Source organism: Pan paniscus, chromosome 20 (genome assembly GCF_029289425.2).
Source record: "Pan paniscus chromosome 20, NHGRI_mPanPan1-v2.0_pri, whole genome shotgun sequence".
Lineage (NCBI taxonomy): Eukaryota > Metazoa > Chordata > Mammalia > Primates > Hominidae > Pan > Pan paniscus.
The window spans coordinates 20,132,250-20,254,145 of NC_073269.2; the positions used below are offsets into that span (position 1 = coordinate 20,132,250).

General features: G+C 50.9%; 2 protein-coding genes and 1 long non-coding RNA gene across 8 annotated transcripts; 1 reads left to right on the plus strand and 2 right to left on the minus strand.

Annotated features, from left to right (window-relative positions):
* Positions 1 to 8,273: 8,273 nt before the first annotated feature.
* Positions 8,274 to 15,657, minus strand: EPHX3 (epoxide hydrolase 3). Of its 4 annotated transcripts, none has more exons than XM_055103191.2 (9): positions 14,724 to 15,657; positions 14,237 to 14,317; positions 13,289 to 13,576; positions 13,097 to 13,182; positions 12,559 to 12,716; positions 12,282 to 12,410; positions 9,341 to 9,444; positions 9,114 to 9,250; positions 8,274 to 9,017 (listed from the first exon to the last, which is right to left on the minus strand). In XM_055103191.2, exons 3-9 carry the CDS (start codon positions 13,529 to 13,531, stop codon positions 8,792 to 8,794), a joined length of 1,083 nt encoding a protein of 360 aa, XP_054959166.1. In that variant the 5' UTR covers positions 13,532 to 13,576; positions 14,237 to 14,317; positions 14,724 to 15,657; the 3' UTR covers positions 8,274 to 8,791. The 4 variants fall into 4 exon arrangements, with proteins under 4 accessions (XP_054959166.1, XP_034801527.1, XP_034801531.1 ...); XM_034945636.3 differs by having other exon boundaries at positions 13,289 to 13,780; XM_034945640.3 differs by having other exon boundaries at positions 14,669 to 15,657.
* A 2,479-nt stretch (positions 15,658 to 18,136) lies between these two features.
* On the minus strand, positions 18,137 to 115,872 carry BRD4 (bromodomain containing 4). Of its 3 annotated transcripts, XM_008966111.5 has the most exons (20): positions 115,642 to 115,872; positions 54,095 to 54,413; positions 50,204 to 50,341; positions 48,719 to 48,854; positions 46,657 to 46,946; positions 45,706 to 46,068; positions 44,722 to 44,850; positions 38,271 to 38,480; positions 37,371 to 37,570; positions 36,604 to 36,899; positions 35,460 to 35,570; positions 26,014 to 26,066; positions 25,535 to 25,904; positions 24,180 to 24,767; positions 21,202 to 21,314; positions 20,951 to 21,113; positions 20,694 to 20,824; positions 20,361 to 20,566; positions 20,045 to 20,282; positions 18,137 to 19,747 (listed from the first exon to the last, which is right to left on the minus strand). In XM_008966111.5, exons 2-20 carry the CDS (start codon positions 54,377 to 54,379, stop codon positions 19,679 to 19,681), a joined length of 4,089 nt encoding a protein of 1,362 aa, XP_008964359.4. In that variant the 5' UTR covers positions 54,380 to 54,413; positions 115,642 to 115,872; the 3' UTR covers positions 18,137 to 19,678. The 3 variants fall into 3 exon arrangements, with proteins under 3 accessions (XP_008964359.4, XP_063456047.1, XP_054959211.2); XM_063599977.1 differs by lacking the exons at positions 18,137 to 19,747; positions 20,045 to 20,282; positions 20,361 to 20,566; ... (2 more) ...; positions 21,202 to 21,314; positions 115,642 to 115,872 and adding an exon at positions 115,185 to 115,287 and having other exon boundaries at positions 22,748 to 24,767; XM_055103236.3 differs by lacking the exons at positions 18,137 to 19,747; positions 20,045 to 20,282; positions 20,361 to 20,566; ... (4 more) ...; positions 25,535 to 25,904; positions 26,014 to 26,066 and adding an exon at positions 28,357 to 30,593.
* Positions 115,873 to 115,924: 52 nt separating this feature from the next.
* On the plus strand, positions 115,925 to 120,059 carry LOC117977000 (uncharacterized). Its single transcript, XR_004667883.3, has 2 exons — positions 115,925 to 115,988; positions 119,862 to 120,059. It is a non-coding gene; the product is annotated as an uncharacterized LOC117977000 (long non-coding RNA).
* The last annotated feature ends 1,837 nt before the right edge of the window (positions 120,060 to 121,896 follow it).

The window sequence follows — 121,896 nt, forward strand, 5'->3', positions numbered from 1 at the left end:
GCAATCTAGATCCCTCACATGCGCGGTTCACAGTAGGGTTTGCACTCCTATGAGACTCTAATGCTGCTGCTTATCTGACAGGAGGCAGAGCTCAGGTGGTAATTTGCGGAGAGGGAGGGGCTGTAAATACAGATGGAGCCTCGCTGGCTCTCCCGCCACTCAGCTTCTGCTGTATGGCCCTGTTTCTCTGTGGCCTGAGGTTTGAGGACCCCTGCCCTTACTGCTCCCTGACCCCAGAAGTTTGTCCTCCTTCCTGTAGGGGTGACACTTGTCCTCACTGTCCCAACTACCTTCCCTCCTACTTGAGAGAAGGGGACCTCCTTCCCTAGGCTTTCATTACCTCCTTCCTTAGCCATAGGCTGAAATCTCTTCCATGATGAAGTAAAAATCTGGCCAGGTGCAGTGGCCCACACCTGTAATCCCAGCACTTTGGGAGGCTGAGGAGGGCAGATCACTTGAGGTCAGGAGTTTGAGACCAACCTGGCCAACATGGTGAAACCCTATCTGTACTAAAAATACAAAAATTGGCCAGGCATGGTGGTTCATGTCTCTAACCTCAGCAATTTGCAAGGCGGGCAGATCGCCTGAGTTCAGGAGTTCGAGAGCAGCCTGGCCAACATGGTGAAACCCCCTGTCAACTAAAAATACAAAAATTAGCCAGGTGTGGTGGCGGGCACCTGTAATCCCAGCTACTAGGGAGGCTGAGGCAGGAGAATCGCTTGAACTCGGGAGGCGGAGGTTGCAGTGAGCCAAGATTGTGCCACTGCACTCCAGCCTGGGTGACAGAGCAAGACTCCGTCTAAATAAACAAACAAACAAACAAAAATTAGCTGGAGGTGATAGTGTGAGCCTGTAGTCCCAGCTACGCAGGAGGCTGAGGCAGGAGAACCACTTGAACCCAGGAGGCAGAGGTTATAGTGAGCTTAGATCTCACCACTGCACTCCAGCCCGGGTGACAGAGTGAGACTCCATCTTACAAAAAATTAAATAGGCAGGGCCTGGTGGCTCACATCTGTAATCCCAGCACTTTGGGAGGCCAAGGTGGGCAGATTGTCTGGTGGCTCACATCTGTAATCCCAGCACTTTGGGAGGTCAAGGTGGGCAGATTGCCGAGCTCAGGAGTTCAAGACCAGCCTGGGCAACATGGTGATACCCTGTCTCTACTGAAATACAAAAAATTAGCCGGGCATGGCAGCGTGAGCCTGTAATCCCAGCTACTCAGGAGGCTGAGGCAGTAGAATCACTTGAACCTGGGAGTTGGAGGTTGCAGTGAGCCGAGATTGTGCCACTGCACTCCAGCCTGGACGACAGAGCGAGAGTCCATCTCAAAAACATAAAAAAATACAAGAAATAAATAAATACTAAAGTAAAATCCACAGCAAACGCTCATCCCACATCTGCCCGGCCCCAGCTCTGGTCGCCTCTCCCTGCTTTGCACCTCCCCAGACCCCTGGCTCCACCTCTCCCTTCTCCACTCCACTCTGTGCATTCTACAGATGTTCTTGTCCTCCAGTTTCCGGTGGGTTTGGACAACTGGAGGCACTAGCAGAAGATGTAGGGCGGGCTTGGTGGCTCATGCCTGTAATCCCAGCACTTTGGGAGGCCGAGGTGGGCGGATCACTTGAGGTCAGGAGTTCGAGACCAGCCTGGCCAACATGGTGAAACCCCGTCTCTACTAAAAATACAAAAATTAGCCGGGCGTGGTGGTGGGCACCTGTAATTCCAGCTACTTGGGAGCTAAGGCAGGAGAATCACTTGAACCTGGGAGGCAGAGGTTGCAGTGAGCTGAAATCACATCACTGCACTCCAGCCTGGGCAACAAGAGCGACACCCCATCTCAAAAAAAAAAAAAAAAAAGAAGAAAAAGAAAAAGAAAAAAAAAAGATGTCAGAGGAAAGTGAATTAGGGACACTAATCCTCCCAGATCCCTCCCTGTGGGGTCGCCTCAACTTGGCTGTGTCCATCATCCACACGACTCTCTCCCTAGGCTCTGCTAACATCCTTCCCCTTGCCCCATCGGGAGCATCCAGAAATGATAAGGGATTTCCAAGGGTGCTTGCCCTGGCTGCCTCAGCAACTCCTGTTGGTTTCCCCAAACTCTGCCCACGCCACTGTGCATAGTCCTTGCAGCAAACCTGCCTCAAATTTCCCGGTTTGTAATTTTTTTTTTTTTTAATTTTTAGAGACTGGGTCTCACTGTGTTGCCCAGGCTGGTGTCGAACTCCTAAACTCAAACGATTATCTCTCCTCAGCCTCCCAAAGCTCTGGGATTACAGGAGTGAGCCTGGGTGCCTGACCGCATTACTCTGTTTGAATGTGTTCAGTTGTTTTTCCCCAAGCCTCCAATATTTCCTTGCCCATCCCTGCTTAACCTCATTCAGAGCAGCCAAGCCCTCTGCCTTCAGTCTCACTCCTGGCTTTCCTCCCTCATAACTTGGAGATTTGTATAGCTCTCACTTGATTATCTCAGAGGTTGTTTTTGTTTTATTTTGTTTTGTTTTGTTTTAGGGTTTTTTGTTTTTTGTTTGAGACAAGGTCTCGCTCTGTCTCCCAGGCTGGAGTGCAGTGGCACGATCTCAGCTCACGGCAACCTCCACCTCCCAGGTTCAAGCAATTCTCAAGCCTCAGTTTCCTGAGTAGCTGGGACTACAGGGACCCGCTACCACACCCAGCTAAGTGTTTTTTTTTTTTAAGTAGAGACAGCGTTTCACCATGTTGGCCAGGCTGGTCTTGAACTCTGGCCTCAAGTGATCTGCTCACCTTGGCCTCCCAAAGTGCTGGGATTACACGAGTGAGCTACTACGCTCGGCCTGGGTTTTTGTTTGTTTGTTTTTAAGACACGGTCTTGCTCTGTCTCCAGGCTGGAGTGCAGTGGCATGATCACAGCTCATTGTAGTCTTGACCTCACAAGCTCAAGCGATCCTCCCATCTCAGCCTCCTGAGGAGCTAGGACTACAGGCACACGCCTCCATGCCCAGCAGTTAAATTTTTTTTTTTTTTTTTTTTTAAGAGACAAGGGGTCTTGCAATGTTTCCAAGGCTGGTCTCAAAACTCTTGGTCTGCCGTGATCCTCCTTCCTCAGCCTCCCAAAGTGCTGGGATTAAAGGCATAAACCACCACGCTTGTCTCTCAGCAGCTTGTGACGCCAGGAACTACATCCCTATTCCTTGACACTCCTCCCTCCTCCATTGCTGGGGCATCACTTTTGCCTGGTTCACCTCCTACCTTTTTTTTTTTTTTTTTTTGAGATGGAGTCTAGCTCTGTCATCCAGGCTGTAGTGCAGTGGTGTGATCTTGGCTCACTATAACCTCCACCTCCCGGGTTCAAGCGATTCTCCTGCCTCAGCCTCCCGAGTAGCTGGGATTACAGGCGCCCACCACCACGCCTGGCTAATATTTGTATTTTTAGTAGAGACGGGGTTTCGTTGTGCTGGACAGGCTGGTCTCAAACTCCTGACCTCGTGTTCCTCCCGCCTCGGCCTCCCAAAGTGCTGGGATTACAGGTGTGAGCCACTGTGCCTAGACTTTTTTTTTGAGATGGAGTCTCCCTCTCTCGCCCAGGCTGGAGTGCAGTGGCATGATCTTGGCTCACTGCAACCTCTGCCTCCCGGGTTCAAGTGATTCTCCTGCCTCAGCCTCCCGAGTAGCTGGGACTACAGGCATGTGCCACCATGCCCGGCTAATTTTTTGTATTTTTGGTAGAGGTGGGGTTTCACCATGTTAGCCAGGACGGTCTCGATCTCCTGACCTTGTGATCTGCCTGCCTCGGCCTCCCAAAGTGCTGGGATTACAGGCGTGAGCCACCGTGCCTGGCCTCACCTCCTACCTTTGTGGCCTCTCTCCTCTGCCTGTCTCTGAGGTGTTGGGGGTCCTCAGGGTTCAGTCTCCAGTCTTGTTCTCCATTCTGCTCTAGGGAGACTTCACCCTCGCTCCCAGCTTCAGAGCCTCTCTGCCCCACAATACACCGATGCTTGCTGGGCTATTTTTGTCTTTAGCCCATAACATGCTTCTAGGTCCCTACCCCGGGATCCAGCGCCGTCAGACTGAATATATCCCAAACCTGCCTCTGTACCTTCTCAGCGTATCTGCTCCTCTTCCAGTGCCTGGACTTGAGTCTCGTTCTCCACTGCCTGGACCACGCCCATCCTCCTCTGAGGCCTTCCCGTCCTCTGGTCCGGCCTTCTCACCATCCCCCAAGTAACATTCCAGACACACGGATCTGTCCGAGACCCTCCCCTGCTGGCATGTGAAGCCTTTTATAGTCTCACGTCTTCCTAGCCCAAACTTTCCTCCCAGTCTCACGGAAATGCTAAATCATCCCGGCGTGGGAGGCTTCTGTGGGTCGGGGCGCAGCTTTGCAAGGTTCAGCTCCAAGACTGCTTCCTCCAGGGAGCCTTCCCTCCCTCCCCCCAGGTAAGTGCTCCTCCCCAGTTGCTCATTCCACCAGGGCCTGATCACACCCTGCTGGCAGTGTCAGAGCCCGGCTTTGTCTTCCACCACCCCTCCTAGAACTGGTGGCAGGGACAGATGAATGGATGAATGAATGAATGGGAAGTGAGAATTCTACTACTGGACCATGAATGCAGCCCTCTGAATGAGTGAGTGAGTGAGTGAGTGAGTGATGGAAAGTGGTCTGGAGGCAGGGAGAGGGACAGGCCGATCATGGGAGGAATCCCAGCCCAAGCCCCCGAGGTCCCCGCTCCCGCCCTAAAAGATGCGCGCGCCAAGCCCTTGGGCCAGAAAAAAAAAAAAAAAAAAAAACGGGCCGGGATTGGCTCAGGCTGGGGGAGGCGGGTCTACGACGAGACACGATTTTCTATTGGCTTACTCGCCAGGACTCTGCCCAATCGACGCGATCGTCTTCCCCAGAAGACCCCCCCCCCCTCGCCTCCCTCCCGCCGGCGGCCGCGGAGGCGGAAGAAGGCGCCTTTCCGTCGCCCTAGCAACCGTCAGCGGATCTCCGTCGCCCGGGCAACTGTCCCAGGCCTCCCGTCAGCCTTTGCCTGGGCCCCTCCGGTCACCCGGACAACCGCTACCCGTTCCGGTCAACCATCAACCCGTCCCCCGTCACCCCGGCAACCATCGCCGGACCCACAGCCCCCTGGACGCCGTCCTGGTCCTGTCCGCAGGCCTCCTCGCCCCAAACCTCCGCCGCGGGCTCCGACGTCCGCGACCCCACGTCTCAGGGGCTCCCTCCTCCTCCTGCCCGTCTTCTCGCCTCCCCGGGGCGGGGGACATTGCTCCTCCCCTGGCAGGGGGGCCCCGGGTTGGACCCGGCTCTGGGGGTCCCTGCTCGGTCGGGACAGTGGGACCGCCCTGTGCTGTGGCCGCGCGCAGCCCCCCGCAGGCTTCGGCGCTCGCACTCTTGCGTGGGACTGTCCAACCGCCACAGGGAGCTCTTCAAAATGCAAGCCATGTCCCTTCCCTGCTGAAAACCCTCCCCTGGCTCCCCTTGAGAATCGAATCCAAGCTCCTCGCAGCCCCTGGCGGTCTGGCTGTGTGGCCTCTTCTCTGAAGCCTCCTCGCTCACTCTGCCTTAGCAAGCCCCTGGCCTGCGTATTGTAACTCCAATGACCGAAGCTTCTTCCCGCCTGGGACCTTCCTAGTCACTACTTCCCACTCCACCAAAAAGTGCATCCTAGACGGGCGCGGTGGCTCATGCCTGGAATCCCAGCACTTTGGGAGGCCGAGGTGGGAGGATCACTTGAGCCGAGGAGTTTGAGACCACCCTGGGCAGCATAGTGAGACGTCTGTCTCTATAAAAAATTTTTGGGAGGCCGAGGCAGGCGGACTGCTTGAGGTCAGGCGTTGGAGATCAGCCTGGCCAACATGGTGAAACCCCGTCTCTGCTAAAATTACAAAAATTAGCCAGGTGTGGTGGCGTGTGTCTGTAATCCTAGCTACTGGGGAGGCTGAGGCAGGAGAATCACTTGAACCCAGAAGGTGGAAGTTGCAGTGAGCTGAGATGGCGCCACTGCACTCCCGCCTGGGCAACAGAGCAAGCCTCCATTCTCAAAAAAAAAAAAAATTAAAAATTAGCCTGGCATGGTGGTGTGCCCCTATAGTCCCAGCTACTCAGGAAGCTGAAGCAGGAGGATTGATTGAGCCCAGGAGGTAGAGGCTGCTGTGAGCTTACATCACACCACTGCACTCCAGCCTGGGCAACAGAGTGAGACCCTGTCTCAAAACAACAACAAATAAGTGCATCCCCTAGCTAGGGTCCCACCTGTGAGTCTTCAGTGAAGCCTTCCCTGAGCCCTGTCAGCTCTCTCCTCCTTAAACTCTTTCTGGCTCACACTCTATCACTAGGACCTAGAACACTGCCTGGTATCTATGTTGAGTAAAAAGATGTTGTGCCAGGCGCAGTGGCTCACGCCTGTAGTCCCAGCACTTTGGGAGGCCGCAGTGGGCGGATAATGAGGTCAGGAATTCGAGACCAGCCTGGCCAACATGGTGAAACCCCATCTCTACTAAAAATACAAAAATGGGTCAGGCGCGGTGGCTCACGCCTGTAATCCCAGCACTTTGGGAGGCCGAGACGGGCGGATCATGAGGTCAGGAGATCGAGACCATCCTGGCTAACACGGTGAAACCCTGTCTCTACTAAAAATACAAAAAATTAGCCGGGCGTGGTGGTGGGCGCCTGTAGTCCCAGCTACTCGGGAGGCTGAGGCAGGAGAATGGTGTGAACCCAGGAGGCGGAGCTTGCAGTGAGCCGAGATCGCACCACTGCACTCCAGCCTGGGACACAGCGAGACTCCGTCTCAAAAAAAAAAAAAAAATACAAAAATGAGCTGGGTGTGGTGGCGGACACCTGTAATCCCAGCTGTTCAGGAGGCAGAGACAGGAGAATCGCTTGAACCTGGGAGGCGGTTGCAGTGAGCCGAGATCGCGCAATTGCACTCCAGCCTGGGCGACAGAGCAAGACTCCATCTCACAAACAAACAAACAAACAAAGGATACTGTGCTGGGGATAAGGGAGGACAGAGGGGGATGACCAGCAGGCAGGCCTATCTCAGAGACAGGAGAATGTATTTCTCAGGGCCTCTCAGTCCTCATGGTACAGTTGATGATGGCAACATCCCCAAAAAGCCAGGCACAAGCCAGGGAGATACAAGCTGATGCTACGGTCAGCCTGGGACTGGGTGGCGCACCCTCCACATATAACCCCCACCCCCCACCCATCCCCACCCCAGAGGGCTCCAGAGTCAGCGGAAACTGTGGCTAATTTGGAGCAGAAGTTTCCAGGAGCTGGAGAGGCAGGCCTCAGATCCCAGATGGCTTTTCTGGGAGCTGGTCCCTTCCTGCCCCGAATCCAGAATCTCACTTGTCCTAACAGAGACGAGAGCTGTTTTCCCAGGGATCTGAGACAGGCCAGCCCAGGCTGGGGCAAGAGAACTTGACCTGACCAGGCCTGGGGTCATGACGGGGGGTGAGGGAAGGGGCTTGTGGGAGCTCTCCTGGGACTGGCTGGAGAGGAATGACGAATCTGCACACCCACCTGCCTGCTCATGAGGGTCTGCCCTTGAAGAGGTTGCCAGGGGCCAGGCAGGGAGGCCCCCTGCTCTTTTTTTTTTTTTTTGAGACGGAGTCTCGTTCTGTCGCCAGGCTAGAGTGCAGTGGCGCGATCTCAGCTCACCGCAAGCTCCACTTCCCGGGTTCATGCCATTCTCCTGCCTCAGCCTCCTGAGTAGCTAGGACTACAGGCGCCCGCCACCACGCCCGGCTAATTTTTTGTATTTTTAGTAGAGACAGCGTTTCACCACGTTAGCCAGGATGGTCTCAATCTCCTGACCTCGTGATCCGCCCGCCTCAGCCTCCCAAAGTGCTGGGATTACAGGTTTGAGCCACTGTGGTCGGCCCTGACCCCTACTCTTAAGCTAGGATTACCCTCATCAGCGCTGCCACACACAACTTTCTTCACTGATGCGGCAATTGAGCACTTGAAATACAGCTGGTATGGCCAGGCACAGTGGCTCACGCCTGTAATCCCAGCACTGTGGGAGGCCAAGGTGGGCAGATCACTTGAGGTCAGCAGTTCGAGACCAGCCTGGCCAACACGGTGAAACCCCATCTCTACTGAAAATACTAAAATTAGTCAGACCTGGTGACGCTCCTGTAGTCCCAGCTACTCGGGAAGCTGAGGCACAAGAATCGCTTGAACCCGGGAGGTGGAGGTTGCAGTGAGCCTAGATTGCGTCCACTGCACTCCATCCAGCCTGGGCGACACAGCAAGACTCTGTCTCAAGGGAAAAAAAATGAAATACAGCTGGTGGGACTGAGCACTGCATTTTCATTGTATTTCATTTCAATTAACATACATTTAAGTTGAAGTAGCCAAATGTGGTCAGCAGTATTGTATTCAGAGTAGCACTGAGCTGAAGACCCAGGCAGGAGGTGGAAGGCAGGGACAGGAAGGTCAGGGTTTAAGGTTTGTGCAGCTATGGCAGAGAAGCGACTTTGGCAAAGCCCAGAGTGAGGCCCCAGGAAGGGAGGAGGTGGTACACTCGGTCTCGGCATCTGGCTCCACTGGAAGAGAGGTATACCCAGTTCCCAGGGTCAAAGTGTTTGTTACACACACATGCATCCATGCCTGTGTGTGAGTACAGGGGTTGGTGTGTCCCGAGGCACCCATAGGTGCACTGGTGTGAGATCCAAGAGTCCCATGCCTATGAGCGATTCAGGAGTTCACCCATGTATGGACATTGTATGGACTCCCAGGCACACGCAGATAACGGGTGTGTGTTCCTTCCTGAGTATCCATGCCTCCTGGGCAGGCCAGCAAGGACCACTAGTCCAGCAGGTCTTGCAAGAAGGCCCACATGTACTGGTGCATCTCCTGGGGGTTGCTCTGTGGGATCCAATGCCCTATGCCTGGCAGGATGTGGGCCTCCAAGCGGCCCGGCACAAAGCGGCTGCCGATGGCTTCCACCAGCCCCAGCTCCAAGTAAGTGTCCTTCTCCCCCCACAGCAGCAATGTGGGTGTGGTCAGCTCCTGGGATTCCAGGGGGAAGTTCCTGTGGCCAGGACAGACAGACAGGCAGAAGGATGGCTGCCTCCCACCCCCCTGCCCCTGCAAATCTCCTGAGCTTATGCTTGGCAACTGGTCTCACCTGAAGAGGTTTCGGTAGTAGTTGAGGGGCCCAGTGAGGCCACCAGGCTGTGAGAAGTTATAAAGGAAGGCCTCGAGCTCGCTGGGAGTCAAGCATGGGATGCCTGTCTTGCGGTGGGTGAGGGTGGTCTTCAGAATCTAGGTACACAACAGGACTCTGGCTTCAGTGCCCAGCCTGCCCAGCCCCCGACCTGCTTCCCTCCTCCCTTCAACCTGCACCCTCTGTACCTGGAAGTCAGACATAGACAGCAGCTTCTCGGGCAGCCAGGGCAGCTGGAACAGGAACATGTAGTGGGAACGGAAGAACTGGCTGATGTGGTGCAGGGAATAGTCTGGGGTGGGAGGGTTGGGGGAGAGATGTAAGGCCTGCTCCTGGGGTGGCCCCACACACCTGCACCCCTACACATACCCAGGTCAGGGAGCCTCAGGAATGCCACTGCTGCCTGCCTGGGTCTGTGAAGGTACTAGATACCCCTCCTGGCCTGGGTACCAGCTATGTTCTCTCCTGCCATGTTTCACTATCCACAGGATGGGGGCATCTCCTGGGAACCCCCATATCCAAAGGTGTGCTTCTCCTGCCCAGGCCAGGGTGTGTTTCCTCTGCTTTATTCAGCTAACATTTATTGAGCAACTACTGCACGCCAGGCCTTGTTCTAGAAACAGCAGTGAATGAGACAGACAAAACTCCCTGTTCATCCTAGGCAACTTAAGGAAACCCCTGTATCTATAAATTTTTTTTTTTTTTTTGAGACAGAGTCTCGCTCTGTCGCCCAGGCTGGAGTGCAGTGGTGTGATCTTGGCTCACTGCGAGCTCCACCTCCCGGGTTCACGCCATTCTCCTGCCTCAGCCTCCCGGTAGCTGGGACTACAGGCACCCGCCACCATGTCCGGCTAATTTTTTTTGTATTTTTAGTAGAGACAGGGTTTCACAGTGTTAGCCAGGATGGTCTCGATCTCCCGACCTCATGATCCACCCGCCTCAGCCTCCCAAAGTGCTGGGATTACAGACGTGAACCACCGCACCCGGCCTCCAAAAAATAATTTTTTAAAAATTAGCAGGGTGTGGTGGTGTGTGCCTATAGTCCCAGCTACTTGAGAAGCAGAAGTGGGAGGATCGCTTGAGCCCAGGAGTCTGAGGCTGCAGTGAGCTGCAATTACAACACTGCACTCCAGCCTGGACCACAGAACAAGACTGTCTCAAAGGAAAAAAAACAAAACACAAAAAAAGACACCCCCAAAAGACAAAAAACTCCCTGCCCTCAGGGAGCTGACAGTCTAGATGGGGAGACAGACAAGTAAACAATAATAGGCTGGGTGCGGTGGCTCACGCCTGTAATCCCAGCACTTTGGGAAGCCAAGGCGGGTGGATCACTTGAGATCAGGAGTTAGACACTAACCTGGGCAACATAGTGAAAACCCGTCTCCACTAAAAATACAAAAATTAGCTGGGCGTGTTGGGGCACATCTGCAGTCCCCGCTACTCTGGAGGCTGAGGAAGGAGAGTCACTTGAACCCAGGAGGTAGAGGTTGCCAGGCATGGTGGCTCACTCCTGTAATCCCAGCACTTTGGGAGGCCGAGGCCGGCGGATCGCTTGAGCCCAGGAGTTCAAGACCAGCCTGGCCAACATGCTGAAACCCCATTTCTACTAAAAATACAAAATAATTAGCCGGTCATGGTGGCACACGTCTGTAGTCTCAGCTACTGAGGAGGCTGAGGCAAGAGAATCACTTGAACCTGAGAGGCGGAGGTTGCCGTGAGCCGACATTGCGCCACTGCACTGCACAGAGTGAGACTCCATCTCAAGAAAAAAAAAAAAAAAGTGGCCAGGCGTGGTGGCTCACGCCTATACTCCCAGCACTTTGAGAGGCCAAGGTGGGCAGATCACAAGGTCAAGAGATCAAGACCATCTTGGCCAACATGGTGAAACCCCGTCTCTACTAAAATACAAAAAATTAGCCCGGCATGGTGGCCTGTAATCCCAGCTACTTGGGAGGCTGAGGCAGGGGAATCGCTTGAACCTGGGAGGTGGAGGTTGCAGTGAACTGAGATCATGCCACTGCACTCCAGCCTGGCGACAGAGCAAGACTCTGTCTCAAAAAAAAAAAAAAAAAAAAGAAAGAAAAAGAAAAAAACGACAAAAGAGAGAGAGAGCACAGTTATGACCACAGTACTGCATATTAACATCAGGTGATATGATAGACATTGTTAACCTCCCCAGCCTCAGTTTCCTCCAGCTGGAACATGGGGATAATACAAACTTCATAAGCCCAGGAGCCTTAAGTAGGTTACTGTGTGCACATTCCTTGTTACTGTAAGTGCTATAAAAAAATGTGGATTACTCCTAAGTGTATTGTGATTTATTTTATTTTATTTTATTTTTGAGACAGAGTCTCACTCTGTCATCCAGGCTGGAGTGCAGTGGTGCGATCTTGGCTTACTGCAACCTCCACTTCTCAGGTTCAAGTGATTCTCTTGCCTCAGCCTCCCGAGTAGCTGAGACTACAAGCGTGCACTACCATGCCTGGCTGATTTTTTTGTATTTTTACTAGAGACGGGGTTTCACCATGTTGGCCAGGCTGGTCTTGAACCCCTGGGCTCAAGCAATCCACCGGCTTTGGCCTCCCAAAGTGCAGGGATTACAGGCAGGAGCCACCACGCCTGGCCATACTTTATTTTATTTATTTATTTTTTGAGATGGAGTTTTGCTCTTGTTGCCTAGGCTGGAGTGTAATGGCATGATCTCGGCTCACTGCAACCTCCACATCCCTCCACCTCCCAGGTTCAAGAGATTCTCCTGCATCAGCCTCCCGAGTAGCTGGGATTACAGGCATGCACCACCAATGCCTGGCTAATTACTTTTTTTTTTTTTTTTTTTTGTAGAGACAGTTGGGGTCTTGCTATGTTGATCAGACTGGTCTTGAACTCCTGGCCTCAAGAGATCCTCCCACCTCAGCCTCCCGGAGGGCTGGGATTACAGGTGTGAGCCACTGGGTCTGGCGTGTCATTAATTTCCGAATGAGAAGTTCCACAAGGGAAGGGACCTGGGTTGATTGCTGCACCCTCAGCCCCTGATGTGTTGACAGGTATACAGAGAATTGAAAACACAGACACATGTCCCTGCCCCCTTGCACATAAGTACATCCCAGTGTCCTGGACTCCCACACACACCTTGGTACACCGACATGGGGGCACCACTGACCACAACCATCCGCTCGACCAGGGATGGGTAGTAGATGGAGAAATGCCAGGCAAGGAGGGCACCCCAGTCATGGGCCACAAGGATGCACTTCGAGTAACCTGTGGGAATTCAAGGAGCTCGCATAAGTGAGGTGCCCGGTAGGACTGAAGCAGGGGTGGGGGAAGTAGGTTCCAGCAAGGAGAAAGCGGGGGTATGCGTGTGTGCAGGATGAGGGAGGCCACGCCTAGGATGGGGGTATGTCTGCACCCAGGCCTAGGATGACATCTTTGATGTCCACCAGCAGCAGGTCGATTGTGTAGCAGTCCACATCCCGAGGTGCATCCGAGGGGCCATAGCCTCGCAAGTCCACAGCCACAACATGGAAGCGGCTCTGGAACTCCCGGAGCTGGTAACGCCAGGAGAACCTGCCAGGCGGGCGAGGGAGGGAGGCTGAGTCAGGGCCCTCAGGTTGCACCTGCACCCTACGCCCATCAGCAACCATTGGCAACCCCTCCTTCCTGCTCTAAACTTCCCCTAAAAGGAGGATGGGGAATCCCAGGCAGAGGCAGAGGCTGAGTCTGAAGCTAGCTACACCCTGAATCCAGGGAACTTCAATCAACCTCAATAACCCTTTGTCCTGTCCCTTCAGGGCCTAGGGATCCTGGGTATGCTCGCTCAGTACCCCTATCCCCATCTATGTTCAGCTTGTCCCGATCTATACAGCCCTCCTCCCTGCCTCTTGGGAGCCCAAGCTCCACCTGCCCCCGAGTCCCGTGGGCCTCAGGCCCCTGGGCCCCAGACGTACCAGTTCTCAGGGAAGCCGTGCAGAAACAGCATGAGGGGTCCATTACCTCGTCCAGCCGAGACATAGTGCAGACGCAGGCCCGAGCTCTAGGGGAGGGCACAGCCTGAAGCCTGGGGAACCCTCTCTCCCGAGGCTTGAACCGTCTCGACCCCACGCGACCCCGCAGCCCCGATAGCGCCCCCGTGCGATCACCTTGAGGTTCAGGAAACCGTGCTCACCCAGCGAGGGGTCGCTCAGGCAGGCGGGGGACGCGCTCCGACGGCGCCCGCAGCAGCCGCGCCGGGGCCGGCACAGCACGTGCGTGAGCGCTATGCAGCCGTAGACCGCCGCGGCCACCAGCGCCACCGAGAACACCAGGCTCCACATGAAGGCGCGCAGCAGCTTCAGCGACAGGCGCGACGGCGCCAGCAGCGCGGTCACCACCAGCTCCGGCATGTCGCCGCGCTCCGGGACCACGGCGGCGCTGCCGGCCGGGGGCACCTGCAGCAGCGGCGAAGCGCTGTGAGGGCTCAGGGGCCCATCGCCTTTGGCCTGGGGCCCCTCCGTGCCGTCGGGATTTGTGGGACGCGCTGAAGGAAGAGGCGGGCGGCTCCGACAGAAAACAGCCAGAGCGCACCACTCACCTGAGTGCCAGGTAAACACCTGGGCGCGACAGGGACAGGAAACAAGCGTAGGGTGCGGAGGCTGGGGAGGAAGGGGTTGGAAAGGGGGGAAATAAATGGGCGGGGCCTAGCAGGTCCTGTGCGGGGCTTAGGGCCGGGGCGGGGCCCAGGCAGACTCAGCAGCGGGTGGGTGAGGGTCTAAAGGCGGCAATTCCGGGCCGGGTGCGGTGGCTCACGCCTGTAATCCCAGCACTTTGGTAGGCCGAGGCGGGCGGATCACCTGAGATCAAGAGCTCGAGACCAGCCTGGGCAACGTGGTGAAACCCGTCTCTACTAAAAATACAAAAATTAGCTGGGCGTGGTGGCGGGCGCCTGTAGTCCCAGCTACTTGGGAGGCTGAGGCAGGAGAATCGCTTGAACCCGGGACGTGGAGGTTGCAGTGAGCTGAGATCGCGCCACTGTACTCCAGCCTGGGTCACAACAGGGAAACTCCGTCTCAAAAAAAAAAAAAAAAAGGCAATTCCGAGCCCAGACAAACCTTAAGGAGGGGATCCTGGATCCTCAGTTAAGTGGGCGACACCTGGAGTGAGGGGCGGGGCATATGCAGAGTAGGTGCGGCCTACAAACCAAAAAGGAGAAAGAGTTGGAATGGTGGGCGTGGCTTATGCGGGTGGGCGGGGAGAGGGTGGATCCTAGAGGAGGTGAGGCCTAACATTGGGCGAAGAAGGCGGGAGCCTGGGCCAATGAGCTGACGGTAGGCCGGGGAGGGGGCGGTGGGGTGGGGTGGGCAATGGGCAATGAGACGGAGGGCGGGGCCGGGACCTAATATGGCGGGTCAGGCGGGTCTGGAAGCCGAAGAAGAGGGACAGGCAATGCCAGGTCTAGGACTAGGAGGGAGGCGCGGGCGGTATTAGCGGCTCGAGGAGGCTTCTGGAGGCCCGGCCGACGGCCGCCGCCTGGTGATACCCACCCAGGGGCGCGCGACCCTCCCTTCGGTCTGGCTCCAAAGACCTAGCAGCACTGACTTCACCCAGCTGTGGTTCCAACGGCGGGTCCAGCGGCCTCGGCCCGGCGCCATCCTCCTGCTGGCCCAACAGGCCCGCCAGCCTGCCCCTGTACGTCTGTGATTGGACGGCGGCGGCCACTGATGTTCAAGCGACAGGTCCTGGCCCGGGAGCCAATCTGCAGGTGTTGAGGCCCAGGCTCCGAGAGCGGGCCGAGGAGGCGTGGATACCCTGATTTCCTAGAGGCAGGCCTGGTTCCCCCGAGGAGGACCCGGCCTATGAATGACTGGAGTTCTGGGGTTCTGGCCGAAAGAGGAAGTGGGACAGGGCCGGGTGTGATGGGGCCTAGAGTCACAGAGCCTTGCGGCCCTGCTGTCCCTGCAAGAAGCCAGCTTCTGGCCAGGCGCGGTGGCTCACGCCTGTAATCCCAGCACTTTGGGAGGCCGAGGCGGGCGGATCACGAGGTCAGGAGATCGAGACCATCCTAACATGGTGAAACCCTGTCTCTACTAAAAATACAAAAAATTAGCCAGGCGTGGTGGCGGGCGTCTGTAGTCCCAGCTACTAGGGAGGCTGAGGCAGGAGAATGGCGTGAACCCAGGAGGCGGAGGTTGCAGTGAGCTGAGATTGCGCCACTGTACTCCAGCCAGGGCGACAGAGCGAGACTCCGTCTCAAAAAAAAAAAAAAAAAAAAAGCAGCCAGCTTCTTCCTCCTATTTTGCAACCTTCTCCCGATATCCTTGAACATTTTAGGGACAGCCATCACTTAACCCATAGAGCAACCCTATTAAGTCTAAGTAGCATAATCACATTCCTGTAGTATAGATCATGAACCTGAAATTCGAGGATGAAGTCATTTGCCTGAAGACATACATCTTGTAAAATAGCCATCCGCAAAGATGTAGGGAAAAAGGCAGCGATCTGTGGCTACACCTCCCCTTCCTCCCGGAAGCAGCCACTGGAACGTTTTTAGCTTTTTCTTTTTCAGATGGAGTTTCGATCATAGCTCACTGCAGCCTCGAACTCCTGGGCTCAAGCACTACAACCTGTAGTTGGGACTACAGGCCTGTGCCACCACACTCAGCTAATTTTTCAAAAACTTTTCAGAGAGACGACTTGCTATATTGTCCAGGCTGGTCTCAAACTCCTGGCCTCAAGCAATCTTCAAGCCTCCACCTCCCAAAGTGGGATTACAGATGCAAGCCACCGTGCCTGACCTCTATTTCTTGACTTAACCAATGTATGACATCAGCCACTGACTTGCTCACATCACTACCCCAGACGTGCCGTTTTTTGTTTCCCTGTTGGTTTCCTTTAAAAACACTCCACTTGTCACCTCTTGCCCCTTTCCACCTCCCACTTTTATCCATATACCTTTGTACTGTCAAGGCTGCTAAACATTATAGTGTCCTGGGACCATAATTAAGTCCATGAAGTTGCCACTTAAAGGTGAATAGTGGTTTATGTTCTGCCTCAGTGAACAATGCATCTCAAGAGCCGAATAGACCACTATGATTACATTGCCCATAGTGTACAAACTTTTGTTCTCCCTGGACTACTTAACCACTACCTTTCTTTTGTTGTGTGATTAGCCTACATCAAAGCTTTGGGGGTTTTTTTTGTTTTTTTTTTTTTGAGATGGGAGTCTCACCATATCACCCAAGCTGGAATGCAGTGGTGTGATCTCGGCTCACCGCAACCTCCGCCTCCAGGGTTCAAGCAATTCTCCTGCCTCAGGCTCCGGAGTAGCTGGGACTATAGGTGTGTGCTACCGCGCCCCGCTAATTTTTTGTATTTTTCAGTAGAGATGGGAGTTTCACCATGTTGGCCAGGCTAGTCTCTTAACTCCTGACCTCAAGCGATCCTCCCACCTCGGCCTCCCAAAAGTGCTGGGATTACAGGCGTGAGCCACCGTGCCTGGCAGCTTTGTTTTCTTTTACACCTTCCATTAAATCAATTATCTCACAATCTGATGTTCCCAGGATCTCTCCCAACCGACTCCGCTAATCTGGACGCCTGGGTGGTGGGTGTCTGGGGAACCTCCCTTCTTCCTCTCCTACACATCACTGACCCCCCGCCCTCATCTCCCCGCTTCTCCCAAGTCTACCCTCAAACAAAAAGCAGCCATCACAGGAGAGTAACTTTATACTCAGTACAAATGTTTATTTTTGCAATGAGAACTGCACAAAAAAAAAAAAAAACCTTTCGTATATAAGTGAAAAGTCTACGAATTCCCTTCTACAAATGTCTAAAGTGTTTAATACAAGTCTCAGATTCACTGACATAATTATTGGCCAAGCGATCCGTGCATACAGTACAGTGGGGGCTTGTACACACCTCTTACTCTGGTATAGGACTAAGATTTCTAGTACTGTGGGAAGGGTTGGGAAATGGCTGGAGAAATTAAATAGATCCCAGTTCTAATTACAACCCAGGTAGAGAGACACCCATCAGGGAGGTGTGGAGAAGGCCATGGCAGAATTAAATCTTCAGCAGGAAGCTGCAGAGAAAACTATCCAGCTCAGCAGTTGGACCCAGGCTGGGGAAGTGTCTGAACAAAACAAGGAACAAAAATGAGTGGGTGGGATGAGATGGAAGAAACCCCAAAGAACCTAAATACGTCACACTTGAAGTGGCACAGTGGTATATGAGGAAGTGCCTGAGTGGGCATGGACATCGAAGAAGTGGGGGGACCTCTGGCTGGATGCCTGAACCACACCCTCACAGGTTTGGCAGATCCAAAGACAATAAAGGACCTTTCAGGTCAAAAAGAGGGGATGTAGGTTAATAAACAGTGCTAGAAATGTTTCAATCAGTTTGTCTCTGCATACATATAAATTATATACTTGTATCTTACATCTTAGGGGCTCTTGTTGGGCGTCACCCGTGCCTTGTGGCTGGGGCATGTACATACACAGGTGGACACACAGGCAGAGCGGCCACCTGTGGGCTTTCTTGGACAGGAATGTGTGTGTATGTGCATGGGGGGTGAGGATCCTATTTTGGGGGATGTAGACTTATATCTAAGAGTATCTGGTTAACCCTGAGCTTAAATGAAAGGAGGAGTTAGGTTGAGGCAGGCAAGGTGGGAGAAGTGGCCCAAGTCCTTTGGTGAGTGGGGGGACAGGATGGAGTAGGGTGGAGGGGAAGAATACTGTCTGGAGTTTGGCCAGGGTTCTGCTAGAGCACACCCTCCACCTCGGCCAGGGTCCACAAGGATGGGTACCGGGCTCTGCGTCACAGCTTCAGCTTGGGGTGGTTGCTATGAGTCTGCGTGGCTCCCGCCCAGGGCAGACAGGGACAGGTCACAGGAGAGGGGCTAGGTAATCCCTGGCAGTAGTTCCTGTACAGAGGTGGTCTGGGGTCCAGGGGGTCCCCTGGGCCTAGCCTAGGCAACAGTTGGTTCACAAAGAAATGTCAGGGAGACGCCAGCATTAAAAAAAGAGAGATGTGTTTATTCCATGATCAGTACAGACCAAATGCATATTCACCGTATGAAAGTCAAACCAGTCAGTGACTCCAGAGTTTGGCCAACACTGAGGCACCAGCGTCGTGGTGTAGAGTGGGTTCTCATGGCACGCGTAACCTCACCAGGGGCTCCAATTATAAAAATTAAAAAAAAAAAAAAAAAAAAAAGCATGGGCAGGAGCGGCCAGCTGGTTGGGGCTGGGCGCCAGGTAGGGGAGTCTCTGCCTTAGTCTGTGGCGCCCCCAGGGCCCGGTGCCCACCTCATCCCTTGGCCCTTCCTTTCTCAGTAAAAAACCAAAACCAAAACCAAAACCAAAAAAACGAACTCAACAGATCTGACATTAAAAAACAAAAAAGCCAACAAATGGCGGGGGGGGGGGGGGGGGGTTGGAGGGGAAAGAAAAGAAATTGTAGCTTTCATGGTTTTATAATTAAAAATAGACTAATAAAGTTTGAAACTGAGTAAAATATAGGCAGGATTTTTTTTGTGTGTTTTGTCTTTTTTGTGGATTTTTTTGAGCTTTTTTCTTTTTTCACACCAGTTTGGTGGAGTCACCAACAAACTTCAAACAAAGATATGCCAACTATGTTCACTATACAGTACAGCCACGGTCACACACTACCCACAGCGCGGTGGCAGCCGCTGCTCAATGAGGAGACGATCACACCATTTCGGAGATAAGCAGTGCCATTGTGTCTGGAGGAGAAGAGAGAATTAAAAATAAAATAGAATTCAACAAAAAATATATATAGAAAAAAAAGAAAAAAAAACAAAACAGAAACACAGGTGGGAAGGAACTGACTTTGGTTGGTGGCCTCACTCCCCGGCCGAGGGCTACCCACGCAGGACAGTCGCCTCGCTCCGGATGCCATGGACACACACACCTCCACGGCACTATTCCCTTTTGCACAAGCAAACACTTACAGAGAGCGGCTCTCAATTAAAGGCTTGTGGGGGAGGGTCGGGGGGTCTGTTCAAGGCAAAGTCAGTGCCAGCGAGGGGGTGGGCCGGCCTCGCCCGCCTCCAGCCCACGCGGGCCTGCCCTGGCCTCCTGGGAGCGGGCGGCGATGGCTGGGGTGTGGGGAAAGACTCCTGGCGGGCAGGACATCACGAACGTCACGTTCTTGGGGACAGAAAACCAGTCACGGTGGCGGCAGCAACGATGTCCTGTGTATACTGTGTAGACATTTGGCGGAGAGAAGGGCCTCTGCCCCGCATGTGGGGATGCAGGGCTTGGGTCCAGCCGGCACTTGCTCGTAACAAGGCGTGCGCTGAGCGGACGTCCTGTGAGGGGTGGTGGGTGGCGGGACGTCTGTCCGACTGGCCGTAAGGCAGACAGGCTCTGCAATCCTCAGCTGCCCGTCAGGCCTGCCCCGGGCATAGCATGCAGGAGGGCCAGGCCCTGAGGCATCCCCTGGCCGCTGATCCCACCTCCACCGCCGCCCCTAACACTATGGAAAGTCAATGTTTTGCCAGAAAATCAAAGTCAGAAGCCACCTAGGTGCGCTCAGAAAAGATTTTCTTCAAATATTGACAATAGATCACTCTGGAAATTCATGTCAATGGTAGCTGCCATCTGGAGGAGAAAGGAAGGAGTCAGTCAGGAGGATGACCTAGCCACCCTGCAGCTCCAAGCCCTCATACCCGCTACCAGCAGTCAGCCCCGTAGCCCTCCCCATGGCTGACCCCTCATAGCACCCACCCCGTCCACACAGCACTCAGGGCCCTACAGCTGAGTCCAGAGGACCACATGCCGACCAGCAGGGACGGGGCTCCCCCGCTGCCCCTCGCTGTCCAGGCTCCAGTCCCCCTTTCCCAGCTCCCCCAGGAGCTAATCCTTAGACCAGGGTCCCCACCAGGCCTCCAGACTCACGGCTTCCCGGCGTCTTCGCTCCTGCTCCCGCTTCCGGGCCAACTCCCTCTGCTGGTCCAGCATGGACTGGGGCTGGGAGCTCTGGGCCTGTGGGGTGGCGGCGGCAGCCACCGCAGCTGCTTGCTGTTGCTGCTGCTGCTGTTGCTCCTGGCGCTGCTGCTGCTGCTGCTCCTGGCGCCGACGTGCCTCTTCATGGGCCCGCCGGGCCTGCTCCAGCGCATCCTCGTCCTCTCGGCTCCTGGGCAGAGGGTCCCAGTCAGCCTGGGGACTGGTGTGGCCCCAAGAGTCCCCATGCCCCACCCAGACCCCCGCCCACCTCATGCGCTCCTGCCGCAGCCGCTCCTTCTCCTTCTCAGCGTGCTCGGCCTGAGCCTTCAGGGCCTTCTCACGCTCCTCTTTCTCCCGAGCGGCGCGGCGGAACTGCTCGAAGCTGTCACTTGATGACTTGGCTGTGGAGGAGGGGGTGGTCGGATGCTTCTGCACTAGGCTGGCCCAGGAGCCCATGTTCTTGATTTTCAGGTCCTGCAGAACAGAGAGGTTGGGGTGGGTGAGGGGTCTGCTGTGCCTAAAGGGCATAGCTGGGGGTGTGCCCAGCATGGCACCTTCCAGGGCCAAGGGGCAAGCGACACCCATGGACCTCCATCCCAACCTTTTTGGGCGCAACTGGAGTCTTCGGCTCCTGTTTCTGTTTGTCCTTGTCAGGGGCCCCTGGTGGCGGTGCGTTCTGCTCTGGGGGCCGGATCACAGGCCTCCCGACATCCACAGGCTTCATTTCCGGCCCTGGAACATAAACAGCCGGTGGGCCCTGGCCCGCCTCACCCCGGTGGGGCATGGTCCACCAGCCCCACAGCAAGCTTATGTCCAACACGGGCCTGAGCCCTGGCTGTGGGCAGGGAGAGCACTCACGCTGGGGCAGGTGGACGGGGGCCTTGATGCTCTCCGGGTGCTTGGGGGGCTCCGGCCGCAGCGAGGGACTGAAGGGCTCGCTGCGGATGATGGGTGAGTGGATCTTCTCCTCCTTCACCACCACGAGGGGCTGGGGCTGGACCACAGAGGCAGCACGCAGCTCCTGGGATGGCACAGGCACAGCGGCCGGTGAGGTGGGCAGGCACCCCCGGCCCTGGCCCACGGGACTATGGCCCAGCCCTGCCAGTTACCTGTTTCTTAGGCTGGACGTTTTGCTGGGGTGGAGACTGGTGGGTCAGGCTCTGGAACTGTGACATCTGGGGGGAATGTATCATAAGCGGGGAGGGGGCTTCGCGGAGGTGACCTAGGAGAGGGGACAAGGAATGTGTCAAGGGGCTGGCTTAGAACTGCTGGCCCTGAGAGAATTGTCGGGAAGGAAAACGTGGGCTGTATGGAGAAACTGCATGTGCCGCCCAGGCCCTGGGACAAGGGTCCATTAGCCCAGCTCAAAAAGGGTAAAGACCCACACAAGTGACTGGGCCTGGTGAGGACATGACCCCTCCCCCAAAGGGCTGAGTGCCCTGTGTCTCCCTGCATGTGGGGCATAACTCAGTGTGCAGCAGAGCTTTCTAGGGCCCTGTGGCACCAGTCCTGGTGTTTGACCCTCCTGTGTGCATCAGAATCATCTGGGATGCTGTGGAAAACACAGATCCTGACACATGTGGGCTTGGCAGGGCCTGGGCCCTAATACTTTTTAAACCCACAAAGCTCAGCCTGGGTTCCTGCCAACTAGCCTGTCCCACCTGGATGATTGCAGGGGGTGCAAGACCCAGTCCTGGGGGTGGGGATGCTCAGGACCCTCCCCACAGTCCTAGTCCCCACTCAGTCTGCATGCCCCCACAGAAGAGAGAAGCCTGGAATTGGCCTCCACCTGGGCCAAGTGGGGAGCAGGCGGAAAAGGGCCTGGAGCTGTCTCTTTTAGGAAACAGGCCAGCCTGACACCTGCATCCAACCCAAGGCTGGGAAGGATCCAGCAGCCACAGGGACTACTGGGCCCTCAATCACAGTGAGCCAGCACCTCGGGACTGTGCAGCTGGAGGAGCTGAGTCCTACCCATCCAACATGTGGCCTCTCTCTGCTGGAATCCCTGCAGGCAAGGGGCCTCACCGCCCTTTGGCTAGCTGCAGCTCGGGACAAGCCACACTGTCCACAGAGGAGGCTGCCCCTCTGCAACGCTTTTGCTCCCAGCCTAGCCTCACGCCCATCTCCTTCCACTGTCTGCCAGCACAGGCACCCTTGGGTTCTCCAGGAGCCCTGCTGGCTGGAGGCATCCATTTTCATAGGCCTGGAGCAAACCACAATGCCCCGGGTGTGGTAGATCCTCTCTAGAGCCAGGACCCACTCCCAACGCCAGAAGACACTGCAGCTGCTTGGAGCCCACATGGTGGCCAGGCCCATCCTGTCCCCGCAGCCCACTGCTGTGTGTGGCTGGTTTTCCCGGCGTTGACGTCTCCTCCAATTCTAGCACATCGGGACCACTTTGGGCACTGCCAACTCCATTCAGTGCTGGAGGGCCCCAGGTCTGGCCTGCCAGGGATCCACAGGCACATGACTGCAACAGCCTCCCACCCAACTAAGGCAGTGCTTTCAGCACCTGCTGAGGCTGACCTGGGCAACGGTAGGCTCCAGGGGCTGTGGTTTATAGAAACCACCTGCCTGCTGGTGGGTTCAGAGGATGGCTCACGGATGACTCCTGAAAGCTGGCTGGGGGCCCAGGGATGCCTGTTAAGTCTCTTTGGGAGTCTAACAACTTGGCTTTTGGCCTACAAAGCCCCTAGCAGGATCCCAATCCACACTGCTCTTGATGCCCCATCCTAGCCTGCTGGGGCTTGGGTCACGGCCAGGGACCTGAAGTAGAGCTGGCTGGAGAAGACCTGCCTCAGCCCCGATAGGTGCCTGGTGCACCCGAGTGCTGGCTCTTCTAAATGCCTTGCATCCCCTGTCTATCACCCCCAGCAGGAGTCCAGCCCTGCTTCGCATGAGAACAGGCACAGCCGCACAGCTGCCAGGCCCAACACCAGTATTTCCCAGGGAGGACAGGCAGCTTGTTCTTGGCTCAGGGCACGCAGAGATCCACTTGGCACCTGACTTTTTTTTTTTTTGAGATAGAGTTTCAATCTGTTGCCCAGACTGGAGTGCAGTGGCACGATCTCAGCTCACTGCAACCTCCGCTTCCCAGACTCAAGCGATTCTCCCGCCTCAGCCTCCCGAGTGGCTGGGATTACAGGTGCCTGCCACCATGCCCGGATAATTTTTGTATTTTTAGTACAGATAGGGTTTCACCATCTTGGTCAGGCTGGTCTTGAAACTCCTGACATCAGCTGATCCACCTGCCTTGGCCTCCCAAAGTGCTGGGATTACAGGTGTGAGCCACCGCGCCCGGCCTGCATCCAGCAGCTTTTGCTGGGTTAGGAGTAATCACAGCCCTGCCTTGTTGCTCGATTTGCAGGCAGCACCCGATACACACCCAAGACAGGCAGCACCATCTACACTGCTGAGGCCAGGACCCTCCACCCTAACCCTGCAGCACCACATCAGGAGGCACTGACCAGAACATCCCCTGCCGGAGCCAGCCAGGACATTCTGGTTACTGACACTTAAGTGCCCAGGAAAAGTGAAAGGGTGTGGCCTGACCAATGCTGTCAATGGGAAAAGGGTGGCGTGGACTGGGCTGGAGGCTGGTAACAGGCGATGAGGACAGGTCCTGGGCGGGCTCTGAGCTGCCTTTTGAGCTTCCAGCTCAGTGCTCCCCACCATGGTTCTGGCTCTCCCTGAACTTCATTCTTCACTCTGCTAAGTTAGCTGCTACCTGTCTGCGATCACTGCCTCTTGGAAGCATATCCTGACCCCCTGAGGTGCATCAGGTACCTCCCCTGGGCTCCTAGCTTCCCCACCTAGCAAGAAGTCACCTAGCATTGTCGTGCTCCTGACTCAAGAGAGGGATCAGAGCAGCCTTATTCTGAGTGATCTCAACTCACAAGCAAGAGAGACACCTGATAAACACACACTGTAGAAAGCACCAACGACCCTTCCAGGTCCCCCTCCAAGCTGAGGCTCAGCTCTGAACCCACTGCAGCCTGAAGCATGAGTTAACCCTTCCGGCTTCCTGAGGACAAAACTATAGGCCCAGCACCAGCCTCCCCAGAGTCTACGGGTGAGGACCACTTACCGGTTGAGTAGGGGTCCGACTTGTGGTGCCGGGGTGAATGGTGGTGCTGGATGACTTGCTGAGGCTTGGCAGGCTGCGGCGGGGGTGGCTGCTGGCCTGGGGGCGGATGGGGGGGCTGCTGGCCCTGGGGTGGCGGGGGCTGTTGGATGTGGGTGGAAAACTGCATGGGCTGCAAGTGCACGGGCCGTGGAGGGGGCTGATGCTGCTGCTGGGGTGGAGGCTGGGGCTGGGGTGGTGGGGGTGGTGGCGGCTGCTGCTGCAGCTGCTGCTGCACAGAGGGGTGGGGTGGGGGCGGCAGGGGGGGTGGGGGCTGGGACTGCACCTTCACGGAAGGGAGTAGCGGCGTAGGGGGCTGCACCTTCTGCAGCTGCTGCAGGTACAGCTGCATCTGCATGGAGGTGAGGGGTGGGGCAGGTGGCTCTTCATCCTCCAGCAGCACTTGGGGGGGTTGGGCCATGGGGGGCTGTGGGAGCAGGGGTGTTTGGGTCAAGGCTGGTGACACGGCTGGGGGCCGGGCGGGCTTGGGAGGCAGGGCAGCGGCTCGGTTGCTGGGCCGTGATGGCTGCTGGGGTAGTGCGTTGTGCAAAGCTGGAAGGACACAACACCGAGGCGGTGAGGCCTGAGCACCTGTGGCCCCAGCCTGGCCTTTCTGCTCCATCCTGACCTCATCTGGACTCCAGTGGTCTCCTACTGGCCTCCCTCAAACTGGCACTCCCTCCCCACCTACTGTGGCCTCCCACAAACTCCAGAGCAGTAAACAGCTTCCAGAGAGAGCTTTAGGGCGGTGTCGTCCTGCCCTATGCTCTGTGTCCCCAGCTCCTGCTCCCCATGCTCACAATGGCCCTTCAGGCCTCAGTGCAGAACTTGGTCCCTCACTTGCCCGGCTGTTGCCCAGCCATTCCCTAGGCCCCCAGGAAGGTGGCCCTGTCCCCATATCCCCCAGGTGAGTGCTGTCCAGGTTCCATGGGAGGAATCCCATCTCATGAGTGCATCCCCCAACCCCTGATGAGAAAAGCTGCAGAGGGGTCCCAGCTTTTCCCATCTAACATGACGCCTGGCCCAGCAGCAGAAATAAGTCAAAATCATCTAGATTGTTACTCAAATGATGTCAGGTGTTTAAAAAACAAAAATAAAAACAAAAATCTTCTGAATCAACGTGTTAATAACTCCATGCATGACCTGTCTTGAGGCATCTCCTTTAATTTCCAAGATGGCCCCGAGAAGCCACAGATCTTCCCTCTAGAGACCAGAGCAGCTGAGGCTAAGAGGCTGCCCAGCCAGAGTGCTCGGACACCACATGGGTAAACCGAGGCAGGAAGGGGTCTCAACCCACACTGGGGCAGGCCACGGCTCACCTGGAGGAGAGACCACTGCGTGCTGGTTGAGATGGGGTGGAGTGCTGTGCTCAGGCGGCTGGGGCAGGTGAGGGGGCAGCTCAGGCTGCGGCAGGTGCAGGATGGGCTGGGTGAAGTGGCCGATGGGGTCAAAGACGCTGCCTGGGAGCTGGGGCTCCAAGACGGGCACCTGGGTGGCAATGAAGGGTGGGGGCGAGGACTTCATCGCCGGGGCTGCCTGCTGCGGCATGGAGGGTGGGGGAGGCGGGGGTGGCGGCTGCTGTTGCTGCTGCGGAGGTGGAGGCGGTGGGGGCTGCTGGGGAGGCGGGGGCGGCTGCTGGGGCACAGGAGCCGGGGCCTGCTGCATCTGCTGATGGTGGTGATGATGGTGCTGCAGACAGAGAGACAGACAGACAGACAGGCTGATGTCAGGCAGGCAGAACTGGCCCGGGCCAGACCCAACGTCCCACCTAATGAAGGATGCCCCTGAGCCCATGTACCTTCTTCTGCTCCCTCCCGGGGTGCCCCTTCTTTTTTGACTTCGGAGCCATCTCTGCAGAGGAAAAGAGAAGGTAGTGAGGCTCTGGGGGAGAAGGTGAGTGAGCTGGCCTTGGATGGAGAAAGACGAGAAAACAGGGCACTTTCAGGAGAAGGACCAGTGACCCTGAGAAAGGGCAGCCGAGTTCAATGAGGGATGAGTTGGTCATCACGGGAGAGGGAGAGACATGCGAGGCGTCACCTACCCACTTGCCTGCTGCTTTTCCTAGTAGGGACTGCGCCTGAAAAAGCCTCCCCTGCCAAGCTTCAGATCACCACGGTTGCACCGGAAGCTGAGAGCTTGCCCAACGCCTCCCACTACTCAAGGGTCAGTCACTCACTATAGTGACTGAGTGCATGGCCTGGACAGCAACCTCCTCAATTTTCCAACAACCTGTGATGGTTGCAATGGTCACATTCATCTTACAGCTGAGAAAAGTGGGGCTTCAGAAGGGAGGGGACTTGTCCAGGGTCACATGGCTAAAAAGCAGCTTCTCGGGGGCCTCCAACTGCATGGCCCTCTAAGGCCCACTCCTTTCCATCCTCCAAAGGGAAGCAGAGAGGCTCAGCTGGGGCTGAGAGCCACAGGACGGTGAGGAACATATCGGCAAGGGAAAACACAGAGAGCCCACTCCAGGAGAAAAAAAAGGAGCAGGCTGGCCTCCTGGGAATGACCAGCTACTAAAGAGGTAGACGGACCTCAGAAGTCCCTGCTTTGGGACACAGTCACCATGCTGCAGACAGAAGGCAGCATGCGCCCCCACTCCTGTGGGCCGACGGCTTGGCACCACAGTAGGGTGGATGGGTCCAGGGTGTGTCTGCCCCTGCGAGGTGTACTTGAGAGCCAGCGTGCCCACCTCTGTCCTCACCCCAGAGATTTACACTAAGGGACTTTTGCCAGTTGGATGTCCCCTCACCAAACATGGACGGTGTACAAGCCCCACAGGGGGACATGAGCCCTGGCCAGTGCTCATGGGCTGGCAGGTCACAGTTGCCTGCCACCAGATGGGAGGCCGGGCCCATGGTATGGCGCCTTTTGGATTCCTGTCACTGAGAAGCACCTCATGGCACTGCCTGGCTTCGCCTGAGCTCCTTGTCAGGGTGCTGCCTCTTGCTGCTGGTGTTGGAGGACACATGCTTTGCCCAAATCCAGGCTCCTTCCACTTGGATCTGCTTCGTGGAGGGCCACGCTAAGCTTCTGTGAGGCACGTGGCCCTCAGTGCTGCATGCCACCAAAAGGGATGGGGAAGGACCTTGTGCCCTGTAAGAGCTCACCACTCCACGCCAGACAAGACACAGACACAGACCTCAGCAGCTACAGACACACGTCCTCGTACAAATGACCAGGGGCTGCAACTGGGGACACGGGGGAACCTGGGGCCCCGCCTAAAACCTGCATACAGGGCTCAGGACGCTCTGGGTCAGAGTATGACATCTGGTGAGAGAGATACTGTTGTGGGTGAGACATGCCAGAAGGGAAAGCTTGAGTAGATTTGCAGTGTCAGGGCAACAGGGAGTCTGACTGCTGTGGTGGTGGGGGGAGGAGCGCTGGCTGCAGAGGTTGGCAGCCACAGGACCAGGGGGACCCTGCACACTTAGGGAACTGGGAAGAAAAGGCCAGGGCTTCTCTCCCGGCACAAGGAGGTGATGGAGCCGCGCTGTCTGGGGGCATGCTGGGCACACCTTGGAGGGGACCCGGGGCAGAAGGCGGAAGGTAGGGGGAAGCAGCAGGGCCACCGTGTGAAGTCCGACTAGGAGAAGCCTCAGGGATGTGTCCAGATATAGAGTTGAGGGAGAAAGTGTGTGTGCAAGGGAAGGATATGCTGGGGCTCGCCTGTTGTCTCGTGGCCTTGGAAGAAACCTTGTTTTTTCGGTTGTAAAAGAGGGATGGTCACTCTAACCCCTCACAGCCTACAGGCTGTGAGCAGAGGCCCATAGGAGAAAATGTAGGGACAAAGCGCAGCAGGGCCTGTGGGAGGGTCCAGGGGGCATGTCTCAGCTGCCTTGGAAAGGCCACAGGGAATATCCTGAGGACTTGTCTCCAGGGCCCCTTGCAAGTGCTGGGGCCCCTAGGCAAGGCAGGCCTAAAAAGTGGGGGAGAGAAGGCGGCATGTGCACGGCAGACCCCCAGGACCAGATGCCTAAAGGGGCTGGTGGTAGAGGTAGCCCCATCTGGCCCATTTGGTCTGAGCCTTGTGTCAGAGTTACCAGTAAAAGACAAGACAGGAAGTGCACAGCTTCACAACACACCAGCCCCAAGACACCCCCACACAAAACTCTCTAGAAAGGGTTACATGAAGATGGCCTCAAGTACGGTGTGATCTTTATTCCATGACAATCTTCAACTCAACACAAATTTCATCTTTACATAGGATGGTAATTGTACAAAGAAATAAAATGTTTTTTAAAAATCCGATTAAAACACTGATTCCACCCACCCCCCAGCCCCACTCCAGTGAAGGAGGTAATGGAGGGTAAGGTCAGGGCAGAGGAGAGGAGTCCCCGTCTGCACTGAGCGGCCGCCTCCCACCCCTCCTCAGGACCCACAGCCAGCTGGTGCGTCGAGGCCCGGCTGGCACTTCCTGCACAGGAGGCTGCCAACAAGAAGTGAGTGGGCACTGTCCTCTCTGGCTGTTCCTGGGGCACCAAGCACAGGTGACAGCTTAAGTCTAATGAGCTTTCAAGTTCAACAAGCCCTGAGCGTTCTCTGCCAGATGGAAGCCCCACGGGCAAGAAGGACAGGGTCCCTGGACAGTGAGGTTGAAAGGACCCTGGAGGAGAGCTGGCTTGTGGCTATGGCCCATGTGCACACGTGTGTGCGCGTGCGTGTGTGTCGGGGGCAGCATGCAGGCCCGACACTGGGAATCAGGCTGCCATTTGGTCCAAGAAAGCAGAATCTTCCCAGAAAGACAATGCCAGCAGCTCCCCAATTGTCCTGTGGGAATCTGGGCATGAAGGCTCTCCCGCCTGCTCCTGTCTCAGGCAGGCGGGACTGCAACAGGAACACATCAGGCGCAGGCCAAAGGGCAGCTCAGAATAGTTTGTTTGGCAAACGGAGCTTAACTGGAAGCTGGATGCCCAGAAAGGATCAAGAGCAGCCCAGGAACTCCTGAGCATCAATGCAGGGCCCTGGGAGGCCCTGGTGAGGCCAGGGCTAGCCCCTGCTTCCACAGCAAATCTGGGGCAGTTGCAGCTGCTCAAGCCCAAGGAGCTGAGGAGAGCTGCCAGGGTTCCCACGCGGGTGGGGAGCCTGCACCCAAGGGCTTGCCCATGGTGATAGCCCACTTCCAGTTCCAGAAGAAGGCAGGCCTCTAGGAAGCACCCACAATCTACACTTTAAAAAAGGAGAAAAAATGAAAAGCCCCTGAAACGCAGATGCAGTTCCTCAGGCGACTTTTCATGTCAGGCAGTTTTCTGCTGAGATGCTGGATTTGTGACCAAAAAAGGGCTGGTATTTATTTTTAGAGCAAAAAAGCCTATTTGTGCCTCTGGGAGGGCTTGGATGATGTGGCCACCCTCGCCTGCCCCAACCCCAGGGGCTGTCGTCATTCTAAGGGACTGAAGACGGGGAAAATGTTCACACTGTTAACACCAATCAGAGGTGTCCACGGGGCAGTCCCTGAGGGTCTGTGACACCCTCTCTGGTCCACCAGCCCAGACTCACCCCACTAGAGGAGGCGGGTGGGGTGAGGTGGGGTTGGGGGGATGATGGGCCCAAGGCCCTTCACCAGTGCCTGCCTGGCAGGTCCTGCATACTGCAGCCTGGTTCCAGGAGGTACTTTCCCTATGTGACTTGAGAAGACGGAGGCCAAAGAAACTGGGGAAATGCCCACCAGGCAACTTAAGCTTTTGGAAATGCACGGGAACAATGGAGACGAAGGAGGAAAGACTCCAAAAGGCTCAGAGTCAGCGGTGGCTCGAGCCTTACAGGGCATCAGTGAGAAGCATGCTGTGGGAAGAGCCTCACTGAGCCTTCCAGGGTCTAGAGGCCTTGCCTCTAAAGCTCCCACTCCTTATCTAGGACAGCTCTAGAGGTCAGAGTGTTCTTCCGCACACTGAATGAGAGCTCTCCTGGACTGATGTCACTGCAAGGTTCAGGAGGGAAGTAGTTAGGGTCCGAAGTCCCAGAAAAAGAGGGATGGGACAAAGAGAGAAAACATACTTGGGGTCTGGCTTTGCACACAGAGCAGCACCACATGAATGCATGTGTTGGGGATTGTCATCACCCTCCAGGAGATGCCACCCACCCAGAGGACCCCAGAGAACCAGGAAGGCTGGGCAGGACAGCCAGGCAGTCTTTACACAGAGAGGCCTGGGCGGCTGGCCAGGCAGGCAGCCTTCCCGAAGGCGGGACTAGGCGTGTGCTGCTGGACATGACTAATCCACCCCGGGGGACAGGCCCAGGGCTCTGAGGAATTCCATAACTTGATGGAGTCCTGTCCCTTTCACGGAAGAAAATGGACTTAAGCTATAGCTTGCTGGGAAGGAATCTGGAACTGAAGACCGTTTTATTAAGAGTCCGTGTCCAATGATTAGGCAGGACCTACATAGAGGGAGAGAGAAACCAGTGTGAGAGAAATGGTGTGGAATGTACCATTTAAGTCACAAGAACAGAAGAACCGCAGACTGAGCCAACCTCCTGCGCCCTGGTGGCTGATGGGCACAAGAACGGCACTGGAGACTGGAGCCCTGCCCCGTGCCTGGCTAACCCTGGGTAGGGACAGACCCACCGCCCGCTTAGAAAGGTCACAGAGGCAGAATGCATGGATGCCTCGGAAACCGCCCCCAGCCTGCTCAGCTTCTAGAGAGTGGCCCTGGTTCCCACTAGCAAGCTCCACGTGTGCCCTGCCTGAGCGCACGCCGGCATTTCCTTTACTGCCCTAAAGTGGCTTCTTTTGAATTTGAGTGGTGCCCCTGCCCTGTCCCACCAGCCAGGTGTGGCAAGCCCACCAGGCCCCTGCTGACTCTGCGCTCATCTCACCCAGGGGCTGTGCAGTGTCTAGTGTCAGGAAGGCGATGCCAGCCCTTCCTCCTGGGTCTACAAGAAAGGAGGTACCAGAATGCAGGACCCCCAGTGGAGGGGAAAGAGCAAACAGCCTCATCTCTGCATTCCTCCAGATCCCCCAAACAAAAAGCTCAAACTCTAAAAAGCAGAACCTATTATATACACTGTTGAGGAGGAGGAAAAAAAGAAAAAGAAACAGGCTAAGGAATAAAGTCTTGTCCTTTCTTTCCTTTTTTGGGGTATCCAACATGGCTCCCTGGACCAGGGAGGGGCACTGGGCTTGTTCCCACCCACGTAGCAGAGCGGATGCCTCTGCTGGAGTCACGGATGCAACCGACGAGCTACTCCCTGGCCCCTGAGTGCGGGCATGGGAAAAACCCGCCCACTGGCGGCCTCTCACTCTGGGCCACATTCCACAAGGCTCGCCCTCACCCGCCCATGAAGCCCCAGAATCCCTCCAGCTGCAAATGCTGGCTGTTTGTGGGGGGAGTCACCTGGCTGTGCAGACAGAAAGGCTACCGCCCTATCTTCAAGTCTCTTCCTACTCCCCTACCTCCAGGGTCCTCACCATTCCCCTAGGTAAGCGCCACACTCTGGAGCAGGCAAGCAGCAGGCCTGGAGATGGACTAAGTCCCTCAAAGACCCTGGGGGTCAGGAAGCTGAGGCTGGTTGTGTGGTAAGAACGCCCCATGGCCTCTGTCTGCACTTCCCAGCTCAAATCTTTCCAAAACATCAAGCATTCCTTTTTCCCCTGGAGCTATTAAGAAACACCCACATGCTCCAATCCTGGGAAAAGGAAGCCAGGAGACTAAAATAGCTGGACTGCGCTCCCGTTCCAACTAGACGACCAGACCAAAGCCCAGGAGGATCTCTCACACCTCCCTGAGACCCTGTCCCAGCCCAGGTAGCTGAGGTTAAATGGGTATTCCTAAGAGGGACATAAGCTGTGGGGACACTTCTGCTCACAAAGACCTGTGCATGACACTTGGGAAGAACCAGATGTCAGCTATGTGACAAGTGAAAGCTAGAAGATTCCTAGGACATGCCCTGCCCCATGTGCTGGGCAGACCTAACCCCAGTGCTAATGACAGCAAAGCCACAGTACTGTCCACAGCCCACCTGGGAGAGTGTCTTCCTCCAGCCTGCTCCACCCAGGTCTGCAGATGCCCTAGGGGTGGTGGGAGAGTGGCATTTGTGCCCTACCCCTGCCTGTCTCAATACAGAACCCTCAAGCAGCTCCAGGCTTTAGCTGGAATCACAGCTCAATGGAAGACCACAGCCCAAGCAATAGCTGGAATCAGAGGAAGTGGTAGGGCTGGCCCACTGCACTGCATGCTGCTGGGGCAGAGGGTGGGGAATACATGGTGGCCTGGGACACAGCTGGGAAAGCAGCACCCACCCCCGCCATCCTCCTCCTGCCTGTGTTCCGTGGCTCCCTGAACTAGAGCCTGGCCCCAGAGGACCACCCCACGCCTGCATCAGTCCACAGCATCCCGGTCTATGGATAGCTACCAAGAGGGGTGTTCATGTATCACACCCCCCAGCCTCAATCTAGTGACTCCATTCGTTTTCTTCTGGTGATTCATGTCTCAGGGCCGTTGTCAGCGGAACTAACCCCGTAGTATAAGTGACAAAAAAAGGCCCTTTCAGGAATTTTGGCTCCAATCCAAATGGAAACACAAGAATGGGTGGGGTGGGGGGGAGGGGGGGGGCGGGCCTGCAAATCAACTAGGCACCAAAAGACCAAAGGGAAATAATGTTCCCCCACCCTGACCCACTCCCCTGTTAAGGCAGAGCTGCCTGTAACGGGCCATGGATATCAGGGCTGCCGGGATTCCTGGACCCAGGAGAGCAGCTGCTGAAGGAGCTATGCCCCCTCTGCCCCCCCGCCCTGAGAATGCAGAGTCCTGTGCGGGATAGGGCAGCAGAAGGCTGTATTTACTGGTGCCAGGGTGTGGGTTCCCATTTCGGGATCTGCCGCACGAAACCCTCGCAGCGGCCCCTCCTGAGAGCAGAAGCACCCTGCCTGCCCACGACAGAGCTCACTCAGTGCACACAGAAGGCAAAGGAAAGCCCCTGCTGGCCAGGATTGGGAAGACAAAAGGGAGCCAGGCAAAATCCAAGGTGGGGAGGGCGCCTGGGAAGAGGGGAAGGCCAGAGCCCAGGCAGCTGCATGAGCGGCCAGGGCTGGACCGCCAGAGCCTGGGAGCCTGGGAGCCAGTGGCTCTGAGACTGTAAATCTCGCCCTCCTTCCCGCCAGGACAGCTGTTCCCAGGACTCTCAGATTACTTGTTGCACAATCTTTCCACTTTTTTTTAAAGTGGGGGAGTGAAAAAATAATAAAATCTCGGCAGCGGCAGGAGGGGTGTGGGGCACTCGTTCAGGAAACCAGGAGCATTCCCAACTCCTCTCCCAAAGCAGAGGAGCCCAGAAGAGGGACGCAGAGGCCAAGGGCAAAGGCCACGATCACACACTGGAAATCAGGATGTGATGTCCACAGCCCTCTAAGGTGTCTTGTCTTGTGAGGGCTAAAGCAGCACCCCGCCACGACCACGTCATGTCATTTTAGTTAATCAGGTCCCCTGACAATTTCAGCATCTGGGGTTTCCACTTGGTCACTCAGATCCTCAGATGAAAAGGCTACAAAACCCCCGGTAGGAGAAGTCAACTAGAAAACAGGAGGTGCAAAAACCCAGAGGAAGGCAAGCTGGAGGCTTGGCTGGCATGGAAAGTGAAAAGTCAGCGGCCACCAGGAATGCTAATTGGATCCAAGAATACAGCCATTCACCCCAGTCACTCTGCTGCGAGTGGGGGCCCTAGCTTCGGGTGGCAAAGCCAGCCCTTCCTGGGCAGCCATGGGGTGCAGTGCCTCCTGCTGGCTGATGGATTACAAAAGCAGTGTGGGGAGAGTAACGGTTAGAGATGAAAGGGTGAAGGATGGCGACAGGGAAGGCCAGGAGGCCAGTGAGCTGCCCACGGCATTCTGCATGCAGTTGTGGTAGAGAATGTGGGCATCTGGAGTCCTGGAGGGTCCTTCAGCCCACTTCAAGGCAAGTCTCCTCACTCACCTGGGAAGCAGAGGGCACCAGGCTGTCCAAGGGAAGAGGAATACTGACAAGGCCCGAGGTGCCACCTACCCCCACCCCATCTGTGCACACACACCTCAGAGCAACATGGCTCTCCCCAGCTGCCGTGAAGGGTCCTCAATCTTCCTTGGCACGATCAAGTTATTTACATGCACTGATTATTGAGGGTTAGCATTTATTTCTAGTTAGAATAAAATCCCAGGGATGGGACAGGCCCGTGGGAGAACATGCAGGAGTCTACTGCCAAAACACAGGTATCCCACTGTGGATCCCCACTCCCCAGTCTGCCTGAGACCCTAGGGCCAGCTCTCAGGTGGTCTGCAGCACGCCAGCTCACTGACAGCTGCACCAGCCTAGCGGCAACCCCGTTGGCCATAAACACAGGATGTTAGCTCCATCTCTCAGCAGGGGCTGGTCGCCAGGCCTTCTGGGCACCATGGCTCCCTCCCTAGCCTCTCCCCTGCGCCAGCCTGAGCATCTGCGCCCCTGAGAATAATGAGGAAAGTGCACACTTGGAGGAGAGCAGTCCCCTCTCCACTCCCACCTGGCACCCAGCATCACTACCTGCCTCCACCTCCCACTGAGGCTGCTGCTCAGAAGGTGGGCTCTAATGGGGAACCCAGGGCCCAACGTGCAGACCCACGGGGCTTGAAAAGAAGGGACTGTTAGTTAGAACTGCAGGAGGGACACGCAAGTCCAGGTGCGTGTGGAGTTAGGGCAGATTCAGGAGCAGCCAACACAGCAACGAGCACACTCTGGGGAAGGGTAGGCAATGGCCGGGGCCCAGGTGATGGCAGGGCCAGCAGCAGACTGGCGATGCGGCTGGCCAGCTGCAGTCTGCTCCACATCCACCAGAAACCAGCGAAGCATCTCCCTGAAGCAGCCGCACTGCACGTGACTGTGATACGGGGAAGGCCCTGGGGACACGAAGCCTCCACTGGTGCAGAAAGCTGGGTGTGGTCACATCAAGGTCAACAGCACAGCCTAGACCCCCACGCCCACAGTCCTCATGGCCCAGCTTCCCCGCCCACCATCCAGGGCTCCGCAGTGTCAACGCCCTTGGCCATTCATCCTCCATGACCAGCCCCTGGCAGGGAGAGCATGACGGCCAGGCCGAGAGAATGGACACTACTGCACAGAGTGCAGGGCTATTCATGGCCCCAGGGAGACAGTTAACAAAGAGACAGACAGACAGAGGAACCCAGCAAGTTCTGGGAGTGCCGTCTCTGGGCTCTAGCATCCTGGACACAGGACCGAGCTAGTGCCAGGCACAGGTGGGAAGAGTTTGGTAAGACACGTAGAACACAAGTCACCTAACCTGTTTCGGAGTCTTCGCTGTCAGAGGAGCTGGACTCACTGGAGCTCTCCGACTCTGAGGACGAGAAGCCCTTCATCTTGGAGGAGCCGGCAATCACATCAACTTTCTCAGCTGCAACCCAAGCAATGGGAGCTGGTCAGGCAGGGCTGTGGCCCAGGAAGCTGCTCTAAGCCATGGGCACACCCCATCCATCTGGAGGAAGGACCAGTGAGGAGCCTGTGCACGGTGGGCCCAGGGGCTGCTCCCAACTGCCAGCTGCCACTCCCAGAACCCACGTGGTCCCACAGTTCCCATGGGTAGACTGCTTACAATGGAATTTCAAGGTTCCTTCAATCTCTCAAAAAGTCTCCTTTGGGGGGTTTATCAAGGATTCAAGAGACCAGGCAGAAGGGTAATTTCCTAACACAAGGTACCGCTGGGCATAAGGCTTGGATTCTCCCAGTTACTGTTCTAGCAGGGGAAGAAGATCCAAAAGGAACATGCTGCCAAAAGGTAACGCAAGGCAGGGAGAGACCCCCAGGGGTCTCTCAGCACAGCTGTTCAGACGCACGCTGGAATCATCATGTGGTGTGCCCCAGGTAGGGGCCCAAGGACCCCAGGAGCCAGTCGGGGCTGGGGACAAAGACTGTGTGCAATGCCCTGACACCGATCCTCAGAGGAAAGCCGTAGGCCAGGATGAGCTGTGTGACACAAAAGAGCTGCCTGGAAGAGTCCAGAAAGGATGCCACACCGAACTGTCCCTGCTAGAGAGGGACAGAGGCTGGCTCAGTGCTGCATAACGTATCGGTACACAGGTCCTGGGATCCTGCAGACCCGCCTTTCCTCCTTCCCCAAAGAGGCCGGAGGAAGACTCAGCAGCAGGTAGCCTGGGTTGAAAGCAGCTCCGGCTTAGAACACAGCTGCAGGCAACAAGGTGCAGAGAGGCCCCAGACACCACCAGTCAGATATGTAGAAAGGCACTGACAGCCTAGGGGCGAGTGCAATGTCACAACCTTTCGGAGGTTTCTGTGTCAAGAACACAGATATTATAATTGGAAAAAAAAAAAAAGGGGGGTGCGCAGAAAGAGTGGACTGAGCAAGGAGGGAAAAGTTACTCTGAGGGTGCCCACAGAAGGAACCCCATGCCCAGGGGGCCCAAGCACACCTTGAGGTTTCCTTTTCTTCCGCAAACAGGAGGTGACATAGCGCTCCAGCTCACGCAGTGTGGACGGTTTCAGGGTCTCAAAGTCGATTTCAATCTCGTCGGGGTTGGAATTCTTCAGGGAGGGCTCCCGTGACTGGATGATGTGCACCACGCGGCCCAGCTTCTCGCCGGGGAGCTTGTTGATGTCCAAGCTGAGCTGCCGCTTCTCCTCATAGGACATAGGCTTGCACTTGTCCTCTTCCTCCGACTCATACGTGGGAGGGGGCTTGCTCTTCATGGGCGCTGGCTCCTTCTTGCTACGAAGGGACGATGCAGACACCATCAAGAACGGGCCCCCTGAGGAAGCCAGGTACTCATTCCTCCACATGTATGTTGGGGGGAAGGGGTGCCCTTCCCATACCCCCCACCCACCAGCCTTCACAGGAAACGGGGCATGGGCAACTCAATCTCTGGGAGCACCCAGTGGAGACCGAAGCAAACTGTGACTGGAGGCTGCCCAAGTGGGGGATGCGCTACAGCCCCATCCTTGCCGCCTATCCTCCCCAACCAAACATGGTGAGCTCCGAAGGCTCATCCTACAGAAAGAGGCAGAGACAGTGCAGCTAAGTCCTGTGTGCAAGTGGCCACCGGCCTGGCCTGTGAAGCCACGGCTGCAGAGGGGCAGCCTCCGCACCCAACGAGGACAGGGAGGGGCAGTGGCCCACACAGTCTCAGAGCAAGCCCTGGAAGGAGGGTCCCCACCCAGGACAAATTCAGGGGACACAGACCTCACATTGCTGTTGCTGCTATTATTTTTCTTCGTCTTTTTAGGAGGAGGTTCCTTGGCTTTGCTTTTTTTATTCTCTTCCACTTCCTCTTTCCTTTTGTGCTTTTCTTTTTTCTTTTCCTTCTTGTCTTTCTCCTTTTTCTTTGGTTTGTTCTGCTGGGGCTGAGAGAGGGCTGCAAGCTGCTCGTGCACGGCTTTGAGCTGTAGACCAGACAGGCAAGACACACACTCAGGGCTGAAACCACCTTCCTGTCACCCAAGACCCAGGCGTCTGCTCCAAAAAACATGCGACAGCATGCACCTGGGGTATCAGGGTGTGGGCATAGGGGAGGTAGGGGAAGGGAAGGCCCCCAGCTTTGCGCCTGTCATGTTAACCAGATTCCTAACAAGACTATCTCCACCCATTCACTCAACTCCAAAGACTGCCAGTGTCTTCCTCACCAGAGGAGCTGATCAAGCCGACAGACACCAAGTCTCACGGCCATCCTGATCCCAGAAGGAGGGCCCCTAAGAATCTAAGTAAGAGCACACAGACACGTCAGGCACGAAGGGCCTGATGACTGGCTATAGGGAAAGGAGCAACCAGGTAGCCCCAGGAGAGACGAACATCCTGGCTCAACCTCCTCCTTCCAGATACTGAAAGGATCAAGCCACCTCCTCTCTGCCCAGAAAATGGCCATGTCCCTCCCCATCCCCAACCGCAAGCTCAACACATATATCATACATACGTGTATGATCAACATGCATTTGACCTAGCAAAGGGGAAAAGGCCACAGGTGGTCCAGTGGGAATTATGCTCCCTTGGGAACTCAGAACCAAGAACATCTCTTAGAAACTTCTGGGGAGGCCACCCTGGTCCACGGACTCTGGGGATTAAGAATGGAGCCACCAATGCCCTCACCTGCTCCTGGAGCTCAGCCAGCCGCTGGGCTCGCTCCTCCTCAGAGTCATCAGTCGAACTGTCACTGTCCGAGGAGCTATCGCTGCTGCTGTCGCTGGATGAGGGCGGGGCCACAACCTTGGTGGGAGGGGGCACTGCCGGGGAGGACACGGCCACCACTGGCTCCTCAGGCTCGTCCGGCATCTTGGCAAAGCGCATTTCGAACACATCCTGGTGAGGGAAAGACATGCTGTGACGGCTGCCGGGTACCCAGGCCACGGCCTAGCATCACCTGCCCTCATTGGCTGCTGGGGCCAACTCAACAGAAAGCAACCGAGGGCGAAAGAGGATGGTGATCCTGTCTCTTTGCTGCCAAGACAGGGGTAAGGGCCAGCCGAGGGCCTCTGACAACTCTTGCAACACTCTTCTCTCAAATCTCACTTTGAAGAACAAGGTGGTCCAGAGATAGCGGGGCACTCACTCCCTGGAGGACACCGCCCAGGCAAGGACATGAGACCCAGGCCACTAAGACAGCCAGCTCACTGAAGTCTGAGATGGTACTGGACCAAGGGCATCCTCAAACCCCAAAACAGTTAGCCGAGGCTCCCACCAGATGCGTGCGCGGGAGCAGGAGTCGTCTGTGGTTTGAGAAGGCATTCCAGGCAGAGGACACAGCACACGCAGAGGTCCCCGGTGGGAATGTACCTGCCACAAGCGCACCTCCTCTAGGGGACTAGGCTCTGCTGTAGCAGACACGGGTCTAAGTCGGTCTCCTCATTCCTCAGATAGCCCCTGCAGCACTTAACCAAGCAGGGCTGCACCACTGGAGGAGGCATCTCCAGCACACACAGGACAAGGTAAGAGAGGTTTAGGCAGCAGGTGTGGGGCACTGAGGACAGGCTACAGGAGGGAGCCACAGTGCGCAGGAGACCCTAAGACCTTTCAACCCTAAGATCCAGCAGATGGAACCACGTTGGGTCATGGAGCTCAGGGAACAGCAGCCATGCATGGACACTGGGGTCTGGCCACACATACTGCCAGCCAGCTGTCAAGTCCCTGCCCTACCCCGGGGGCGCTGTGCTCAATCCAGTGATGGCTCAAGACAGAGGCAGAAGCACAGGCCTGGCTTCCCAGCAGGATTCTGGGACCCGCTTTAAACCAGGAATAAACTGATCATCGTGGAAACACACCATGGCAAGGACCTTCCCCCAAATGTGTGTCAATGCTTCAGAGAGGACCACGGCCCTGGAATCCCCTCCTGATGGCTCAGGAAACACTCCTTGAGGCTTCCTCTCCCACGCTGCTGGAGCAGGCATCCCACATAACTGTGGTGTTGATTCCCTCCCCTCCAGGACACCCGGAGTATGACTTCTTTTAGCCAATAACTTTTTTTTTGGAGACAGTCTTCGCCCAGGCTGGAGTGCAGTGGCGCAATCTCAGCTCACTGTAACCTCTGCCTCCCAAGTAGCTGGAATTACAGGTGCACACCACCATGCCCACCTAATTTTTGTATTTTTAGTAGAGGCAGTGTTCTACCATGTTGGCCAGGCTGGTCTCAAACTCCTGACCTCAACAGATCCACTTGCCCCCACCTCCCAAAGGGTTGGGATGACCAGCGTGAGCCACTGCGCCTGGCCCAATAACTTTTTTCTTTCTTTCTTCTTCTTCTTCTTTTTGGAGATAGGGCCTTGCTCTGTTGCCCAGGGTGGAATGCAATCAATGGCTCAATCATGGCTCACTACAGCCTCATCCTCCTAGGCTCAAGAGATCCTCCTGCCTCAGCCTCCTTGAGAACTGAGACCACCATGCCCAGCTAAATTTTTGTGCAGACGGGGTTTTGACATGTTGCCCAGGCTGGTCTCCAACTCCTGGGATCAAGGGATCCTCCCACAAGGTGGTCTACAATGAAAAGTGCTAGGATTACAGGCATGAGCCACTGCGCCCAGCAAATACCTTTATTCAGAAATAACTCCTTGAGCAGGTCTGAGGCAAGGAAGAAGATACACAAGAAGGGACGACCAGAGGCCATCACCAGTTAGCCTCCCAGGAGTGGGGCCCAGGGAGGAAAAGGTGGGGGGGCTTCACATCAGAGTGGAGGCCCCAGTGAGAGAGTAAGACAGATCCCTAGCCCTGCAGCACCCGGCTACGTGGCAGGTGGGTAGTGCCCTGGATGTGGGTGGGCTCAGGTCCCAAAATGACTCCAAGAGGCAGCTGGGGCCACATGAGCTTCTGGAAGAGCCAGGCCTGCTGCCAAGCAGCAGGAAGCAGGTTAGAGAAGTGGGCCTCAGAAATGCCAGGACATCATGAAGGGAGATAATCAGCTATGCCTCCCAGGACAAAGGGAGTGCCCTCTACTGAGTGGTAGCTACCTCAGCGAACTGGTCTGTAAGCCTGGGCCAGCTTCAAGACTCGAGGATGTCCTTGTTCCTCCCCACCAGGTGATGACTGTTGGGTAAATGCTGGGGTGGGGGTGCGTGGCATTCACTCTGAGGCCTCCTTCCATTCCCTGGGTGCTCATGGCCCTGGCTCCCCAAAGGCCCCAACAACAAAGAGCAAAAAATACAAGACACAAAGCCAGCTAAGATGAGAAACTAACATTGGTGGGACTGGGAACTGCCAGCTTCCTGGCGTGTCCAGTTGTGTGACCCTGTCATCCTTCCCTGTCTCTTGGATGTGAGAACTCTTGTTGTAGCCTGAGTGGGGGTCATCCTGGGAAACCCACAAGCCAGTGGGCCCAGGGCTGCTGTAGGAAAACCTTGCTGTGTGGCTTCAACAGTCACAAGTCTCCAAGTACCAGCTTGATGGCAGACAGGAATGATGAGCTCCCTGTTCAAGGAGCTCAGTCTAGCTGGAAACAGAAAGGTGAATGAACACATGGGCAGCAAGGGGTTGCCATGAACTGGAAGTGTGCTGAGACCTAAGAGTGAAAAGAACACAGTCAGGGGTGCTATGGGGCCAGCAAGAGGACAGTAAAGCCCAATTCAAGATGCACCGAGGCAAGCCTCTCACAAGGGAGGATGGTGATGGTGAGGGGTAGCAGGCACCAGCACCTGCCAGGGAACACCGAGTGCAGGCATTCTGTTGGGCTGACAGTCTCTTGAGACCCAGCTGAGGCCCAGACCCCCTGCCCGGCATCCCATAGACCTACACCTCACTCCTCTGGAGGTCTGGGTCTGAGGTCATGCTTCTCAGTTTCAGCACACCTCACTGGTTTCAGACAAGTATCTCAGCTGTCAGGCTGTGGAACACAGGTTTTCTCAATGACCCCAGAATTTAGAGGCTCAGAGAGAAAAATAAAGTGGCTCCTTTTCCAAGTAACTTTCCAGATAATCCCACTTCTTGGGCCCAGCCAAATTAAGAGACCCAATTAAGCAGGTCCCAATAGCTCCTGAAGAGGTGAGCAAGGGCTGGAAGCTTTGTCCCTCCCCTTCCCTGATGGAGAATTTGCTCTCTACCTGCTGATGCAGAGAAAGTAGAGAGAAGTAAGAAAAACAAAGCCTGAAATGCCACAAACACAACTGCCCACTGAAGAGAAGCCTGCTCTGGAACCCTCCACCATCAACTCTGTTGCTCAAACAGAAACACCTCTACCAAGCACTGGCAGAGAGGTGTCCCTCCCAAGGGCAGGTGAAACAGGCTGGGCCAGAGGCAGCCCACCTACAGCACCCCCCACCCCTTGCCTGCACTAGGCCCCCTTGAGATTGAGGCCTGTGTCCACTCCAGTCCGGCACCTGGAGCCTGTGTGTAGGAAGAAACTCTACTGCTGCAGGGTCTGTGGTGTGACAGACATCCCAGTGGCCTTGGTAAACTCTACATTCAGGCAGGCTTACTCCCCTCCCAGAAGGAGAAAAATGCAAAAAAAAAAAACCACTTAAAACCCAAAAATCTTTGTTGGAGAAAATCTGCGAAAAGGAGATGGCTCCAGGGTGTCAGGAGAGGACAGAAAAAATGAGACAAAAATGAGGAAGGAAGGGCTAGAACACATCAGAGGGTGCTTTTTCTTTTCTTTCTCTTAGTGAAGTAGCTCAAAACAGTCACCTTTGGTGCTGGAAGAGAATTTGTTTCTGCTGAGTTCTTCCTGTGAGAGTAGATGAAGGGCATGGGTATCAACGTGAGCAGTGTGGGCAAAAGCTGCGCCCCTGTCTTCTCAAGAGAGTGGGAGAGAGGGAGCGGTGGAGGAGTTGAAGGCACCAATCTGAGGGTGCCACCGCCACCGGGTGCCCCTGAACAAAAACTGCATTGAAATTAAAAACTCTGGCCGGGCACGGTGGCTCACGCCTGTAATTCCAGCACTTTGGGAGGCCCAGGCAGGCGGATCATGAGGTCAGAAGTTCAAGACCAGCCTGACCAATACGGCAAAACCCCCTCTCTACTAAAAAACAAAAATTAGCTGGGCGTGGTGGCGTGCGCCTGTAATCCCAGCTACTCAGGAGGCTGAGGCAGGAGAATTGCTTGAACCAGGAGGCGGAGGTTGCAGTGAGCTGAGGTCGTGCCACTGCACTCCAGCCTGGGCGACAGAAAGAGACTCCATCTCAAAAAAGAAAGAAAGAAAGAAAGAAAGAAAGAAATTAAAAAGCCTGAACTCCTTCAAGGATGGGAAATGCAAACATGAATGATGAAGGGGCAATGTTGTTTGTGAAGAAGGCACACAGACAACACCAAAGTGAAGAGAGGGCAACAATTCCCCAAGTCACAGAAAATAAAACTAAGAAACAGGCCAGGCGCCGTGGCTCATGCCTGTAATCCTGGTAGTATGGGAGGCTGAAGCAGGTGGATCACCTAAGCCCAGGAGTTTGAGACCAGCCTGGGCAATACAGTGACATGCCATCTCTACCAAAATACAAAAATTAGCCAGGCATGGTGGCACACGCTTGCTGTCCTACCTACTTGAGAGGCTCAATTGAGCACAGCAGGTTGAGGCTACAGTAAGCAGAATGACACCCCGTTTCCAAAAATAAATAAATTAAAAAAGTAGAAATAAAAAGCTCCAAGCCTGAGCATGCATTTAAATAACAAGAGCCACATCCGCACTAGTAAGAAAGAGACCAACAAACTTCACAAGGGAAGTGTTTATCCTACCTCAAAGAGTTTGAGCACATGTCCTCTGAACCCAAGGCAGCCCCTGATCCACAGAGAATAGGAGAGACAGTGCCTTAGGTCCAGTGGGAGCAGGTACGGGCTGCTATGCTGGGGAGTCTAGGACAACATGAGAACTAGTGCAGCTGGGAGGCAGGCAGGCAGTGGGGCTCTGCCTGGCACCGATCCACAGGTCACCAAAGGCTTTCCAAGTCCTCACTTCTGCCCTGGAAGCAGATGGCTGCGACAGCCAGGTGTGCAGAAGCCCGCTGAGGCCTACAATGAGCACATCGCACCTCATGATGGCTCTGACCCTGAGAACAGAAGCAACCCATGGCATTGGGGAGAAGATGCTGGGAATTTTTATGATCATTTATCTACAGTCTTAAAGAATTTAAAAAAGAAGATGAGTCTCTAATCCCAGCACTCTGAGAGTCCGAGGCAGGTGGATCACTTAAGCCCAGGGGTTCCAGACCAGCCTGTGCAACATGGCAAAACCCCATCTCTTTAAAAAAGAAAAAAAAAAAAGAAAATAAAAGAGGCAAAATTAGCTGGGCATGGTGGTGCAAGCCTGTAGTCCTAGATACTCGGGAGGCTGAGGTGGGAGGATCGCTTGAGCCTGGAAGGCAGAGGCTGCCGTGAGCTATGACTGTGCCACTACACTCCAGCCTGGGTGACAGAACGAGACCCTGTCTCCAATAATTAAAACAAAAAAAAATAGAAAAGATGATGATGATAGTACTAAATATTGACTTTATTCTCCAAAATTTTTAACCCAATCTTATTAATCAAAGAAAGTCATTTTTTAAACTTAGGTATTTTTCCTTTTTTAAAAAAATTAAGTTTACACATCTATGCTGTAACCTCCCCTCCCCGCCCACACGTGTACTTCACACTGTGCACCACCCAGGCTCTCAACTTGAAGGAAGTGGCCCAGGACCGCCCCCATCAGAATTGTGGCCATGTGGAAACAACCACTCTGCAGCTAGAAGGCTCTTACGGCTCTGGTGGAGGGATGTCCACAGTGCAGATGTCCTCAGCTCACGACTGTGACAGCAACTTCTCGGCAAGAGTGCCCCCCACCCCCAACCCACTTGAGACAGGTGTGTTTTGTAGAAGAGACTGGGCCATGCACAGCACACACCCGGTCTTCCAGCCAAAAGCAAATGAGTGCTGGTGGAGGGGGCTTGCAGTGGAACACCTACTCTGCTTTAATTGAATAACCCCAACTTAAAATGTATGCACTAGGCTGACTTTAGGCACTTTTCTAAAGCAACATGGCATTATCCCAAGGAAAGTGACAGAAAAAAAAACTCTGCCAAGGCCCACAGAAGTCTGCTCCCACGAGGACCTCAGCCTGCTCTGCTGAGGGTGGCTGCGCCCTCCCAAGCCTCACCTGGAGCTTGCGGGCCATGGCCACCACCTCATGGTCAGGAGGGTTGTACTTATAGCAGTTGGAGAACATCAATCGGACGTCAGCACCAAACTCCTGAGCATCACGGTACTCACGGGCCTCCAGTTTAGACTGGAAAACAAGACAAGTCCCTGTTAGCTGTGTCTGCCCATGTGACCATGGAGAAGTGGCTGGCAGCAGACGAAAGGGCTGCCTAGAAGAGCAAGTTGGTTTCTTGGCTCTCAGTTTGGTCAAGACTCTAGTGGGGGGACAGGCCATCACCCCAGTTCTCAGCCTCAGGGCTGGGACTGGCCCTGCCAACATCCCAGCTCACCTGCCTGGCTCGCAGGCAGGTGGACTCAGAACCCACAGGAGGCGGAGCCTGAGCCAGAAATGACGGGGAGAACTGATGGAGAGGGCTGGGCCCAGCTCATCGTGATGACACAGTCCAGGAGCTGGTCAAAGGGACACAGCACTGTTCCCTGCTCTGCCTGCCCCATGCTTGGGACTCCACTCCCAGAAGAAGAAACACGTAACAAGTCTTAAAACTAAAAAGGCCTCAAAACACTATGATGAAAATGTTGGCACTTACAGCGTGCCTCCAACACAGAGGAGACAGCAAGGCCTTCCCCACCACAAAGAGGCTGGCAAGGCCGCCAAGCCCCAACTCCCATGGAGCATCTACTGTGTGGGCAAGGTACCTGGGGCACTGGGCCCCCAAGGCCAGAGGGCTTGTCTTGCTTTTCCTCAGACTAGGGGAAGGGGCAGCACAGGCATCTGCAGCCACAATGGCCAAGCACCAGGTCTCAGAGCACGTCCCACAGCAGACAGCAGGGGGCGCTGAGTTTCTTCGAGTTGGCGGGAAAAATCCACGCAGCCACCGTTCCAGGCCTGGGCTTTCCTCTTGGACTAAAAGGTCTAGGAAGGTTCTGATGTGGAGGGACAGCCTGCCCACCTTGTCCCTTCCCTCAGGCACATCCCGCTCACCTTGATTGTGCTCATGTCCATGGGGTGCTTGATGATGTCACAGTAGTCGTGTAGGCCCAGTGCCTCCACGTCCACAGGCTTGTAGAAGGGCCAGGCGTAGGCGGCGTGCTTCTTGGCAAACATCTCCTTGAGGATGCCGCTGCAGCACTTGAGCTGCTCCGAGACCTTGCTGCTCTTCTCTGGTGCTGGGTGCTGCTGAGAGTCGGGCACGTCCTTCTTTGGAGGTTTCACAGGCCGGCTGCTCTCCCGCCGCTGGCCCAGCTTGGTGGTCTTGGGCTCCGGGGGCAGCGAGGGTGGCTCGTGAATGGGGTCAATGGTGGTGGGGGTGGTGGTGTCTGCTTTCCTCTTCACTCCCTTCTTTGTCTGCCAAGAACACGGACGCCAACAGGCACAGTCAGAAGTGGCAGCCGGCACAGCTGCCCTCAGGGTCACCCCCAAAGCCAGGCCCTGTCTTGGGGCCCATCGCTCACACAGAATGGACCCAAAGATAATTGCACAGGCAAAGGGCCAAGGACAGGCAGATCGTGTCCCACCACTCTGCTCTGCAGCTGGGACAGGACCTGCCTGTGGCAGGAGAAAGCATAAAACTGTGTGCTCACTTGGAAGCCAAGGGACCTCTGGAGGCTGCTTAGTACCTAACACCAGGGCCTCTCCCCAAGTGCCCAGGGGAGGCACAATTCAGAGACTATTTAGATGGCACATCTGCAAATATGCACAGTCTAAATAAAAGAGGGGCAGGGAGCAGGAACCCACTAGGAGGTGTGACACAATTATGGGACCTTTGAGTCAGCGGGGCGGCTGTTTCTGGGCTGCAATTTCAACACAGCAACATCTCCCCAGAAACACCCACCAGTGCCCGGGACCCAGGACAGGCTCTGTGTAAAGCAGGGGCAAGGACAGGGCCGCTCTCCTCCCTGGTGACAGCAGCCCTCCAGAGTCCAGGAAACTCACCTTCACAGGCTGTGGGGTGGCCGCGATGATGGGTGGATGGCTCTGTACGGGCTGGGGAGCTGGAGCGGGTGGGGGTTGTGGCTGGGGGGGCACTGGCGGGGGCGTCTGCAGTGGCTGGGGAGGCACCACTGTCATGACAGGGGTCTGGACGATGAGGTCCGGGGTGACGGCAGGGAAGGGGTGAGGCGTGGCCTGCACAGGAGGAGGATTCGGCTGAGGGGTCTGGGTCTGCGGAGGAGTCGATGCTTGAGTTGTGTTTGGTACCGTGGAAACGCCAGGTTTTGCTGTCCCTACAAATCATAATAAGACGGGGAGTTAGAGACCATGCTGACATCCACATGCTGGCTGACCTCGTGGGGACATACACCACACACAGTGAACGCACATCCGCGTGTTGCATTTGCCTGAGAGACAAACATCCCAGACTCCACTCTGCCAAACCCTTCCACCTGTCCCTGGGGCTCAAAGAACAGCAGAAAACTGCGCTTCCCATTTCCTAGGGCGTCCTGGCTGCAACTCCCAACTCAGGCACAAAGACCCCTTCATGAAGCCTGGAGGCCCAGGCTCAAGGAGCAGGAAGCACATGCTGACAGGGGACAGAGAGCGGGAAAACACTCCTCAGAGCTTCCAGGCACAGCTGCCCTTGTTCCCAGAAGCACTGCCTTCTGAGTAAGAGCTTCTGGCAGGGAGCCGGCAGTAGCCGCCCTCGCCAAGGTTTCTGGAAACTGGCAGGCCCCCACCTCCTGGAACCACAGGGGGCAGCTGGACTGTTGCCCTTCATGACTGGCTCGAGCGCTGCCTCCCAGCAGCTGTGCAGGCAGTCCGAACACACAATGGTCACGTGGCACACCCAACCAGCTGCAAAAAGTGAGGGGTTATCGCCAGAGCTCTAACAAAAGTGGGTGGACCAGGGTGAGAATGTCTAGGAGCATAACTTGGGTCACCACATCCTTCATGTGCATGCTGGCTGCCATGAAAATGGACAAAGACACCCAGTGCCTTCATCTACCAGCTCAAGCAGCACCCATGTTCCCTGTGCATCTCAAGGAGCAAGGGTGAGATTCTGCTGAGTTTCCCAATTCTCCTTCCCCAGGCACAACTCCTGGGCTTCTCCCAGACTGGAATAGGAGATGCCACCATGTCTGTCTGCCCAGCGTGCAGCCCAAACCCCTGGTCCCAGGGAGTGAGGACCAATATCCTCATGTAAGGATAAGGGATGTGACTTACATGAGGATCAGGGATGTGATCTGATAGGTACAAGAGCCACAGGGTGACACGTGAGACTAGTTCTCCTTGGTTACCTTTGGGTGCAGCAGGGGATGTAGCAACCCCCTTTCTGCCACCACTTCGGAGCAGCGTGGGAGGCCAGGTGAAAGGCTGCTGCTCAGAGAAGCAAACAACTCACACTCAGGGACCACCTCGCAAATGTCACCCTTCTGCAGCATGGAGTTGCAAAGGACAAGATGTAGCCAGTAGCTGCTGGAGAGTTTCCTAGACAGAATCATTTCCTGGAGTGGGCAGCTCTGCCAGCTGGCCCCTGGAACCCTGTGTCAGTTGGGGGTGGTGACAGGCAGAGATGGATGAGGAGGGCTTTCACTTCAGATGACTGAGCATCAGAAGCAGGGATAACTCTGACACCAGTGCATTAAGGTAATTCCAATCACAAACCTCAAGGTTTAGAACTGAGATGTTAGTTAAAATGATTTCTGGTCATGTTAATGTCCTTAAAATGGAAAAGTAAAAACCACCTATGATACTGGCAGGGTGAAGTGTTCAACAAACGTCAAAGTGCTTTGAGAAGTTACACTTTCCTTTTACCCTAAGTCCATCACCTACCCTCAGAAAAGGCAGCGCCCAATTATTTCTGCTTAGAAGAGGCCACAGGGCCACATGACCCTATGGGATGGATCCAACACCAAACCCAATCTCACATGTCCAAACACCAACATGGCATGCAGTATATAATGTCACATCCTCCTGCCACTCCCAGCCCCCCACCAAACTTGGAAAAGGGACAAAGGTCGGGGAGAAAGCCAATTTACTTGCTATTTCAGTACTCTACCTGTTTCTTTCCTCCCACGTCCTCTTCCTTTTGCCTGGACTATCATGATCTCGGTTTCTTCTGTGGGTAGCTCATTTATTTTTTGCAAGAAGAGCTTTTCCAGAGCTTCTGCCATTAAGACTATGTCATCTCCAGGCTGGATAAGGAGACACAGGGGTAGAGTCAGAGGGCCCTCCCCTCCCCACCTCTGTAGATAGGGCACCCCATGCCACCCCCTGCCCCCAAAACATGAAGCGTCGTATTCCGGGTCCTTCCCCGATCTGCACCCAAAGGAGCCACAATGGCTACACTACCAGGTATCACAGAGGCTTGTGTTCCCACAGGTGTGCTGAGCCTACACTTGTCTACCTGCACCTCCCTCATCTTTTAAGCTCTGGCCTATCTGAGAAGCCATCCTAATGCCTTAAGCATCTACCAAGCTCAGCCAATCACTGAAAGGGGCCCTCCTTTGACACAATTCAATTTCACCAGAAATACGTGAATGACACAGGATTTCTTGCCATGATACATTAGCAGGGCCCCAGCAATGCTCCCCAACGTACCCCCATGGCAGCTCACCAGGACTCTGGGCACTGCACATCTCACACTAGTTGAGGGGTCCCACTCTGTCACCTCATCTATAACATGCTGTTCCCACTCAGTTCTAAACTGAGAGCCTGGTCTGCACATTTTGCTCAAACCTAAGTGGTGAGAGCTGAGACTTTAAAAAACACAGTAAACTTCAAGAAACTCACCTACCCATCTCTTCTGGGCATTTTTACCCACTACACCAGCAGAGGTCAAAAGCTGAGTTCTGTATAGTGTCTCCCTCCAGAGTCGTTCTATTTGAAAGGGTTGATTTTAATCACATCTGTGGTCTGAACTGTAAACAAATGATCTGGCTTCATGGCACAGCCGAGCCGAAAGGTTTGGCTACGGGGTTAGGAAGTGACCTTCAGGTCTACATGTAGGATCAGGGGGACACTTCATCTATGGCCAAGAGTTATCGACAGTCATGTCCACAGTTCCAGCAGACCATCACCCACAGAGCAACTGAGCTCTGCGCCGGCCCCATCACACCCTCTCTCACGTGGAGGTCTCTGTTTGGGCACACCTCTGCACAACTATATTTTAGCAGGCTCTTTCCTAACAATTTACATCACCCAAATGGACTTTGTCATGAGTCGCCACTATTCTCCTCACACCTTCTCTACTAGACATGCTCAGGAACCAAAATCCCAAGGGCACCAGAAGCACATGCTTCAGGCTAACAAGGACAGCTTGCAAGTTCAACATGGCCAGCACCCTCCTCCCAGCAAAAAAGCCCACACCCAGTCACAGGAACAACCACAGGTCTCATTACCTCTACCTCCAAGGGTCTCCTCTTGCCAGACTCCAAGCCCAGCCACACCCAACACCCCTGCCCACGGGCTCCTGACATGCCCACTGCCGTCGCCTCCCCTCCTCTCTCCCCAGGGCAGCTGGACACCCACCCCCACATCTCACCTTGTTGTAGATGTAACAATTTGTAAACATAGTGTTGAAGTCCTGGATACATTCCTGAGCATTCCAGTAATAGTTGTTTTCCAAGCGCTTCTTTATTGTTCCCATATCCATAGGCGTTTTAATGATCTTATAGTAATCCTGGAGAGCAGAGAGCAAAAGTCCAGTGTCACCTAGGCAGCCAGGCAGCACAAACACTGGGCTGGCCAGGCTGGCCTGGGGACCTCACCCCTGGCTGCTCCACAGGTAAATCCACGGGAGCCACAGCTCCTACTGGCATCAGCAAGTGATCTTGAGGGGGAACACCAAAATAAAGTGGAGCGGGGAAGGGTTCCTGAATGCTGGGGAGTAATTCAGAGGGAAACGTACAAGTTTCCAACCACTCTATCTTGGAACAGGCTGCCTTCATTGAAATGCACATTTTTTCTTTTTATGGATGCTAAAATATTCTTTCACTTTTAATAAATAAGGGGGAAACCAGGCAGCCTTTTAAAAAGCAATCCTCACCTAGTAAGACAACCCATGGCAGGTCCTACTTGTCCCCACCATTTGAAATTTTACATGTCCATAAAATGCAAATTCCCCTGGCGCCAATGCTGGAGCCCACTCGTAACCCTTGACCCTGGCACTCCTGCCTCCTTGTCACCATGAAGAGCTGCGGAGCCTAAGTTTCCACCCCTAGTCAAATTCACTGGACTTACGTTTCTTTCATTTGCACACAGTCTACCACTAAGGATTCTTTAGTATCCAGATACTGCTGAATGACCAGGTTAACTGCCAAATGACAAATCTGGACAGCCTTCACAATCCTTAGTTTAAAAAATAAAAATAAAAAATCCACCATCCCAACCCTCAAACTTTCAGATCTTACTAAGTGCCAAACAGAAGGAGCCAGATAACAGATGTAAACGTCTTAAAGTGCCCGAAATCAAACCACGTTATTCTCACAACTTCTTCTCTAAATCTAAACCTATTCTAAAACTAAGTTCATTTTTAAAAACAACCACAGAAGGAATGTGCGGACAGATCAAGCAGTGCCTGGGTTTCCAGGTGTGAGGATCACAGAGGGCCAGGCAGGGGGCTGCACCCAGACAGCAAGCCCCCAATGACTAGACCAGCTCAGGCTGTTGGCCTGACCCACCGATAGCCAAACTTTCTGAGCCATCACTCTGACTGAGGACAGGTGCTCCTGTAATTAAGTTCAAGTGGTATATCAGAACCAAATCCAAGTGGAGTCCCACGGTAGAGGCACAGGCTGCAGGTGGAGAGGCTGTTGCAGGGAGAAGAGAGCAGGTATACTAACAGCAAGCACCGAGGCCCTGCTCGGGATGGTAGTGGACAGCGTTGGAAAGGCCAGCACAGGGTATGGGTGTGGGGTTTTTGAGATGTTCTGACATCCACGAGAAAGAGTCAAGGGCCGCCTGCTTACATGTAAGGTTTTGGCACAGCTCATGGAACTGCCCTGGGGGTGAGGGCTACAAGTGCACACCCAGGCACCTTAGGCAAGTGGTCAAGAGGGGAGACTGGAAGCAGACTATCGGTGCCACTTTCTATGCTCTGACCTCCTTTCCCAAGAGAACCAAGTCTGAATAGATCTATCCCAGTGGAAATTTAAATTTCATTCTATGGCCAAAGGCCACTGAATTGGCCACAGTGTGTCACATGTCTCAATGGCCAACAGAATAGTGAAGAGGAATTGGGGTGAAGGCAGAGAGAACGGTGGGGGAAGAGGAACTGCCAGCCTGGATAGTACGGTTTGGGGCCATGATAGGAGATCAAAATGCGGGTGAAGACCTAGAAGGCATCAGAAAACAGACAAGGAATACTTTTTAGGGTGGCCTTATTAACATCTCCTGAAGAAGGAAGTCCCCAGAATACAGATTTAGCATGATGATGCTCCTGATCAAGCATCCCCTTTGGCTCAGTCCCCACCAAATGCCCCGAGACCACTCTCACTCAGCAAGCTCCCTCCTCAGCTCCTCACTCTCCCATCTCTGAAGACATCAGATCAGGGCCACCATGGATCAGTCCCCCTTCTTCTTATGTCAGAGCTAAGGAGGGCGACGTCAACAGTCATAGGGACAGGTAGATTCACACTCTGCCTGGAGCAAGAACGTCCTGGCCACTCTCCAGCCTGCACTTCAGAGACTGACCTTGAACTCCCAAACCCCATGGCCTAACCAACCACCCATACTTGTCTGTCCCGCTGGCCAGCACTGTTCCCTCAACCTCAACTGGGATGCTGCTGCTTCTCGGCAATCTCAAATCCCCCAGCCCTTCCTTCTCCTGTCTTCACCTTCTCAGCCCTCCCTGCTTCAGTTCCCACTGCGTTTTCTTGTAACAAGCTGACCCCTCTGCTATTCTGGCACTGATGCGTTTCCCTTCAAAGCCAAGCTTCTTGAAATGGTGGCTTCACATCCTCACCTTCTCATTCACACCGTCGCAATCTGGTTTCTACTTCTGTGTCACGTCTTCCTAAGGTCACCAATGCCCTCCTAAAGGTCAACAGGACGGTCAGGTCGGAATCCTCATCTCTTTGACCTCCCTGAAGCTTCTGATGTTGGAATCTGGGGAAATGCTCTCTTCCGTAGGCCTTCTGCCTTCCCTCCAACCCCTAAGGGCCTCACAACGCTCTGGGTTCCACTCCAGTCCCCAGTTCCTTCTCTCCTGGTTCTGTGCATCTGCTCTGAGAATTTCACTCTCAACTATGGACCCTGTCCAGCCCAGCTAGAGATTGGTGCAGTGAGCTCCCCCAACAGTCTCCCTCCCGCAGGCCAACACAGCTGACTGCCTCCACTCCTCATCTTGGTCAATGGAGAGCATGGCCCCTCTTCTGCCTCCATACCTTTCCTGAGCCATTTCAAGACCCAGACACGTACTGCCCTGTTCTGATGATCTTCCCCCGAGTGCATGACACGTATTCAGTGAACCAATAGCACCAGACAGTTCTTACAGACACAATGACTTTAAACTTGGGAGTAAGGATGCCTGGCAGAGGCTAAGGCCGCTCCTACACACCAGTGGCTCTGGTGTGCACACACCAGCCTGGGTCAGTGGCTGCAACCACCTAATGCACTTGCCAGGGGGTGTACGGGACTTGGCAAACAGCAAAGGACAATTTAAAGACAATTAGTCTTTGGTGCTTTAAAGAAAAAAAAACTGAAGCATTTATTCCATCTGCTCCCTGAGGTTCAGCTAGAGATACAAGTTTGCTTGCAGAACAGTTTGCTAGGGACATGGGCAAATGGAAAACTCTCTAGGGAAAGAGAAGAGGGGTGGGCTCACAAAAGCACAAGAGCAAGTGTGCTGTAGCCAGAGGGAGGGAGGGCAACACCACCCGTGCAGCTGCAGCCACAGCCACCTTTCTCCAACTGGGGACGCCTCCATGTACTTGCACTCCCTGCGAGGTAATCCCACTACCTTTCCCCACCGTGTGCTCCGGGTGACAGTGACGATGATGCTAGGTGACCGCTACTGCAGCAAGCCAATTCCCCTCTAGCATAGTTTGATCAACTACGTCTACTTATCCTTGATCAACTATGTCCACACCTGAGAAAGGAAGGGGCTAGGATGGCCAAGTGCTCTGACTTCAACTCACCATGGAACTGGAAGTAGATCTGTGGGCCTTCCTTTCTCCCACTGCTTCAACCTCTACACAATTTTCCCCAGGATTCCAATATCTAAGAAACCAGTTATTGTTAAGCCAATTAGCTCGTTCTTTCTCCCTGATTTCAACTGATCAGAACTGCTGAAACCACTCACTCAAGGGCCCTGCAGCTCTCACCATGACTCCAAATGCATCTCCTACCCTCCCCCCAGGAACTGCCCTGACCAGGAGACATGCAGGAGAAGACCTCGAGGACGGCCACCCTGGGCCCTGCCCACACTACTCACAGGGAGGTTCAGCTTGACGGCATCCACAGGCTGCTGGAAAGGCCACGCAAACTGGTGTTTCCATAGTGTCTTGAGCACCACTCTGAGCAGGTATTGCAGTTGGTTGGTCTGCCTCTTGGGCTTGTTAGGGTTGGAGGTCTCTGGGGGCGGGGGGTTGGTGCTGGCTGCGTTGGCTGGCTGGGGTTGGGCCTGGGCCTGTGTTGTAGACATTTGGGAAGTTTCTAGTCCATCCCCCATTACTGGCAGATTTCTCAATCTCGTCCCAGGGCCGCTCTCCGCAGACATGCTAGTGATCCCATCACATTCTTCACCAGGCACTCTACAAAGGAAGAGAAGAGCCCCCGTGAGATATCAGTCAGCAGATGGGCACCGCTCAGAATGACAAGTCCCTCTGGCTGTGGTCTCCAAGGACTGAGTTCCCTGGCGGTAGCTAGCCAAGTTGGCCAGAGGGGCCACCCCATGCTTTGACTGAAAGGGTTCCAATGTCTCCTCTCCCCAAAGACTTACCCTCCAGCAGGGAGGAGACCACAAACCAACAGAGGAGGCAGAGTGAGGTGGTGAGAGCCCACTAGGAGCCAGCAAAGGCTCTGGGAACTATGAAGGTCATGGGGAAGGATGTACAATGAAGCCACGTCTCACAAACCTGCACATCCCTTTTCCCACCTGTGAGTTTTTAGGAGATGCTGCCTGTGTGTGGAAGGGGACGATGTGCAGGCTCCCACATATGACATTTACATTAAAACTCCTTGCATTTATCACACACAAAGCATCGAGCAAAGTCAATAATTTCATTTGGTGGGCCAGGCAAGGAGAAGCAGGAAGGCTGGGTCTGCCCACCCATGGATGGCCCACCCAGTCCACTGCCAAGTGCTCAGGGCAAAGCCACAAACTTACTAAGAATATTTTCTTGGTAACTTAAATAATGCAGGTCTGCTGAGGAAAGAATCTGCATGTTTACTGCCGATAAAAATGAATCCATACTAGACCTACCATTTTCTTTTTTTTTTTTTTTTTTTTCATCTCTAGTAATAAACCTAAGAACTCAGTGGAGATATCATTCTGGGATGAACTTTTAGTCGGTTCAGAAGCAGCTTTATGCCTAGCACACACTAGGCACCCTAGCTGCCAGTGAATTACTTTGTGTAATTTATTTAAACCAGGATTACACAAACTTTTTTTGTAAATGCAGTTCTGGCAAATAATCCTATTTTAAAAGCTCCAAACGGAGAATTTGCTACATAAAGCAACTCCATGGACTAGGCTGTGGAGATAGGAGGCCAGTGAGATAGGAGAAGACACAGGGACAAATGACACAAGCCACATATCAGCTTGCTGGGAACCTTGGGTCCAGTGTACCAGTCTTGGTCCAGACACAGATAGATTACAGGACACACCAAGTGACTGGACACAAGTATTGGTAGAAGGACAGCATCACAGACAAGGAAACAAGTCAGTGGGGGTTTAAACCCCACTCACATGTGGAGTAGGCTGGAGAGGGCTTCCATGCAGCAGGACCAGCAAGTCCAAAGTGACCAATGGGGACAAGTGTGATGGGGTCAAGGGGAGGGGAGGCCTAAAGGCACTGGGGAAGCCTGGATCCCAAGATGGAGGGTACAAAGAGTGAGGCCAAGGAATGCCATTCAGTTTGGTTTCTATGATTAGATTTCTCCTAGAAAGCAGCTCCAGAAACATATAGCTGATGCTGCGCACCAAGCACACGCCAGGTGAGTGATGGCAGGCAGGGGCGGGAGCAGCCCAGCCACAAGGACACAGGCGGCCAGGGTGCAGAGCCAAGCTGTCCCAAAAGGAAGCAGACCCTATAAATTTTCCATTAAGTAATGACATTCTGGAAATCTCTAAGCAATGCCCTTGAGGCAAGATGAGGCCAAGGACTTCTAGAACTTCTGGGCTGGGCCATGCTTGTCTCTTTCCAAAAAGACTTGCAGCAAAGCCAAGGGATAAAAACTCATGTGTGCTCTAGGCCAGTGACCACTCTTCTTCACCTCACCAGGCCTAGACAGGCCCTTGAGCCGAGGAAGCTGAATTTTCCTTTTTTTTTTTTTGGAGACAGGGTCTGTCGCCCAGGCAGTGCAGTGGTGCAATCTTGGCTCACTGCAACCTCTGCCTTCCAGGGTCAAGTGATTCTCCCACCTCAGCCTCCCCAGTAGCTAGGATTACAGGCGTGTGCCACCATGGCTGGCTAATATTTGTATTTTTAGTAGAGATGGGGTTTCACCATGTTGGCCAGGCTGGTCTCAAACTCCTGACCTCAGGTGATCCACCTGCCTCGGCCTCCCAAATTGCTGGGGTTACAGGCGTGAGCCACCATGCCCGGACAGAAGCTGAATTTTCTGTTCACAAGAGGAAAAAAACAGTTTTCTACAGAAAACCTGACTCTTGAACCTTGCCTCATTTGGTGTTTTAAGCCATTGCAAAAGCCAAAACACCCCTCCCTAGCCAGCCAGCTCACAAGTGATGCACAGTAACAGTTAAATCCTCAAAAATGCTAACATTGCTTCTGGCCTCATCCCCACTTTACAGATAGGGAAACCAAGGCAGAGAGAAGTACCTGACCCAGGAGTGGAAACACCAGGTCTAAGCAGATAGAGTGGCCCAAAACCTGGCATCTGATTCCTGGGCAGTTAAGTTGGCCTTTGAATTAAGGAAGTCCTCATTAGTGAGCTGCACACACACACATCAGAAGTGTCCAACACAGATGGTCGTGACACAGTGGCCATCCTTAACACACACACACCCAGGTCCCTGAGGAAAGAAACTGCTGGAGGTTGTCTGTTCAAATGTGAAGGTATGACATGTTCGACACATAAGACAAACCTGGTAGCTACCAGTACCCCAAAGTTTCTTTAAGGAGGCTCTGAAGATAACCAATGAAAGTGACATCTGGCTGGGCACAGTGGCTCACGTCTGTAATCCCAGCACTTCGGGAGGCCGAGAAGGGTGGGTCACTTGAGGTCAGGAATTGGAGACGAGCCTGGCCAACATGATGAAACCCCATCTCTACTAAAAAGACAAAAAATTAGCCGGGCATGGTGGCCAGCTACTCGGGAGGCCGAGGCCGGAGAACTGCCTTGAACCTGGGAGGCGGAAACTGCAGTGAGCCATGATTGTGCCACTGTACTCCAGCCTGGGCAAGAAGAGTAAAACTCCATCTCAAAAAAAGAAAAAGAAAAAGAAAAGAAAGTGATATCCATGGCCCCACAAGGGAGATCACCATAAGATACCTGGGACTCCTGCACCCACTCTGGGCCTGTGCAGCACCTGCACCTCAAGGGACCACACTGACCTACTGCTATGCCCACAGCCTTCCCATGACTACAGGAAAGTAAGACCCTTGGGAAATTTCAAGAGCCCACTCTTATTGCAATGACAAGAAACATGAGGAAAACCAACCACTTCTAGTCTGTTATGGGGCAAGAAAGAGAGGTACAGTGAGAAGTCCTATGTGAGACCCAGATGACTTTTCTAAGGCCCAGATTTGATATGAGGTCAGCCTTCTTGGGCGAATTCTTCCCACAGCGGTTCCCCCCAACCTCACACTGCCCCAGGCCCCTAGCATCTAGGCTCTAACAACAAGTCAGCCAACCCTGTCACCTTCAGCCTTTCATCTGCTAGCCCTACTGCCAGACAGATGGATGGACGCAGACATAGGCTCGCAGACTCTCTCTCTCTCTGGCCCATAGCATCTGGTGCTTCCCTCATCTCCATCTACTGAGTTCCATGGTCAGCCCCCTAGGAACCTGAAGGCAGGCTCATCTTTATTTCACTTTTATCTTCCCAGCACACAGGAGGTGAACCCTTAGTGACCACAGCCACATTGTCATCCTGGGGCTTCCAGCTCAATCTCAAAGCTCTGGAAAAGCAAAACAGTTCACACTCTCACATGGATAATGTGGAGACCACCAGACTCAGTCACTCACTCAGGCAACAGGTCCTAACATGCCTTGCCCTAGGACTCAGCGGTTGACATGGCATTCTCCCGAGTGATTAGGCAATACATGGGGTGAATACCGTGGAGGAGAAGGGCAGGGCTGCTCTGGCCATGGACGGGGAGAGGGATCTGCACTGACCCGAGGGACAGGCGGCATCTCTGAAGAAGGGACAGAGAATGAGACCAGAGGCGGGGGAAGAGTGTGTGCGCTTCTGTCGTGGGGGTCAGGCAGGCAGCGGCAAGAGAAGGCATGCCTGGCATAGATAACAGGAGACAACATCTTCAAAGTTTTCCGTTGAAAAGATTAAAAACTGCTGCTCCCTCTCCATTTTCATACTGACCTGTGGCCAAAAAGCAGGAGCCACCATTCACCACGTTAAGAGTTAGCTGAAGGTCAAGGAAAAGGAAAAGAATTTTGCTTATTGTTTCCAATCCAAAGAAGGCTACATAATCGAACTTGATGTCCTACTTTTGTATCTACTTCCAATAGAAACCCTATATCATGTTCCCAGTGTAGAAGAAAAGGATGAAGCAAGGTTAGACAATGCTGTAGTTCCCAAACTGAGTGCCCAGGTGCCTTGGGGATGTCATGGTAAACTCAGATGGCATTGCAGGAACTATCAGCACAAGGCAATTGATCATTTCAACACCAGATTGCACTATATTCAACAGTGTCACAGCCTGCAACACTTGATCAGCAAGTTGCTGTAATAAAACAAAGATTGTCCAGGCACAGTGGCTCACGCCTGTAATCCCAGCACTTTGGGAGGCCATGGCAGGTGGATCACCTTAAGTCTGGAATTTGAGACCAGCCTGGCCAACACAGTGCAACCCTATCTCTACCAAAAAAAAAAAAAAAGTACCCAGGCATGGTGGTGTACACCTGTGGTCCCAGCTACTCAGGAGGCTGAGGCAGGAGAATTACTTAAACCCAGGAGGTGGAGGTTGCAGTGAGCAGAGATGGCGCCACTATACTCCAGCCTGGGCAACACAGCAAGACTCCGTCTCCAAAACAAAACAAAACAAAACAAAACAAAAAGCAGGCCGGGCGCGGTGGCTCACGCCTGTAATCCCAGCACTTTGGGAGGCCGAGGCGGGCGGATCACGAGGTCAGGAGATCGAGACCATCCTGGCTAACACGGTGAAACCCCGTCTCTACTAAAAATACAAAAAATTAGCCGGGCGTGGTAGCGGGCGCCTGTAGTCCCAGCTACTCGGGAGGCTGAGGCAGGAGAATGGCGTGGACCCGGGAGGCGGAGCTTGCAGTGAGCCGAGATCGCGCCACTGCACTCCAGCCTGGGCGACAGAGCGAGACTCCGTCTCAAAAAAAAAAAAAAAAAAACAACAAAAAAACAAAACAAAAAGCAAAGGTCATATAAAAATCAACATGAACACCTGTAATCCCAGCACTTTGGGAGGCCGAGGCAGGCGGATCACGAGGTCAGGAGACCAAGACCATCCTGGCTAACACAGTGAAACCCCATCTCTACTAAAAATACAAAAAATTAGCCAGGCATGGCAGCGGGCGCCTGTAGTCCCAGCTACTTGGGAGGCTGAGGCAGGAGCATGGCGTGAACCTGGGAGGTGGAGCCTGCAGTGAGCCAAGATAGCACAACTGCATTCCAGCCTGGGAGACAGAGCAAGACTCCGTCTCAAAAAAAAAAAAAAAAAAAAAAAAAATCAACATCAACAGGAGATGCAGGTAGTGACATCCAAGCTGGTTCTAGGGTTTGAGGATTTGTGCAGCATCCAACAGGCAGACACATCCTATTAGAAAGTAACTATGGGCCAGGCATGGCGGGCCACACCTGTAATCCCAGCACTCTGGGAAAACGAGGTAGGCAGATCACTTGAGGTCAGGAGTTGGAGACCAGCCTGCCAATCTGGTGAAACCCCATCTCTACTAAAAATACAGAAAAATCAGCCAGGTATGGTGGCGCATGCTTGTAATCTAGCTACTCCAGAGGCTGAGACAGGAGAATCACTTGAACCCGGGAGGTGGAGGTTGCAGTGAGCAGAGATTGTGCCACTGTACTCCAGCCTGGACGACAAAGCAAGACTCTGCCCACCCCCCGCCAAAAAAAAAAAAAAAAAGAAAGAAATAACTATGGTTATGTAAGAATAAAATATATATTCCTGTTTTTTTTTCAGACAGCTACACAGTTGTTGAGACATTGGTACTTATTCTGCTGCTTGTGCTTAACCACCTAATAAACAATATTATTGGCTACTTCCTTTGGCCTGAGGCATCACAGAAAAAACTGAGACGTTTAAGGATGTTGTGAACCAAGAAAATTTGGGAACTTCTGGGTTAATGAAAATAAAAATGTAAATTTTTCCTCTAAATTCATAGACCTCTGATTAAGCATGCCTGTTTTCTTTTCTTTTTTGAGACGGAGTTTTGCTCTTGTTGCCCAGGCTGGAGTGCAATAGCGTGATCTCGACTCACTGTAACCTCCGCCTCCCAGGTTCCAGCAATTCTCCGGCCTCAGCCTCCTGAGTAGCTGGTATTACAAGCATGCGCCTGCACGCCTGGCTAATTTTGTATTTTTAGTAGAGATGGGGTTTCTCCATGTTGGTCAGGCTGGTCTCAAACTCCCAACATCAGATGATCCGCCCACCTCGGCCGCCCAAAGTGCTGGGATTACAGGCGTGAGCCACCGCACCCGGCTAAGCATGCCTGTTTTCAAAGATGTTCTTTGCAATCATAATATTTAAGTGAATTTTGGGAAAATATTAGGGATAGACAGTACTTAACAGAGAACACAACTGTAATGTTTTATAACTCTGAGCAGGAAACAAACTGTTTCCTTGGACTAACTTTATTTACAATCTAGTCAATAGTTCAGACAAATTAGAAATCTAACAGAAGATATAAAAAACAAAAAATCCAAAACCAGCTCAGAAAGTTTGAACACTTTCTGCAATGATGGAGTCCCTACTTGCAAAGTGGATGGCAGCAAGCCCTCTTCACTGGTATCCTCCATCAAGTCATAGTTCTCTCCATCGCCCGTCCCAATTAGCTCCTATCCTTCAAAGGGGCTTTCAGGGTCTCCAGACAGGCTTTGTTCTGAGTCCACTCATCACAAAGCAGTCTGGCCCCAAGCAACCTGTTCCCAGACCAGGAAAGGAGATTAGAAAGCAGGATATAGATAGATACAGACATGCAGGGCAGGCTTAGTTCTGGGACTCTAAAGGCAAGCCAGAGAGGAAAAGAGAAAGACCACAAACAACTGCCCAGAATCTGCTGATTGCTGGAGATTCAGTTCCCAGTTCCGTCCATCACAAGTCACTGAGAAAACCAATGGGTTGGGACCAGCTATACTTTGTATTTGCAGTTCTACCTGAAGTCCTGGCCTCCCAGCGGACCCCTTGAAACCCAGTAATCCTGCCTTCATTCTGTCTGGTCTGTTCAGACTCACCCCTCTCCTAAAGTGATGGAGCACACAGGTAGAAAGACGCCAGGGAAGGCAGGAGCAGTCACCACGACGATGGCTGGTTAAACCACACTTAGCAGAGCTTTATGCAAGCCATCATCACACAGACCTGCACCAGGGCCTAGAAGAGCTCCACAGGAGGTACCTGCCACTTCTTGAGCTGATGCTGTTATCGAGCACTTCATCTGTATTGGCTTAGTTATCCACACAACAACCCTAAAAAGCAGGCTGCGACTTTATCATCTTCATCATCATCCCCATGGGGACAGAGGCAGAGTGGATGGTGGCCTGGTTGGCTGGACGTCATGTGGAACAGTGTGTGCTTCAAGTCCTCTGCTCCACAGCTGTCTCCACTCACCAAGCACAGTGGCAATACCCACAAGGGGCAGAGGCCCAGTCATCCTACACGGGTCTTTGGCTTGGCCAGCAGCACCACACTTTGCTGTACCCATCAGTGGCCTGCCTTCTCTGCAGAAGCAGCTGAGTGCCATGTGGCCCATAAGCTGGGTCTTAAGTCAGACTTCTAGCAGTAGTATTCCAAAGAATTTCATCCTCGTAAACAAATCAGAGCCAGGACCTCTCCCTGCAGCACCTGGCCATCTGCTTACAATGAGATATATCCCGTGTCATAGGTGAAATCTAAAACATGCCACCGTGCTGAAGTCATGAGGTGTGGGGGCAAGGGGAAGGGACACCAAGTTGTCATTTATGCTTCCCAAGCAGAAGATGCCTGAGGGGACATGGCTTAAATTTGTTTTATTCCATACAGACTGCCAGCCAATGCCAACTGACTACAGCCCCTCATGAAATCACAAGTTCACAGTCACACATACCCTTCAGGTAGAGGAGGTCACCTCTCCACCGCTCCAAGGCTCTTGAATAAACAATTATTTTCAGGGAATGCTAGATTCTGCCCAGGGACAAAAACAAGAGGATGAGGGACCCTGACTGGTAAAAACCTGGTAATTTCTCAATACAATTCAATTTACAGCAATTTACATCTTATCTTGTCCTAGAAACATCTTTGCTGAAATGCTGATTACACAACATCAATATCAGAAGGTCTGTTCCCCTCCTAGGTGCTACAGTGGCATCTACTTCAAATTCCTGACAGCGGCTTCTTTAATTGTGCAATCTGTGTCAGTGGGGAAGCACAAATAGGATTACTTTTCCATCTGACTGGCTCAGGCAGCTGGTGAGAACAGCGCTCGTGTCATCAGCCAGACTGCGCCGCCTGGAGCCAGGCCAGCGGCCGTGCGCCGAGGCAGCTCTTAGAGGCCTTAATCCTCCTTCACGCAGTGTGTATACACCCTGCCCCCCACCCCTTGGACCAGCCAAGTGGTGGGGCCCCATTACCTCTTGACTCTGCAGTACCCCAGACCCTGCAGCTTGCCTTGGATCAGACAAGCCAAAGCAGAGATATACTGGCCTTGCTGCTAGGGGAGAGTGTGAGCCACACTCAAGCTCTCTGTTCCCCACTGGAGGGGACACAGGCACACAAGGATCTTGCAGTCAGGAGGCCAGGAAACTGGGCGGGACACAATCTCACCAACCAGAATTCCAGTCTCTCTGCTTTTGAAACTCATCAGCAGGCTAATTAAACTAGTAGCACTGAAAATGCTGCAGCATCTTTTCACTGCAAAAGCTGCCAGCAACTGGAGGGACAAGTGGCTCAGGTACAGTGAAAGGATCCATTGTTACATGTGGGTTACATCATGTTGCTGATGGTTAAATCTGGGCGGATGGATTCATGAATGTAAAATGTTCCTGTGAGAAGCATGTAGCAAAAACAAAACTTTGACATGGACAAGATCAAAACCGTTGGCTTGGCCAGGCATGGTGGCTTACGTCTATAATCTCAGCACTTTGGGAGGCCGAGGCGGGTGGACTGCCTGAGTTCAGGAGTTACAAGACCACCATGGGCAACACAGTGAAACCCTATCTCTACTAATATATAAAAAATTAGCCAGGCATGGTGGCGTGCACCTGTAGTCCCAGCTACTCAGGAGGCTGAGGCAGGAGAATTGCTTGAACTTGGGAGGCAGAGGTTGCAGTGAGCCGAGATTGTGCCACTGCACTCCAGCCTGGGCAACAGAGCGAGACTCTATCTCCAAAACAAACAAACAAACAAACAAACAAACAAACAAACACTGTTGGGTTAAAATGTATTCCAGCAGGGGCAGGCTAGGCTAACTTTTCCTGTAAAGGGCCAGACAGCAAATATTGTCAGCTGTGCAGGACAGCCTGTTAAAATATTCCATTCTGCCATCATCATAAAATGAAAGCAGCCACAAATAATCCTGAAACAAATGAGCCTCACTGTGTGCCAAAAAAACTGACTGGCCTGCAGGCCATAGTTTGCAGCCCATTCCATAGATTTCTAGACTTTGTGAAGGTAGGAGAATGTGATGTTACATTAGAAATGCAGGATGCAAAATTACAGATGAAATTAGGTAACAATGCCAGGTGGGTGGGCACAAAGACCCACAGAATGAAGCCAGAGGTGGTGGCAGGTGTGTGGATGACAACACCTACTTACACTGAAAACCAACCAACCACTCGGCCACACATGTAAAAACTACTCAGCCTCTATGCAATCTATCCCCTTTGACAAGCCCGTACTGGCCTCTTGGTGTCTGTCCACTTCTACCTGGTAAGTTGGCCCTTCAGGCACTACACCTGGCCAAATTACAGGCTGAAAGATTATGATAGAAATGTCATTAATTCAAGCTATGCATTCCCACTGACTCAGCTGTGCCCTTCACAGGTAAGAGTGGCATTTTCTCCTTGTTGACTCCTTTAAAGCCATTTCCCCATCTCCTTTACCTGTCTTCACTTTACACCTTTTCAGCTATTCATCTTTTTCAACAGAGCTGTGGGGTATGTGGCACTGAGATTCATCCACACCATAATATGAAACACAGCTGGAAGTGCTGGCACACACAGTCCCAGCTCTTAGGAGGCTCAGGCGAGAGCATTGCTTGAGCTCAGCAAGGCTACAGCAGTTAAGCTATGATCATGTCACTGCACTCCAGCCTAGGCGACAGAGTAAGACTCTGTCTTTAAAAATAATAATAAATTAAATAATTAAATTATGAAACACAATGTGACATGACTGTGAATTTATGGATTAAAACCCTGCTTTGAGAGAGACTCCAAGATGGCCAGGGAGCAATGCAGATCACAAAGTAGGGGCTGGCAGTGAGCTGGGCACTTTGCTCTGCTTAAGAGGGGTGTTTCCTAGGAGGAAGGAAACACGGGGGACCCACTTGGAGAATGAAAGACTACAAAGACAGCAAGAGTGGGAGAGGAAGTTCACTTCTTAGAGGGCGTGAAGAATTAAAATGAGAAGAAAGTTTAAGAGTGAAAGACAGGTTTAGTTAAACTCAGCTGATAATACAGTCTTAGGCTGCCCCTCGTGTCAATCAGAAAATTTCTCCGGATGACATCACACCGGTCTTCTGAAATTTTCCCATTGCAAACAAAAGCATAAAAACTAAGCTTATAATCCTCATTTAAATTTAAAACTATAAAAATTTCCTATATACCAAACACCAGGGAAACATGTTATGCCAGCTTCTATGTGAGTGGTCAAGATCACGCCCTTTGGGAATTTGGGAAGCCAAGAGAGAGATGAGTGAAATGCAAACGACAATCTGCATGGTTCATGACCACAATGCCTGTGGCTGAAATGTTCCAAAACACACCAGCTTAACACACAGTCCTGTTATGTGTAAGTGGAAACAACACTGAACTCTTGAAACAGATCCACGAGTGGGAATGGTGACATTCCAATCAACTGCTCTAATTTCACCCACTGGGAAGCAGCCCGGGTGAGTAAGCAAGAGTGTATCACGCCTCTTAAGTTTCTTCTCAAAGCAGCAGAGCAGCAGCTGACTCAAGGTGTCCCTGGAACCTGCCCACACTCACTGGGGACACAAAAGGGAACAGGGCTGGCACAAGTGCTTTCAGAGACACCATGACCCAACACCCCCACCAGCAACATTTTAGCCATGACTAGCAAGAGCCCTTGCTGGGTGGGAAAGCCAAACTAGACCTTTGATGGGCACGAGGAGAGATGGAGCCAGGAACAGACACATGCATGAAAGGCAATAGCACACACTGACTCAGGGTCCAGAGGTATCAAAGCCTGGGTATCTCGATGAAGAGCTGACGTTAATGGGATGATCTTTTCTTCAATGATATTACCCTGGGCACTTCATTGTGATTTTAAGAGAAAGATCTGGAAAAAACGTTACACCTGTCAGTATCTAGACACGCTCAAGAAATGGCTTCAGACAAGAAGACTTTTCTTCTCATCTTGCCCTCACCACTCATTAGGTACAGAATCCAATCTATGGGGATCAGGAGGAGGAACGGCATCACTTTTCTTGAAGAAAAGGGAACGCAGAATGTGACGCTAAATTAATGTCAGAGCTTCCAGCTTCCAAAGACCCCAAGTCCCTGGCTGACAAAGCAGGAACTGAAGACTGACCCAAGACCCAAAGATGACCAGTGAGAGGTGACAGTGTCTCAAGTGCTGGATTTATATATGATACACACCCCCAAGGGTACACAAAAGGCCATTCTTACAACTTTACAGAAGCCTTTGATGGTCAATGCCGTCCTAGGGAAACAGGCCAAGGGGTCCCCACCTTCCAGGCAACATTAACTTCACTTTCAGGCTTCTCTTCCCTCAGGTAAAAGCAAGCCACCCAGATAACCCATTCCATGCACTGCTGTGAGGCCCTCCACACACATTCAGTGTCTACTTCTGTCCAGACAATTGAACTGAATCTGCTGGAGAGGGATGCTTGGAAGTAAATGGCTGTCACCCTCTCATCTCAGTAACTTTCAGAATATAAAGGAGCAGAATAAAATGAAACCCACACCATTTCAGACGACAACAGCTAAGGAAGCAAAAAACTTGGCAGGCATAATCACTTTGTGAGAACCATGTTCTTGTTTGCCCCTAATTCCACCTAACTTCCACAAAGTAAATAACCCACAGAAGTCAAGCAGCCCAACTCTTACACTGACAGGCGAGTACATGGAGGTGCTGGAGAGAAAAGACACAGAGCATGCCTCATCTCCTCACTGTGCACACCCTTCCTCCTCTCTCCAGCCCCTGCAGGCAGCAGCCACTCACAGAGCAGCCCTGAGTGCTGTGCCACAAGGGAGCCTCGGATGCAGCCAAGTTGGCATCTTGCAGACTCAAGAGTCCATCACACAACCTAAGTTCACTCCCCTGCAGATGTGGCCAGCTTGTCCTCTGAGTCCACTGAGGAGTAACAGCCACTTAACTGGTAAGGAATTTTCAGACCAACAGAAACCAAAACCCAGGGCAGCGACTATCACACTCGTATGGAACCTGTGGCAGTCCCTAGGGAACGCCTCACCACCTTTCTACTAAAAATCTGATTAAGTTCAGGAGTTCAGGCCCAGCCTGGGCAACAAGGCAAAACCGTGTCTCTACCAAAAATACAAAAGATCAGCCAGGCTTGGTGGTGCACGCCTGTGGTCCCAGCTACTCTGCCCAGCTCCAGCTACTTGGGAGGCCAAGGAGGGAGGATCGCTTGAGCCTGGGAGACAGAGGTTGCTGTGAGCCGAAATCACACCACTGCACTCCAACTTGGGTGACAGAGTGAGACCCCATCTCAAAAAAAGAAAAAAAAATCTAAGGATGTAGAAATAAGGTGCATCACACATAAATAAAGCCTTAGACTAGGGTCTAGCATACAGAATGAAAAAATTTAAAGAAGTGCACATCCCTGAGTAGAAGAGAGATGGCAAGATAACATAAAACTTTGGCTAATTTTTATTACTACTTTTTACATTTGTTTTTCCCAACTCCCTGAAATACCATCAACATAGTTATCAATCAGGAACTAAAGGGAAAAAATACTTTAAGGAGGACTTAAATGGCCAGGGGTGGGTGGGGGCACGAAGCACAGCAGGAGAGATACCTGGCTTAGTTAGGATGGTGCCCACTCTGAGTTTAGTAACTGCTTTAGGAGGCGTGTGTGAGGAGAGCCAGAGAGCAACATGCTGGCAGCATGAGACCCACTGGCCTTCCCTAGCTCCCTAAGTCATTCCCAGGTTCTCCCAGATGCCATGCTAGGCTTGCCTCGTCCAGGGAGGGAGCCACCTCAAGGAGGTGCCCCATTACCCTCTCCTAAGTCCCAATACCCTCCCACCAATTCTTCCCACGCCTCTGTCCTATGGACCTAAGGCCAAAAGCCAGACAAAGGGGGACAAAGGTCTTTCCTCAGGCATCCAGTAACACAAATCAGTCCAGTCCCCTCCACCCCGAGCAGATGAGAAAAGGAGCATAGCCCCTCCCCTGCACCGGCCTAACATGGAGGAGCCAACACAGTGCTGCAGCAAGACCATAATCAGGCACCGTGGTACTCACAGGCTGGAGGCCTTATTAGCACAGAAGACGAGAAAGAGACTTCAGCAGCAGAGACAGGGAAGTAACAGGGACATCAGGTGGAGGGCATGGGAGAGGAAGGTGGCTGCTGCATGGAGGAAGTGAAACTCCATACTTGCACATCTGCGCATGTCCAACAGAAATACAATGTGGCTACTCATGCCATTTTAAAATTTCTAGGAGCCACATTAACAGAGAAAGCAGGTATGCTTACCCAAAATACCATTTCGACATATAAACGTGTAACATTTTTTTCCTTACTAAATCTGTGAAATCTAAGTGTGCATGCCCCACAGTCACAGCACAATTCAGGTGCTAAATTTTCACCCAAAATATGTGATCTGTATTTAGATTCCATAAAACTTGCAGCTGAAAAAGTAGATTCACATACCCGAGGTGTCCCCAACATATCTGGATGTTTTTCACTAACTAAACTGAGCATCAGCTTTGAAAATTAATTAGAATTTGATTAAAGTAAAAATTCATTTCCTCGGTAGCACTAGCCACATTTTTTGATGCTCAAGAGCCACGTGGCGTTAGTGCTGACCTCACTGTGAAAATCTAAGAGGTTTCACTGGCTAGGAGGCCAAGGGCAGGCATTTTAGGAACTCTGCTCTGGGGCCACAGGGATGGGGAATACTACACATTCAGGCTGGTTAGACCCCAGTCAGTTTCCACACCTACCACTTTTATCACCCACAGATCCACCTGTGCTTTAAATCAACCTGCTCAACTAAAATATATCTATTTAAAAGAAAACATTAACATAGCATTAGTATTAACACATCACCTGTGTGAATGGGGGAAACATATGGGAAATCTCAACACAGGATACAATCATTGTTGAGTTTCCTGTATGCAAAAAAATGTTTATGCGGTTTTAGAGGACAATGCCTGTATTCTTTTTTTTTTAAGACACAGTAAAAACTTTAATAATCTTATTTTTATTATGGTAAAATATATGTAACATAAAACTTACCACTTTAACCATTTTTTACTGTATAGTTTGGTGACATTAAGTGCATTCACGCTACTATGCAATCACTATCTAGCTCCAGAACTTTTTAATTTATGTATTTATTTTCTTTAAAGATGGGGTCTTGCTATGTTGCTCAGGCTGGTCTCAAACTCCTGGGCTCAAGCAATATTCCTGCCTCAGTCTCCCAAAGTGCTGGGACTACAGATGAGCCACCACAACTGGGCGTTTCACAACGCTTTCACCTTGTAAAACAAACTCTGTAACCCATATATCCACTAAACACTAACTCCCAATCCCTGCCTCTGGCAACCACCATTCTACTTTCTGTCTCTGTGGAAGTGACTCCTATAGGTACCCAGCGTGAGTGAAATCACAAAGTATTTGTCTTTTTGTGGTTGTCGTATTTCACTTGGCATAACGTCTTCTAGGTTCATCCACATTGTAGCACCTCTGAATTTCTTTTTTTTTTTGAGACAGTCTCCCTTTGTCGCCCAAGCTGGAGTGCAGTGGTACGATCTAGGCTCATTGCAACCTCCGCCTCCTGGGTTCGGCGATTCTTGTGCCTCAGCCTCCCGAGTAGCTGGGACTACAGACACGTGCCACCACGTCTGGCTAATTTCTGTATTTTTAGTAGGGACTGGGTTTCACCAACTTGGTCAGGCCGATCTCAAACTCCTGACTTAGATGATCTGCCCACCTCGGCCTCCCAAAGTGCTGGGATTACAGGTGTGAGCCACCGTACCTGGCCTGAATTTCATTCCTTCTTAAGGCTGATTAATACTTCATATTTTGCCTATCTATCCATCCATCAATGGACACAGGTTGCTTCTATAATACCTTTTGGCTACTGTGTATAGGGCTGCTATGAACATGGGCATACAAATACATGTTTCAGTCCCTGCTTTCAAAGAGAATGCCCTTAAGAAATGTTTGCTGAAGTACACAGAGGTAATATCACATCTGCAACTTACTTTAAAAGGATTTATGGGTGGCTGGGAAGGATCGCTTGAAGCCAGGAGTTTCAGGCTGCAGTGAGCTATGATCTGCCCTCCAGACTGGTGACAGAGCAAGACCACATCTCAAAAAATAATAAATAAAAATAAATAGAAAAAGAGGAGTGAAACACAGGATCCAGTTATAAACTTGGACAATCACCCATCAAAAATCAGCTCCTTCCCAGAAGATGTTTACAAGGCACAGGCAGAATTCATCCGGAACTACAGACATTGCCCTAAGCCCATCCACACCCTCCGCTGGCTTCTCCTGCTGGTGTGCAGAGCACAGAACAGCTTCACAGTCTTCCCTTGTTTTTACCAAAGCAGCCGAGCAGCTGGTGCTACACAGGCTGGTGCACTGCCCAGCAGACACACAGGGCCGCCGAAGGGAGGAAGTCAACGCCCGAGGGTGGCCACTAAGCCGTGGCGGGTGCCTGCCCCTGCAGATGGAGGAGGGCTGAGTTCTAAGCACACTACTCTGTGAATGGCATGAATGAGCTCTTTCACTGGCACCAGAGAGAACACGCAACAGTACCATCTGCTGAGGGGAGGGAAAGTTCAGAGGAGCAGGCACCGACTCCTCAGGCTTCCACAGCCACCAGGTCCCCACTGTGTCAAGGCGGCTGTTAATACTCAAGTCCCCTCCTCCACTCCTGAACATGAGAGCTAAACAAAGTCAGCTACAGTCTCTTGGTCCATAACAACCTCGGGAAAGCAAACTACAGAACCACGTTAGAAATGCTTCACGTCTTTTACCTCAAAATACCTTTGTTCAGTAACCCCACTCCCCGACACAGGCCCCATAGTTCTGTTTTCTGGGTTCTGACAACTAGTGCCCTAAGCCAGAGGCCAGGCCCTAAAGAGACAACCTAGGCAGGCTTGAGATGTTTCTCCCACGACCTTTCCAAATGATTCCAGCAGAAAGCCAGACTCCTTAGCTACTTAAAATCAGAAAACAGCTGGGTGCGGTGGCTCACGCCTATAATCCCAGCACTTTGGGAGGCCGAGGCGGGTGGATCACCTGAGGTCAGGAGTTCGGGACCAACCTGACCAACATGGAGAAACCCCGTCTCTACTAAAAATATAAAATTGGCCGGGCATGGTGGCACATGTCTGTAATCCCAGCTACTCGGGAGGCTGAGGCATGAGAATCACTTGAACCCTGGAGGCGGAGGTTGCGATGAGCTGAGATCGCGCCACTGCACTCCAGCCTGGGCAACAAGAGCGAAACTCCATCTTAAAATAAATAAATAAATAAATAAATAAATAAAATAAAATAAAATAAATCAGAAAATAGATGGGTATTACTTCCCACTCAAAACCACTCTCAAGGTAGCTAGGTTAGTGCAAAAGTAATTGCGGTTTTGATCCAAAAAAAAAAAAAAAAAGCCAAAACAGCAGTTACTTTTGCACCATCCTAATAGATCTGATGAAACCAGGAGAATGGAAGCTAGGAAAGATGTGGCTCACAAGCAATGGGAGAAGTGTGCTTGTAAGGACACTGGAGCCCCCCAGCCTCTGGGTTCTGCCCACGGGGCACCACTCACAGCCAGGTCCCTGCCTGCATAGACAGGAAGGAAAACGGGGCCACTTCACAGGGTGCTACAGGGCTCTCAGCAAGGGGCTCAGGTGAGGGAAGGCTTTCCAACGAAGCAGCCTGAAGGGCAAGGAGTAATTCACATTTTTGTTTTAGTTCTTGGAGAGGTTTGGTTTCAAGGCAGGATAGACACATTAAAAACCATATGACTGCCTTAGGCTTAAGGGTAGGGCAGGGGGTCACACGCTAGGCATATGAACCCCTAATGACAGGTGTGTGTACTTCTGAAACCCAGAAAATGAAATCCCTAAGGACTTCACTGAGGATCCATTGGAGATTAAAAAGAAGCTCCCATCGAGGCCTCCTCCTGCTCGAATGACATTTAACACCAAGAGTAAGCTGACTGACATGTGGATTATTAAAAGTGTATTCAAAGTCAATGTTAAAAAGTTAGTACTAGACCATTTCAATTCTCTTCAAAACGCAGCACTGACTTAGAATGGAATTTTTGATGCGCCTCCACTAATCCTGTTACGTTAGAAAACAGAAATAGAATTTGTTCCCTTGGCGTTCACTGGTTGCCATAGAAATCAAAATGCATTATACTTTCAGGTGAAGAAATGCATCACGAGTACTGAAAAAGAAAAACTCTCATCAAATCCAGTACAAACTCAAACCACCCCTTTAATAATAAATGGGTGCAAGTATACACCTAGAACACCACCCAAACAGATGTGTTCCAGCCCTGGGGAAGCAATTTCATTCATTTCAACATACAGAACACCAACCCCTAGAAAGATGCTCTAGGCAAACAGCTAATCTGGCCAGGCTGGGACTCTGCCTCAGATGGTAAAGCTCACAACATATACACCCGCTTCTCATCTAAGCCTGCAGTTTTCATGTTTCCAGTGTGTTCCATCTCATACCCATATGTACGAAAACCTAAGTGTACCCCCTCTTCCCTCATAAACACAGGCTCCCTCATGAGTTGGTTTTGCTATCTCTACGGGATGATATACAGGTTATTATAAATTTGATTTCAACCCAAGGAAACATTTGAGAGGTTTTAAAAAGCGTTCTTCATAAATGAAAAAGAAAAGAAAAAAGTCTATTGCATTAAAGACACATATGGTATTTTTTTTACTGGTCCCAGATGGAAAGAAGTGGGTATGATGGCACTTCAGACCCTGCAAAACCCCCAAGTCAATGGGTTATGGTAACTGTGACCTGACCATTGCTTATCACCCACCACCACCATCCCGATCCTCTTCCTAACATGTGTCTACTGGGCCTCCTCCTGACTTGTTATGCCCTGCTCCTGGAGTGGGCCTATAAGGAGATGGTGTTAAGGTGAAGAACAGACTGCAAATCAGCTCCTAGTTGAGGCTAGCCAAACAGCAGGTGCCTGGGGACGACTCAGTATCCCCATCATTTGAAATGTTCCTGGTTTAGGTGAAAATACTGGGAGTTCTGACTCATCCTACTACATCTCTTGGGAGACTGTGGGCTCAGGAGATTCAACACAAAGACATCTGCCCTTGTGGGTTCACAGGAACAGATAGATAATCCAGAATGAAAATAACAACTAAAATTAGGAGATGGTAAACCCTATGGAAAAAAGAAATGTAGGTGGCAAATGGGATGGCACTTTAAAAATTCCTACTCCTTATGACTTTCACAAGTGAGGCTCTGTGGTTCCTAATCTCTTCTCATTGCCTCCGTATTATGCACTGAACAGGATAACAGCCCACCCAGAGAATACACATTCTCCACTGGAACATCTCATTTAAGTGCAAATTGCTCTAAAGCTGGTTCCCCTGATATATAACTATTTTGAACACAGGGGCTTGTGGCTTACTTAAAACCACAGCTTCCATTTGGTGATAGCATCTTTATACTATCATCTTTAAAGATAATGAAAAACGACTGAATATGCCTTTGAGAATTAATGTACATATGTAAAAGAGCAGCTCATTAAGCAATCCCATACGACTTCAGTGGTTTGCATGCTGTACTACTTTGCCTAGACACTGATTTTAAGAAGCTTATGTATATCTTCCTGAGTCAAACGAAGGTTCAGTCATCCTTGACTCTACCCTTCAGGCAGGTTATGATGTCAGCAACCCTTAGGTTTACATTGTTACAGCCAAAAGGATGTAATTCCTTCCAGTATACCAGTTATTTTGCTAGGTAGTGACAAAATGATTCCCTAAATAAACTGTAAGCAGTGCTGAATGATAGCCACTCAGCTATCAAAGCCACATTTTTCATTTTACAAATATGTTCCACCTTTAATTGGGAAAGCAAGCCAAAAGGAGACCCCCTAGTTATCACAACATCCCACCATACTTAATGATCCCACCCTGGTGTTCTCTGTATCCTGGAATTCTCAGAAGTTATACAACTCTCATAGGCCAAAAACAAAAGAGCTTCATTTCACAGCCATCTGGAGGTGCCTTCATGACACTCAATTATGGCTGCAGACTCAGATGACTTATCTACACCCCAAAGGGTCTGCCTCTGCTGCTGGAAATGCTAGACCCAGAAGCCCTTGGCACTAATTTGGACCACACAATGGACTACGGGGAAAACTACCTGCCTAATAGGGCATCGTGAGCAAATGAGAAAACAACTGTAGATGTTTCGTTGAAAAGCCTGGGCCGGGCGCAGTGGCTCACGCCTGTAATCCCAGCACTTTGGGAGGCCGAGGCGGGCGGATCACGAGGTCAGGAGATCGAGACCATCTTGGCTAACATGGTGAAACCCCGTCTGTACTAAAAATACAAAAAATTAGCTGGGCGTGGTGGCGGGCACCTGTAGTCCCAGCTACTGAGGAGGCTGAGGCAGGAGAATGGTATTAACCTGGGAGGCGGAGCTTGCAGTGAGCTGAGATGGTGCCACTGCACTCCAGCCTAGGTGACAGATCAAGACTCCGTCTCAAAAAAAAAAAAAAAAAAGAAAGAAAGAAAGAAAGAAAGAAAAGAAAAGCCTGAAACATCCCCAAACTAAAAGTCTAGTTTTAGGTCTCACAATTTCGGATGTGAAACGATTGCAGCAACAGAAGGAGGGTAACTCTGCTCACACTGCTGGTAGTTAATGTCCTACTCTCTTAACTCCTCTTGGAGTTAAGTGCCCCTGAAAGGGTGCTTCCTGCCAGACCACACCAAGTGCACACCTGCCAGACCACACCAAGTGCACACCTGGGTGTCTCCACAACAGCCGACTACTGTCGATGCCAAAAGTTCAAGGAGGCCAATGGCAGCACCACTCAAAACAGTGACATCCAGGCTGAAAGAAAAAAATAAATAAATAAGCTCATCTTTAACTCAGAAAAAGATTAGCTGAACCTCAGGTGCCAATATAAAAACCGAAGCTAAAAAACAAGCCTGAAACCATACAGTTTCACTTGTTAAAGACACTAGAGTGGTTGTTTTAAGGGCTCCTGGCTACCTGAGCCCAAACCAGAAGTCCCAGGAGGGTGGCAATGGGTAGACCCAGCAGGGTGGCACCGGGTAAGGCCACTGGCAGGCTTATCTCAGTTCCCAGGACACCAGATCATAAGCAGACCATTAAAAGGAGAGTAGCAGTTAAAGGTACAAGACAGGAAGCAACAGCTGGCAACTCGATAGCAGGAAAGCAGACAGCTATGTCCTCTTGCCAAAAGAAAAATCAGCCAAAAATTTAACCGCCATGGCAGAGTGTAAGAGCTTTAGCCGACTCGTGCAGGCACCACTCGTTACAGTCTCTGGTGGATATGACTGATAGTAAGGTGTCCCCAAGCTAGCGACCCGGAAGGGGTAAAGCACACCTATATTTTAAATGTTTATTGTAAAATACACAGAACCTAAAATCCGCCATTTTAACCATTTTTAGGTGTACAATTCAGTGGCATTAAGTACATTTACACTGTTGTGCAACCATCATCATTATCCTCCTCTGGAACTTTTGCATCATTCCAAAAAGAAACTCTACCCACTAAACAGTAACTCCTTAATCCTCCTGCTCGTGGTAACCACTATTTTTTGTCTATGTATTTGACCATTTTTGGTATCTCATGTAAGTTGAATCACAATATTTGCCCTTTTGTGTCTGACTTCTTTCTCTTAGCGTAATGTCTTAAGATTCATCCAAGTTGTAGCATGTGATATTGTGAAATACATATTTGGTCTTCACTGTTTCCTGGCATACAATTCCCCGGAATCCCCCAAACACTAAGTGTCTTTTTGTAGGCTAATGAGTAGACTGAGGGCTGGGGGCTCCTGGATAGCACAATCAGGAACAATTAAGAAATGGAGCACCATGCTAGGACATACCATGAGTCTGAGTTTTCGCAAATGTAACGATTTTCTCATACTCTGAAACTAAACATTTCTGTGTTGAGCAAAACATAAACGCCAAGGCGAAATGTTCTTGTTCCCTTGCATTTCTGCAGCTGTAACTGATAAAGGTCTGGACGTGCAGTTCACAGCAGAGGAGAGAGACTGTGGCTGCTCTGGACACATCTGGACGACAGGCACCCAGCCCTCAAGATGCTGTCTGCCAGCTAGGTGGAAACACCTCATGTGAATGGGCCCATTTGCTTCCTCTCCACTCCAAAAGGGGATGAGAAGAGGAATGTTGGTAAGTGATTTTCGCAGCAAGCACTGAACTCAAGCGAAGCTTGGTTATCTTGCCACCTGGAAGGTTAGGTGTGGGAGGATGACACTAAAAGAACTGGCCCAGAAATCCAGGGCTAATTTTGTTCCCCTTTCCCACTGTTTTTGCAGAAATCTCAATATACCACAGGCAGCCAACAGCTCAGGAGAGGATCGTGCTCCAAATGTTCATCGAGCCAATTATTGGGACTTCTCTGCCAGGTTCCCAGGGAAGAATGTTGTAAATGATGGCTGGGTGCCATGGCTAATCCAAAATGAACAGAATCGCTATCTCCTCAGAGCCTGGGTCCCTAGGGCCTGACCGACATCCAAGGTGCCTGGGACACAGACAGCCAGTGAGGGGCATCTGGAGCCCTGTGCGGTGAAGTAGCAGGCAGTCAAGGATACTGAAAGGTGTGCAGGCTGTCCCAGGCCCCACGCCCAGAAGGCCATTCAGAGACCAAAGAACATGACCAGCTCCAAAATGAAGATAAAAACTACGGTTCAGCTATGAATGTTTTCCGTCTAAACACTCAACACCATACTACTACTTTGTGCTGTTTACAATTTCCTAGCCTGCTATTAAATAAAAGGTTCCATAAAAGGGGGCAACAGCCCAGAAAACAAACCATATTGTTGAAGTTGAACCTCTGCCCATCCCAGAAAACCAGCTTGCTGGAGAAACCTGTGCCATGTCCCACTGCAGCCTGGGGGTGCCACGGTGTGTGTCTGGTGTCTATGCATACTGTATTCCTAGCACCTCAGGGCACTGGGCATCTAACAAGAGCCCAGGGACTAGAGACAGGTTCCCGCATCTCTCTCACGGATGCACTTGCTGTTGCTAGCTCATGTGGCCTCCTGACCCTCGATTTCTTCTATCAATACACTAGGCTTTCTCTGCCAGGAATACCTTGTTCTCCAAGGCACTCCATCTGGCTAAAATCTTTCCTTCAAAAGGCTTTCCGTGTGTCCTCCATTTTTGCTAATTTCAAGCCTGCCTTGGGTGGCTTTCCCAACTGTTGCTGTGGCCAGAATTTGCCTTATCACAATCACAGGGTGTCTACTTAATGCTGAGAAACTAGATGCCTTCCCCCTGCATCTGGAACAAGACAAGCATATTCTTACCACTCTTTTTCAATCATACTTCAAGTCCGAACTAATGTAATAAGACAAGAAAAGGAAATGAGAGAGGCACAGATTGGGAAGGAAGAAATAAAACTGCCTTTGTGGGGGCTGCGTGCGGTGGCTCACGCCTGTAATCGCAGCACTTTGGGAGGCCGAGGCAGGTGACCTGAGGTCAGGAGTTCAAGACCAGCCTGGCCAACATAGTGAAACTCTGTCTCTACTAAAAATACAAAAATTAGCCAGGCATAGTGGCACACGCCTGTAATCCCAGCTATTCGGAAGACTGAGGCAGGAGAATTGCTTGAACCCGGCAAGTGGAGGTTGCAATGAGCTGAGATTGTGCCACTGCACTCCAGCCTGGGCAACATAGGCGAAACTCAGTCTCCAAAAAAACCTGTCTTTGTTCACAGATATGATTGTTTAGGTAAAGAATTCCGGCCAGGCACATCACAAGGCCAGGAGATCAAGACCATCCTGGCCAACATGGTGATATCCCGTCTCTACTAAAAATACAAAAATTAGCTGGGGGTGGTGGCACACGCCTGTAGTCCCAGCTACTCAGGAGGCTGAGGCAGGAGAATCGCTTGAACCCGGGAGAGAGAGGTTGCAGTGAGCCAAGATCGTGCCACTGCACTCCAGCCCGGCGACAGAGCGAGACTCCATCTCAAAATAAAAAAAAAAAAAAGAATCCCGAAGACTCCTGGATAAGAAGCAAGGCTGCGGGATACACAAACATCAACTGCTTCTTTATATACCAGTAATGCACAATTACAAGCAACCACAGCATCTACCACACTGTAATGCTGTGGCCGCGTTTGTTCCCCTTCTTCCAAGTGCATATTGGCATGGACAGTATCTAGTGAGTGCTTCGCAGGTTGACAGGCCTCAATGTGTGTTTGAAGAAAGCCAGAGATTAGCCACGATGGTCAGCCACACAAAGCCCAAAGCCTGAGGCAGAGGCTAGCACATGATGTCTGCAGACCAGCCAGTGTGTCTTTAGACAGCAGTGGCGCGGAGAGTAAACTATGGCTGCTGAAGTGGACAGGGAGCCAAAAGGATCTAGGATGTGAGGCAGCATCCCAAAGTGCAGTCTCCTGACCGTCCAGCCACACCGAGATTCTGAAGCACCACTCTGTCCAGCGGCAGAGCTTTAAGTTGGAAAATCCAGGGGCATAAAGGGAGACAAATCAACTTACTCTAAATCCTCTGAAAATCCCCTTAACAAAGGAGTTGTGTTGACAGAGACTTCTCTAATCTGAAGAGCAACTGTTTCTCCCTGGTTCTCTAGGCATATAACCCTTTCTGCCCACCTCTCATGGAGAGTAGGCTCTGCCGGCAGAAGCCCCCCCACCAACAGCCACCACATGAAACAAACAGATACTTCAAAGCCAGAAGACCTTTGTTCAGATCCTGCCCCTGGGCAGGCACCTCAGCCCCAGGTCCATCTTCTAGGTGGATTTCGTAACATCTACCTTGTATCTGTGAGGAGTAAACAAGATACATAAAAGCAGCCAACATAGCTTCTAACAGATAGACGTTTAAAAGTTCCTTCCCCTTTGACACACAAAGTCACAGGATGTGATACAGCAGTAGCCCTCAGTTACATTAGCCCTCAGCTACATTCTTAACAAAAGACACAACATAGCATGGCAGCCAGGCCTGGCATGGTCTCCAGTTGTGCCCTCCCGTTGACCAGGCTGCACAGACTGCAGAGCCTTCCAAGCTGCTCCTTCTGCAGTCCTAAATCTACTTGAGAGCCGTTGCTAAGAAAACATCAGATGGACTATACTGCTGCTCCCTACCTTCCTGAATAAACAACGTATACACGATACAGAGAAGCACTGAGCCACTGCCACTGAACCCCCCCAAACCCTGGCTTCACAGAGTTTTAAAATCGCCTTGGGGTACTGCGGTTGCTTTTCAAGTATTTTACCCATCAAAGCCTGACGCACTTCCACACATTCCTTTGTAGTGTTTACTGGACAAGCGCAAAGAACTAAGATACGCTCTGTATTTACAGAGCTAATGGGCCTCTTTCACAGCAAGTTCACATCTCATCTGCTTTTGGACATGCCTTTGCTCAGGGATCAGGTTTAGTGGGAGATGCCCCACCTGCTGGCAAATGGAATACAGCTGTGGACTCTAACCAGGTGTCCTCACTTCCTCTGTATGAAGCCAGCCTTCGTCACAGCAGATGATGTAAGAGGCAGAAACCAGTTGGAAAATTGCAGGTGAAATGGTAATGGCAGCATATAAGGACCATGCCCAGGAAACCCAAGGGACCAGGTGCAGCACGGTGAAAGAGTGCTGCCTACATGTGTGCCCATCCACAACCTCAAGCATTTCTGCAATCCTGCCTGCAAGATGAAAGAAAAGGAAGCATTACAGGAGATTCTATTACGACCAGTGGAATCTGCAGTTGGGAGAGCCACTATGAGGCACAAGATGATGGCCTGCCTCACAAGGGTTACGGCAGCACCCAACAATCCTGAGAAAAGATCCCTCTGTGCCTGCCTCTGCAGGCCCAATGACTCATAGCCAAATTTGGACTTTATTATAAGCAACAGTTTATTAAGGTGGGCTCTGCAAAAGGCACAAACATGGGTGGAGGTCCACAAACAAAAACACTTAGCGTAAGCACTGATGGAATATTTGGCCTGTTTTTGCCTTGAATCTTAGCTAAGTATGTACAGGACTGTAGTTAACTCAACGGCTTTCAAGAAAAATGCAAAATGCTTTCTTTGCATTCTTAATATAAAAGCTTGTGGTTGGCCGGGCACGGTGGCTCACGCCTGTAATCCCAGCACTTTGGGAGGCTGAGGCGGGCAGATCACGAGCTCAGGAGATCAAGACCAGCCTGCCCAGTATCTATTAAAAATACAAAAATTAGCCTGGCACGGTGGCAGGTGCCTGTAGTCCCAGCTACTCAGGAGGCTGAAGCAGAAGAATCACTTGAACCCGGGGGGCAGCGGTTGCAGTGAGCAGAGATTGCATCACTGCACTCCAGCCTGGGCAACAGGGCGAGACTCCAACTCAAAAAAAAAAAAAAAAAAAAAGCTTGTGGTCACATCCCTTCTCTCCTCACCCCACCCTGAAAAAGAGATGAAAGAAATTCTATACAGCTTCCCTAACACTTTGAACTAAGCCAAAATTATAACAGTCTACTTCCCACAACCAGAAAATCAGCTTAACAGAAAGAATGCCCAATCATTCAAATATCAATCCGACTCCGCCTAAGACCCAAAAAAAGAAAACAGGTCTCACACTAAGACATCCCCAAGCAGCCCAGGATAATTTCCTAGGATTCTGGCATTTGGGTAACTGCTGGCACATCGTGTCACCTTTACAGGTCACACCCCAGGTGTAGCAACAACCCTCTTCTGCCGGCACAGAGCCCTTCCCCAGTCACGGTGGCACCACAAACACTTGCAGTAAGTGGACACATGGGGAGCAAACATGCTCAGCTATCATGGCTGCCCACCGGGGTGGCTAGGTATCCCCCATTTTGTAGAAATAGGCAGTGTCTTCCATCTGGGAAAGAAGAGGGGCTCTTGTCAGTCCTGTCTATTCCTGATCCACGTGTCTGTCTTAAGGGAGAAGGCCCCATCACTCTATGAGAAGTGACCATCACATAGAGAATGAACAGAATGACCCCTGCCATTTTAAAAAGAATTCCCCAAGACTAATGGTTGCTGGAGAGTTCTGTAACTTTCACAGAAACTCACACAATTCCTTTCTCATGATATATGTGCTCATATACCCATCAAAGTCTTTTACCCATCAAAGCCTGACGCACTTCCACACATTCTGCACACAGATTGCTATGCTATGCCCACAGCAAAGTAATCAACTCAAGAGTCCCTTGGTGGTGGTGGTGGGTAGGGGGCGAATGAAGAAGACAAGTAAGGCCTGGGACATCCCCGCCATGGCCAAGCCCAGCTAAGAAGCTGGTCGACACAATTTTCGATTTTGTGATCCCCAGCTTCAAGCATAACTCTCAATATGGACACATGTAGAGACACACACAGAACAGGGACACATTTACAGGGACATGTTTCCATGGTTCCTTCAGTGGCCCAGCATGAGTGGATTCTTTGGTATGACGTTCTGTTTCCTTTTCCCTAAGGCAAGTCTGCATTAACCAGCTGGCTTCACTCAGGAGAGTGGGGCTCAACATTCCAGTGCTATGTGTCCTTACGGCAAGTGGCCACCCGCTTCTGCACTTCACCCACCCAGGCCTGTTAAGGTTCATGAGGAAAACACATGACTTAATTGCTGCTCTACAGAACTGCTGTTCTACAGAGAGCGTATGAAGAGCTGCCTCTCCATCTACAAAGAGAATCCCTTGGAGTTTGCACCTGGCCAGGCACAGTGATTCATGCCTGCAATCCCAGCACTTTGGGAGGCTGAGGTGAGAGGATCACTTGAGCCCAGGAGCTGGAGACCAACTGGACAACATAGTGAAACTCCACCTCTACTAAAAAATTTTAAAATTAGCTGAGTGTGGTGGTGTGTGCCTGTAGTTCCAGCTACTCTGGCGGCTGAGGAGGGAGGACCGCTTGAACCCGGGAGGCAGAGGCTGCAGTGAGACGTCACAGCCACGCTGGGCGACAGAGCAAGACCCTGATCCGATAAATAAATAAAAACAAATAAAAACCTATGTGTCGGCTGGGTGTGGTGGCTCACCCCTGTAATCCCAGCACTTTAGGAGGCCAATCACTTGAGGTCAGGAGTTCAAGACCAGCCTGGCCAACATGGTGAAACCCTGTCTCCACTAAAAAAAAAAATACAAAAAGCCAGGTGTGGTGGTGGGTGCCTGTAATCCCAGCTACTTGGGAGGCTGAGGTGGAAGAATCACTTTAATCTGGGAAGCAGAGGTTGCAGTGAGCAGAGATCGTGCCACTGCACTCCAGCCTGGGTGATAGTGGGAGACTCCATCTTAATAAAAACAAAAACAAACAATCAAACAAAACCATGTGTGGGGTAGGGCAATCACCCGTAAGACAAAATAAAAAGATAAATATATACCAAAAAAAAAAAAGAAAGAAAATGCACCTGGGAAGATGCTCCCCGTCACTAGTCATGAAGAAATACAAATCACAGCCACACTGATACCACTGCAAGACTATGTGAATCTACTGCTTCCCACCCCTAAAACCCTGACAATACCAAGTGCTAGTGAAGATGTGCAACGACTAAAACTCTCATCCACTGCTGATGAGGGTGAAAAATGATGCAACCCTCCAGAAACATCTGAGAGTTTCCTGTAAAGCTAAACATGTATTTATTCCAATGACCCAGCCATCTCACTTGCAGGTCTTTAACCAAAAGAAAGAAAAACATGTTCACACAAAGAACTGCATGTGAATAGCTTTAGCAGCTTCATTAAGAATCACCAAAAACTAGAAACCATCCACGTGTCCTTCAACTGAGAAATGCAGAAAAAGCTGGGGTCTATCCATATAATGAAACACTACTCAGCAATGAAAAGAAACAACTGAAACACTCCCACTAAGTAGTCAGATGACTCTAATAAACTATGTTAACGAAAAGAAGCCTGACTCAACCCCTACCTCCCCTGCATTGTATGATTCCATTTTCCATTTAATATGACATTCTAGAAAAAGCAAAATCATAGACACAGAAAACAGATCAATCATTGCTGAGGAGCCGGACACGGTGGCTCACGCCTGTAATCCCAGCACTTTGGGAGGCCAAGGCGGGCAAATCACGACGTCAGGAGTTCAAGACCAGCCTGACCAACATGGTGAAACCCCGCCTCTACTAAAAATACAAAAATTAGCTGGGCATGGTGGTGCGCACCTGTAATCCCAGGTACTCAGGAGGCTGAAGCAGGAGAATCACTTGAACCCGAGAGGCAGAGGTTGCAGTGAGCCGAGATCGCACCACACTGCACTCCAGCCTGGGCGACAGAGCAAGACTATGTCTCAAAAAAAAAAAAAAAAAAAAAAAAAGGCTGGGCGCAGTGGCTCACGCCTGTAATCCCAGCACTTTGGGAAGCCGAGGTGGACAGATCACGAGGTCAGGAGATCGAGACCACCCTGGCTAACACAGTGAAACCTCATCTCTACTAAAACTACAAAAAATTAGCCAGGCATGGTGGTGGGCGCCTGTAGTCCCAGCTACTCGGGAGGCTGAGGCAGGAGAATGGTGTGAACCTGGGAGGCAGAGGTTGCAGTAAGCCGAAGACTGCGCCACTGCACTCCAGCCTGGGCGACAGAGCGAGACTCCGTCTCAAAGAAAAAAAAAAAAAAAAAAAGTTGCTGAGTCTCACGCCTATGGTCCCAGCACATTAGGAGGATGAGGCAGGAGGATCATTTGAGGTCAGGAGTTTGAGACCAGCCTGGCCAACATGGTAAAACTCCATCTCCACTAAAAATACAAAAATCAGCTGGACATGGTGGCGCAGGCCTGTAATTCCAGCTACTTGAGAGGTTGAGACTCCAGAATTGCTTGAACCCAGCAGGCAGAGGTTGCAGTGAGCCGAGATTACGCCACTGCCCTCCAGTCTGGGAGACAGAGTGGGACTTCATCTCAAAAAAAAAAGGGGGGGGAATTTTATTGCATATAAACTTAAGAGAATAAACAAACCACATGCAGTACCCCACCCTGACCCCCTTTAGACCTGGTACAGAGACCCCCCAGGACTGGGAGATGCTGCTTTGCAGGGAAGGCAGACAGACCTGCAAGTGCAGCAGGCAAGGACAGCCTGGTCTGAACCATGAGCTTCCATGCTAACCTGGGGGACTCCAAGTAACAGATGTTGTCAGCCTTTTGTTTCCTGTCTGTAAAACAGAGCAGTTCAGCCACGCGCGGTGGCTCACGAGGTCAACAGATCAGGGCCAGCCTGGCCAACATGGGAAAACCCTGTCTCTACTAAAAACGCAAAAATTAGCCGGGCATCGTGGCACATGCCTGTAATTCCAGCAACTCAGGAGGCTGAGGCAGGAGAATTGCTTGAGCCCAGGAGGCGGAAGTTGCAGTGAGCTGAGATCGTGCCACTGCACTCCAGCCTGGACAACTGAGCAAGACTCCGACTCAAAAAAAAAAAAGGATTAAAAAATTAAAAAGTGCTTTTCTGGGCCGGGCACGGTGGTTCACGCCTGTAATCTCAGCACTTTGGGAGGCCGAGGCGGGTGCATCACGAGGTTAGGAGATCGAGACCATCCTGGCTAAAACAGTGAAACCCCGTCTCTACTAAAAAATACAAAAAAAATTAGCCAGGCATGGTGGCGGTCACCTGTAGTCCCAGCTACTTGAGAGGCCGAGGCAGGAGAATGGCATGAACCCGGGAGGCGGAGCTTGCAGTGAGCCGAGATCGCGCCACTGCACTCCAGCCTGGGCCACAGAGCGAGACTCCGTCTCAAAAAAAAAAAAAAAAAAAAAGTGCTTTTCTGAAAGGAGGGCTCTAGTTAAGGTAAACCATGGGTTCTGTGACTTGTGCTTTACACTGAGAGAACAAAGCAGCAAGACCAACAATCTTAAAGGAGTAATACAGAGTCCATGTAGGGTACACTACCCCTGCATTCACATCAACTGGAGAAGAGAAGCTATTTCCAGCTCAAAGTAGGAGAAAGTTAATACATAGCTATTCAAGAGTGTTTATGTATAGACAGTTAATCTTGAGAAATCCAAATTGTGTGGCTAGAACAAAGCTACTGTTTACAATATTTTTCATACTAATGCTTCCTGGAGGACCTTCCTTGGCCCCATGTTTAAATTTTGATTAAATGCCAAACTAGTAGAACTATTTGCCTATGCGGGGATGGGGCGGGGGGAGAAGACGGTTAGGCAACACAGTGCCAAATTCAAAACTCCGTACTAGCTCTGACAGCGAACACCTTTAGATTCAGAGGAGAAAAGTAGCCTTAAACAGGACAATTCAGCCTATCTACTGAGATCATCTTATCAAAAGGAGTAACTGTCCTTACAATAAAATGCAATACAACAATACAATAAAATGCAACAAAGCCACGAAGAAGGAAAAAGGCTGCCCAGCATTCTAGCACCTATTTGCACAATTAGCCCACAGAGTTACTTACAAACAATATTCCCCTTATATAGTCTGTGTTCTGTTTTTGATGGGGCACTGTATACAGAACCTATCTGCCAACTTTAACTGTAATGCGATAACCAGAGCTCACACAACCACTTCTCAACTGTTTCTGTCAGGATGTTTCCAGTTTTTTAAGTATCAACATTACAGGGTTGAGAAGGACCAACAAGCATTTGATGGCTAATGATGACAAAGTCCTTGATCAAGATGCCAGCAAGAACATTCACCACAACAGACTCCATGCAGAATGCTTGGAGTGATGCCCTCTGAGCCCCAAAGCACTTGCTCTCACATTTGACCACCAAGGTAGGATGAAAGAGCTCAGGGTACAAAGAAATATCCACTCATCCGTCACAGTGAAGGATTACCTTCATTATGTCCTCTCCAGAGGTAAACCCAAAGTCCCTCTGATCGCTGACTTTTTTACACTTACCACATAATCCCAACCCACTCTATTCTTCCGCAAGTCATTCAGAGAAGGCATACGGTGGTGACATAAATGCTGACGACTACCAGGTCCCCCCGATCTCCAGCCGTCTGTTTGTTTGCCCACAGGAACACACATTGTGTGCTGGCAATAACTAAACAAGCTTTTCTGCCCAAGGAGGCTGAGCTCACTCAGTGCCTCGAGGCTCCCCACCATGGTTACAAGTGCTGGCCTAACCAAGCTGTGCCTGGAATCAGCCTTGTCACTGTGCCGGGGGAGTAGGAAACAGTTAAAACACATTTTTATGCTTTCATTTCTATAATAAATGCATCAGATATCACATGAAATCAGCTCTAGGACTGACTGAGCACCTGCCTGCTATACATTTTCCAGGCCGCCAGTGCCCTGCCAGGGGATATGCTGAGCAGCCAAACCCAGCCTGGCCATGATGCCTGTAGTAAGTTGGCAGACAATGTACGAGCAACAACTTTCCCAGTTAAGCGCCAACTTTCCCTGAGTGTCCACATGCTTAGGGAAGAAGGTTGGACTTAAACCAACAAGCAATTACTGAATGCTTACTGAGACATGGGGCTCAATGTGTCTGTATGCTGTATTCCGACCTCACAAGAACCTCGCACAGGGCAGGGATTAGGGTCTCAGTTTTGCAGCCAAGGAAGCTGATGCGAGAAGAAATCGGTAATTCATCTAAGGTCACACCTGACTCCTCACCTTATAGCCCCAAAAAATCACTTCCTGATGGATCAAGGGCATAAATTGGAAGGGCAAAACCTTACAACTTCCAGAAGAAAATATAAAATATATTTCACTTCAGGATAGTGTTCTTCCCACCAACCGTAAAACAAAGATTAATAAATTCACCTACATTAAAATTAAGACCATCTTTTTTTTTTTTTTTGAGACGGAGTTGTTGCCCAGGCTGGAGTGCAATGGTGCGATCTCAGCACACCACAACCTCCGCCTCCTGGGTTCAAGCGATTCTCCCGCCTCAGCCTCCTGAGTAGCTGGGGTTCTCCCACCTCAGCCTCCCGAGTAGCCAGGCAGGAGCCACCACGCCTGGCTAATTTTGTATTTTTAGTAGGGACAGGGTTTCTCCATGTTAGTCAGGCTGGTCTCAAACTCCTGACCTCAGGTGATCCACCTGCCTTGGCTACCCAAGTGCTGGGATTAGAGGCATGAGCCACAGCACCCAGCCTGAAATGTTATTTCTTAATAATAAGACTTGAAAGGTGAAACTGATCCATGGGCTGCCGTATGGATGTTTTAGCAGGCACGAAAACATTCACCTCCTTGTGCATGTCCATCAGAGGTCTTGGGTGACAAGGTGCATTACCAATGAGTTGTAATATTTTGAAAAATATTTTTTCTAAGCAGTAGGTCTCAACAGCGGGCTTAAAATATTCTGCAAATGATGCTGTAAACAGATGTGCTGTCACCCAGACTTTGTTTTTCCCTTTACAGAGCACAGGCAGAGTAGATTTAGCATAATTTAGATTTAGCATAATTCTTAAGGTCCTTGGATATTCAGAATGGCTAATGAGCAGTAGCTTCAACTTAAAGTCATCAGCTGCAGTAGCCCCTAATGAGAGGCAGCCTGTCCTTTGAAGCCAAGTATTGATTTTTCTACAGCTATAAAAGCCTAGATGGCATTTGCTTCCAATAGACTATTTTGTCTACACTAAAATGTTTACTGTAGCCACCTTTATCAATTATCTTAGCTAGATCTGGATAACTTGCTACAGTTTTTCCATCAGCACTTGCTGCTTCACCTTGCACTTTTATGTTTTGGAGATGGCTTCTTTCCTTAAACCTCATGAACCAACCTCTGCTGGCTTCAAACTTTTCTTCTGCAGCTTTCTCACCTCTTTCAGCCTCCAAAGAATTGAATAGAGTTACTACGGCCTTGCTAGATTAGGCTTTGGCTTAAGGGAATATTGCAGCTGACCTGATCTATCCAGACCACTACAACTTTCTCCATGTCAGCAATAAGGTTGTTTCACTTTCTTATCACTCAGGCATTCACTGGAGTCACACTTTTAATTTCCTTCGAGAACTCCTTTGCATTCACAATCTGGCTAACTATCTGGCTTAAGCAGCCTAGCTTTTGGCTTTCAAAATATGTTATTGGCCTTTTAGCGTTGTTAAAGGGTATTGCTCTGTCATCCAGGCTGGAGTGCAGTGGCATGATCACAGCTCGCTGCAGCCTCAACCTCTTAGGCTCAAGCAATCCTCCCATCTCAGCCTCCCAAGTAGCTGGGACCACAGGCGTGTGCCACCATGCCTGGCTACTTTTTCCATTTTTTTTGTGAAGACGAGGCCTCACTATGTTGCCCAGGCTGGTCTCAAACTCTTGTCCTCAAGCGATCCTCCCACCTAAGCCTGCCAAAAAATGCTAGGATTACAGGCATGAACCCCATGCCTGGCCATTTTTAGCTTTTGACTTGGTGTGAGAGACGCGAGACCCTTCCTTTCATCTGAACACTTTAAAGGCTATTATAGGGTTATTAACCGGCCTAATTTTAAGATAGTTGTGTCTCAAGGAATAGAGAGGTCTGAGGAGAGGAAAAGAGATGGGAAATAGTCAGTAGCTGGAGCAGTCAGAACACAAACATTTATAGATTGAATTCACCTTCTTAGATGGACATGGTTTGTGGTTCCCCAAAACTATGATAATGACACCCAAAATCACTGATCACGAATCATAACAAATATAATAGTCTGAAACATTGGTCACATTACCAAAATGTGACACAGAGATGAAGTGAGCACACGCTGTTGGAAAAATGGCACTGATAAAAGACTTGCTCAATGCAGGGTCACCACAAATTCTCAATTTGTAAATAAAAAAACCGCAATTATCTGCAAAGCACAATAAAACGAGGTATACCTATACATGCAACAAACACAAAACCGGTAAACTCAAAATTCAGGATGGGCAAGGAAATGAAGTAGGGAAAGGAACACACACAGGAAGCAGAGGTGACTGAACTGGTCAGGCCAAGTCTCCTCAAGTTGAGTGACACAAATCAGAATCACTCAAAATTGAAAGGCTAACCAAAACACTGCACCGTCAATCACCTACAGCACCTTCAGTGAAGTCAGAGCACTGCAGGGTGGGTAGGAGCAATTCCCTCTGCTGTGCTTGACCCTCATCAGTAACAAGCAGAGCTAACTCTGACAGGTGGATGGAGTGCTTCTGCTACCCAATCTCACTGACAGGGAAACAGGATCAAAGATTAAGCAACCTGTTCCAGATCACTGCCAATGTCTCCAAATTCCAGTGGGTGAATGTCCATTTTGAGCTTCAGTACCACTAGTCACAGTGGTACTCATCTGTGCACCTGCTTAGGTAGTATATTCCATTTTCAGCAAGTTCTAATTGCCCATATAAAACACATCAGAGGTACAGAGATCTTTAAGCACAAAATGCAACACTGAGTTTATCTCATGCCCTTTCCAGGACAAGACAATGCCAAAAAGGAAACAAGCCTGGGCGCGGAAGTGAGCACCTATAGTCCCAACTACTTGAGAGGCTGAGGAGGGAAGAGGATGTCCTGAGCCCAGGAGTTCTGGGCTATATTGCATGGTGCCAATCAGGTGGCCGCACTACGTTTGGCATCAGTGTGGTGACCTCCAAGGAGTGGGTACTACCAGATTGCCTAAGAAGGGGTGAACCAGCCCAGGTCGGCCAGATGTGGTGGCTCACACTTGTAATCCCAGCATTTTGGGAGGCCCTGGCGGGCGGATCGCTTGAGGCTGGGAGTTCGAGACCAGCCTGGCCAACAAGGCAAAACCCCAACTATATTAAAATACAAACATTAACTGGGCATGGTGGCGGGCATCTGTAATCTCAGCTACTCAGGAGGCTGTGGCACAAGAACTGCTTGAACCTGGGAAACAGGCTGCAGTGAGCCAAGACTGTGCCACTGCACTCCAGCCTGCGCAAAAGAGTGAGTGAGACTCCGTCTCAAAAAAAAAAGTTGCGGGGCGGGGGGGTGGGGTGGGGTGGGTCGCGTAGTGAAGAAAAAAAAGAAAGGGGGCAAGTCAAAACTCCCACACCTATCAGCAGTGGGGTCATGCATGTGAATCACCACTGTACTCCAGCCTGGGCAACACAGTGGAGACCTTGTCTCTTAAAACGGTAGGTTGGCTGGGCGCGGTGGCTCACCCCTGTAATCCCAGCACTTTGGGAGGCTGAGGTGGGCGGATCACGAGGACAGGAGACCATCCTGGTCAACATGGTGAAACCCCGCCTCTACTAAAAATACAAAAATTAGCTGGGCGAGGCGGCGCGTGTCTGTAATCCCAGCTACTCGGGAGGCTAGGCAGGAGAATCGCTTGAACCCAGGAGGCGGAGGTTGCAGTGAGCCCAGATTGCACCACTGCACTCCAGCCTGGCAACAGAGCTAGACTCCATCTCAAAAAAAAAAAAAAAAAAAAAAAAAAAAGCCGGGCGCAATGGCTCATGCCTATAATCCCAGCACTTTGGGAGGCCGAGGCGGGTGGATCACAAGGTCAGGAGATAGACACCATCCTGGCTAACACAGTAAAACCCCATCTCTACTAAAAACACAAAAAAGTAGCAGGCACCTGTAGTCCCAGCTACTCAGGAGGCTGAGGCAGGAGAATGGCATGAACCCGGGAGGCGGAGGTTGCAGTGAGCCGAGATCACGCCACTGAGGTTAGGCCGGGCATGGTGCCTCATGTCTGTACTGTCAACACTTTGGGAGGCCGAGGTGGGCGGACTGCCTGAGCCCAGGAGTTTGAGACCAGCCTGGGAAACACGGTCCCTACAAAAATTAGCTGGGTGTGGCTGGGTGCGGTAGCTCATGCCTGTAATCCCAACACTTTGGGAGGCTGGTGTGGGAGGATCAATTGAGGTCAGGAGTTCAAGACCAGCCTGGTCAACATGGCGAAACCTTGTCTCTACTAAAAATACAAAAATTAGCCAGGCATGTTCATGGGAGCCTGTAATCTCAGCTACTTGGGAGGCTGAGGCAGGAGAACTGCTTGAACCCAGGAGGCCAAGGATGCAGTGAGCCACTGCACTCCAGCCTGAGCAACAGAGTGAGACTCCGTCTCACACAGGAAAACAAACAAACAAAAAAAGGATGTGGCAGTTTAACAATGAGGCACTGCCTGTAAAACTCTTCACCCTCTGCCCTCAACCAAAATCTGTTAGGAACAAGTACAGTGAGCGAAATGGGTTCTGAAATATATCTCTACCCTCAGGTACACAAGGGTGCTTGTGAGCAAAAAACAGAGGGAGAATGATGTTGACTGGAAACCCTTACTCCCAACATGTCAGCACTGTATTGCCTAAAAAGATCAATTAAATCTTTTTTAAAAGCACAAAGAAAAAATTCCCATGACACAGACTTAAAATTCTACCTCTTGACCACACCATGGCATTCAGGTCTGCACACACAGCCACCCTGCAATTGGTATGTCACTTGACAAGACTCACCTGAGCAAGAGCAGCCTCCAAGACCACTGAGAAAACACGACTGGCTGCTGAATTTTTAGAAAAAAGAAAAAAATTAATAAAAAATAGAAAACATATTTTTAAAAATAATTAAGACCAGGCGCAGTGGCTCATGCCTGTAATCCCAGCACTACGGGAGGCAGAGACAGGTGGATCACCTGAGGTCAGGAGTTTGAGAACAGCCTGGCCAACGTGTCGAAACCCCGTTTTTACTAAAAATACAAAAATCAGCCAGGTGTGGTGGCAGGTGCCTGTAGTCCCAGCTACTTGGGAGGCTGAGGCAGGAGAACTGCTTGAACTGGAGGTTGCAGTGAGCCGAGATCATGCCACTGCACTCCATGCCGGGTGACAGAGCGAGATAGTCTCAGAAAATAAATAATTTAAAAAAAAAAACCCCAGAAGACTTATCCTGCAATTGCTGCTCAAAGTGATGATCAAAGGGAGAGAATAAGAAGTATAAAGGCCAGGTGTGGTGGCTCACACCTGTAATCCCAGCACTTTGGGAGGCCCAGGCGGGTGAATTACGATGTCAGGAGTTCCAGAGCAGACTGGCCAATGTGGTGAAACCCTGTCTCTACTAAAAATACAAAAATTAGCTGGGTGTGGTGGTGTGCACCTGTAGTCCCAGCTACTCAGGAGGCTGAGGCAGAAGAATCGCTTGAACCCAGGAAGCGGACGTTGCAGTGAGCCAAGATTGCGCCACTGCACTCCCGCCTGGGCAACAGAGCGAGAGTCTACCTAGAAAAAAAAAAAAGTAATAGTATAAGCTGTGACACTGGATGAAGAAAGTGGCAAAAATAAAAATTTATAAGAAAAAAATTGATGACATAAATTTTTAAAAAGGGGGCAAAAAACATAAGCTGAAACTCCTTAAACTTTAAACATCTGGGCTGGGCGTGGTGGCTCAAACTTGTAATACCAGCACTTTGGGAGGCCGAGGCGGGAGGATCACGAGGTCAGGAGGTTGAAACCAGCCTGCCCAGCATGGTGAAACCCCGTCTCTACTAAAAATACAAAAAATTAGCTGGGCATGGTGGCACACGCCTGTAGCCCCAGCTACTTGGGAGCCTGAGGCAGGAGAATTGCTTCAACCCGGCAGGTGAAGGTTGCAGTGAGCCAAGATTGCACCACTGCACTCCAGCCTGGGAGACAGAGCAAGACTCCATCTCAACAAACAAACAAACAAACAAACAAACAAAAATAAAAACTTTAGGGCCGGGTGCGGTGGCTCACACCTGTAATCCCAGCACTTTGGGAGGCTGAGGCGAGCAGATCACAAGGTCAGATCAAGACCATCCTGGCTAACACAGCGAAACCCCATCTCTACTAAAAATACAAAAAATTAGCCAGGCGTGGTGGTGGGCGCCTGTAATCCCAGCTACTCGGGAGGCTGAGGCAGGAGAATGGCATGAACCCAGGAAGCGGAGCTTGCAGTGAGCAGAGCAGAGATTGTGCCACTGTACTCCAGCCTGGGCGACAGAGCAAGACTCCACCTCCAAAAAAAAAAAAAAAAAAACCCAACAAACTTTCAATCTCTGGTAGGTTTAAAAGGAATCTTTCCTATCATCTAAAAGACAAACAACAATTGTCGGCAAAGATGTGGAGAAACTGGACCCCTCATATGTACAGCAATGTAAAATGGGGCAGCCACTGTAAAACAGTCTGGCAGTTCCTCAAAAGGTTAAAACATAAATAATGAATGTCCCAGAAATTCCTCCCCTACGCATATGCCAAGAGAAAGGGAAACATTTCTACATAAAAAGTGTGTGTGGGCACTCACAGAGGTATTATTCATAAGAGCCAAAAACTAGAAACCAAAATATCCATGAACTGATGAACGGATAATGTCATTTCTAAGGATACAACCAGATTTTCTGAAATTGGGGGTAGGGGAGGGGAATCAAAGATGTTTCCTTCTCAAGGAGCAAACCGCGTAGTGTGGCAATCAATTCTGAGGCTCCATGCTGCCCTTCCAAGGACTGAGGTACTGTACCCAAGAATCACTGTGCCGGAGTGAAGGACAAAGCAATCAAGTCATCCAGGCACAAGTCACAGAACACTGAGTGCGGAGAGAGGCAGAGCTTGCCAATCTGGCTTCACCGGGGGCTCCTCTCACCTGTTCTCTGTCTGCTCAGGAGTTGGTAAGCGCCCTCGCACTTAAAACATTCCAAAACCCAAGCTTTTCTGGTTACGTTCTGAGGCAATGCACAGAGAAATGTTAAGAAATGTTGATTCTGTGAGCCTTTTCAAGGTGACATCAAGACAGAAACTACTTGCTGTGGAAATCATTGTACAAAGTGGGTAGGAGTGAGAAGCCCACTGATAGGATGAGTCCCCTGGGAGCTGATGAAAGGGTGAGATCCAATCCATTTTTAAACAGTCCTTTTTTTTTTTTTTTTGAAAGACAGTCTCACTTTGTTGACCAAGCTGAAGTGCAATGGCGTGATCTCAGCTCACTGAAACCTCCGCCTCCTGGGTGACTGGAACTATAGGCGCATGGCACCATGTCCGGCTGATTTTTGGATCCCTGCCCCGCCCCAAGAAGGAGTCTCACTCGGTGGCCCAGGCTGGAGTGCAGTGGCGCGATCTAGGCTCACTGCAAGCTCCACCTCCCGGGTTCACGCCGTTCTCCTGCCTCAGCTTCCTCAGTAGCTGGGACTACAGGTGCCCACCACCACGCCTGGCTAATTTCTTCTATTTTGAGTCGAGACGGGACTTCACCGTGTTAGCCAGGAGGTCTCAATCTCCTGACCTCGTGATCTGCCCGCCTCAGCCTCCCAAAGTACTGGGATTACAGGCGTGAGCCACCGCGCCTGGCCAATTTTTATAGTTTTTATTAGAGACGGGGTTTCACCATACTGGCCAGGCTGGTGGTCTCAAACTCCTGATCTCAGGTGATCCACCTGCCTCGGCCTCCCAAAGTGCTAGGATTACAGGCATGAGCCACCGTGCCTGGCCTTAAACAGTCCTTTAGGCAGTCCTGAAAGACACCTGGCTGCACCACTGTTTGAACCATCTCCCGTACCTTTGTGCCTACTCTTCACCGATGCCCAATATCCATCCCCAAAATCAGTTTCCGTGTGGAGGCAGGATATGGGGAATTTAAAGCCCCTCAGCAGGCTTCCGCACCCACGTTCTTAGTTCTAACATGTGTTCAAAAAGTAAGCAAGATGGCCAGGAGCAGGGGCTCATGCCTGTAATCCCAGCACTTTGGGAGGCCGAGGCAGGTGGATCCCTTGAGGCCAGGAGTTTGAGACCAGCCTGGCCAACATGGCGAAACCCTGTCTGTATTAAAAATACAAAAATTAGCCAGGTATGGTGGCAAGGGGCCTGTAGTCCCAGCTACTTGAGAGGCTGAGGCACGAGAATTGCTTGAGCACAGGAGGCGGAGGTTGCGGTGAGTCGAGATTGTGCCACTGCACTCCAGCCTGGGCAACAGAGCGAAATTCTGTCTCAAAAAAAAAAAAAAAAAAAACAGTAGGCAGGTGGATATTTGCACACTCATGTTCACTGCTGCATTATTCACAACAGCCAAGAGGTGGAAGCAACCCAACTCCATCAACAAAGGAGTGGAATTCTGACATGCTACAACACGGATGGACCTGGAGAACAGGTTATTATGCTTAGTGAAATAAGCCAGTAACAAAATTCTAAATACTGTCTGAATCGGCCAGGTGCAGTGGCTCACGCCTGTAATCCTAGTACTTTAGGAGGCAGAGGTGGGTGGATCACCTGAGATCAGGAGTTCGAGACCAACCTGGCCAACATGATGAAACCCTGTCTCTACTAAAAATACATTAAAAAAAAAAATTAGCCACGCATGGTGGCGGGTGCCTGTAATCCCAGCTACTTGAGAGGCTGAGGCAGGAGAATCACTTGAACCCGGGAGGCAGACATTGCAGTAAGCCAACATCGCGCCATTGCACTCCAGCCTGGGCAACAAGAATGAAACTCCATCTCAAACAAACAAACAAAAAATACTAAACAAACAAAAAATACTGTCTGATTCTACTTATATGAATAACTATGGTAGTCAAACTCATAGAAACAGAAAGTAGAAGACTGGCTGCCACAGGCTGGGAGGAAGAAGGAAAAGGAAGTTATTTGAAGGATACAGTGTCAGCTTTGCAAGATGAAAACTTTCTAGTGACAATGTGCATATAGTTTACACTGTAAAATGGTTAGGATGTTGCATTTTATGTTTTGAAACACATGCGTGTGCATGTAGGCAAATGGGTTCAGCCGACATTCCTCAATACTAACATGGGAAAATGCCCTCACAGGGCTGGGTCAAATGAAATGCCACACAAAGCAAGTGTTCAATAAACACCTACTACTAATAAAAGCAAACATCGGCCAGGCACAGTAGCTTGTAGCTCCCATTTGTAATCCCTGCAGTTTGAGAGGCCAAGACAGGCACATTGCTTGAACTCAGGAGTTCAAGACCAGCCTGGGCAATGTGGTGAGACCCCATCTCTACTAAAAGTACAAAAAAGGGGCCGGGTGCGGTGGCTCACACCTGTAATCCCAGCACTCTGGGAGGCCGAGGCGGGCAGATCACCTGAGATCAGGAGTTCAAGACCAGCCTGGCCATGGTGAAACCCCGTCTCTACTAAAAATACAAAAAATTAGCTGGGCATGGTGGTGTGCGCCTGTAATCCCAGCTACTCAGGAGGCTGAGGCAGGAGAATTGCTTGAATGTGGGAGGCGGAAGTTGCAGTGAGCCGAGATCGCACCATTGCACTCCAGCCTGGGCAACAGGAGTGAAAATCCGTCAAAAACAAACAACAACCAAAAACAGGCTGTGCACGGTGGCTCACATCTGCAATCCTAGAACTTTGGGAGGCTGAGGTGGGTGAACCACCTGAGGTCAGGAGTTCTAGACCAGCCTGGCCAACATGGGGAAACCCCATCTCTACTAAAAATACAAAATTAGCCGGGCGTGGGGGCGCGTGCCTGTAATTCCAGCTACCCCAGAGGCTGAGGCAAGAGAATTGCTTAGAAGCCGGGAGGCAGAAGTTGCAGTGAGCGGAGGTCATGTCATTGCACTCCAGCCTGGGTAACAGAGCAAGACTCTCAAAACAAAACAAAGATGTCAGGCGTAGCTACTCAGGAGGCTGAGGTGAGAGGATAGCTTGAGACTGGAGGGTGGAGGTTGCCATGAGCCAAGACTGTGCCACTGCACTCCAGCTTGGATGAGGGAGACCCTGTCTTCAAAAAAAAAGTGTGAATGGTGGCCGGGCACGGTGGCTCACGCCTGTAATCCCAGCACTTTGGGAGGCTGAGGCGGGCGGATCACGAGGTCAGGAGATCGAGACCATCCTGGCTAACACGGTGAAACCCTGTCTCTCTACTCAAAATACAAAAAATTAGCCGGGCGTGGTGGCGGACACCTAGAGTCCCAGCTACTTGGGAGGCTGAGGCAGGAGAATGGCGTGAATCCGGAAGGCGGAGCTTGCAGTAAGCCAAGAACGTGCCACTGCACTCCAGCCTGGGCAACAAAGCAAGACTCCATCTTAAAAAAAAAAAAAAAAAAAAAAAAAAAAGGCCAGGCGGTGGCTCATGCCTGTAATCCCAGCACTTTGGGAGGCCGAGGCGGGTGGATCATCTGAGGTCAGGAGTTCAAGACTAAGCCTGGCTGACATGGTGAAACCCTGTCTCTACTAAAAATACAAAAAAATTTGCCGGGCGTGGTGGTGGGTGCCTGTAATCCCGGCTGCTCAGGAGGCTGAGGCAGGAGAATTGCTTGAACCCGGCAGGCGGAGGTTGCAGTGAGCCGAGATTGCGCCACTGCACTCCAGCCTGGGCAACAAGAGCAAAACTCCATCTCAAAAAAAGTGTGAATGTCATGATTTAGTAAGAACTATTTAATGTATTAATATTTATATTTCATAATCTGTAATCATGGAGTAAAAGCCAAGCAGGCTGCATCATTTGCCCTGCAGTCTCCTAGCACATGAACTAATGGGCAGGCAGGAGGGTGGGCATCATCCACCTTGCTTACCGCTGACCTCCAGCACCCAGACAATCCCTGGCACTCAGCACAAGTAACTGCTCAATAACCAGAAACATCAAGTGCTTGCCGGAAAAACTCCATGATGAGGGAGAGGGAAGATGACACAGACCAAATTTAAGAATCTCTGCCTTAGGAACTCAGGGGCTATCCTGCCTGAACCATCGATAGGGGATATTTTCAAGTCATCTCAACCACTGCTTGACTCACTCCAGGTGGACCCACCACTGGCACCTTCTAGTACCACAGCTCAGCCTTGAGTATGTGCTTGAACTTTCGTTCGCACTTCACATTTTCCACACACAAATATAATGTGCCAAAATGAGCCAGTCCTGCTCCCAAAACCCTGCTCACAAAATGGAGGACGTGAGGGTGTGGACGCATAGAATGAATGAAATGAAAGATGTCAGTCAAAGCAAATTCCAAAGAGAAGTGGGAAATTTTCTAGCCTCCAAGAACAGAGGACAAAACTATTAAACATGATACTTATCTAGGTCACTGGAGTTCACTCGAGGACACATTGTTTTGGAAAGAAAAGCCCTTCACCATTCCCCAGATTAAAGCAAATTCACTAATCTGTGTTCTTACTACACAGGGGCCTGGCTTTCTCAAGTCTGGGACCCTGCTGGGACTCTTATTTCTGACGTCTTATTGGGAGGAGCCCTCACATCCATCCTCCTGGAGATGCCCAATGCCCCCAAGTCTGGTCTAGATCCACCCTTGCATTCCAGGCTTGCACATCCAACTGCTTCAATGACAGCATCCATGAGGATGTCGACAAGCTCCACATGGTCAAGGAACTAAAGTGACCCCATTTTCTCTAAAACCTGTCAAAACAGGTTGACAACAGCCCTACTGAGTGTCCCAAGCCCCCTTCAAAGGCCCACTTACCACAGGGGACAGTGGCTACCAGGCTGGATAACCCAGCTGCAGAACAGTCCCAACACTGCAGAAAGTCCCCCTGGACAGCACTGCTTTGGAAATTGGGTAATACACTGTAAAATAAGTAAGGTCTAGACCAGACCTTGGAAGATGGAGGAAATGGAGTTTGGGGGGATGTCTGGAAGAAGAATCAAATGAACTGAATGAGGCAACAGTGTGTCACAGAACCCAGGAGCCCAGGGTGCTACATGACAGGAGTGTAGGTCTTATCCTATATGCAGTGCGGTTTCAGGGTAGCATAATCATGCTGTAGTCATCTATTCTATTTTGATTGTGTACTTTTCAACTAGCTTACTAGTAGCACTGTGCGTGGAGTTTAACCACTTCTACCATTTTCTCTGGACTGGCTTTGGTTTTTTTTTTTTCCCCACAGGTATTCAGAGCCAATTTCCTATTGAATGAGATCATGTGTCATTTTACGAAGTCAAAGAAAAGATGTAAAAGTAAAATCCTTCATGGCACACCTGTTAAATGAATCACCACCTTTCTAGCACAGGGGTATTAGGATCTTGTGCAACAATCACCACTGGAGACATTAGGATCCCTGAAACACCTGCCTCACTCACTGTCATGTCTGCAGTGAATGCAGAACAGTGTCTGATTACCAAGTACATCCACCAGCACACGCATGGGACATGGATGTTGACCGAGTTCCACTTGGTGTGCCTGAGGCAGGCAGGAAATTCTCTTGGAAACAGAATCCTTAAGGGGATGGAGGGGGAAGCACCCACGAGCTAGAACTCAATTCTACCCTACAGTAAGCAGCACTTCAAGGGCCGGGCATGGTGGCTCACGCCTGTAATCCCAGCATGTTGGGAGGACCAGGCACGTGAATCACTTGAGATCAGAAGTTAAAGACCAGTCTGAAAATATAGTGAAGCCTCATCTCCACTAAAAATACAAAAAAACCAGCCGGCGTGGTGGCAGGCGCCTGTAGTCCCAGATACTTGGGAGGCTGAGGCATGAGAATCACTTGAACCCGGGAGGTGGAAGCTGCAGTGAGCTGAGATCACACCACTGCACTCCAGCCTGGGTGACTCTGTCTCAAAAAAAAAGCACCTCAAGACCGAGAAGCGGCCGGGCGCCATGGCTCACGCCTGTAATCCTAGCACTTTGGGAGGCTGAGGCGGGCGGATCACGAGGTCAGGAGATCAAGACCATCCTGGTCTAACTCGATGAAACCCCATCTCTACTAAAAATACAAAAAATTAGCCGGGCGTGGTGGCGGGCGCCTGTGGTCCCAGCTACTTGGGAGGCTGAGGCAGAAGAATGGCATGAACCCGGGAGGCGGAGCTTGCAGTGAGCCGAGATCGCGCCACTGCACTCCAGCCTGGGCGACAGAGCGAGACACCGTCTCAAAAAAAAAAAAAAAAAAAAAAGACTGAGAAGCTCACCATAATCCTGAAAGATTATCCAGTTCACACCATAATTTTAACAAGCCTGGGGCACCTGGACTAAAGACACACTCCAGTTTACTTACTTCCCCCCAACCATCCTGCTTCTATATTCCCAGACTTGCTCTGAGTAGCAAAAGGATAAATGGAAGTGAAGGCCCGGAGCGGTGGATCACCTGAGATCAGGAGTTCGAGACCAGCCTGGCCAACATGGTGAAACCCTGTCTCTAATAAAAATACAAAAAAACAGTCGGGCATGGTGGCGCATGCCTGTAATCCCAGCAACTCAGGAGGCTGAGGCAGGAGAATCACCTGAACCTGGGAGACGGAGGTTGCAGTGAGCTGAGACCACACCATTCCATTCCAGCCTGGGCAACAAGAGCCAAACTCCATCTCAAAAAAAAAGAAAAAGAAAAAATAGAAGTGAAACCAAATCAAGGCAACTTGGTTCTCTAGCGGAAACTTTTTGAAGATGAGGTTAAATTCCACTCTTGTCAATGTCTTCATGAGAAACTCCTCAGGAGGGAAGCAGTGTTTTTACTGACCAGATGTCTGGGTGAAAAGGAGACCTGTCCAGTCAGCATTCTGCATCCCTCTTCTGATCATCCCCTCACACTGGTGAGCACCTCCAAGGGACAGGTACTTGCTTTCAGACCTGTCCAGGTCTCTTTCCAAACCTCTGCTGTCCTCACTGAAGAACCAGACTCAATGCTAGCCCCCTTCCTATGCTCCCAGTTGGAAGGTCTCCTCCCTCTCAGGCTGCCTTGCCTGGACATCTTGGAGAGCACTTCTGAGCTCTACCCTGTGCTCACTACGTATCATCCAAACCATCTGAGTTCACTGAGCACAAAGCTGAATATGGTGGACTCCCACAGCTTATGCCACAGCAGACAAGAGCTAGTGGGCTCTGGACACAAGTGCTCCAAGTACTTACCAACTCTGTGACCCTGCAACCCTACCCAAGTGACAGCTCTTCAAGCACCACCTTCCGTATCTGCAAACCGGGATGATACTAGTGCCCAGTGTATATGGTTGTTTTCCGAGGACTTAAGGAATGCGTAGAGGCTTAGAAATATTCGCTAAAACAGAACAATCAGCAGCAGTGTGCTCAAGCTCAGGGTCTGGGGAGGGCAATGTGGCAGTGAAGTGACCAAGTCTGCAGCTCCCTACAGCATCATGGTTGACACAGAAACTGGACTGATGGATGTTTGGCTCCACCACTTTAAAACAGGCATGCAGTAAGCAATAGAAAAAAATTAAGGAAGATGTCAAGCATCCAGTCAGAAAATGTAGTTTTATACTTTACAGGGAAGCCTATTCATAGGCAGCTATTTGCTACAAACCCTGAACTTTTCAGAGTCAACAAAGATAAGGACTGCTTTAAGGTGAACAATGGGAGTGAAGGGTGGTGGGCAAGGGGTGGTGGTGGTGGTGGTGGTCAGGAAGGTCAGGGGAAAGAGACACAGGCCAGAAAGGGTAACCAGCTCTCACAAGTGCAAAGGACATCAGTTACCAGAGCAGACAGGCCTCAAGACTGAGGATAAGCAAGCTGCAGGCAGCATGCTACGCAACTCAAAAGGGCCCAATAGAGAGACCGCTCTAACACTGGTAATTTAAAACTGCATTCCTGGGATTACAGATAGCTGAGCTATTATTTTGAAAAAGATGAACACGAAGGTGGTATTATTTCCAGGCAGCTAATCTGTCAGCTGAATGGTTTCCTACTGTCAAAAGGAAAACATATGAAGAGTCTCATACACACACAACTCTATTACTTGGCAGCTTTTTATAACTGAAAGTGCTTCAGAGCCAAGTAATTTTTAATGAAGATTACAAATGAAAACAACCTACACACAGATAGCACCACCTTTCACAGAACTCTTTCACGCACATGATCTTATTTCTCTTAATTACAAAATAGAAAGGGGAAACTGCTTAAGTTACAAAAATCATGCCTGTACAGTAAGACTGCAATTCAACTGAGCAGAGAAATGGGATTAATAAAAGCCAAGACCAATGGTACATGAATGAGGGAAAACATCCATTGGCACATACAAGTTTAATCTTCAAACTACAGAGATTGGGGCGGGGGGGTGAAGGAGTCTGTAATAGGTGCTATTCTTAGAAGTAATAAGAGTTCTTTTCCATCCTCTGACTCAACTCTGCCCCAATTACAGAAGTATGAATTATTCAAGTTTATGGTATTATATTTCCTATTCCTTCCACCAGACAAGGATGTGAGGAGAAAGAGAGTGGCACTGTGTACACTGCTTGGTGTAGCATGTCGATATCCCTAAACGTAAGCATGTCATGCTGAAGAATGGTAGTTTCCCACAAGCTTTCTTCCTCAATCTGCAGGTTCAAGTGCATGCGTAAGCAAATGTCCCGCAGCAGAGGGCACACATTAAGCCACGTAAGGGACCACAGCATAAATCTTGTAAGCCTACCCACATCCAACACCACCATATAAATAATGAGGCTGGCTAGGAACCATTCAGTTACCTTCTGCAGCAAAGGCTCCATACCAACAGCAAATCATGGAGACAGTTTACAAACAGCAGCAGCTTCAGTGTAGAGCCCTAGCTCCAAGACCCTCATCTGCGGCCTTTACAACAGACCCATTCTGGTACATTCTCAAATTCCTTATCCCCAGGAAAGAGCACAGGCTGACAAAGTTGGGGGCACAGGGGCCCTGGGAAGGTTCACATCACTGTTGACACGTTACCTGACAACTCTGTGAAACCTCTGGAGGATTTTTGCAAGGACAAACCAAAATGGGTGATCCACCCTGTTTCCAAGTCATAAAGTTGTAAATGTCTAGAAAAGTAAGATACATGTGAAAACCAGCCTGGCACAGTGGCTCACCTGTGTAATCCCAGCAGTCTGGGAGACAAAGAAGGCAGGAGGCTTGCTCAAGTTCAGGAGTTCAAGACCAGCCTGGGCAACATAGTGTGACCTCGTCTCTTCAAAAAATAAAAAAAAAGGCTGGGAGCGGTGCCTCACACCTGTAATCTCAGCACTCTGGGAGGCCAAGGTGGGCAGATCACTTGAGCCCAGGAGTTGCAGCCTGGGAAACATGGTGAAACCCCATCTCCACAAAAATACAAAAAATTAGCTGGGCATGGTGGCTCACACCTGTAGTCCCAGCTACCTGGGAGGCTGAAGTAGGAGGATCACCTAGGCCAGGAGGCCGATGCTACAGTGAGTGACTGCACTCCAGCCTGGATGACAAAGTGAGACCTCGTATCAAAAATTAAAAATAAGCTAGGCATGGTGACACATACCTGTAGTTGCAGCTACTCAGCAGGCTGAGGTGGGAGGATCACTTGAACCTGGGAGGTCAAAGCTGCAGTGAGCCAAGATCATGCCACTGCACTCCAGCCTGGGCAACAAAACAGAGCAAGACCCTGTCTTAAAAAATAAAAATAAAAAGTATTCAAAACCATCAAGAGGCAGGGTGAAGTGGCTCCGCCTGTAATCCCAGCACTTTAGGAGGCCAAAGCAGATGAACTGCTTAAGCCCAGGACTCCAGACCAGCCTGCCTAAGCAACATGGTGAAACCCCGTCTCTACAAAAAAATACCAAAATTAGCTGAGTGTGGTGGCCCACACCTGTAGCCCAGTTACTTAGGAAGCTGAGGTGGGAGGATTACCTGAATTTGGGGAGGCTGAGACTACAGTTAGCTGTGATCATGCCACTGCACTACGGCCTGGGCAACAGAGTGAGACTCTACCTCCAAAACAAAAAAAAAAAAAACAAAAAAGCCATCAATAGCCCTTTAACCAACATCGTAATAAATTTTTCTTCCACAGAGTAAAATCAGGAAATTCATTCTGGTACCTGGTCTTTAGAGTTCAATGTTTATGCCTATGTGCATTTTTGTGGAGAGAGGATCCAAAGCATCTGTAGCATACTCAAGGAGACCTCCAGCCTCCTCTTAAGGAGTGATGATTTAGGGAGAAGCAGGGTCAGTCCCATTCTTAGCCACTAGACTCAATTATTTTGTGTGTCCTAAAGGAATAATATTTCCAACAGTGAGAACTGTAGGAAAACGATTATTACAGTAGAACTTAACACTTGTTTTTGATTATGGAAATCTGAGGAGGCTTTTCGTAATGCTTGAGGAATGCCAAGCAGCAGACTACGAGAACTTGAGTATGGAAATAGCTTAGCAAATAGCAAAATTACAACTGTACCTTTTGCAGGCATGGAAGATAGATGAATTCAGTCTCCTGAACTAACAATAGTTACTAGTAATAACAATATACCATACAGATTACCTAAGTTATATAAATAACAACTTGTTATTTATATGGAAGAGAGACCTAATGTGATAAACACAATTTCAATCTTGTAAGCATTTATTTAAACTTTATATCTACCTGGTCTCTTATCCAAGATTTTCCTGAACACTTTAAGCTGGTCTCACTCCTGTGCTCCCTTCAGGGCTGTTTTCCCGCCAAACTGGATCATTCAGCCCACCCAAGTAACTCCTGAGACTTGGCTTGACTTCTCCCAGAGCTCCTTCTATGCCTGACACAGGTAAGATACACAGTGTCTTTCATTTCATCTTCTACGAAAATATTTGGGATACACACATCCTTAACTATCTTCATTCTACCCTTTGTGAGTAACTCAATTCTGAACTGTTTTCCACTAATTCTGGTTTACAAACTAGTATGGAAACCTCCTTTCAGCCATCCATAATTTCTTGCTCCAAGTTCGGGGGTACATTTTACTTTTAGTATAAGACTCTGGGCCAGGCATAGTGGCTCACGCCTGTAATCCCAACACTTTGGGAGGCCAAGGCGGATGGATCACCTGAGGTCAGGAGTTTGAGACCAGCCTGGCCAACAGAGTGAAACCCTGCCCCTACTAAAAATACAAAAACTAGCCGGGCATGGTGGCGCATGCCTCTAATCCCAGCTACTCGGGAGGCTGAGGCAGGAGAATTGCTTGACCCAGGAGGCAGTGAGCCGAGATGGTGCCACTGCACTCCAGCCTGGGCGACAGAGCGAGACTCCATCAAGAAAGAATGGGAAAGGGAAAGGAAACAAAGGAAAGAAAGGAAAGAAAACAAAGAAAAAAGAAAAAGAGAAAGAAGGAAGGAAGGAAGGGAAAGAGGGAGGGGACTCTGTCCATTGGACAAAGCATCCCATCTAGCATGCCTCGTATCAACAAGCGAGATGCTGCTGGAGCTACCACTTGGGTTGAGGGAATGGAGGGCAGAGACCAGCTACAGGCGCCATGCTTGAGGCAAGCCAGTTAAGCATTCCCATTCTGCACATGGTCAGAGATGGGCAATGATCCAACCTAGAATCCACTGCCATCAGAAAGCACTACTGGGAAGACTCACTCTTGACCTTGAGGTCAGAACATTAGTGATAAAGAACAAGTTCTGAAGTCATTGTGGAGCCCTTAGATTCAACTACTCTTGAGCCTCATGTTGCATCAGGCAACAAATTCCCTTCTGCTTCAGCTAATTTTGTTTATTTATACCAGAGAAAGACCTAAGTAATACAACCATTTCCTCACAGTCATCTGAATAAAGTTAGGAGAATAACATCTGAGAATAATCGACAAGTAGCTTACCACACATGCACACAAATGACACTCTACATACTTCTTATTTCACCTGTGGCAAACTACTAGACCTTCACCACTCCATGCTTCTTCAACTTCCCTCACCCTACCCCCTACAAAGCTTCTAAAACACAGTGGGTACAGGGAAGAAAAGAAACTAAAGATCCATGCTTTCACCTGCTACTAGAAAGCATATCCAGGACAGTCATCATTGGGCAAATGACAAAGAAACAGATCACAAAATGGCACATACACACACACACAAAAATCAAGGTATTCACAATTGCCATCAATTGTGAATTGATGATTCCATTAGCATGGAAACCAATGTAATTCAACTCCTCTGACATGACCCCCCCATAAGAAACACATTTTATCATGTACACAACACCTAAGATCAAAGCAAAGGTTTTATGAAATATCCTTGAAAATTGTGACACCCTCTGACATTTCCCTTTTCTCCCCTATACACCAATTGCAACCCACTATATTTGTTTCATGACCCATGGTTTGGTTTGGTTTTGTTTTGTTCTGAGATGGAGTCTTGCTCTGTCGCCCAGGCTGGAGTGCAGTGACAGGATCTCGGCTCACTGCAAGCTCCGCCTCCCGGGTTCACGCCATTCTCCTGCCTCAAGCCATGCCATGACCCATGGTTTTAAAAACACAAAGAAGGCCAGGCGCAGTGGCTCACGCCTGTAATCCCAGCACTTTGGGAGGCCGAGGCGGGTGGATCACGAGGTGAGGAGATCGAGAGCATCCTGGCTAACACGGTGAAACCCCGTCTCTACTAAAACATACAAAAAAAAAAAAAAATTAGCCAGGCGTGGTGGCGGGCGCCTGTAGTCCCAGCACTTTGGGAGGCCGAGGCAGGCAGATCACGAGGTCAGGAGATCAAGACCATCCTGGCTAACACAGTGAAACCCCGTCTCTACTAAAAAATACAAAAAAAAAAAAAAAAAAAAAATTAGCCAGGCATGGTGGCAGGTGCCTGTAGTCCCAGCTACTTGGGAGGCTGAAGCAGGAGAATGGCGTGAACCTGGGAGGCAGAGCTTGCAGTGAGCTGAGACTGCGCCACTGCACTCTAGCCTAGGAGATAGAGAGAGACTCTGTCTCCAAAAAAAAAAAAAAAAAAGAAAAGAAAAATTAGCTGGGTGTGGTGGTGGGTGCCTGTAGTCCCAGCTACTTGGGAGGCTGAGACAGGAGAATGGCGTGGACCTGGGAGGTGGAGCTCTCAGTGAGCTGAAATCATACCACTGCACTCCAGCCTGGGTGACACAGTGAGACTCTGCCTCAAACAAACAAACAAACAAAAATACAAAGAATTATTTTCTTCCAATTAATTGGGAGGCTGAGGCAGGAGGATCATTTGAACCCAGAAGTTCAAGTCCAGCCTGAGCAACACAGCAAGACTCCATCTCTTTAAAAAAAAAAAAAAAAAAAAAAGAACTGCTCTCTCTTAAAATCCAGATTCTGATCAAATTTCTCTGGAATCAAAACCTATGCGCCCTACTTTATATATGAAAAACTGAGGCTAGAGTGGTTAGGCAACGGGTCCAAGGACACAGGCAGATGTCCCCTGCTGAGTGTGCCCCAGCAGCCCAGTATGGCCCAGACTGGCACCCACCACTGGGCTGGCAGGTTCCACCTCCATGTAGTTTTTTTGTTTCAACTCTCATGATAATGATCTGCTCCCACAAAATATGTTTCCTCAAACAGCATGGAAAATTTTCAAGTATGAAGTCCCCAAATTTTTCTCACCCTCTTCCCTTTTCTTTACCCAAAACAAAACCTCGAAGGCTAATCCACCCATAGACATGTATGTGTTACTGCCTGAGAAGGAACAACTGGAGACATTAGCAACACACAAGGACACGAGAATTACTAATTCACGTTTCTGAAAATTGTGTAATACCAAGCCCAACACCTCTCCCCTGGTGCTGGCTGACAATGTACCAGTGTCTACTGACTAACAGCAGCTAGGAACAAATAAAGAGTTTCAGCCTTGAGTGGAGACCAAGACAAGGAAGGTGACCACACATACTAAGTAGGAAGGGCCTGGATAGCATTTCTCACACTTTTTCAGGCAGAAAGCAAAGCCAGCACTCCTCGGCCCCCATCTTTCTCAACAGTCCCAGGCATCTTTATACAATTAGACATGAGGCCCAGGTCAGTACCCACATGGTCCCCCTTTTGTCACTGTGCAGGCACACTGATCCCATTTTACAGAAGAGAAAACTGAGGATTATGGAGACGATGTAACTCCCCTGAGGTCAAGGCCAGAAGGGGGTGGGGCTGGGACTGCACCCAACAGTGAACTCCATGGTGTTCTCTCTCCTCTCCTGCTCTGGTACACGGCTCCACCCAAGCCCAACCAATGCTGTCTGCCACAGCCCAAGGTCCCAGAAACTTCCTACACTGGGCAGAACAGGCTAACACATGCCTGGGGAGGGGGGAAGGGGAAGGATCACACAACTGTCTACACCTAGGATAAATGAAAAATAGAACAAATGTCAAATTTATTCACATTCTCTTAATTTGAAGCTAATGCTTAGATTATGTGACCAACCTCTAAAGAAAATATATCTTTCAATTGCATTTCACACAACCAAAAGGCAACCTTTGTGGAACCGGATCCCAATGACGCCTAGTAAGTAACTGGACTTAACTGGTTCTTCTGGTCAAAAGGCCCAAAGTCGATTGGCAGTACGCCAGACTCCCAGTCAGGACCTCCACACATCCAGCTGCCAAAATTACTCTACCAAACTTTTCCAGGGAGACCTTACACCTTCCTGGGGACCAGAATCCTTTCACCAAGCCCAGATGCCAATACAATCAGAATCAGAGCCAATGGAGGCCAGAAAGGTATGGAAAGATGTTCCAGTGTTCTGGAAAAACTTTGGCCCACCAGTGCCTTCTGGCTCCCTGACCAAGTCTTTGTGTTCAGATAACCAGGTTTTCATAAGATGGGTAAGTTACATTTTAGGCTTGAGGATACACTGAGCCAGCTTCCCCTGCTGGATCATTTCCCCAAACTCTGCAGCAAACATCCCAGGGTGGATGCCCCCAAAGCTGCTGCACCTCCACTAATCCCATTATCACTGCTCTTAATCTCATTATCAGATAAGAACAAACACAATCCCTCTTTCAAGCACCTCTTCCACTGGTCTCCACTCAGAGCTCACTTGGAAGACGTGGCACCTCTGGAAGGCACCTGGTGGGCTGTAGTGTCACCCAGTACCATGCCCCAGATCAGCTGGTGCACCTCCTGGCTGTCAGCAGCTCTACTCTGACCCCTGGCTTCCTCTTCCCACTTCTATTCTTCACCTTGGGCAAGGACGGCAGTAGCTAACCTTGAGAGGGCACAGCACTGCTGCCAAGCCCTGTGCTGTGTGTCCTCTAAGGCACTGTCTCATTTTAACCTCATCTGAAAGATGGGCCAGTGAAGCTCTGGGAAGGCTGAGTGACAGACTGAATGTCACACAGCAGGTAGCAGGGCCAGGATTCTAACCGAGGCCTGAATGTGCCATACTGGTGTTATCAGTCTTTGGAGCAAGGCAGCAAAAATGAGATAGGACTGGATGCCAAGAGGCTGCCCAAGCCCTCCAAGGTCACCCTCCCTAGAGCATTCCAGTTAAGACTGGACTGGGCTCGTACTGCCGGGTCAGGATACTTGATTTCAGGAAACAAAGTCCAACTCTGGGCAGGAGAGGGTAGAAAAGTCAAAGGGCAAGAGCCTAGAGACACTTCTACTTCTCACCACATTAAAAAAGACACATTTTGTTTTCATACATCATCATTTGTGGGGAAAAAAATGTTTAAAATCTCACCCCTATAAACAAGACCCTGTCAAGCTCTGATTGGAGAAATGGAAATACATGCAACCTTTCCAAAAATAAGTTAAATCAAGTTTTCAAAAATATACACCTCCCAATTCAAAGATGAAAAAAGAGAAAACAGCAGATGAAGTGGCTCACACCTATAATCCCACCACTTTGGGAGGCTGAGGCGGGCGGATCACCTGAGGTCGGGAGTTCCAGAAGAGCCTGACCAACATGGAGAAACCCCGTCTCTACTAGAAATACAAAATTAGCTGGGCGTGGTGGTGCATGCCTGTAATCCTAGCTACTAAGGAGGCTGAGGCAGGAGAATCACTTGAACCCGGGAGGCAGAGGCTGCAGTTAGCTGAGATCGTGCCATTGCACTCCAGCCTGGGCAACAGAGCAAGACTCCGTCTCAAAAAAAAAAAAAAGAAAGAAAGAAAGAAAGAAAAAGAAAACTTGGAAATCACGTCCAAATGTCCAAAAATAGCAGAAGTTATGGTACATTCATATGACAGCTAAGCAGCCAGTCAAAACGAAACATTTTCGAAATGTTCACAATGTAGCATTAAAAAAAAAAAAAAAAAAAAGGCCGGGCGCTGTAGCTCATGCCTGTAATCCTAATCCCAGCACTTTGGGACGCCGAGGTAGGCAGATCACTTGAGGCGAGAGGTTCAAGACCAGTGGGGACAACATGGCAAAATCTCATCTCTATTAAAACTACAAGAAATTATCCAGGTGTGGCAGCATGGGGCGCCTGTAGTCCCAGCTACTTGGGAGGCTGAGGCACAAGAATGGCTTGAACCGGGGAGGCAGAGGTTGCAATGAGCCAATCTCTGCATGGGTGACAGAGCAAAGACTTCAGCATAGGTGACAGAGCAAAACTCTGCCTCAAAATAAATAAATAAATAAAAACTAAAATTAAAAACAAAGAACTTCACTACAACCAAATTGTGTTACTCAGACAAAGACAAATAACTGGAAGGAAAGAAAATGGGATTAAGAGATCATTTTTAACCATCATTTTAACATTCTACATTTTCCAAATTCCTTAAAATGACCATGCACTACTTTTGTTTAAAGAAAAAGCCTTACAATCTCCTTTTCAAATGATGTGGAACAACCAATGTTATTCCTCTTCAGGACGAGGACAAGAATGGGACAGATGGCTGCTCTGCCCTCACCCTGACTCAGAACTCTCTTCCTCTGCTTCTTCAGAGTGGACTACATTCCATGAATTATGCTAGGACATGTGGACATGGTTTAATTGAGGTTGGTAGCCTGTCGAGACTGAAAACAAACTGCTTTAAAACATCACCCTTTACAATAAAGGAACTGCAAGTTTGGGGTGCATCTCCGAGACTGTTCTCTATGCAGCAGCATTTCAAACTGTTCTGTAACCATGCACAATGTAAAAAACCAAACGGTGACCAAACCATGAAGGCAGAATACAACATGTCAACATGCTGATATCCTTGCAGTTCCACTTCCTCATTCATTTAAACAGTTACTCAGTATCCCACTAAGCTTTTAACCATTCTACCTAAGTACTAGAAACATCAATGCCATTAAAAAGTCGCTGTGCACCCTCAAAAACTTAACCATAGATATATGACCCAGCAATTCCACTCCCAGATATCTGTCCCAGAGAAACTAAAATCTGTACGCAAAAGGCCAGGCGCGGTGGCTCACGCCTGTAATCCCAGCACTTTGGAAAGCTAAGGTGGGTGGATCACTTGAGCTCCGGAGTTCAAGACCAGCCAGGCCAACATGGTGAAACCCCATCTCTACTAAAAACACAAAAATTAGCCGGGCACGGTGGCAGGTGCCTGTAATCCCAATTACTTGGGAGGTTGAGGCAGGAGAATTGCTTGAACCCGGGGGGTGGAGGCTGCAGTGGGCTGAGATCGTGCCACTGCACTCCAGCCTGGGCGACACAGCGAGACTCTGTCTCGAAAAAAGAAAAAAAGAAAAAAAAGTCGTACACAAATGTATTTTTAACAGTACTATTCACAATTGCCAAAAAGTGAAAACAACCCAAATGTTCACCACTAATGAACGGGTAAACAAAATGTAGCATAGCCATATAATGGAGTATCATTCAGTTATAAATAGGAATGAAGTACTGATTCATGCTACACAGCAAGAACCTTTTGGAAACAGTACAGTGAGTGAAAGATGCCAGGCACAAAAGGTTACATATTGTAGGATTCCTGAAATATCCAGAACAGGCAGATCTATAGAGACAGAGAGTAGATGAGTGGCTTCCAGGGGCAAAGGTGGCGGGGGGTGGGCAGGAGCATGGGGAATGATAGGTAATGGATTTCTTTTGGGGGGGGTGGAAATGTCCTAAAATTGGTTGCAGTGATGGCTGCAAATCTCTGTAAATACATTTAAAAACTGATGATTGTATCATGTATAACAACGTTTATCTCAAAGCTATTATTTTCTTAAAAAGATGTTTGGTAGGATTTTACAATAATAGTATGCTCAAATTATACATAATTGATATTCAATAAACGTGGAGGATGAACACGCTAATAATAAAGACTATGCATATTAAAGTCATTATACAAATATCTTTCAGTCTTTCCTTGTACATAGTAAGGGCTCAAGGACTAATTGTAGAGACAGATTGGCCAATCATGCACACATAAAATCAAAATATTTAAAAATGTGTTCAATGTTTTTTAAAAAAAACTTAACAGGTTTTTATTGACAACATGAGATTCACATTAAGAAATGCTACCCATATATGTGTTTATTGCCCACTTCATATCCCTCTTGAAAATACTTTTGGCAGGTCAGGGTTGAACCACAGCGCAAAGCCACTCACCGCACTTCAAACTGCTAAGTGGGAAATGTCCAGTAGTGCATGGAAACACACTGCATGCCAGGCTGCTCGGACTAATAAGTTTACTGCAACACCGAGGGACCTCAGCGTTATCTTAGTTAAAACTCACATTCCTTGTAAGTCACTACCGAACAATTATGTCCACGGCTAACAACATTTTTAAAGCGGGATTATTTGCATTTGGCATTACGGCATGCAAAATTCTTGCTCAATTATTTCTCCCGTTTATTCATTGAGACTATTTAAGGTGCTCTTCTAGGCACAAGATACAACAGAATAAAACAGGCAAAGCCAAGCAAACAAAACCTTGCCCTCATCCAACTTACATTCTGGTTTTGTTTTTTGTTTTGGGACGGAGTTTCGCTCTTATTGACCAGACTGGAGTGCAATGGCATGACCTTGGCTCACCGCAACCTCCGCCTCCCGGGTTCAAGCGATTCTCCTGCCTCAGCCTCCCGAGTAGCTGGGATTACAGGCAGCGCCACTATGCCCGGCTAATTTTGTATTTTTAATAGAGACGCGGTTTCTCCATGTTTGTCAGGCTGGTGTCGAACTTTTGACCTCAGGTGATCTGCCCGCCTCGGCCTCTCAAAGTGCTGGGATCACAGGCGTGAGCCACCACACCCGGCGCATTCTGCTTTTTTTTTTTTTTTTAAGTTAACAAGGAAATTTTATCTTTCCAAACTCATCTCTTATGTATTAAATGTCAGCACCAGCAAGGAATTCCCCACAATTCTCACCTCGCAAATGTACACTCTTTTCTAGACACCAAAAATCACAAAGATTTATGAAACATTAGGAGCTCCAATGACAAGCTTATCTTTCCTTTTTACAGATTTGCCAGGAACATAAAGACAAACATGGTCTACTTTACAAGTTTATTCAAAATCAGAAACCAAAACATTTTACATTCACAAAATACGACACACTATACAGTAGGTTGTCAGAAGCAGATTTAACAGCCCAGGGTCTTCAAATCACTGAGGTGCCAAATGGTTTTTTGCTTTAAAAACAAAACAGGCCGGGCGCAGTGTCTCTTGCCTGTAAACCCAGTACTTTGGGAGGCCGAGGCGGGCGGATCACGAGATCAGGAGATCGAGACCATACTGGCCAATATGATGAAACCCCGTCTCTACTAAAAATACAAAAATTAGCTGGGCGTGGCGGCGCGTGCCTGCAATCCCAGCTACTCGGGAGGCTGAGGCAGGAGACTCGCTTGAACCCAGGAGGCAGCGGTTGCAGTGAGCCGAGATCGCACCACTGCACTCCAGCCTGTCGACTGACTAGACTCTCTTAAAAAAATACAAAATAAAAACAAAACAAAATTCAATCTCTTAAATCTGTAAATCTGAAGTCATTCAATAACCTGAATTGTGAAACAAGAAAATATTGTTACCCCCACCTCCTAAAGCAAAAGTGCAATTTAGTACAAAGATCACAACAACTGGCTCAAAAAGGCAACTTTTGGAAACAAAGTCTAAATTCCTTTAAACAATTCAATAATTTAGTGGAAATTTTACTAAGTGGCCAATGATTCTCGTTATTCTTAGCTAAAAATTTTCCCTCGCTGTCCTCCAGACTAGCGAAGCTAGGCATATAGCACCCCAGAACAGCCAAACAATCCTTAAAACTCAGCAGCTTCTTATCTTTCATCCGTAGGCAAAGTTCCTTATCTTCAGCAATTCCACTGGACTGACTGCTAGCAAGATACTGGGAGGTGGGCTCGACTCCTTCCAATTAAGACCAACTAAAGCCATTCTGAGACCGGCTAACTCCAGTTTGAGCCTTTAAGATACTATGTTTCCTACCAAAGTAAGAGGTATGGTGGATAACAGAGCAGCAATACATTTTGTTTCAGATTAGGCTTTGCCTTCTCCATTTGATCAATGGAAACCCTGAGTGGTTTATCTTTCCCTGGCTGAAGTTTTTGGGGGGAAGCGCTTGGTTATCTACAACGCATCAGTGATAAGACAAAAAGATAAAAAAGATAATCCCCACCCAAATTAAACCGAAATAAATGTTTTATGAAATTATTGGCGGCCGGGAACGGTGGCTCATGCCTGTAATCCCAACACTTTGGGAAGCCGAGGAGGATGGAACACCTGAGATCAAGAGTTCGAGACCAGCCTGGCCAACATGGTGAAACCCGCGTCTCTCCTAAAAATGCAAAAATTAGCTAGATGTGGTGGCGGGCGCCTGTAGTCCCAGCTACTCGAGAGGCTGAGACAGGAGAACCGCTTGAACCCGGGAGGCAGAGGTTGCAGTGAGCCGAGATCGCGCCACTGCACTACAGCCTGGGCGACAGAGCGAGACTCCATCTCGAAGTATATGTATATATTGGCAAGATCATAAAACAGATTGTGCCATCAAAAACTTTCTTGGAATTAAAAACACATTCATAAATCCTTTTGAGTATCGCTTTCTTTACAACTTCCAAAGACGGTAGGGAACTTGACAGCTCCATTCACAAAAAACTCCCGACCATTGTTACAGTCCCAAAGAGCCACTGGCTTACGAGGTAAACTGCGACTTGGTTTTTGGAACCACGGACTGGTAGAGCCCTGTCGAAGGTAAGCAAAGACATTCCAATTCTCGTGAGGCATACATTCCAAGGGGTCACTAGCATCCAACACACACGCAGAGAAATGAACCCAAGACCAGACACCCCACCAGGCTGCACGAAACGTAAACAAGTAAACAAGCAAATAAAAATCTTAAAAAAACAAAGCGTAGTCTTGAGTAAAAGGGAGGTCAGCCACCCAGCAGAAGCACATGACTCATGCACCGGCCTGAACTAAAGTATTTACACCGTCCACTACAACAGAGTGGGGTTTCCCATCTTCAAGCAAGCCCAAGCCTTGGGGGCATCTCAGACGGGTGAAGCCATGCTATTTCCGTTTGGGAGGAGGGGGATCATTTTATTTCGCTGAATCACAACTCCCCCACGTCCCCACCCCAAATCACCACAATCACCACCACCACACAACACTGCAAATAAAATAGGCCGTTGCAAGGACGCCGGCGAGCAGGGACCGAGCAAAACAAAGCGCCCAGCAAGGTGCTGCCAGGCTGAGAGTGGGTGCGTCAAGCGGGCCAAGCTCGCCTCCAGGGCACCGCTCCCGCCCTGAGGCCTGGCCTCAGACCGGCGTGCAGCCGCAGCCACCTCCCTCCGCAGGGGACCTGCCCCTTTCTCCGCAGCACTCCGGGGACCGCCGGGAAGGTGAAGAGATGGGGGTGGGGGCGCGCTGCCCCGGCCCAGGCAGAACGACCTGGGTGCCAGAAGGAGAGCGCGCCGGCCCCGGCCCACGTGAGCGCCGCGGCCGAGCCCGCCCAGAGGACCGCGGACCGGGACAGCGGCGCTCGCGGCCCCCGCGCCAGGCCCGGACTTACCCGGGCCGGGCGCGCCGCGGACCCCGCGGCGGCCGCTTCCTCCTCCTCCTCCTCCTCCTCCTCACTTGACAAAATGGCGGCGGCAGGAAGTGCCGGGCGCCTCGGCCCGCCCCCCGCCCGCCCCCGGCCGCCCGCCCCGCCGCGGCGCCCGCGCCCCCCACCCGCGCCCCGCCGGCCAGCCCGAGCCCGGGTCCGACGGCACCAAAGGCAGGACAGCCGCGAGCGACCCCGCCGCCCCGACACCAACGGCGCAGGCCGCCCCGGCCAGGAACGAACGGCGCGGGAGGCCCGCAGGCCCGAGCCCGCGTAGCCCCGGCCTCCCCGCCCCCGCGCCGCGCGGATGGCGTAGGTGGCGGCGCCCCGGCCCCATTACGCAATGCAGGTTACGCGGACCGCGCCGCGAGCCTCCGCCAGCCGCCCAGTGTCGTCCGCCGCCCCGAAGGGCACCAGTCCTCACCTGAGACGCTAGGCCGCACGCCGCCCCCGCCGGCCGTCCGCCCGCTGCCGCCGCCCCCTCCCCGAGCTGCCTGCGCGGCGCCGGGGCCCGCCCGCCGCTCCGCCGAGCTCACAGGCCGCGCTCGCCCGCGGGCACCGCCGGCAGCCGCCGCCGCCGCCGCTGCCGCCGCCACTGCTTCGGCTCCTCGGCTGCGGGAGACCAGAACAAACAGCCCAGCCGCCGCCGCCGCCAGCGCACTGACGTCACCGCGCACGCTGCGCGCGCGGCCCCGCGCCGCCGCCGCCCGGTGTGCGCGCCCCGCCCCCGCGCCCGGCGCGAACGAGCTCTGGAGAGACAGTGGCTGCCAGGTGAGTGGGGGATACCGCGGACTGAGGGAGGAGACCCCGCAGAGCGAAGGAGCGGGCTGGGGGAAACGGGCGGACTGCAGGCTGGGCCTGCGGGAAAAGATCTGAAGGCTGAGAGAGACATCCAAAATACTAAGAAAGGTCTGAAGACAGACCCTCACAGGGAGGGAGGATGGTGAGGAGGGACCCCACAGACTGATGGAGGAGGCGGAGGAGAGAGCCCTAAGGGGGGACCCCAGGTAGGGAGGCTGAGGCGAGAGAGCTGCGATGGGGGCGCCGGGGCTGGGGTGAAGTGGAGGAAAGGAGGTGAGAGGAGGCTGCGAGCAAGGCCGAGGCGGATCCTCCTTGGCTGCCCCTGGGCAGGGAGGTAGCACCTTTCTCCTCTTACGCCCCCCTGTTGATTTTCTTCCAACCCACCTTTTTAAAAAAAGGGACATGGTCTTGCTCTGTCCCCCAGGCTGGAGTGCAGTGGTGCAGTCATAGCTCACTGCAGCCTCAACCTGCTGGCCTCAAGCGATCCTCCTGCTTCAGCCTCCCAAGTAGCTGGGACTACAGGTGTGCACCACCACACCCAGCTAACTATTTTTTGTAGAGATGGGATCTCACGATGTTGGCCAGGCTGGTCTCTGTCTCCTGGACTCAAGCGATCCTCCTGCCTCGACCTCCCAAAGTGCTAGGATTACAGGCGTGAGCCACCGCGCCCAGCTCCTTCCCATCCTTAAGACTCAACCCCAAGTCAGACCAGGCTCGGTGGCTCACACCTGTAATCTCAGCACTTTGGGAGGCAGAGGCAGGAGGTTGGCTTGAGGCCAGGGGTTGGAGACCATCCTAGCCAACAGAGTGAAACCTCGCCTCTACTAAAAATACAAAAATTAGCCCCGTGTGGGCCGGGCGCAGTGGCTCACGCCTGTAATCCCAGCACTTTGGGAGGCGGGCAGATCACGAGGTCAGGAGATCGAGACCATCCTGGCTAACACGGTGAAACCCCGTCTCTACTAAAAATACAAAAAATTAGCCGGGTGTGGTGGTGGGCGCCTGTAGTCCCAGCTACTCGAGAGACTGAGGCAGGAGAATGGCGTGAACCCGGGAGGCGGAGCTTGCTGTGAGCGGAGATCGCGCCCCTGCACTCCAGCCTGTGCGACAGAGCGAGACTCCGTCTCAAAAAAAAAAAAAAAAAAAAAAAATTAGCCGGGTGTGGTGGCGCATGCCTGTAATCCCATGCCTGTAATCCCAGCTACTCAGGAGGCTAAGGCAGAAGAATCACTTGAACCCGGGAGGCGTAGGTTGCAGTGAGCCGAGATTGTGCCACTGCACTCTAGCCTGGGCGACAGAGCAAGGCTCTGTCTCCAAAAAAGAAAAAGACTCAACCCTAAGTCAGCTCCAGGACGTATGTGCCTACTCTACATGTGTGAGTCCGAGGGGAAAAAACATCATATGACCTCTTCTAGGGCTTCCAAAGCACCCCACCTGGCCACGGAAGAGCTTAGTAAACATGGGGTAGTTTTGAGATTGCTAAAAGGAGGAAGTTAGGCATATGTCTCTTGCAGCTTAAAATAATACTGTGAAATTTTTCAAACCTGGAAACAACCACTTCTCTTTCCTTTTATATATATGTATATATATATATATATATATATATATTTTTTTTTTTTTTTTTAAGACAAGATCTTGCTCTGTCACCCAGGCTGGAGTGCAGTGGCTGGATCATAGCTCACTGTAACCTCAAACTCTCAGTCTCAAGTGATCCTCCCACCTCAGCCTCTTTAGTAGCTTGGACCACAGGTGTGCGCCACCATGCCCAGCTAATTTTTGTATTTTTGTGGAGAGGAGGTCTCACCATGTTGCCCAGACTGGTCTTGAATTCCTGGGCTCAAGCGATCCACCTCCCTCAGCCTCCCAAAGTGCTGGAACTACAGGTGTGAGCCACCGCACCCAGGCCATTCTCTTAGCATTTTGTATTCCCATCTTTTAAAAATGGAAAGCAGGCTGGGCGCGGTGGCTCACACCTGTAATCCCAGCACTTTGGGAGGTCGAGGCAGGTGGATCACCTGAGGTCAGGAGTTCTAGACCAGCCTGGCCAACATGGTGAAACTTTGACTCTACTAAAAATATAAAAATTAGCCAGGTATGGTAGCGGGCGCCTGTAATCCTAGCTACTTTGGAGGCTGAGGCAGGAGAATCACTTGAACCCAAGAGGCAGAGGTGGCAGTGAGCTGAGATCGTGCCACTCCACTCCAGCCTGGGCGACAGTGAGACTCCATCTCAAAAAAAAAAAAAAAAAAAAAGGAAAGCAAACTCAGTTCTAAAAAGTCTACATGGGGCCAGGCACAATGGCTCACACCTGTAATCCTAGCACTTTGGGAGGCCAACGCGGGTAGATTACCTGAGGTCAGGAGTTTGAGACCAACCTGGGCAACATGGTGAAACCCCCGTCTCTACTAAAAATACAAACAAAATTAGCCGGCTGTGGTGGCGGGCACCTGTAGTCCCAGCTACTCAGGAGGCCGAGGCAGGAGAATCGCTTGAACCTGGGAGGTGGAGGTTGCAGTGAGCCAAGATCATGCCACTGCACTCCAGCCTGGGTGACAGGGCAAAACTCCGTCTCAAAAAAAAAAACCAAAAAAGTCTGCGTGGTATTTTTTTTTAAGTCCAAGTAATGAAACATTTCCTGATGGCCTATGGTTTCAGAATATATGGATATAATAGGATACCAGTAAAATAGTTCTTTTCTATCATGTGTTTGCTCATGCTTAACCAGGGGCAATCATAAATCACTAATGGGTCCTAAGCAAAGTTAAAAATTAAATTTTTTCATTCATTCATGTATCTATGTATTAATTTATTCATTTATGACAGGGTCTTGCTCTGTTGCCCAGGCTGGAGTGCAGTGTTGCATTCATGGTTCACCAAAGGCTGGAGCGCAGTGTTGCATTCATGGTTCACCGAAGCCTCGACCTCCTAGGCTCATTCAATCCTCCCACCTCAGCCTCCCGAGTAGCTGGGACTACAGGCATGTGCCACTACACCCAGCTAAGTTTTTAAATTGTAGTTGGCTGGGCGCAGTGGCTCACGCCTGTAATGCCAGTACTTTGGGAGGCTGAGGCGGGTGGATCACCTGAGGTCGGTAGTTTGAGAGCAGCCTGGCCAACATGGTGAACACACTAGTCTGTACTACAAATACAAAAATTAGAGGCCGGGTGCAGTGGCTCATGCCTGTAATCTCAGCACTTTGGGAGGCCGAGGCAGGTGGATCACCTGAGGTCCGGAATTCACAACTAGCCTGGCCAATGTGGTGAAACCTCATCTGTACTAAAAATAGAAAAAATTTGCGGGGCTTGGTGACGGGTGCCTGTAATCCCACCTACTCAGGAGGCTGAGGCAGAAGAATCACTTGAACCCAGGAAGCGGAGGTTGCAGTGAGCAGAGATTTCGGAGGTGGAGGATACAGTGAGCGGAGATCGCGCCATTGCACTCCAGCCTGGGCAACAAGAGTCAAACTCTGTCTCAAAAAAAAAAAAAAAATTAGCCAGGCATAGTGTTGCATGCCTGTAATCTGAGCCACTTGGGAGGATGAGGCAGGATAATCACTTGAGCCTGCTTAAGAGGTGGAGGTTGCAGTGAGCCAAGGTCGCACCACTGGACTCCAGCCTGGGTGACAGAGCAAGACTCTGTCTCGAAAAAAAAAAAAATTTGTAGTCATAGGATCTCACTGTGTTGGCCAAGCTGATCTCAAACTCTTGGCCTCAAGTGATTCTTCTGCCTTGGCCTAACCCTTTATTTTTAACAAAGCATGAGAAAACAAGTTATTAGCTGCAAGAAATAAAGGATGTAATTGTAACTCCTTCATTGAAACTTTCTTCTAACTCTGTATTACAGAATATTGAAATTTGTGAATATCTTCTGGCTCCTAATTTTGCACCCCTGGCAATTATGCAGAAGATGATCAGAAATGGAAAAAGAGCAGGAGGGTACCCAGGGCTTTGTGAATAGGTATTAACAACTGGTTTGTTGTTACTGGGTTTTTTGTTTGTTTGTTTTTTTAAGGAAACCAGAATGTATCTATTTTAAGCTCTCCTTCCCTATAGTTATCTTGTCTTGCTGCATTATCCACTTAATTTATCATTGTTGGCCAGGTGCGGTGGCTCACGCCTGTAATCCCAGAACTTTGGGAGGCTGAGGCGGGCAGATCACGAGGTCAGGAGATCGAGACTATCCTGGCTAACATGGTGAAACCCCATCTCTACTAAAAATACAAAAATTAGCCAGACATGGTGGTGAGTGCCTGTAGTCCCAGCTACTCGGGAGGTTGAGGCAGGAGAATGTCATGAACCCGGGAGGTGGAGGTTGCAGTGAGCCGAGATCGTGCCACTGCACTCCAGCCTGGGTGGACAGAGCGAGGCTCCGTCTCGAAAAAAAAAATTATCGTTGTTGACAATAAATGTTTTTGGAAGTAATTTGGAACTGTTGGTTTGCAAATCACATAATAAAAGCCCTCACTTTACTGTAGAGTCACACTTAACATTAGACAAAACCATATATCTAGATTGATAACTAGACCGAACTAGGTGGCTTTTGGCCATTGCTACAAATTAAATCCAACCTGGAAAAAATATTCAGGCTGTAAAGGCAGTTCCAAAAGCTGTCTCCAAAAATCGTTTGGGACAACAATGTCTCATTCTTTTTGTCTTCCATGGTGCTTTGCCTAACTCCTCGAAGATAGCTCAAACTCAGAAAATGTTTATCTGGTTGAGTCACTTTAATAAAAATAGTCTTGTTACCTCATGGTTCACATGTTATTTATTTATTTATGAAACAGTCTCACTCTGTCGCCTGGGCTGGAGTGCAATGGCATGATCTCGACTCACTGCAACCTCCACCTCCTGGGTTCAAGAGATTCTCGTGCCTCAGCCTCCTGAGTAGCTGGAATTACTGGCATGTGCCACCACGTCCGGCTAATTGTTTCGTATTTTTAGTAGAGACGAGGTTTCACCGTGTTGGCCAGGCTGGTCTCGAACTCCTGGCCTTAAGTGATCTGCCCACCTCGGCCTCCCAAAGTGCTGGGATTACAGGCTTGAGCCATGGCACCTGGCTTATTTATTTATTTATTAAGTTATAAAGACAAGATCTCACCCTGTCACCCATGCTGGAGTGCAGTGGCATAATCATAGCTCACTGCAGCCTCACCCTTCTCCACTCAAGCAATTCTCCCACCTCAGCCTCCTGAGTACATATGACTACACCCATGCCCCACCACACTTGGCTATTTTTTTTATTTTTTTTTTGTTTGTTTGTGTTTTGTAGCAATAAGGTTTCACTATATTGCTCAAGCTAGAATGCAGTGGCTATTCATAGACACAATCATGTCTGACTACAGCCTTGAACTCCTGGGCGCAAGCAATCCTCCTACCTCAACCTCCTGAGTAGCTGGGACTATAGCTGCCTGCCCAGCTTAGATTTTAATTCTATGCATCAATGTGTATCAATGTATAGAAATAGTTATGTTATTTAAACAAAAGGGATCATCCTATATCTGTTGCTTTTTGCTGTTTTCTTTTTTTTAGACAGAGTCTTGCTCTGTCACCCAGGCTGGAGTGCAGTCGTGCGATCTCGGCTCACTGCAACCTCTGCCTCCAGCTTCAAGCGATTCTCATGCCCCTGCCTCCCAAGTATCTGGGACTACAGACATGCGCCACCACAGCTATTTAATTTTTATATTTTTACTACAGACACGGTTTCACCATGTTGGCCCGACTGGTCTCAGAATCCTGGCCTTAAATGATCCGCCCACCTCGGCCTCCCAAAGTGTTGGGATTACAGGCATGAGCTACCGTACCCAGCCAGCTTTTTAAATTTAATACATACAGCCCAGAACTCCTAGACTCAAGCGATCCTCCCAGTCCACCTCAGCATA

What these genes read in the sequence shown, in the direction of transcription:
- EPHX3 (XM_055103191.2), bottom strand. Translation starts at nt 13,531, where the DNA reads ATGCCGGAGCTGGTGGTGACCGCGCTGCTGGCGCCGTCGCGCCTGTCG. An exon ending in TGTCTATGTCTGACTTCCAG is followed by an intron (nt 9,251 to 9,340) that starts GTACAGAGGGTG and finishes TTGTGTACCTAG; the next exon opens with ATTCTGAAGACCACCCTCAC. An exon ending in TACTACCGAAACCTCTTCAG is followed by an intron (nt 9,018 to 9,113) that starts GTGAGACCAGTT and finishes TCCTGGCCACAG; the next exon opens with GAACTTCCCCCTGGAATCCC.
- BRD4 (XM_008966111.5), bottom strand. Translation starts at nt 54,379, where the DNA reads ATGTCTGCGGAGAGCGGCCCTGGGACGAGATTGAGAAATCTGCCAGTA. An exon ending in GAAGAAAAGGAAACCTCAAG is followed by an intron (nt 35,571 to 36,603) that starts GTGTGCTTGGGC and finishes CTTGGGTTGCAG; the next exon opens with CTGAGAAAGTTGATGTGATT. An exon ending in CTGCGGCAGGAGCGCATGAG is followed by an intron (nt 20,283 to 20,360) that starts GTGGGCGGGGGT and finishes CCCTCTGCCCAG; the next exon opens with GAGCCGAGAGGACGAGGATG.